The following is a 144,179-nucleotide window of genomic DNA, read 5'->3' on the forward strand; positions in this document are numbered from 1 at the left end:
GTTAACAGACATCTAAAAACAATTGAAATCGATCTAAATCATTTTAAAATGGTAAATTTATTTGAAATATGTTTAACTGATAAGAATTGACTAAAGATGATTAATATTAATTAAAATATATGAAAAAATGAACTTACCCTCAGTTCTCATTTCCATCCAATTCAGATGTCCAAACGACTGGTATGTGTTTTGTTGTGCTTGGGAGCACAGGATGCGATGACAGTTTCTCCTTTGACACCCGCTGCTGCTGTGTCTTGCTGCACAGGAGATGGGGAACAGTGAGAGGAGTTCCTGAGTGACCTGTGATGTTGAGGCTCGACGGCCACAGCGAGGAGAGATCATGACCCTGGGTGTCCATCTCTGGCCTGGAGAAGGGCCAGGAATGAGTGCATACCACCCCTCACTCACTGCGACTGAGCTCCACTCCTAGTGGTGGTGAAATGGAGGTCAGATGCGCTGCAATGGGAGGTCAGATGCACTGGCATATCCAACCTCCACTGCATTTTAGCCTTTCATGATGCAAGACGTTGATATGGAGGTCAAGAACATGCTGACTTTAGTTTAGTTTAGTTTAGAGATGCAGCCCAGAAACAGGCCCTTCAGCCCACCTAGTCCGCACCGACCAGCGATCCCTGCACACCAACACCACACACTCCAGGGATAATTGACAATGTTATCCAGCCAATTAGCCTACAAACATATATGTCTTTGGAGTGTGGGAGGAAACCGGAACACCCGGAGAAAATCCTTGCAGGTCATGGGGAGAACGCACAAACCCCCTGGCAGGGCCGTCTTTACAGCATTATGGGCCCCGGGCAAAGCAGTGTACTGGGGCCCCTACGACAGCTACTCTCCCCCAGACCAACTGTTACTCTCCGCCACCCCCCTTTCCCCAGCACCCCCATTTCCCCCACTCTCTCTTCCCCCCCACCACCAACCCCCACCCTTGCTGTCCCCCTCCCCAGTCCCACTCTGCCTCCTCCCACCCCCACTCTCTCCTCCTCCCACCCTCCCCGTCGCCCCCACCGTTACTCTCCCCCACCCCCCTTTCCCTACCAGCCCCCCCCCCTGTCGTGCCGGCGAAAAGCACTTACCGAAAAGCACTTAGCGATGGACTTAGGGTGCTACATTGTTGCGAAAAGCACTTACAGATCGCTGTGAGAAGCACTTAGGGATGGAAAATGTTGCGAAAAAAACACAGGGACCGAAAATGTTGCGTAAAAAGCACTTATTGAACCTACATTTTTAAAGTAGTATTTATTTATTGCAAGTCACTTAACATACACAGATCAGCATGGGGCCCCTATGCTCGTGGGGCCCCGGGCAAGTGCACATCAGGCCCATGCGTTAAGACGGCCCTGCCCCCTGGACCTAATACAGGACAAGGGCGGTCCCATAAGGAACAAACAAATTTATCCCAATTATACGGGATGACCCGGCTAATACGGGACAGTTTGCAACCCTGGTCTTACTGCAGTTGTACAGGGCCCTGGTGAGACCGCACCCAGAGTATTGTGTGCAATTTTGGTCTTCTAATTTGAGGAAGGACATTATTGCCATTGAGAGAGTGCAGCGTAGGTTCACCAGGTTAATTCCCGGGATGGCGGGACTGACATATAATGAAAGAATGGGTCGACTGGGCTTGTATTCACTGGAATTTAGAAGGATGAGAGGGGATCTTATAGAAACATAAAATTCTTAAAGGATTCGACAGGCTAGATGCAGGAAAAATGTTCCCGATGTTGGGGGAGTCCAGAACCAGGGGTCACAGTTTAACAATAGGGGCAGGCCATTTAGGACTGAGGTGAGGAAAAACATCTTCACCCAGAGAGTTGTGAATCTGTGGAATTCTCTGCCACAGAAGGCAGTGGAGGCCAATTCACTGGATGTTTTCAAGAGAGAGTTAGATTTAACTCTTAAGGCTAAAGGAATTAAAGGATATGGGGACAAAAGCAGGAACGGGATGCTGATTTTGGATGATCAGCCATGATCATATTGAATGGCGGTGCTGGCTCGAAGGGCCGAATGTCCTACTCCTGCACCTATATTTCTATGTTTCTATAGATCAGTCGAGAAGAAAATAAAGGATTTTGCGGATTTAGCATTCGAAGCCTTTGCAATGAGACTGCGTTGAATCTCTTGTTAATTCTTCACGTTTTCCGAACAACGCATCGCAAACTGATTTTGCTTCGATCCAAATGTTGATTCTGAGCCTGAAGTGTAACTCCTGCGGAAACACACACAGAGAGCTAAATTGCTCGCAGTAGTTTTGCCATAAACATTCACAATCTGTAGCTGGTGGAGGGCTTTGTTGCACTAATCACTGCTGGGGAAGATTGGAGAGGCGGGGGTCACTGATCTCGGTCGGCCTGGTCGCCTACTTCACTCCCCGTGACTCAACCAATAAAAAAAACAACAGAGCTCTGGATGGTTGTGACACAGATCCCAAGGCATGGATTTGCATTTTGTTGCTTGTGTCGAAAGCAGGGAGTTAGTTCTCTGATCTTTTTTTGAATGAGGCCAACGTGGCAGCAGAGAGATAATTAGTACATCTCGCAAAAAGAAAGGGAATGCTTGCAATTATGCGGCATTTTAATGTCCCAAAGCACTTCACAGGCACTCCAATTAATTATTTTTGAAGTGCAGTCAAACTCGACGTCGGAAGGGTGGACATCAATGAGATAACTCACCGGTTAATCCCGGCTGTAGTTGTTTTAGTTAAGAGACAAGGATTACTCCTGGCCTCGGGAGATCCTTATTCTTCTTCTTTGAAGTGCTGCAGTAGGATCTTCAACATCCAGGGCGACAGGCTGCGGTCATGAGATGCACCTTTGACCATACAAATCCCTACTGCATTACAGTGAAGATTTAGATTTAGATTTAGAGATACAGCGCGGAAACAGGCCCTTCAGCCCCACCGGGTCGGCGCCGCCCAGCAATCCCCGCACATTAACACTATCCTACACACACACTAGGGACAATTTTTACATTTGCCCAGCCAATTAACCTACATACCTGTACGTCTTTGGAGTGTGGGAGGAAACCGAAGATCTCGGAGAAAACCCATGCAGGTCACGGGGAGAACGTACAAACTCCGTACAGACAGCACCTGTAGTCAGGATCGAACCTGGGTCTCCGGCGCTGCATTCGCTGTAAGGCAGCAACTCTACCGCTGCGCCACCGCAAGGCATTAGTTGCTGCCTAATTTTCGGGGTGATTTCTCACTTTCTTGCAACACTAACGCCAACATCCCCCTCCCCACCTCTCTTCCCGTGTCCCATTTACAGACACGTGTAGGAAGGAACTGTGGATGCTGGTTTGATTTCATGTCACGTTACTTTATTTTCATGTTTCATGTATTGTTTTGTGTTTATTATGTCTGTTGGCAGATTAATTTCCCTCCTGGGATAAAGTTTTATCGTATCGTAGCGTATTATTATCGTTAAACTGAGTCTGAAGAAGGGTCTCGACCCGAAACGTCACCCATTCCTTCTCTCCAGAGATGCTGCCTGACCCGCTGAGTTACTCCAGCATTTTGTGTCTACCTCCCATTTATAAACACTTCAATTATAAACATCAATTAGGAACGATGGACCTCTGGAATCCTCTGCCCCTGAGGGAGGTGGAGGTCAGGTCATTGGATGTATGTAAGATCGAGGGTCATGGGGAACTGGCACGAAAAAGGATTGAGGGCAGCATAGACCAGCCATGATCATATTGAATGGTGCGGTGGGGCATGTAGGATGCAGTGGCCTATTCCTGCTCCTATATTCTTGTGTTGTGATTGTTCTTGCTGAATATGCCATGTTCCGTGTTCACAATTGCATTGGTCATAGGAGCAGAATTAGGCCATTCAGTCTACTCTGCCATTCAATCATGGCCGATCTATCTTTCCCTCTCAACCCCATTCCACTGACCTCTCCCCATCCTCCCTGACACCCATATTAATCATGAATCGATCAATCTCTACCTTTAAAATATCCATTGACCTGGCCTCCACAGCCGTCAGTAAATTCCATAGATTCACCACCTTCTGACTAAATAAATTCCTCCTCATCTCTGTTCTAAAGGCCCGTCCTTTAATTCTGAGGCCGTGGCCTCTGGTCCTAGACTCTCCCACTAGTGGAAACATCCTCTCCACACCCACTTTATCCATGCCTTTCACTATTTGGTAAGCTTCAATGAGGTCCCCGCTCACCCTTCTCAACTCCAGTGAGTGCAGGCCTTAAGTGGAGGCCTGAGTTGCCGTCAAACTCTCACCATATGTCTTGGAAACCCTTGCGTTTATGGGTGATGAACTTTGAAGTTCAATAGACAATAGACAATAGAAAATAGGTGCAGGAGAAGGCCATTCGGGCCTTCGAGCCAGCACCGCCATTCAATGTGATCATGGCTGATCATTCTCAATCAGTACCCCGTTCCTGCCTTCTCCCCATACCCCCTGACTCCGCTATCCTTAAGAGCTCTATCTAGCTCTCTCTTGAATGTATTCAGAGAAATTGGCCTCCACTGCCCTCTGAGGCAGAGAATTCCAAGTTCGGAGGTGGCTGAAAGATTCCTCAGAGTGCTGTTGTTAAAACATACTGATATTTCAAAGACATTGATTCCTGGTGGCAGACCACATGTATTGACCAAAGGACCGAATTCCAGAGGGAAGGTGAGAGGATTGCCCTGTACATCAAGGCTATGTGTATCTGAACCATGGACAGTGAGGAATCCTGGTACAACTAAAGTCAATGGGCAACATGGGGAAAGACACTCTAATGATTTGAAGTCATACCTTGCACGATGGAAGATGTTTGTGGTTGTTGTGGATCAATGAATCCTTGCCGCAGGACTTCCTCGGGCCACTGTCCTGGGCCTAACATGCGCAATCATTGTGTAGAAAGGAACAGCGGATGCTGGTATAAACCGAAGATTGACACAAAGTGCTGGAGTAACACAGCGGGCCAGGCAGCATCTCTGGAGAAAAAGGATGGGTGACGTTTCGGGTCGGGACCTGTCCTCAGACTCCGGTTGTTTTATCGTGACCTTCTTCCTAACCTCAGGCAGGATGTTTGTAGATGGGTTTGTTTTAGATTTTAGAGATACAGCGCGGAATCAGGCCCTTCGGCCCACCGAGTCCGCGCTGCCCAGCGATCCCTGCACATTAACACTATCCTACACACACTAGGGACAATTTAAAAAAAAACATTTACCCAGTCAATTAACCTACATACCTGTACGTCTTTGGAGTGTGGGAGGAAACCGAAGATCTCGGAGAAAACCCACGCAGGTCACGGGGGGAACGTAGAAACTCCGTACAGATGGCGCCCGTAGTCAGGATCGAACCTGAGTCTCCGGCGCTGCATTCGCTGTAAGGCAGCAACTCTACCGCTGTGCCACCGTGCCACCCTAATGGTTGGACAATATTCAGTTCTGCTTGCAGCTTCTCAGCAAATGAATGAGCCCGTGCAACGGCCGATAAGTAGCACATAACATTTACACTGCTAACGAAATGGCAGTGGCCATTTTCGACATGGGAGTCTATTCGCGTACACTTGACATTCCCCCTCTCTGTGTTCGCGCTCTGCCTCCTCACTGGTGAATCATGCAAGCAGACATTTCTTCCAAGCATATTTTATAAAAAAATTTAGATATTTACAGGAAATATTATTGAAAATAGAAAACACACATTACACTTCCTCCAGATATTCCACAACCCCCCCCCTCACAACACCGGCGTGGCAACAGCACTGCACAGGGTGGCACTGGGTCACATGCATCAAGGATGTGCCACCCTTCAGCCACGTTCTCTCCACACATGGGCATGAGGAGGGTGGGGGGGGGGGGGGGGGGGAGGGTGGAAGGCACCCCGTAATGGCTCCTTGTGCCAGGAGGGTGATAAAGGGGGAGGGGGGGGGGGGAATGTTGATCACGGACACCCCAAGCTACAGATTCCCACCCCGGATGCAAAGTGCATGCGTGCTCGGTGTTTGCGTGAAGTCATGATCGGGGCTTTTTGCTGGAGATGTCTTCACCATGAAAGAGCCCGGCCAGCACTCGGTGACTTGCCCACCTGCGTGAAGTGGTGAGCCAGTGCGGCCATTTTGCATTCTATTCTGGGGGAGGGGGGGGGGGGGGGGAGAAGCAAGGGTTACCACAGGAGAAGTAAAATACATTCCTTAAATTCCCAGTAAATGAGTGACTGAATCCTCACAAGTGAGTTCAGCGGCATTCATGATCCAATTCACCACAATCGTTGAAACAAATGCTGAGGAAATGAGATATTCAATACTCTTGGCCTGCAATTATTTCACAGGCCGGAAATGGGGAATTCCAGGGTCTCGTACTTGTCGGAGCCACAGTCTCCACAACATTAACCGTGCAAGCTGACGCTTTGGTTCACCGTCCGTTTCATTTGCCCCTCACTGCCGTCTTCAGACAGCCGCTGGGCCCCACTCACAGTGTTTGCACCATCACTGGGAAGAGCAGGGAGAGATGCTCGGCCCCTTTAATTGGCAGCTTGTGGCTGGTGTAGTGGTTTATCACCTCCGGAACGCCATCAAAGGGTGGGCTGTTCTGGCCCAGAATGTACTTGGAGTCTTTCGTTCGGCTGAACTTCATGTGCATGTACCCTTGGCTGCTCCTGCGTGCAGGGAAAGAGAGAAGAAAGAGACAAGGGCTTGAATTTGCTTAACAAAGGAGAGCTACGCGCTTTCTCTGAGTTACTCCAGCATTTTGCGCCTGTCTTCGGTGTAAACCAGCATCTGCACTTCCTTCCTACACTGTTTCTCCTTTTTGTGTTTTACAAGCTGAATTTCAGTCCAAGGGGCCCTAGTTATAAGCGATTTGCATTCATATTCATTATCGGCATGCTTTGACCCCTGACCTAATTTGACCTGAGTGTGTTAAAGAATAGAATCAACCTGCATGCGAATAGTCAGTATGTTTGACTAGAAATTATGCTGGCGGGGAGCATTTATTTCAGTCAGCAAGGAAACTTGTAGACTGAATGTATTCCCAGCATGGGATTGCACCCCGCACAATCCAAGTCAATGGATCAAGGGCTGCCAGGAAAATGTCGAGCCTCAGGTGCAGGGTACGCTGGCTTTCAATCGCCAAGAGTCCTCTTTACAACCCATGTCTAATTGCTAAACAGCTCTTGTTTTTTCTGCACTGTGTGGAGGGCTTAACTCTTTCATTATCAGAGAAATTCTTAACCGTATCAACATGAAACATCAAATCTGTTTCTCTCTCCACAGATCATATTTGACCCGCTGAGTATTTCCAAGAATTTCTGCTTATATTTCAGACTAGGGTGGGACGGCGGTTGAGTTGCTACCTTAGAGCGCCAGGGACCCGGGTTCGCTCCTGACCACAGGCGCTGTCTGTACAGAGTTTATCCGTTCTCCCTGTGACCTGCGTGGGTTTTCTCCGGGATCTCCGGTTTCCTCCCACACTCCAAAGACGTACAGGTTTGTAGGTTAATTGGCTTGGTATAATTGTAAATTGTCCCTAATGTGTGTAGGATAGTGTTAATGAGCGGGAATCGCTGGTCGGCATGGATTTGGTGGGCCGAAGGGCCTGTTTTTGCATTGTCTCTCTAAAACTAAAGCTAAAAACTAAAACTTCCAGAATATGCAGGATTTTTGCTATTTGACTTCTTAATCCCATCAGCTGCCTCCAAAGTGCTCATGTTGACATCTGAGGATGTACCTCTCTGGGAGACTGCAGTATCCCAGGGCGACTAGTACTGTTCCACTCAACTCCCACCAACCGAAGAAGAAGTAAAACACATGTATCAGGTTGGTTGTTAGACATTTGCAGTCATATGAATATTCTGTTAACTCTTTAGTGCCAGGGTTGCCTTTAATACACTGCTGGACTTTCTCTCTTTTGTATCTGACGATCATCCCAGGTGCAAATGTTGGTTCGTTGACCAGCTTGTTTTGCTGCTCTGTTTCACAAAATGGAAACTAACCCAAGAATTGCGGATCAGCCCAGACCATCACACAAACCAACCTCCCTTCCACTGGCACCATTTATACCTCACGCTGCCTTGGCAAGGCCAGCAGCATAATCAAGGATGAGTCACACCCTGGCCACTCCCTCTTCTCCCCTCTCCCATCGGGCAAAAGGTATAGAAGTGAGAAAACGCACATCTCCAGATTTACCGACAGTTTTTTTCCGGCTGTTATCAGGCAACTGAACCATCCTACCACAACTAGAAAGAGGTGCTGAACTACTATCCACCTCATTGGACACCCTTGGACTATCTTTGATCGGACTTTACTGGCTTTGCCTTGCACTAAATGTTATTAATGTTATTCCCTTTATCAGCTTATTTACAATGTGAATGGCTCGATTGTAATCATGTATTGTCTTTCTGCTGACTGGTTAGCATGCAACAAAAGAACAAAAGCAACAAAAGGCAATAAACTCATCTCAAGATATCCCTGAAACTCCTAAGAGAGCAATGCTATAAGTTAGGTGGCAAGAAGACACAGCAGTTCTTGCTTCTGTCCCACGGAAATGATTTCCACGTGCCTCGACTCCATCCTATCTCTCCTGGTCAATCTCTCCCGACCTATGACCAAGATACCTCACATGCCCTCCGTCTCTTTAATGACTTCCGCTTTCCGAGTCCCCACCCCGTATCTTTACTGTGGATGTTCAGTCACTCTACATCTCCATCCCCCACCAGGAAGGCCTTAAAGCCCTCTGTTTCCCTCTAATAACACTCTACTCCACCAAGCGGAGCTGGTCCTCACCCTCAACAACTTCTCCTTTGACTCCTCCCACTTCCTCCAAGTCCAAGGCGTAGCTATGGGCACCCACATGGGCCCCAGCTATGCCTGCCTCTTTGTAGGGTACGTTGAACAATCCCTGTTCCAGGCGTACACTGGCCCTATCCCTGAACTCTATCTCCGTTACATCTATGACAGCTTCGGTGCTGCCTCCTGCACCCATGCAGAACTCATGGACTTCATCAACTTCACCACCAGGATTTTCATCCTGCACTCAAATTTACTTGGACCATCTCCGACACCTCCCTCCCCTTTCTTGAACTAAATTGTCTCCTTCACAGGAAATAGACTATTGACCGACATCTATGACAAACCCACTGACTCCCACAACTATCTCGACTACACTTCTTCCCACCCTGCTTCCTGCAAAGACTCTATCCCCTACTCCCAATTCCTCCGTCTACACCACATCTGCGCCTAAGATGAGGTGTTCCATACTAGGACATCCTCATTCTATAAGGAACGGGGGTTCCTCTCTCCCATCATAGATGAGGCCCTCACTCGTGCCTCCTCAGTACCCCACAGCTCAGCCCTTGCTCCCCCTCCCCTGAGTCGCAACAGAGACAGTATCCCCCTCGTCCTCACCTTCCACCCCATCAGCCGTCGCATACAACACATAATCTTCCAAAATGTCCGCCACCTCCAACGGGATCCCACCACTAGCCACATTTTCCCATCTCCACCCCTTTCCGCCTTCCGCAGAGACCGTTCCCTCCGCAACTCCCTGGTCAACTCATCCCTTCCCACCCAAACCACCCCCTCCCCAGGTACCTTCCCCTGCAACCGCAGAAGAGGGAACACCTGTCGCTATACCTCCTCCCTCGACTCTATCCAGGGACCCTGACAGTCCTTTCAGGTTAGGCAGAGGTTCACTTGCACGTCCTCCAACCTCATCTACTGTATCCGTTGTTCAATATGTGGACTCTTACACATCAGCGAGACCAAACGCAGACTGGGTGATTGTTTTGTATAATTGTAAATTGTCCTTAGTGTGTGTAGGATAGTGTTAGTGTGCGGGGATCGCTGGTCAGCGCGGACTCGGTGGGCCGAATGGCCTATTCTCGTGCTGTCTCTCTAAACTGATAAAACTAAATGTGATGGGAAGGATCATTTAGGAAAGAACAGCAGATGCTGGTTTAAATCGAAGGTAGACACTGGAGTAACTCAGCGGGACAGGCAGCATCTCTGGAGAGAAGGAATGGGTGACGTTTCGGGTTGAGACCCTTCTTCAGACTGATGTGACGTGATGTGATGCGATGGGATTTCATTGAGCACAAGGTTTCTCACTCCCAAGCCTGAGCCAACACTAATAGGAACACTGGTACAAAGTGAAACAGGCTTAAAATTGTGTTCCAATTGGAATCCCATGAAGCCACCATCCTGCCAACACTCATGGTGGATATTTTTATCTTAATGGTTTAAAAGTGACTGATACTGAATTGGCTGTCAACCATTCTCACGTGAGTGGAATAGACTGGCATGATTCTGAACAGCTAGTTTGATTGCACAACATTTATCTGTTACTAAGAGCTGCGCTTGAGCTCAGGCATGATAAATGAGTCGAAGATGTAGACACAAAATGCTGGAGTAACAGGCAGCATCTCTGGAGAGAAGGAAAGGTCGACGTTTCGGGTCGAGACCCTTCTTCAGACTGATGTCAGGGGAGAGTGGGATACATAGGAAGTGTGAGGTATGGAAATGGGACAAAGAGAATGGAGATCAAGGAAAACGTAGAATAGATCATTCTATTAGCTGGGTGAAGCTAACAACAAAGCAGAGATAAAATGTAGTCGGAGACAGTAAGACTGGTCAGAGAACTGGGAAGGGGGAGGGATGGAGAGAGAGGGAAAGCAAGGGTAAATGAATCACTGGATTGGCACCTGCAATCGGATGTGAGCTCAGATTCCCATCGGTGGATTCGATATGAAACCACACCTGCTCACTGTGTAAGTAAAAGTAAATTAATCTGTAACATGGACTACACTGCCTTCTTTGGTGCCATCATGATCCTATTGAAGTTGGATCGCCAACTGCACATTGCCACGAGTGCCAACTAATTTCATATAACTGTTGTATTCAATAAAATCGAATTTCTGTCATTACTTATCACTGCTGATGTTGTGATGGCATTGGATTCTTCATTGCTGTGGGAACAGTACTGGAACTTGGAAGCTTTATTGCACATCGAACCTTATGCTGGCCAGGGATTGCTGTAGAATGTTAGTAAGGGTGTCAGAGGTGATGGGGGGGAAGACAGGAGAAGGAAAGATAGATCAGCCACGATGAATGTTTTGGGGTCATTGGGCCATTCTCAAGACCCGAGGGACTGCGGTTGTAAGGAGCCCTCTAGGAAACTGGAAGCCAGAGTACCCTGTACCTCAAGGCCTAATGGCATCCTTCATTGTCTCCATGTGTCCTATCCAGAGTGTCCAGGCCAATATTTATCTTTCAACGAAAAATGAATGAGAAGGGTCCATTCAGATCATATTGTTGCTGGTGGGAGTTTATTAAGCACAAAGTGGTTGCTCCGTTTCCTACAATGATGGCATTCCCTTCAGATGCTCTGAGGTTATAAAGAACACTACACAAATGATAATCATTCTTTCATTTAACCGTGTATGCCACAATAGGCAATGTATAATGGATAGATAATTGCAGAAACAAATGGATTGATGGAGTAATTAAGTCATAAAGCTGGGAACAGTCCCTTCGGCCCACTAAGACTCTGCTAACAATCTAGTATCCACTGGCACTAATCTTACGGTAATTCTATTTTGATTCTTAAACACATTCACATCAACTCGTTTCCCCCCTACTGTAAGGGCAATCTACACTGGCCCTGCCAGTGTTAACCTACATTGTTTGGGATGTATCACAAAATGCTGGAGTAACTCAGCAGGTCAGGCAGCATCTAGGAGAGAGGGATGGGTGACATTTCGGGTCGAGACCAAGAAGGGTCTCGACCCGAAACGTCACCCATTTCCTCTCTCCTAGATGCTGACTGACCTGCTGAGTTACTCCAGCATTTTATGATACCTTCGATTTGTACAAGCATCTGCAATTATTTTATAGACAATAAACAATAGGTGCAGGAGGAGGCCATTCGGCCCTTCGAGCCAGCACCGCCATTCAATGTGATCATGGCTGATCATTCTCAATCAGTACCCCGTTCCTGCCTTCTCCCCATACCCCCTGACTCCGCTATCCTTAAGTGCTCTATCCAGCCCCCTCTTGAATGCATTCAGAGAATTGGCCTCCACTGCCTTCTGAGGCAGAGAATTCCACAGATTCACAACTCTCTGACTGAAAAAGATTTTCCTTATCTCAGTTCTAAATGGCCTACCCCTTATTCTTAAACTGTGGCCCCTGGTTCTGGACTCCCCCAACATTGGGAACATGTTTCCTGCCTCTAAAGTGTCCAACCCCTTAATAATCTTATACGTTTCGATAAGATCTCCTCTCATCCTTCTAAATTCCAGTGTATACAAGCCTAGTCGCTCCAGTCTTTCAACATATGATAGTCCCGCCATTCCGGGAATTAACCTAGTAAACCTACGCTGCACGCCCTCAATAGCAAGAATATCCTTCCTCAAATCTGGAGTCCAAAACTGCACACAATATTCCATGTGCGGTCTCACTAGGGCCCTGTACAACTGCAGAGGGACCTTTTTGCTCCTATACTCAACTCCTCTTGTTATGAAGGCCAACATTCCATTGGCTTTCTTCACTGCCTTTCCTACATTGTTTGGGATGTGGGAGGAGACTGGGTCATCTGGAGGAAACCCACGCAGTCACAGGGAAGATGCGCAAACTCTACACGGACAGCACTGGAGGTCAAGATGGAAGGAGGGTCACTGGAGCTCTGTGGCAGCAGATCCGTTAGCTTCACCACCGTGTCGTAATGGTTGAGTGATCAGGGTGGCCAGAACGGGAGTGAAAATCACTTTGTACAATTATTTATGGACCAATGCGTGGGAAACTTGTCAAGGTAATGCTGGGAATTCATCTGTTCAATTGATCAGAAACCTGCATTGGATGGACATATGCGGCTCATTTTGCTTCTTTTGTTTGTGCAGAACTGGCTGTTCCGAGTGGAGAACCAGTCAGGGGTAGTGATAACTGTGTCACATCTTGCTAAAAATTGCAGGAGAAAGCAAGAGTTGTCTGGAGAAGCAACACTTGCCTCGTCTGCACGCAGGAAAATGGACACAGATTTATCTCTGAGTGGAACAGGGCATAAATTAAATTCACTCCTCAGTATATTTACATTCCGAAACAGTTTTAAGCTGCCAGCTAAAAACTCAATCAGTTGAATGAGTAAGTGGACAGCAGACCGTTAAAATTCAACAAAATGACAGGCGCTCCGAGCTGTTGTGAGTCACTCAACTGCATAACGTTCAGAGATCGCACTCTTGGTATCAGCTTTCCTCAGCCAGCTTTTTCCTAAATTGGTTTGCTATGGTTTCCAAAAAGCTATTACTCAACTGATGTGTAGCCCTATTGCTTTAACAGCTTAATCACAAATTCACTGCTTATCTAACACTTGTTAACCATGGTCTTATGAGGGCCATGCCAGGAGTTATTTCAAAAGCTGCTGCACTTTGATCGAGGGCTTTCTTCAGTCCAAGTCTATGTTTTATTTACGAGTTATGGGACTTGCTGGTGAGGTCAAACTTTAATGCCCGTCCCGAAATGCACTTGGAGAATGTGCAATAAACTACTTTCCTGAATCACTTCCGATCGTGTAGAGAATCCCACAGTGTGATGGGAAAGAGGTTTCCCAGGGTTTGGCTTCATGTCGACAGTATGGAGAAACATGTCCAAAAGAAAATGGCCTGTGAGGAGAACTTGAAGGCAGTGATGTCTCCATATGCACATCGTCCTTTGCCTTTCTAGGTCTTTGAGGCTGTACATTTAGGTGGTGGAGTGAAAGAGATTGAGTGGACTGTGGCAGATACCCAAGGAGATACAGATTAGGAGCAGGAGTTGGCCACTCAGGTTTAGACTTTAGAGATACAGCACGGAAACAGGCCCTTCGGCCCACCAAGTCCACGCCAACCACCAATCACCCCGTACAATAACACTATCCTACGCTCTAGGGGCATTTTTACAATTTTACCGAAGCCAATTAACTTATAAGCCTGTACATCTTTGGAGCGTGGGAGGAATCCAGAGTACCCGCTCGGAGAAAACCCGCACGGTCATAGGGAGAACGTACAAACTCTGTGCAGACAGCATGCACCCATCGTCAGGATCGAACCCGGGTCTCTGGCGCTGCAAGGCAGCAACTCTACGGCTGCGCCACTGTGCCGCCCTTAATGGCTAATAGTTGCATTGAGTGCTCGGGCTGACCAGACTTTGGACTCTGAATAATGGCGCCAAAAATGGCGGCTCCTGCATGTGTAAATATGCAAAATGAATGTCACTGTGCAGTTGCATACGTGACAAAGAAAGCACCATTGGACCATTGAGTTATTGAAACCAAGGTGCACCAGTGATGGGGGGACAGGGAATGCATGCTGAAGCTGCTGGATGGAGACCCCATGAATCCGATTGCTTTATCTGCAATGTTTTTAAGATTGTCATGGGTTTTTGGAGCTGCACATATCCAGGTAAGTGGAGTGTACTCCATACTCCCACTGATTTACACGAATTGCAGGTATCATAAAGGCTTTGGGAGCTAGAAGGTAAATAATTTGCAGCCACAGTATTTATGTGGCTAGTTTAGTTGAGTTTCTGGTCAAGAGTGACTTAGAATTATAGAGACTTAGAGCATGGAAACAGGCCCTTTGGCACAGCAGGTGCATGAAACACCAATTTACATGAATCCTAACGCATCCAACTTTATTATCCCCATCTTCACATCTTCTCACCCGACGGATTCCACTCCCACTTTTCAGAAGTAGCACCATTTACCGTGGCGAGTTAACCAAGCAACCTGCACACCTTTGGACGTTGCAGGAAACCAGAGCACCCGGAGGAAACCCACATGGTCACAGGGAGAACGTGTAGACTCTCCGTAAACGGACTGGACATCAGGATTTTATTCACATCATAATCCCCTCCACCACTACCCCTGCTGCACCTATATTCCTTCCTATGGCTTCACATTTCGTGCCTCTTCTATCCTTACCTGCTTATCTCGCACTATTTGCCTTTTTATCTTTGGACTTTGTCCAACCATGTGCCAATCGAAACTCCCGTCACCTGTATCCACCTATCACTTGCCAAACTTTGCCCTGCCCCGTCCCTTTTCCAGCTTTCTTCCCCCATACTACAATCAGCCCGAGGAAGGGTCGCGACCCAAAATGTCATCTGCCCATGTCCTCCAGGAGTGTTGCGGGACCCACTGCGTTTCTCCATGTCTTTTTTACAGCGTATTTATACATAGTCCGTCGGTTGTTACATGCAGAGACAACTCGAATTTTCACTACTTCAGGTTCCATGAGCAGTTACTTCCGTTGGTGTCGAACAGAAGGTTATCTCACGTGCCAGGAATCTGCCAGGCATGCAGTCAGTGAACTTGTCTGTGCCCCTGTCTCTATTTGTGGAACATAATTATCTTGGGGAAAAAGAGAAAGAAGAACATCCTGGCATGTGTAAAGGGCACATAGATATTGTAGAAAGATAAATCAATCCCTGTAACTCTTCAACCTTTCACGTAGTTAAAGTGCAGGCACATCGGGCATCCCAACAAATCCTCCGTTTATATAATAATCCCGTAACGCGCTGTGCTTTCAGTATGATTATTTTACACATCATGGACTTTCATCCAAGGATTTTTTGTGACCTATTGCCACTTTTGGGTTTGTTGCTCAGCTTTTGTTAGATTTAGGAGGTTGTGCTGTTCGAGAGAGACATCAAAGAAGATCCCTGTCTGCTCTTGCAGGTGGGTGGAGCAGATCCCATGGGACAACTCTAAAGAGCAGGGAGCACTTAGACTCTGGCCGGTGGTAGTATCTTTAAACAATTCCACCTACAGTCTCTCTGGTCGTTAGGACGGCACTGTTTGTGGCGTCCTGCTGTGTGCTGGTTGCATGCATAGAGTCTCATAGAGTCATAGAAAGATACAGCATGGAAACAGGACCTTCGGCCCACAAAATCTGTGCTGACCATCAACAACCACACACTTACACTTTTATTATCCCCATCATTTCATTCTCCCGATGTTCCAAACAGCACCAGAGACCCAGGTTCGATCCTGACGACGGGTGCTGTCTGTACGGAGTTTGTACGTTCTCCCCGTAACCTGCGGGGGGGGGTTTCTGAGATCTACAGCTTCCTCCCACGCTCCAAAGACGTACAGGTTTGTAGGTTAATTGGCTTGGTATAAATGTAAAAATGTCCGTAGTGTGCGTAGGGTAGTGTTAATGTGCGGGAATCGCTGTTCGGTGCGGACTCGGTGGGCAGAAGGGCTGTTTCCGCGGTATATCTCTAAACTAAACTAAACAATGAACCTGCCAACTCATGTGTCTTTGGGAGGAAAGCAAAGTGACCACAGGGAGAACATGCAAACTCCACACAGACAGCACCAAGGTCAGATTGAAGCTGGGTCTCTGGTGCTGTGAGTCAGTGGCTCAATAAACTATGTCCCTGTGCCAGCCTTTAGGATCAGAAGAACTGTGCTTCTGATCTTAAAACAGCGACTGGATTAAAAAAAAAAACTTGTTGATCATACAGTCCTTTGAAATGTCCCCAAGTCATGACAGGCGCCAGATAAACAGAAACACTTCTTCTAAATTTAGTACGCATACCAAAACGCTCCAGTTTGATCTAAGCAATGATAAACAGGTGGTGCAGGAAGGAACTGCAGATGCTGGTTTAAACTGAAGATAGACGAAAAAAAGCTGGAGTAACTAAGCGGGTCAGACATCTCTGGACATAAAGAATGGGTGACGTTTCAGGTCGAGACCCTTCTTCGGACTAAGAGTCAGGTGGTGGGTATCTGAAACAAACTGCCAGAGGAGGTCATTGAGGCAGGTGCTGTAACAATTGAAAGACATTTGGACTGGTACATGGATGGGAAAGATTTAGAGGGATATAGGACAAATGTGAGCAGATGGGAAAAGCTTAATGGGGCATCTTTGTTAGTGTAGATAAGTTAGGCCGCAAGGCCTTTATCTGTACTGAATGAGTCTATCCACAGGAAAGTTATTACATTTGATCTTGGCGAACTTACAATGGGTTACCGGTACACATAGATCCTTTTTGACAGTGGCAATCAGTAAAAAGATTGAATAGGGAAGCATGTGTTCGACTAATGAGCTGAGTGATATCTGCCTTGTATTTTTACAGAACCTCAAACCCATTTATGGAGCAAAATTTGTCTCAATCAAAAGGAATAGCCTCTTAGGTGTAAGGAGGAACTGCAGATACTGGTTTAAACCAAAGATAGGCACAAAAAGCTGGAGTAACTCAGCGGGACAGGCAGCATCTCTGGAGAGAAGGAATGGGTGACGTTTTGGGTCGAGGCCCTTCTTCAGACTCTTCTTAGGTGTTGGATTTGAGCTTTGGCACCAGTGTCCTAGGGAAAGAATGATGGATGGAACAATGGCAAGTGGGACTGCAGAATACTATATCCCCGACGGCACAAAAGTACCCTTGAAGTGAAATTATCAGCAACAAATGAGCCGCAGGAAGAATTAACAAACTAAATCTGTTTATCGCATATGAGGCTTTTATTGAGGTTAAAATGCTTGGGTGATTGTGCACAAGATACCGACTGTATTGGTACACAGAGGCAGCCAGGCAGAATTAACAGCAAATTCTGGCATAAAGCTGACTCACTCTCCACCATAATTCCACATGTAATTAGATTCCATAGAGTTCCCTTGTGTACACTTTTAATCATTTATCCTTCAATAAAAGTAAACACAACATCGACACCCTCCCTCCCTACTTACCTTCCTGCACTTACATCCTGATTAGATTCAGTGAAATAACCTTGTAGGATTATCGTTTCTCTGGAGAGGGGCAGTGGGAAGAAGGATTGAGGGCACAGTGAGAGGAGGTTTATCTGTCCAAAATAGATGGGCTGGTGGGGCTGAATATAGCAGGCTGCTCTCTCCTCGCTTAACTTCACTGAGTCTTAGACGGAGTGATTTTTCTTTTTAGATTTAGATTTAGAGATACAGCGCGGAAACAGGCCCTTCGGCCCACCGAGTCCGCGCTGCCCAGCGACCCCCGCACATTAACACTATCCTACACACACTAGGGACAATTTTTACATATTACCCAGCCAATTAACCTACATACCTGTACGTCTTTGGAGTGTGGGAGGAAACCGAAGATCTCGGAGAAAACCCACGCAGGTCATGGGGAGAACGTGCAAACTCCGTACAGACGGCTCCCGTAGTCAGGATCGAACCTGAGTCTCCGGCGCTGCATTCGCTGTAAGGCAGCAACTCTGCCGCTGCGCCACCGTGCTATGGAGATTATATGTAATAATGGTTGGAAGCCACTATGCTGAATAGATATCTAGACCAGGGACAAGGGCTTGTATAATTCCATTCCCTAGGACTATATGGAGTATCCCCACAGCTGCAGTGAATAGCAGGATGGTATGTTTCAGTTTTGAGGAGAGACTGAAAAGGCTGGGTTTCTTATCCTTTGAGCATCCCTTTGGCCTGAGTGGATACCTTATGGACGAATGTGAAATCATGGGAAGCGTGGACAGGATAGAAAGTGAGAGCCCTCTCCCGGTGGCAGAGGGGACAGATTTAAAGTTAGGAGTTGGATGCTTCGAGGATGTGAGGAAGAATGGTTCCATCCAGCAATGGTTGCAACCTAGAGTCTGAGAAGATGGTGGATAAACTCTCACAACATTCAAGAAACATTTGGGCACACACTTGAATTGTCAAATCATATAGCAAACTACAACAGATGCTGGTGAAGGGAATGAGCACAGACAGGCGTTTGATGGCTAGCACGGGCAAGGCGGGCTGAAGGACCACCTGGCGGCACTGTGGCGCAGCGGTAGAGTTGCTGCCTCACAGCGCCAGAGACCAGTGATCGATCCTGACCCTGGGTGCTGTATGTACGGAGTCTCTCCGTGACCTGCAAGGGTTTTCTCCAAGTGCTCCAGTTTCCTTCCACATTCCAAGGACATACAGGTTTGTAGGTTAATTGGCCGGTAAAATTGTAAATTGTCCCTCGTGCGTGGGATAGTTCTAGTGTACGGATGATCGCTGGTCGGCACGGACTCGGCGGGCCGAAGGACCTGTTTCCCCGCTGTATCTCTACACTAAACATAGTTAGGTGCTTGATGGTCGGGATGCGTATGGTGGGCTGAAGGGCCTCTCCTGTGTGACTCCATGACATATTGGAGATGTCGAGTACACAGAGTTTGGCTGAGGAGTGCAGGAGATTAAGTGCTGACACCTTCAAAGATATGTCCAAGCAGAGTTGGCACCTGATTGGAAAGCTTTCCTCTGCAGTTATTCCATGAGCTTGTGCGTGGAGTGGAAAGCCAGCGGCTGCCTGAATCGGAAACGCCGGCTGTATAGGTGCCAGGTGCAGATGTGTGAGGCCCGAAGGGGTTGGGGGAAGAGGACGGCCTCCAAACACTGGCAGAAACTCAAATCCACGTCTGCAGCTGGGTCCTTCCCATCACTGCTTCTGTTTTGCAATAATGACACCATCTGCTGCATCCCTTAGGCATAGCTGTTATTACAATGGGAACAGTCCCAAATGGAGTCTTTAAGAGTGAACTAGTTAAACCATCGGATGAGCAAAGGACTATTTACTCTCCTGGCGATGGGATAGATGCAGTTGGACGAGGCAGCCTTGTCGCTAGAGCCCTCTGCACTGCCATCTCATTTGGCAACGAGAGTCCTGAGGTACTGTTTGCCTCATTGGAACCCCTCGGACTATCTTCGATCAGATCTCTTTTCTTTTGATTTTCTGATCTTTGATCAGTCTGAAGAAGGATCTCAACCCGAAACGTCACCCATTTCTTCTCTCCAGAGATGCTGCCTGTCCCGCTGAGTTACACTCCAGCATTTTGTGTCTAACTTTGATCGGACTTCACTGGACTTTAGACAATAGACAATAGGTGCAGGAGGAGGCCATTCGGCCCTTCGAGCCAGCACCACCATTCAATGTGATCATGGCTGATCATTCTCAATCAGTACCCTGTTCCTGCTTTCTCCCCATACCCCCTGACTCCGCTATCCTTAAGAGCTCTATCTAGCTCTCTCTTGAATGCATTCAGAGAATTGGCCTCCACTGCCTTCTGAGGCAGAGAATTCCACAGATTTACAACTCTCTGACTGAAAAAGTTTTTCCTCATCTCAGTTCTAAATGGCCTACCCCTTTTTCTTAAACTGTGGCCCCTTGTTCTGGACTCCCCCAACATTGGGAACATGTTTCCTGCCTCTAATGTGTACAACCCCTTAATAATCTTATACGTTTCGATAAGATCTCCTCTCATCCTTCTAAATTCCAGTGTACCTTGCACTAAACGTTATTCACGTTATTCCCTATATCATGCATCTGTACACTATGGGTGGCTCAATTGTAATCATGTATTGTCTTTCTGCTGACTAGTTAGCAGGCAACAAAAGCTTTTCACTGTACCTCGATACACGTGACGATAAACTAAACAAACAAACAAATTTGAGTCAGGGCAAGAGACATAGAGCAGTGCGTGTGCGCGTGTGTGTGGTGTGTGTGTCTGTGTGTGTGTCTGTTTGCGAGCACGCGTGCATTGTGCGTAGGTGGGGGCGATTAACTTGGGACCACCAAAAGAATTTGGTGCACATTACCTTAATGTGAACTGTAATCTAGTTAAAAAAATTCCCCCCTGGAAGGCTTGGAACTTAGGTTAGCAGCAGACAGATAGGAGCTGATTAAGAGACAAGTGCTATTACCAGCCTAATGTAATATTCATGAGCTAAGGTTTCAGAATGCTTGAATCTATACAACAGCAAGGGAACAGAATGCTCCCCACATTATAATGCAGTTTATGTGGAGAATAGCACGATAAACCACCATCAGCCGATGACAGCTTCCAATCTACAGCTAAACTGAATTGACTTCCTATGGAATACTCGGGAGTATAAAGCCATTTTAATCTCCCATTTACTATTTCCTCTACATTTCCATATTTCTTTGTGATGTGGAAAGAGGTTATTTGGCCCATCAAGCATATGCCGACTCACGGAGCAATCCCATTCTCTCACTAATTTTCACTGTAACCTGTCCTCCCCACATCGCCATTAGCAACCGCCAGGTTCTGCAACTCTCCCACGCACTGGGGAACAAAGGAAAGCCGAGGAGAGTGATGTGGGATCCATGGAAGGAGATGGCTGGAAGTCAGCAACAACCATGTGGATTCAGGGTAGTGAATCCGTGGAATTCTTTGCCACAGAGGGCTGTGGAGGCAAAGTCAGTGGATATTTTTAAGGCAGAGGTAGATAAATTCTTGATTGGTACGGGTGTCAAGGGTCATGGGGAGAAGGCGGGAGAATGGGGTTAGGAGGGAGAGATAGATCAGCCATGATTGAACGGCAGAGTAGACTTGATGTACCGAATGGCCTAATTCTACTCCCATCACTTATGATCTTGCCTGGTACAGGCCACCGCTCTTCATGGACTTTGAACATGGCGCCAAAACATGGTGCCTCCTGCTTGTGGCTCAGTAGATTATTGCTGCACACTTGCTAATCGGGGATCGGGGGATATGGCGATACTCCACTGGACTGTTTGTAAGGAAAAGAATTTCACTGTGTTAACAATTAACTGATGTGACAATAAAAAGCACTGTTGACTATTGAAGTTACAGTGGCCAATTAGCTTGCCAGCTAGCATGATTTTGTCGGAAAACCAGAGCACCCCAAACATGCCCAGGCGGCCGAAGGGAGAATGTGCAAACTCCACACAGACAGCGCCAGAGGACAGGATCGAACCCACGATCCTGGTGGCAACAGCCCCGCTAACTGTATCACGGTGCCACCCTGAATGAGACATGCAATCACAACCCTTTTTTTTTGGTCCCTACACACAGGATAGATGCATCCAGTGCCATGAATAAGGCTGAAGTAAGAATCCAGCCAGTATATTATCATATCCTTAACATTAGCTCAATGCACTTTGTAGTTAATTGTAGTTCGTGCATTTCAATGCACTTTATAGTTAATTATTTCTGAGATGCAGCCACTAATGCAAGTAAGCAAAGGCAATTTGAGAAAACTTGCAGGGTTGGAAACTTGACAAGTGTGATTGAATAATTATAATATCTATTTTGACTTCTGGGAGGATACAGGAAGAAGTTACTCGCTCAGTGTGAAAGGAAGCATGGGAATTGTGTTGTAACGTTCCGTGGTTCTAGCTGTGGTATTTGCTTCTATTTTAAATTCCTGCCCACAGTTTCCTCCTGGCTTTCCTGACTCCTGCTGGGGTTTGATACCAGAGCTGGCACTCATCCTCACCACCGGCCCACCCCTCGTGTCTGAGCTGAAGACGTCTGGGTAAAGTACCGCAGAGCTCAGGTTACCATAGCAGCCGTATCGATATGGGGAAAAACTGTGGCATGGTGACACAGTGGTAGAGTTGCTGCCTTCGGTGAAAGCCTTGGAAAGGGCGGTGAATCTGTGAAATTCATTGCCGTTGAAGGCTGTGGAGGCCAAGTCAATGGATATTTTTAAGGCAGAGATCGATAGATTCTTGATTAGTACAAGTGTCAGGGGTTATGGGGAGAAGGCAGGAAAATGGGGTTGAGATGGAAAGGTAGATCAGCCATGATTGAATGGCGGAGTAGACTTGATGGGCTGAATGGCCTAATTCTGCTCCTCTCACTTATGAACTTACAATGCTAGAGACCCGGGTTCAATCCTGGCTATGGGTGCTGTCCATATGGCGTCTATATGTTCTCCCTGTGACCACGCGGATTTTGTTCAGGTGCTCCGGCTTTCTCCCACATTCCAAAGAGTGCATGTTTTCAACTTAACTGGCTTCTGTAATTTGCCCTACATCCTAGTATGTAGGATGCTAAAGTGGAATAATATAAAACTAGTTTAGGGTGTCAGAGGTTATGGGGAGAAGGGAGGAGAATGGGGTTAGAAGGGAGAGATAGATCAGCCATGATTGAATGGCAGGGCAGACTTCATGGGCCGAATGGCCTAATTCGACTCCTATCACTTATGAACCTATGAGTTTACTGGTAATCGTTGGTTAGCACGAACTCGGTGGGCAGAAGGGCCTATTTCCACGCTCTATCTCTAAACTAAACTAAACTGAAAGGAATGCAGTTCCTCGGCATACTGTGGAACAATCGGACTGGAGTTCCAAAACTAGGTATTTCCTGAGAAGAGTTATTCACAAAATGCTGGAGTAACTCAGCAGGTCAGGCAGCATCTCAGGAGAGAAGGAATGGGTAGTCAGTCAATTGCTCAATTGCTGAGGAGATTTTAGAAATTATATATTTTTCCCTCTCAGAAACGCAGAGAAAAGATCATGGGAACATATTTTTAAAATCTGCGTGCTCTTTCTCTTATATTTACATTTTATAAATATATAAGGTGGGCAAAGACTGTTCAATTTAGAAGTCAATAAACATCCGGATAATAAATCTGTGTTGTATGGACAAGAGGATGATTATGTGACCCCTCTTCTCCAAGAATCTATCCCTCCATTCCTGGTACCTTTATACGCTCAGAGTCTCTTGCCCAGAGTAGGGAATTGAGAACCAGAAGACATAGGTTTAAGATGAGGGGGGAAAGATTTAATAGGAATCTGAGGGATACCTTTTTCACACAAAGGGTGGTGGGTGTGTGGAACGAACTGCCAGAGGAGGCAGTTGAGGCTGGGACTATCGCAACGTTTAAGAGCCACTTAGGCAGGTGCATGGGTAGGCAGGTTTAGAGGGATATGGACCAAATGCAGGCAAGTGGGACTAGTGTAGCTGGGACATGTTGGTCAGTGTGGGCAAGTTGGGCCGAAGGGCCTGTTTCCATGCTGTAAGACTCTATGACCTTCTGCTCACTAGATGGCAGGAGACTCTATCAGTGACCTCATCAGGCCACTCCCTACCATGCAAACCTCCAACATCACCTCCTTCCCCCTCACCCCTATCCTGCTTCTCACACCTGAGACCAGGTACACAAAGAAGGATAGAAATATCGAAGTCTACTCTCCACAGCATATGGTGGATATGCAAATGATAATGCAACTTATCCTTGATAAGCAGCAGACCGTAAAATCAGTTGTCACCGACTGCTATCGATGTGGGTTCCACTGACCCACAGATCGAGCTAGGTTTTGTCTAGCTGTTGGGAAATGGCCAGGTCTGCTGACAGGTCCTGATGGGTACCCGTAAAAGGGACCACACCACCCCGATTCTGGCCCACTCTCCACTGGCTCCCAGTACAGTGCAGAATCAACTTCAAGCTCCTCCTATTCGCATACAAAGCCCTAAGCGGGCTTGCCCCCCCCCACCAATATAAAAAATCTTCTAACCCACCACTCTATCTCCAGGTCCCTCAGGTCAGCCGACTTGGGGCTACTGACTATCCCGCGGTCTAGGCTTAAGCTCAGGGGTGACCCGCGCTTTTGCGGTTGCAGCTCCTAGACTGTGGAACAGCATCCCTCTCCCCATCAGAACTGCCCCCTCCATCCACTCCTTTAAGTCCAGGCCCAAAACCTATTTCTACTCCCTAATTTTGAGGCCCTCTGAGGGGGCGCTGTGAACTGTTTATGTATGTGTTGTTATGTGTGTGTGCCATTGTATGTTCTTTTTTAGTACCTGCACTGATGTACAGCACTTTGGTCAACGTGGGTTGTTTTTAAATGTGCTATACAAATAAAATGGACTTGACTTGACTTGATATAGATATGTGGTAGAGAGGTACAGCAACAATAACACTCCTGGCCTCAGTCCTCTGAAATCCACACCGCTTGGAAGAACTATGCCACTTTAGACTTTCAAGATGCACTGCGGAAACAGGCCCTTCGACTCACTGAGTCCGTGCCGACCAGCGATCATCCCGTACACAAACACTATCCCACACAATAGGGACCATTTACAAGTTTACCCAAAGCCAATTAACCTACAAACCTGTACGTCTTTGGAGACCCCTCTCTTTATAATGTTACTAAGAGCCCCTTTAGCGCCAATTCCATTAGCATTCTCAGTCCTGGGATGCACCTTCAGCAGTACCTTTAGTTTAGTTTAGAGATACAGAATGGAACAGGCCCTTCGGCCCGCCGAGCCCATGCCAACCAATAATCACCCGTACCCTAGTTATCCCAGTTTTGTATCCCACATACCAGGGGCAAGTTTACACAAGCCAATTAATCTACAAATCTGCATGTCTTTGGAATGTGGGAGGAGATCGGAGCACCTGGAGAGAACCCACGGGGTCACAGGGAGAAAGTACAAACTCTGTACAGACAGCACCCGCGGTCAGGATAGAGCCCAGGTCTCTGGCGCTGTAAGGCCTCAACTCTACCTCTACACCACTGTGCTGTGGTGCCCTGTGCCACTCTGAGCTAATGTTTATACCTTATATGTTTATACCATACCAACCAACAACACTTCACCATCCGATCTGAGTATTATTCCCACTGTTGTTTGTGGGAACGTGCTGTGTGTACCCTTTGCTGCATTGCAAGGATGCCTACATTCTGTAAGCAATTCAGTGGCATATGGGGACATTGTGCGGCTGTGCCAGGTGCTATTTAAATGCACGATTTTTTTCTAGAAACAAAAATCAATGAATATCAACAGTGATGTGGAGGGCTAATGACTTGTGGAAATAGCTGCTATAAAAAGCCAAAGTTGATAAGTTATGAGTTGTGCCAGTGTGATTGTTCCTAAGGAACTGGCTATGATTATAGCACTTAATAGTGCTACGATTGGCACAATTTGCTTGATTTAGGATGAAGAGAGCAAATGGTGTGCCTGGGAGAATTTACTCAAATATAATTCAACTATATGCAATGGTCCAGAAAGGGCAATTAATGTCTGCAATAATCATGACAAATATACTTATTTTAATATAAATTCATATTTTTCACATTCTGAGGGCTTTCTGCCGCTGTCATGCAAGAGCGTACACCTCCTCATTTGTCTTTGAGGATGAGCTTAGATACACATAGAACACCAGGATGAAGGCTGAGACCACGGTTAGGTCGTTTCTCGGCAATAGGTGATGACTATCCAGTAACCATTCCGCTAGTTGTGGGAGGTCGGAATTCGCGACCAAAGGCAGGAATCTCACATTCTTGAACAACTAATATGTCAATAAAAACCGAGGGAATCATAAAATACGGCACGTTACAATAACGGTTTGCCACAGAAGGCTGTGGAGGCCAAGTCAGTGGATATTTTTAAGGCAGAGATAGATAGATTCTTGAGTAGTGGAGGTGTCAGTGGTTATGGGGAGAAGGCAGGAGAACGGGGTTAGGAGGGAGAGATAGATCAGCCATGATTGAATGGCGGAGTAGACTTGATGGGCGAATGGCCTAATTCTACTCCCATCCCTTGTGACCTTATGAGATATGGATTTCTTAATGCTGTTTCTATCCTAGCCTAATGTGCTTACAACCGAATATATGTTTCGCGTTTAAGACAACAATCTTGCTTTGGCAATGGGGCAGCATACCCCTGGCTCCATGTATATCTCTTGACCGGTCTCCAAGAACCCATTAGTTCAGATTTTAGATTTTAGAGATACAGCGCGGAAACAGGCCCTTCAGCCCACCGGGTCCGTGCCGCCCAGCGATCCCCGCACTATCCTACACACACTAGGGACATTTTTTTTCTCATTTTCCCAGCCAATTAACCTACATACCTGTACGTCTTTGGAGTGTGGGAGGAAACCGAAGATCTCGGAGAAAACCCACGCAGGTCACGGGGAGAACGTGGAAACTCCGCACAGACGGCGCCCGTAGTCAGGATCGAACCTGAGTCTCCGGCGCTGCATTCGCTGTAAGGCAGCAACTCTACCGCTGCGCCACCGTGCCGCCCTTCAGAATACACACCAAGTCTGAAGAAGGGTCTCGACCTGAAACATCACCCATTCCTTCTCTCCAGAGATGCTGCCTGTCCCGCTGAGTTACTCCAGCATTTCGTGTCTGGCTATCTTAGGTAACAATGCACACCATATGACAAGGTAAATGTGGCCCATTCGGTAGAGTTACTGCCTCATAGCACCAGAGGCACCGGTTCAACACTGACCTCGGGTGTGCCGTTTGTGGTGTGTACATTTTTCACCATCTATCTCCCTGTGATTGTGTGTGTTTCGCCTGAGATGTTCCGGTTTCTTCCTACGCTACAGAATACCAATATGATTAATGTGAGATCAGTGTGAGTGAGTGGCTGATGTCCGGCGACGGAACCTGTTTCTGTGCCGTGCCTCTCTTGGTTCTCTGACTCTTCAGAAGGGCAGAAGGAAGAGGTCTGGGCAATTCCAGAGATTGGGCCTCAGCAACCGAAAACATGGGATGTCAATAATGTAGCAATGAAAATCAGGGAAGTTTAAGAGGACGTACTTGTATGAGCACTGGGATCTAAATGGGGATGAGCACTAGATTACATTGAAGGGGAAAGAGGAGACCATGTAAACATGTGCAAATGTACACGGTTTAGATTTGTTTCGTTTATTATTATCGTCAAGTGCACCGAGGTACAGCGAAAAGCTTTTTTGTTTTGTTAGGATGGGTGCCAATTCCTTCCTTGGTTGCAGGGAAGGAATTTGCAGATGCTTTCATAGTCAGTACGGCACAGCCATTGAATTAAATTGTAACAGTGATTCAAGCCCTTAGCCCTAAGCTCTTGTTCGAGCCTTCTCACCACGGTCGAACGGACAATCCTGGTACTTCATGGCCATGGAATAGTTTAAACACAATGATAATTTAAAAATGGAAGCAGCTTCTTTACTGTGTTCATATGGGAACCATGATCAGCGCAGATGTGGATTTGTGTCACATACCCCCAGAAGGATCGGCATGGTAGCGCTGCTGCCTTGCAGCACCAGTTCGATCCTGACTACGGGTGCTGTCTGTACTGAGTTTGTACGTTCTCCCCGTGATCCCCGGCTGCTCCGGTTTCTTCCCACATTCCAAAGACGTACATATTTGCAAGTTAATTGGCTTCAGTAAAAATTGTAAATTGTCCCAAATGTGTAGGATAGCGCTAGTGTACAGGGGTCACTGGTCAGCACGGACTCGCTGGGCCGAAGGGTCTATTTCCACACAGTTCCTCCAGACAAAACTAAACTAAACCATGTTCCCTGCATCAGCAACTGGTGCCTAGTGGACTGAATGGGAAAATTGTGTTTCACCAAGGCTTGTGAATCCAATGTTACATTTAAAATAAAGCACATTCAGAACTCGGGTAGCTGCACTACACACAGTGAAACAACCTCAGTTTCATGTTCCAAGGAGACTCTAACTGCAATACATGTTCACTGCCCTCCCCCATGAAAATCCATATCCCTCCGTCTGCACTGAGGTGCCAAGAATTCCCATTCTGAACGCGAAACCGTGCAGCAAATGGGCAATTTAACTGTGAGGAGAAACATGGTCACTATTTCCACTTGTTTCACTCCATTGCTTTCTGGTGGGAATCACAGAAAATAAATTCCTTTTTGTTCCTGCCGTCGCCACCTGCCAACACCGCCAATTGCAAAGTAAGCGATAGCTTCGCTCCAATGAACCCGACTCTTATTAATGTTTTCTTTTACGGCTCCAGTCCCTGGGCTGCCTCTCCATTCTGAAAGCCAGTGGCTCTGCACCCTCAGGCTCAGAGAGTGGCGTGTCAGAGTGTCAGGGAGCCCACACTGAGCAACCATGAGCACAGAGAGAACAAAATAGATTAAAAAAACACCCTGTGGCTCCATCGTGAAGTGAACTGGCAAATGTTGGAAGGGTCTCGACCCGAAGCGTCACCCATTCCTTCCCTCCAGAGATGCTGCCTGTCCCGCTGAGTTACTCCAGCATTTTGTGTCTATCTTTGGTTTAAGCCAGCATCTGCAGTTCCTCAAACACAAATGTTAGTCTGAGTTTCTTATACCCAAGTTCAAAATTTCTGCGTTCCCTTCCGCCTAATTTAGATAGGATTCAAAGAAGTAAAATAGACTTCACTGCCCAGTATTAAAGTCGGCTGAACTTTCAGACTGATCTGTAGAAGGGTATCGACCCGAAAGGTCACACATTCCTTCTCTCCAGAGATGCTGCCTGTCCCGCTGAGTTACTCCAGCATTTTGTGTCTATCTTGGGTTTAAACCAGCATCTGCAGTTCCTTCCTGCACAGTAAAATACTGCAAGCAGAGCAAGGACGAACAAAAAGATTACCATTTCCTAGCAGACAAAAGAAAGTGATGCAATGTCTTGCACACATCTTCTACGCATTTGCTCCATTTAGTTTAATCTCTGATACAGTTAGAGCTCGAGACAGAGGTTGCTGTACAATGATCTAATCACTAATTATTCTTCCGGTGCCGTGCATTAATCCTGCAACGCGTAGCAGATGGATACTAAATGCTTCAGACCTCACATGGTTCATTCAGCCTCAAGGTAATACAGATGAACCAGCCTATGGGATATGTTACTGATGTGCTATAAGTGCATGCTGCCTACCAATTAATGTAACAAGGCTTGGAAATTGTATGTTAATAGATGCAGCTCAATTTTTTTGAGTGGGGAAATCTTCATATGGCCTTTATTACTAATCTGAATATCAATTAAAAGTCATGGCGGTAAACAGCACAAGAGTAATTATCAGCTGGCCTTCCCGCAGAAAGATGGAAATATTCAGGCAACATCACTTGTTTCTTAGTGAAAAAAGTGCTTGAAGATATAGAATAACTGGCTGAATAGGGTTGGTTTTCCCTGGTGGCCTTACTAATACAGCTTTAAGGCACTGTAGCTAAATATACGGATGGGTTGGGGTGAAAATATGCTTGGAGTGAATATGTGGACAAGATCTTAAGCTTAAGATAAGACACAAAAGGTTGGATTAACTCAGCGGGTCAGACAGCATCTCTGGAGAAAAGGAATAGGCGATGTTTTGGGTCGAGACACTTCTTCAGTATCTTAAGCTTCTGTTGTTCAGGAAATTGTCCCACATGATCAATTGGAGGGGATGTGAAGCAGTGATCCAGCAATGCTAACGGCATTAATTGGTCGACATCGAGGACAGGTACAGGGTACAGAAGTCATTCATTATCTGTGATTGTGCTGAATGTGGAACAAAGAAAGGTACAGCACAAGAACAGGCCCATTGTCCCATAGTGTCCATGGTACCAAGACCATCACTTATCCAACTGGATAACCCATATACCTCCATTCCCAACATATCCATATGCCTATCCACAAGTCTTCTAAATGCCACTAATGCTTCAACCACCATCCCTGGCAGTATGTTCCAGCCACTCACCACCTTCTGTGTAGCAGGCCTAAAGGACTGAATGGCCTACTCCTATTGTCTATGCTTTCAAGAAGTTATCATTAGTTTGACTTTAACAGGTTATTAATACTTTGACTTTGACAGTTCTCGGTCAGAGGTCTTTAAAAAGGGTCAACATCAGAGACAGCTTTGATGGAATATGAAGCGTACCACCTACCTTCCCCTCTGTTGGGGGCTGTCAGGGCAGAATCAGAGGTGGGACACTGCACTGAACCACGCAACACCTTGAGGTTGGATAGACTCTGCTCATGGGTCAAGGATGCAGGAGGCTAGTGAGGTAGATCCTTGCATCTGGCCCAGTGATGTGCGGGTTTGAGGGAATCACGGGCGTTGATTCTGGGGCCCAGTCAGAGTGCAGCACAACCATACTGGTTGAGTAGAGGATGAATAAGGGAGGAGAAAAATATCTTAACATCTTTGGCCACTCCTGAATCAAACAATAATTATTTCATGTGGTTCCTCACAGTTGGTTCAAAGGGGGGTAATGTCTATCCGCTGTTCTAGCTGTTAAACACCTTTACATATTTAGCTCCAGAGACAGTCTCAGGCTGGGAATACGTTCAGACTTGAACAAACAACAAACTGTTGGAGGAGTTCAATCGGCGGTCAGCCATCAGGGAGGTTAATGGACAGGCGGCATTTTGTGCCGGGATCCTTCTTCCCTAATCATCAGTTTAAAGAAGGGTCCCGCCCCGAAATGGAGTCTGTCCATTTCCCTCCATAAATGCTGCCTGACCCACTGAATTTTTCCAGCAGTTTGTATTTTTTTTGTTCAAGATTCCAGCTTCGGCAGTCTTTTGTGTCTCCATTTTTCCTCAAATGTAATAACTGTCTTCACATACGGTAAGTGTGCAGAACTCACATCGTTTCTGTGAAGCAGAGCCTTCCCACAAGAACCACAAGGACATTAAAATGTATTCCGACCAGGAGATCTAAAGGAGGAGCGATCCCTGTGGTCTCCTTTAATATCAGGTTACCAGCTGTGTGTCTATCTGTGTGTCTCAACGCACGGCCTTTTTTCCACACTGGATAATCCCATTATTTCTGCCTGTATTTTCTTTTCTGAAAATACTCTCGTCAGAAGTGTAAGAGCTTTGAGAGCGAATGTTAGAATGTGGTCTGACACCAGGTAGGGCCAACAGGACTGTTCCCCGGGGATGGACGATAATGTCAGGTTGCTTTAGGTTCCCAGATCACACAAGAGTGGAAACACTGAAGCCAATAATAATTGTTTCTCACAGTTGGATTAGGAGAGGATGTTGATTCCACAGCCCCATCCATTTGGCAATTCACATTGGATTTGGATGTCAGGGTTTCAGAAATGGGGAGAAAATGAAAGCAAAGAATGCGTTAGTGGTTTGAGGGGAGACGTTTACATCATGAGGATGAGCAAGCTTAGTTTAGTTTAGTTTGGAGATGCAGGCTCTTTGGCCCAACGAGTCCACGCCGACCAGCGATCATCCCATACACCGACACTATCCTCCACACACGAGGGGCAATGTACAATTGTACCAAGCCAATTAGCCTACAAACATCTTTGTAGTGTGGGATAAGATCGGTGCTCGCAGAGAAAACCCCACACAGGTCAAGAGGAGAACGTACAAACTCTGTACAGACAGCACCTGTAGTCAGGATCGAACCCAGGCCCCTGGCGCTGTAAGGCAGCAACTCTACTGCTGTGCCACCGTTCCGTCCGTGTAATCTATAGTAAGTTCTATAATCATTGACAGGAGTTTTGTAACGAGGAGGATTAAATCTCCAGAAATATGTGCAACTAAAATCGGCAGTCCTCTGGTTAAGTGTTCTGTTAATGCTCACTGGGTGGACTCATGCATAAAATATTCTCTCCCTGGTGACTGCTTAAGATGAGGGATGGATGGCTCGCATCTAGAGAGGTGATTCAAAGTCCACAAATGTTCCTCGATATGGTAGTTGAGCGAGGAATGGACACCAAGTGAACCATATCATCAGATGGTGCAGTATGTCCTTTTCTATCTGCTCGAAAGTAATGGTGACCTTGGTTCAACATATCATATGAACAGGAGAACCTCCACCACTGCAGCCTCTCCAGAAATCTGAAGCCACGAGTCTGATTTCGGGGAACAAATTGAAACAAGCTGACGAGAGTTGACTGTGGCGATGCTTTCATTCTGCGAGGCAAGAGACATCTTTTACCCTGTAATGGAGCACCCAAGGATTGCAAAACAGGAATGGAAATGCCACCTCCTTCATTGGAGGGTGTGTCCGCAAGTTCCTTAGATATCAATATTACATAACAAAGGCACAAGGAACTGCAGTTGTTGGAATCTTGAGCAAAATACAAAGTACTAGAGAAAACTGTCTGAAGACCAGCCCGGACCCCGAAATGTCGCCTGTCCATTCCTTCCACAGATGCTGCCTGACCTGTTGGGTTCCACCAGCGCTTTGGGTTATTGAAAAGCTTGCTGTTCTGTGAATTCCAGCTCACAAAACTTGCCCCCTCTCCTGAGAATGTTGACGCTTGCTCTGTAGTCCTTTATTAGAGAATGGTCAAAAACAAAGAAAGGTATTGTGCTTCAGATAGTATTTAAGCACGGTTGAGAAGAAGGCCTGCTCAATGGGGGAGGATTTTGAGGAGAATCTTAAAGCAGGAAGTGTAGAGGAGGAATTTGAGAACTTTGGTTGACGCACAGCCACAAATGTTAGAGCAATTGAAACGAGAGCTGTGCAAGAGATCAGAACCATGGGAGCAGAGAGATGTGGAAGATTTCTAGGCTTCAGGAGGTTGTAGAGATGGGCAATGTTCTGGAAAGGTGGGTAAGAATCACAGGACCTTTGACGTTTGAAGACAGTTAAGGATGGAGGTGTTGGAATTAGGGTTGCCAACTTTCTCACTCTCAAATAAGGGACAAAAGTTGACGTCACCGCCCCGCGCCCCACGTGACCTCACTCAGCCAGCGTGTTCCCGTTCAACACCAATGGCGGCTGCCGGTGGGTTGCTACACAACCTCCGTTAGGTGGTGCCCGGGGCTCCGGGCCTACAGCGGCCCCCGGGCCTACAGTGTCTGGGTCTACAGCGCCCCCTGGGCCTGATACAGGACCAAGGGCGGTCCTGTATGGGACAGACCAATTTAGCCCAATATACACGATGCCCCGTTTAATACGGGACAGTTGGCAACCCTAGATGGAATGGACATCAATGTAGGTCAGGAAGCAAAGGGGCACGGATTAGAAAGTAAAGGAGATGATAATTACTTTTTGAAAATTACTGCGAATTCCAGTTCAGCTTTGGAGTTTTCCAGACTACTTGTGCAGGAAGGAACTGCAGATGCGGATTTAAACTGAAGATGGACACAAAATGCTGGAGTAACTCAGCGGGACAGGCAGCATCTCTGGAGAGAAGGAATGGGTGACGTTTCGGGTCGAGACCCTTCTTCAACTTTGGGTAGCGGCCCGCCCGGGGGAGTCCAAGAGGAGGGGGATGGGGGAAGGGTTCAACACTGTTCTGCAGTCATTCAAAGTTAACGACAAGCTTGTTCACTCAGTTCTTTTTTCGCACACAGTCTTAATCAATGAAATGTTCATGTAAATTAGAATCAGCAGCATTACACACTGCACATCTTGTGGGAGTCACTAGATGGTGATCAGGAGTAGGAATACTGGCTGATTATTGTCACCTTAAGTCAAGGATGCTCAGACCAATTGCACTGTAGATCTCAATTAACCTGGCAAAGAGTGGGAATCGGGCCCAGAATTACCTTGCATCAACGTAATTAAATGAATATATGATGAAGCCTTAATAACCTCCGAGCGTATAACACTCTTAGAAAGATTAATTATTGAAACAGACTTGGCAGGTATAACAGTTGGAAGATTTTCATTGTTGTCCTTTTGTGACCTGTACAAATCCTCTCAACACTGGTCGGCAAGAGCTGTGGGGACCGCAGCAAGTCTGGTGACACATTAACAACATGAAACGTGAATAATTTAGAACCCCTCCTTAACTGAAACAAGAGCTCCTGTGCCGATGGAGACCTTAATGGCTGTCTTTGGAAATGAGTTTCACATTCTCTGGAGAGGCCACCGAACAAAAGCTAAGAGCAGAAGGGCAGGGCCATCCATTTACAGCCTGACGTCAGAGCCCCGTTACAGATAAATCCACTTACTTTAGCTGGGGCTTTGTGTTAAAGGGGGCTGACAATTTAGTCAATTATGCAGCTCGGGGTGTTTTATTCATGACGGGGACCTGCAACAGCAGAGAAGTATTGCTCTATTGTGCGTGGAAGGCTGCTTCATTCTGCCTCTTGGCTAATCTGCCCCCTAATTAGTCAGGATTAGGAGCTTCATTCTCAAATGAGTACAACTAGGCGATGGCGCGCTGAGATACAGTCAGGAAGCTGGGTAACCTGGGAAGCGATGAATCTGAGATTCGTTCAACGGCACTTCTGTGACGCTGTCTTAGCTTTAATGGGGAACAGCAAGAGTGGAAGATTTATGGGGTTCAACAGCTGATCAGCGATGACCCTCCACTGCAGGTCTGGGGGAAGTGCTGATTCTGCCATCTTTCATGTGAGACATTAAAATGTAGTTTTATCAGCCTGTCCTAGCAGTTTACTGGGCTTTTAAAGATATCATGATACTTGTGAAAGGCTTGAAGCACTTAAGATGCAGATTGATTTTGCATGGATATTACTTGACCTATTTATACCGTCTCTATTTTTATTCCTGGGATCGGCAGAAATTTCTTTTGCAGGAACAGTTATCCTTTCATTGGGATCTGGGCCCTGAAATCCCAAAGGATGCTTCTCGTTTCTCCACTCCCAATGATTTGCAACAGTATCAGTTGTCCAATTCTGGAGAAGTGCACTGAGTGGCACTGTGGAAACGGGGGAGAGGGGGAACTGTGTAAGTGCGTCACACCGCTACCGGCTTGGCTCAACCCATGCTTCTCGGAGGTTGTGAGCTCAAGCCCCACTCCAGAATCTAGACCAACATCGGCCAGGCTGCCCTTTCCAGAAGTGGGAAACAATCAGAAGTCCTACATATTGGAAGAGACTCTAAAACAAAGCTTTCCCGCTTCAGGATATCGGCGATCACGTTGCTCTGTTTGAAAATAATGGTTCCCGTGATGAACTGAGCGGCTGATAAAATTATGAGGGGAAGGGATAAGGTAGACGGTCGGAAACTGTCTCCCGGGGTGGAAATGTCAAAGATTAAAGGGCATAGTTTTAAGGTGAGAGGGTCAAAGTTTAAAAGAGATGTGCGGGGCGAGTTTTTTTGCACAGAATGGCGGGTGCCTGGAACGCACTGGGAGAGGTCGATATGATACGAGGCCTTTGGATAGGCACATGGATATACAGGGAATTGAGGGATATGGCCCTTGTGCGGACAGAGGAGACCAGGTTAACTTGGCAAAGAAGAGTGGGAAGACAGAGGATTGGGACTCTTTTAAAGAGCAACAAAAGTTAACTAAAAAGGCAATACGGGGAGAAAAGATGAGGTACGAGGGTAAACTAGCCAATAATATAAAGGAGGATAGCAAAAGTTTTTTTAGGTACGTGAAGAGGAAAAAAATAGTCAAGGCAAATGTGGGTCCCTTGAAGACAGAAGCAGGGGAATTTATTATGGGGAACAAAGAAATGGCAGACGAGTTAAACCGTTACTTTGGATCTGTCTTCACTGAGGAAGATACACACAATCTCCCAAATGTTCTAGGGGCCGGAGAACCTAGGGTGATGGAGGAACTGAAGGAAATCCACATTAGGCAGGAAATGGTGTTGGGTAGACTGATGGGACTGAAGGCTGATAAATCCCCAGGGCCTGATGGTCTGCATCCCAGAGTACTTAAGGAGGTGGCTCTAGAAATAGTGGAAGCATTGGAGATCATTTTTCAATGTTCTATAGATTCAGGATCAGTTCCTGTGGATTGGAGGATAGCAAATGTTATCCCACTTTTTAAGAAAGGAGGGAGAGAGAAAACGGGTAATTATAGACCAGTTAGTCTGACATCAGTGGTGGGGAAGATGCTGGAGTCAATTATAAAAGACGAAATTGCTGAGCATTTGGATAGCAGTAACGGGATCATTCCGAGTCAGCATGGATTTACGAAGGGGAAATCATGCTTGACAAATCTACTGGAATTTTTTGAGGATGTAACTAGGAAAATTGACAAGGGAGAGTCAGTGGATGTGGTGTACCTCGACTTTCAGAAAGCCTTCGACAAGGTCCCACATAGGAGATTAGTGGGCAAAATTAGGGCACATGGTATTGGGGGTAGGGTACTGACATGGATAGAAAATTGGTTGACAGACAGAAAGCAAAGAGTGGGGATAAATGGGTCCCTTTCGGAATGGCAGGCAGTGACCAGTGGGGTACCGCAAGGTTCGGTGCTGGGACCCCAGCTATTCACGATATACATTAATGACTTAGACGAAGGGATTAAAAGTACCATTAGCAAATTTGCAGATGATACTAAGTTGGGGGGTAGTGTGAATTGTGAGGAAGATGCAATAAGGCTGCAGGGTGACTTGGACAGGTTGTGTGAGTGGGCGGATACATGGCAGATGCAGTTTAATGTAGATAAGTGTGAGGTTATTCACTTTGGAAGTAAGAATAGAAAGGCAGATTATTATCTGAATGGTGTCAAGTTAGGAGGAGGGGGAGTTCAACGAGATCTGGGTGTCCTAGTGCATCAGTCAATGAAAGGAAGCATGCAGGTTCAGCAGGCAGTGAAGAAAGCCAATGGAATGTTGGCCTTCGTAACAAGAGGAGTTGAGTATAGGAGCAAAGAGGTCCTTCTACAGTTGTACCGGGCCCTGGTGAGACCGCACCTGGAGTACTGTGTGCAGTTTTGGTCTCCAAATTTGAGGAAGGATATTCTTGCTATGGAGGGCGTGCAGCGTAGGTTCACTAGGTTAATTCCCGGAATGGCGGGACTGTCGTATGTTGAAAGGCTGGAGCGATTGGGCTTGTATACACTGGAATTTAGAAGGATGAGGGGGGATCTTATTGAAACATATAAGATAATTAGGGGATTGGACACATTAGAGGCAGATAACATGTTCCCAATGTTGGGGGAGTCCAGAACAAGGGGCCACAGTTTGAGAATAAGGGGTAGGCCATTTAGAACGGAGATGAGGAAGAACTTTTTCAGTCAGAGGGTGGTGAAGGTGTGGAATTCTCTGCCTGAGAAGGCAGTGGAGGCCAGTTCGTTGGATGCTTTCAAGAGAGAGCTGGATAGAGCTCTTAAGGATAGCGGAGTGAGGGGGTATGGGGAGAAGGCAGGAACGGGGTACTGATTGAGAGTGATCAGCCATGATCGCATTGAATGGCGGTGCTGGCTCGAAGGGCTGAATGGCCTACTCCTGCACCTATTGTCTATTGTCTATTGTCTATATCATGTTCGGCAAGGGCATCGTGGGCTGATGGGCCTGTTCCTGTTCTATCAGCACAATACAAAGTGCTGGAGGAACTCAGCTGGTCGGGCAGCATCTGTGGAGATCCAGCATCTGTGGTTCCATGTATGTCATGTACTATTCTGTGTTCTATTCTTCTCAACAACCATACCTGGAAACCTCTGTGGCTGATTGAGGTTCTTCAACCCACAGCTTCCAATTTGGCACAGCGATTTGATGCCAGTGAGAACAGTGGTCTATGAGGGTTAACATGGTAGAAGAACTACTGAGGGTTTGGGCTTGCAATAAAGGTTTTTGCAATTGTAGAACTATAGAGTCATATGGAACTGAAAAAAATGCTTCAGTCCATCATGCCTGCACTGACAATCAAGCACCCATTGACACGAAACGACACTAATCCTATTGTGTACAAAGGAACTGCAGATGCTGCTATATACCAAAGATAGACACAACGTTTTCTCCAGAGATGTGGTCTGACCTGCTGAATTAGTCCAGCACTTGGACTAACTTGGACTATCTACACTGATCCTATTGTCTTTCCTCCACGCTCCCATTAACTTCCCCCAGATTTCACCATACACCAACACACCAAGGGTAGTGTATAATGACCAAACAACCTACCAGGCAGCCATTCTGAGGATGTGGGAGGAATCCAGAGAACTCTGGTGGAAACTGGTGCGATCACAGGGAGAGCACGCAAGAACTCTTGACCCCTTGGGTTTCTGATCTCTGGAATAAAAATCTACCAAGAGGCAAGTTTTTTTTTCTCCATGCAGAGTAACTGATATCTGGAATGCACAGCTAGAGGTAGTGGTGGCATCAGACACAATTAATACGTTTAAGAGGCATTTAGACCAGCAGATGGACAAGGCAGAGGGGTATATGCACCTAATGTGGAGCCTCTGGCCCAGAGTAGGGGAATCAAGAACCAGAGGACATAGGTTTAAGGTAGGGTTGCCAACTGTCCTAAATTAGCCAGGACATCCCGTATTTTGGGCTAAATTGGTTTGTCCCGTATGGGACTGCCCTTGCCCCGTATTAGGCCCGGGGAGCGCTGTAGGCCCCGACGCTTTAGGCCCGGACACTTTAATTTCCAACAGTCTAGGTCCGGACAGTGTAGGTCCCAACAGCCCGGGCACCACCTAACGGAGGTCGCATAGCAACCCGCCTCCCGGCCCGGGCGGCCGCCATTGGTGGAGCGGGAGCACATGGCTGCTGGCTGGGTGAGGTCATGTGGGTCGCGGGGCGGTGATGTCACCTTGTCCCTAATTTGGCAGTGAGCTAGTTGGCACCCCTAGTTTAAGGTGAGGGGGGGGGGAAAGACTTAATAGGAGCATTTAGGCAGGTACATCGATAGGACAGGTTTAGAGGGATGACGCAGGAAGGTAGGACATGTAGATGGGACATGTTGGCCCGTGTGGGCAAAGTTGGGACGAAGGGCCTGTCTGCACGCTGTAAGATTCTATGACTCTATGACTCTAAACGGGATGAGTGTAGATGAACAGAATGGTCAGCATAGACATAATGGGCTGCTTATACACTGTACAACTAATACTGTATAAGTAGGAAGGAACTGCAGATGCTGGTTTAAACCGAAGATAGACACAAAAAGCTGGAGTAACTCAACGAGACAGGCAGCGTCTCTGGAGAGAAGGAATGGCGGGAAGGGCATCTCTGGAGAGAAGCATCTCTGGAGAGAAGGAATGGGTGACGTTTTGGGTCGAGACCCTTCTTCAGACTAAACCCGAAAACGTCACGACCTGGTCGTCGTGATTTCTTCTCTCTAGAGATGCTTACTGCCCTTCCAGCCGAATTACTCTGGCTTTTTGTGTCTATCTTCGGTGTAATACTGTGTGACTCTATATCTCCGTCTGAAAGCCTCCCTCGGTGGGTGGTTGGTTGGTTGCTGGGCCACTGATGATTTTCCTGATGTGACTCAACAGCATGGATGACTTCATGGGAAACGGAGAGCACTCCTGTTGCTGCTGGGGTGGCTCAGCTCGCGGCTTTCCTGCTGTCCTGTGAGCATGCCACAATCTCAGAAGCATCTGCATGCCTAGTGATGGATGACTAGCCCTGACTGTTCAGATGCACCCCTGCCCCTCTCAGCTCCATCTCAGAGATTTTGTTTGTCAGTGCTGACTAAATCCCAGAGTCGTGAACAGAAAGGCTGCTCAGGTGCACTTCAAATCCTCGACAGACAGTCAGATGCCATATTCGCAGAGTTACTTGCAAATTAGCCCTCAGGACATGGAATGCTTTTGGATTGTTTCCATGTGCTGAATCTGAAGGACTGAGTCCAGAAGGCTGACTATAGGGAATGCTGTAAACATCGCAGTCTCTGGCATTTAGCCAGTATTAATCCGAGATGTGTCGGAAAGAACTGCAGGTGCTGGTTTAAATCGAAGATAGACGCAAAATGCTGGAGTAACTCAGTGGGACAGGAGAGAAGGAATGGGTGACGTTTCGGGTTGAGACCCTTCTTCCGTCCTCTCCAGAGATGTTAATCCTAGATGTCCCAGTCTGTTGGAGTCACCCGTACAAATTCCAAATGAAATAGTCCAAACCATCTCTCAGCAACAGTAGAAGCACAATACACACACACACACACACACAGTGAATGTGTTTTTTTAATGACACAATACCAACCAAATCCAATATATTATTCTGTACGAAATGAGATGAGAGGGTGTTTTGATAAGTAAATGCCAAGAATTTCATCCCTGATTAGTGAAGCTAAACACGGCACAGAGCAGTGACAACACTTTCCTTTCTGCTTCTGAAATTCAAATGGAGCTGAGACAGAGTGGAACACTCTTTGTTATTGTAAAGAATATTTTTCATTCCCAAACGGGTTCCAGGCTCACAATAGCATTTCCATTTCAGTCTGCTGGCTTTTAATCGCCTCTGATCTGCCACCTCTTTTATTTTCCCTTTATGTCCCCGCCGGTTTTTGCCCGAATGTGTTCCTCATTATAAGTTGTTCCTCTTTCACATCCCCGGCTTCTGACGAGAGGTCGTGGACTTGATCGGTAACCCGACCTTCCTCCCTGCACAGATTCAGCCTCACCCGCTGAGCGACTCCAGCACATCGTACTTTTATGGGGCTGTTCTGAGCCTCAGCCCCAGAGGAAGCACACCTTGGGAAATCAGAATAGCGCACCATTTTCTGACTCTTAATTGAAACAGCTTAATCGCGGCTGTGTGCGTAGACAGGTACTGATAGTGCAGGAGAGGAATATCCAAAAATTAACCTGCATCCAAAAATGTAAACATTTTAACTTTCACAATGAGATGTTAAGCTTCAGAATGACAAACTGACAAAAAGAATAGCCCAGTGAGAATTTTGCTCCTTTTTGTAAAGATAGGCAGCTGGTGTTTGCAAATGTGCAGGGAAGGAACTGTAGATGCTGGCTTACACCGAAGATAGACACAAAATGCTGGAGTAACTCAGCGGGCCAGGCAGCATCTCTGGAGAGAAGGAATGTGGTGACGTATCAGGTAGAGAAACGACACCACATTCGGATTTGACATAAAGCTGGGTGGCAGTGTGAGCTGCGAGGAGGATGCTATGAGGCTGTCGGGTGACTGGGATAGGTTGGGTGAGTGGGCAGGTGCATGGCAGATGCAGTATAACGTGGATAAATGTGAGGTCTGGTGGCAAGAACAAGAAGGCAGATTATTATCTGAATGGTGTCAGATTAGGAAAAGGGGAGGTGCAATGAGACCTGGGTGTCCTTGTACATCAGTCACTGAAAGTAAGCATGCTGGTACAGCAGGCAGTGAAGAAAGCTAATGGCATGTTGGCCTTCATAGCGAGAGTATTTGAGTACAGGAGCAAGGAGGTCCTACTGCAGTTGCACAGGGCCTTGGTGAGACCGCACCTGTGTAGTTTTGTTCTCCTAATTGAGGAAGGACATTCTTGCTATTGAAGGAGTGCAGCGTATGTTCACCAGGTTAATTCCCGGGATGGCGGGACTGTCATATGATGAAAGAATGGGTCGACTGGGCTTGCATTCACTGGAATTTAGAAGGATGAGAGGAGATCTTATAGAAACATATAAAATTCTTAAGGGATTGGACAGGCTAGATACAGGAAAAATGTTCCCAATGCTGGGGAGTCCAGAAGCAGGGGTCATAGTTTAAGAATAAGGGGTAGGCCATTTTGGACTGAGATGAGGAAAAACTTTTTCAGCCAGAGAGTTGTGAATCTGTGGAATTCTCTACCGCAGAAGGCAGTGGGGGCCAATTCAATGGTGGCGCAGCAATAAAGATGCTGCCTCACAGCGCCAGAGACCCGAGTTTGATCTTGATTACGAGTTCTGTCTCTGTCTCGTACAAACTTCTGGAGTTTGTACGTTCTATCCGTGACCTGTGTGAGTTTACTACGGGATATCTGGTTTCCTCCCACACTCCAAAGATGTAGGTTAATTGGCTTTGGCAAAAAAAAAAGAAGAAAATTGTCCCTAGTGTGTGTAGAATAGTGCTAGTGTGCGGGGATCGTTGGTCAGCATGGAGTCGGTGGGCCGAAGAGCCTGTTTCCGAGCTGTATCTCTAAACTAAACCAATGCTGTGGTCTCTCTTGAAATACATGTGCAGAGAGAGCTCTGCGTGCAGCAAGCAGTCCGGGTCCATGATAGAGTTCAGACTTGCGGTGTGTGCCGACCGAGGTTAATTAGGGACTCAGTCTGTGGAGAAGCTGCTATAGCTACATCTCGGGTTCCCAACGGTCCCCTATTAGCCGGGACATCCTGTATTTTGGGCTAAATTGTTTTGTCCCATACGGGATCGCCCTTGCCCTGTATTATGCCCGGACGGCGCTGTAGGCCCGGACACTGTAGGCCCGGACACTCTATGCCTGGACACTGTAGGTCCAGACGCTGTATACTCGGACACTGTAGCCCGGGGGCCGCTGTAGTCCCGGACAGTGTCGGCCCGGGCGCCGCCTACTGGAGGTTGCATAGCAACCCGCCTCCCGGCCCGGACGGCCGCCATTGGTTGAGCGGGAACACGTGGCTGCTGGCTGCGTGAGGTCAAGTGGGGCGCGGGGCGGTGACGTCACCCGTTGTCCCTTATTTTGGAGAGAGAAAGTTGGCAACCCTAGCTCCATCCCAGCTAGGCCAGTTTCAGTGGCAGTAAACTGTGCGGCTAGAGCTCAGATCACCTGCTGCAGGCCTCACACCTAAACTGCGTTTTCCCTGCAATATGTGGCTGCAAACTCCCTTCAGTGGCAAGCGCTCAGTAACCGGTGGCATGTGTCAAATTTGTCAGAAAAACCGCAGGGGGACGGCAATTGTTGCAGAATTGTTTTGTTGGAAAATGGAGCTCCCCACACTGATGGTCCCTCATTATTCTTCTGCTGCAAAACTACCTGTCACATCAAGTCAAAAAAGATGGATGATTTTGTCCCTGATGTGATGACAGAGAGTCCTCCTTCTGCTGGCACCTTGCACTCTTTGTAGTCTTCCAGAATGAAACATAAATCACCCAGACACAGCTCACATTGAGTCCAGGAGTAGAGCCATAGAGTCATAGAGTGATACAGTGTGGAAGCAGGCCCTTCGGCCCAACTTGACCACACCGGCCAACGTCCAGTTGTGAAAATAAACAGACTTTTACACCTTTGACTTTTGAAGTCCCAGCTACACTAGTCCCACCTGCCCGCGTTTGGTCCATATCCCTTCAAACCTGTCCTATCCATGTACCTGCCTAACTGCTTCTTAAATGTTGGGATAGTCCCTGCATCAACTACCTCATCTGGCACCTTGTTCCATACACCCACCACCCTTTGTGTGAAAAAGTTACCCCTCAGATTCTTATTAAATCTTTTTCCCTTCATCTTAAACCTATGTCCTCTGGTCCTTGATTCACCTACTTTGGGCAAGAGACTCCGTGCATCTACCCGATCTATTCCTCTCACGATGTTTGTACACCTCAATAAGATCACCCCTCATCGCCCTGCGCTCTAAGGAATAGAGTCCCAGCACTACTCAACCTCTGCCTGTAGCTCAGGCCCTCTAGTCCTGGGAACATTCTCTTAAACGGAGAGTAAAGTGGAGCTCATGCTTCCTGAATGCAACTTACACCTGTGGTCACACGGGATCCTCGTTGGAGCGTCGTGTCACACAGCTGTTACTTTGAAAAGCAGAACACCCTCCACCAGACTTTCCAGTGTTGAGTGCTAGGGCATCCAAGCGCAGTGCTCCTTGACAATTAGCCTCAACCTCGCCTCACCCGGCTACTACCACTCTCCATTTGCTTCTATGAAATTTACGTTCAGGTTTATTATTGCCACGTGCACCAAGGTACAGAGTGGCGCAGAGTTGTTTCCACTAGTGGGCAAGTCTAGGACCAGAGGCCACAGCCTCAAAATAAAATGACGTACCTTTAATCAGAGGGTGGTGAATCTGTGGAATTCATTGCCTCAGAAGGCTATGGAGACTGTTAATGGATATTTTTAAGGCAGAGATTAAGATTTAGGGGGAAAGATTTAATAGAAATCCGAGGGGTAACATTTTTACACAAAGGGTAATAGGTGGACGGAACGAGCTGGCGGAGCAGGTAGTTGAGGCAGGTACTATCGCAACGTTTAAGAAACATTTAGACAGGCACACGGATAGGATAGCTTTGGAGGGATATGTGCCAAACGCAGGCTTGTGGGACTAGTGTAGATGGGACCTAGACACAAGGTGATGGAGTATATGCAGCATCTACGGAGCGGAGAAAAAGGATGGGTGACGTTTTGGGTCGGGACCTTTCTTTAGACTACCAGCACCTGCAGATTTTTTCTACACCTTGTCTGCTCCTCTGAAGATGGGGTAAGTTAGTTGGTGTGGGCAGGTTGGGCCGAAAGGCCTGTTTCCACGCAGTATGACTCTAAAACAGGTTTGATGTACAAATCATGCATTAAAAACACGTAAATGGGTCCAGTTTCCAGGCATTGGAACCTGATTTAATCCACTGATTCGTATATGGGGCCGCTATTGACATTTAGAGCAATTACTCTTTCAGATTGCCATTTTATCCCCCTGTTCAATGTCTGACAGACCGATCTTAATTTGCCCACAACCCATTTTAATGCATTGGAGACATGCTGATTGCACCGCTGCTATGAGCAACCACGTTGATCTCCTTATCAGATGATAACATGCATTACACGTCAGAAAGGGCATCCGTTTTGCTAACAGTTGCCACAGCAACGGGGTTGGCAGGGCTCCTCACAGTTCAATGTCGGCCTGTCATGTGTGCCAGGATATCGGGCTGAGCTCATCAGGGAGATGACAGCTTTTCAACCAGCGAAGCGGAAACATAAAAGATGGAGCTGGGGTCACCTGGGGAATCCATAATAGAAACCATTGCCTTCTCCTGGATGGGTGCCAACAGAGACGTCCGGTGTCTCTGTACTGCTCAGGCCCACCTGCAGTTAAACCTCTCTTTAAGTTGAACACTTTCCTTTTACTCATTCATGAGATGCGAATGATCATAAGATCTTGAGTGATAGGAGCAGAATTAGGCCATTCGGCCCATCAAGTCGACTCCACCATTCGGTCATGGCTGATCTATCCTTCCCTCCTAACCCCATTCTCCTACCTTCTCCCCATAACCTCTGACACCCATACTAATCAAGAATCTATCTATCTCTGCCTTAAAAATATCCACTGATGGCCTCGGCAGCCTTCTGTGGCAAAGAATTCCACAGATTCACCACCCTCTGACTAAAGGATGTAAATGGTGGGCCCAGCAATTTTGCATGTGCCTAATTCCCCCAGCTTTGTTTGCCTGATAGGACATGAATGAATGAATGAATGAATGAATGAATGAATGAATGAATAAGTTTATTGGCCAAGTAGGATGCTAGGAGGCTGCAAGAGGATGCTAGGAGGCTGCAACGTGACTTGGATAGGTTAGGTGAGTGGGCAAATGCATGGCAGATGCAGTATAATGTGGATAAATGTGAGGTTATCCACTTTGGTGGCAAGAACAGGAAAGCAGACTATTATCTGAATGGTGGCCGATTAGGAAAAGGGGAGATGCAACGAGACCTGGGTGTCGTGGTACACCAGTCATTGAAAGTAGGCATGCAGGTGCAGCAGGCAGTGAAGAAAGCGAATGGTATGTTGGCATTCATAGCGAGGGATTTGTATAGGAGCAGGGAGGTTCTGCTGCAGTTGTACAGGGCATTGGTGAGACCACACCTGGAGTATTGCGTACAGTTTTGGTCTCCTAATCTGAGGAAAGACATTCTTGCCATAGAGGGAGTACAGAGAAGGTTCACCAGATTGATTACTGGGATGGCAGGACTTTCATATGAAGAAAGACTGGATAGACTCGGTTTGTACTCACTGGAATTTAGAAGATTGAGGGGGAATCTTATAGAAACTTACAAAATTCTTAAGGGGTTGGACAGGCTAGTTGCAGGAAGATTGTTCCTGATGTTGGGGAAGTCCAGAACAAGGGATCGCAGTTTAAGGATAAGGGGGAAGTCTTTTAGGACCGAGATGAGAACGTTTTTTTTCACACAAAGAGTGGTGAATCTGTGGAATTCTCTGCCACAGAAGGTAGTTGAGGCCAGTTCATTGGCTATATTTAAGAGGGAGGCCCTTGTGGCTATAGGGATCAGGGGGTATGGAGAGAAGGCAGGTACAGGATACTGAGTTGGATGATCAGCCATGATCTTGCCTCAGCCATGATCATATTGAATGGGCTCGAAGGGCCGAATGGCCTACTCCTGCACCTATTTTCTATGTTTCTATGTTTCTAAGTATGCATATACAAGGAATGTGCCTTGGTGCTCCGCTCACAAACGACAACACAAACATACAGTTAACAATTAAGAATAAAGCATAACCACATCAAAACAATAAGGATACAACATTACGGTCTAAACATGAGGGTACATTACTTGAGGTAACCGAAAATGGCAGAGGTAACCAAAATGAATGGGTGACCTATGGGGTCGGGACCCATCTTCAGACTCCAGAGATGCTGCCTGACCCGTTGAGTTACTCCAGCACTTTTAGCCTTTTTTTTTGTAAACCAGCATCTGTAGTTCCTTGTTTCACAAGAGGGAACCACATTACTGTAAGCCTGCAGTCAGATATAGGCCACGTAGTAAGGACACTCAAAAGGCTCTCAACATGATTGATATTAACTCTTTATGCCTGATTTATTTAATTAGCTGAATTTAAGTTCCTCACCCGTGGTTCTGGGAATTGAACATTGAATATAACCGCTGTTTTGCTTGTACAGTACTACAAACGTTTAACAGTTAAATGATGCATAAAGGTTTCGATGCATACGACCAAGTACCAAAGCAATACAATGCATCGGAAGCAGGAGAATCTGTCCGAAGAGGGAATGGAGGTGAGGAGGGAAGAGGATGAATGAAGGAGAGAGGAAAAAAGTGAGTGAATAGTGAAAAGAGAGAAATGGCGTAGGGGCGGTGGAGGAGAGCAAGGAGGAAGGAGAGAATTGGACACCAGAACAAGGAGAGAGAGAGAGAGAGAAGGTAAAATAAGAGGGGGGGGAATGAGGGTTAGAGGGGAGAGGTGACAAGAGGGGAGGGGTTGAGAAAGGGCAAGAGGAGGGGGAAGAAGCTGAAAGGCCACGAGGAAGAGAGGGAAAAGGAGAAGAGGTTGGAGTTGGACCTAGGAATATTGGGAAAGTGGGATGGGGAAGAGGCAATGGGATAGATAGCAGGGGGCAGCAATGAGATCTCATTGTGGAGTGAGTTTAGTTTAGTTTAGTTTCGTTGAGAGACACAGCGCGGAAACAGGCCCTTTGGCCCAATGAGTCCGCACCGACCTGCCATCCCTATACACTGGCACTATCCCACACACACTAATGACAATTTTACCGAAGCCAATTAACCTACAATCCTGTCTGTCTTTGGAATGTGGGTGGAAACCAGAGCACCAGGAGAAAACCCACGAGGTCACGGGAGAACGTACGAACTACATACAGACAGCACCCATAGTGAGGATCGAACCCGGGTCTCTGGCGCTGTAAGGCAGCAACTCTTACTGGTGCCGCCCTTGAGTTGACCCAATTTCTACCCCATGGAGAAAATGAAACACAAACGGTAGCTTTGAGAGGTTGCATTCAGTAAAGTGCCTCCCGCTAAAGACAGGAGCTCAGAGCTCACCTCAGCGACAGAGAGTAGTCATTGCGGCTGGTCTCGCTGTTCCGCACCAGGTAACTGCACTCCTTACACCGCATCAGCAGATTCTCCGCATCCGCCCGGCTGATGGCTCCATGGTACCACCTAACGGAGAAAGGGGACACAGAGAGAGAGAGACAGAGATTGAGACTGAGGGAACGAGGGGGGGGAGCTGGAAGGTGACATACAGTATAAAAAAACATACAATTCTTAAATGACTGGACAGGCTGGATGGAGGAAAAATGTTTCCCGATGTTGTCAATAGTCAATAGTCGTTTATTTGTCACATACACATAAATGTGCAGTGAAAAGAAACATTACCCGCAGTTCAACAATAAGACCAATAAGAATAATCAATAAAAATGCAATAACACATAAAATCATAAACTAACACCAAACAAAAAGAAACATCCATCACAGTGAGTCTCCTCCAGTCACCTCCTCACTGTGATGGAAGGCACACAGTTTAAGAATAAGGGGTAGGCCATTTAGGACTGAGATGAGAAAAAAAATGTTCACCCAGAGAGTTGTGAATCTGTGGAATTCTCTGCCACAGAAGGCAGTGGAGGCCAATTCACCGGATGTTTTCAAGAGAGAGTTAGATTTAGCTCTTAGGACTAAAGGAATCAAGGGATATGGGGAAAAAGCAGGAACGGGGTACTGATTTTCGATGATCAGCCGTGATCACATTGAATGGCGGTGCTGGCTCGAAGGGCCGAATGGCCTACTCCTGCACCTATTTTTCAATGTTTCTATGGCGGGACGAGACTGAAAGTGAGAAGGGACAAGATGCAGAGTGCGAGAGGCAGTTGGAGCGGGGTGTGAGGGGCGTTGAGTGCAGGAGACCAAGCCCCAGCAATGCAGAAGGTGAAAGACACAGTCAGTTTCATACTGTGAATATAATTTTCCATCTCGCCTTCAACAGACCGAAGACCAGAACAAACAGTCCTCCTCAGCCATCTGTCTACAAATGTGAAACATCCTGTGGGAACTATTCCCGCATCGAGGACAGAGTTTATCCTCCAAGCAACATTAATAAAATCAAATAAACTCGTCACTTATCCTGTTTTTATTTGCTGTTTGCATATTGGCTGTGACATTACATACATCATTAAATTTACTGGGCTGGAATATGTGCGGCAGCTAAAAGAGATTTAAAGAGAGGATGGGCACCGAATGCTGGAGTAACTCAGCGGGACAGGCAGCATCTCTGGAGAGAAGGAATGGGTGACGTTTTGAGACCTGAAACATCACCCATTCCTTCTCTCCAGAGATGTTGCCTGTCCCGCTGAGTTACTCCAGCATTTTGAGTCTATCTTTGATGTAAACCATCATCTGCAGTTCCTTCCTGCAACAAATGTGTGAATCTTTTCTGCACCCTCTCGAGCTTAGTCACAGCCATCTTATAGTGAGCTGACCCGGAGTGCACAAATTAATGCAAGAAAGGTCCAACCAATATTTTGAGGTTCAAACAGTGGATTGAGTTTTAAGGTAAGTACAGATTGTCATTTCCTCTGTTGATTTCTCCAACTTCAAGTAACCCCAACATTCCCCCTTTCTCTCTATCCCTCCCCCATTCAAGTCTCACCAGCTTCTCGTTTCCCCCCAACAAACAGCTAACAATGGCCTGTTCCCTTTATCATCGTTACTTTTTTTTGCATGTCTTTCATTCATTGTTCTTTATCTCTCTACATCATCGTCTATATCTCTCGTTTAACTTTTCCCTGACCAGTCTGAAGAAGGGCCTCGATCCGAAACGTCACCCATTCCTTCTCTCCAGAGATGCTGCCTGTCCCACTGAGTTTCTCCAGCATTTTGTGCCTATCTTCTTGTCATTTCCTCATATTTTCTTATGACTTATTTGAAGGAAGCCATTTGGACAACCGAGTGTAAATCATCTCTTGGCGCATTCCCATCAGTTCCATTCACCTGTTCATTTCCTGGTGTCCCATTCTCCCTCGCAAGCTGAATCTCCCACTTCCCCACCTATGAAGGGTAATGCACTATAAACAGAATTACGCTACCAGCCTGCATGTCTTTGGAATACGGGAGGAAAATATGGGAGCATCTGGAGGAAATCCATTTGGTCACAAGAAGAATGTGGAATCTCCACACAACAACACTAGAGGTCTGGAATGCTGGAGGATTGAGACAGCAACAGTATCCACACAAAATGCTGGAGTAACTCAGCAGGTCAAGCAGCATCTCTGGAGGAAAAGAATAGGTGTCATTTCAAGTTACAACTCCTCATCAGACCTGAAGAAGAGTTTGACGAAGGGTTCCAACCCAAAACGTCATCCATTCCTTCTCTCCAGAGATGCTGCCTGACCCGCTGAGTTACTCCAGCAGTTTGTGCCTATCTTCGGTATGAACCTGCATCTGCAGTTCTTTCCTACATAACAGCACCCATGGTGTCACTGTAAACCTCTGCATCATCCTAAGGATTGGTAGAGGAAGTATCATGGCCAGATTTGTTGCTCCACACCAGCTGCTTGTGACGATGTGCCTGTGTGCACATGGCAAGGAGTGTTAGCCTTGGCTGAGGTAAATCCCATGGTTAAGTCATTTTGTTGGCACTTTCCGTGTAGATATGTTCATGGGTCAAGTTCATCCGCAGAGGTTTAGTTTTGTTTAGAGATACAGTGTGGAAACAGGGCCTTCAGCCCACCGAGTCCACGCCGACCAGCGATCCCCGCACATTAACACTATCCTACACACACTAAGGACAGTTTTTACATTCATACCAAGCCAATTAGCCTGTCAACGTCTTTGGAGTGCAGGACGAAACCGAAGATCTTGGAGAAAACCCATGCGGTCACGGGGAGAACCCCGTAGTCAGGATCGAGCCCGAGTCTCTGGTGCTGTAAGCGCTGTAAGGCAGCAACTCTACCGCTGCGCCACTGTTCCACCCTCAGCTCAGTTAAACCTCAGCTCCACACAAGTCGGTGCCGTCACGCAAAAGAAAAAGTATTAAAACATTTTTTTCTCAAGATACATTAGGTGCTGTATTCTGGTGCATATGTATCAACTCCAGGTATAGGATGCATCCAGAAATTCTCACGTTCATTCCAAGCATGCAGGCAAGCTGATAATGACCATTTATTCGTCAGTACTTATTTAATATGCAGCACCATCCCACAGTGCTTTGTTGTTTGTGGTCATGACCCTGGGCAGATGGCAGGTTTGAGGGAGGTGTGCCAACATTCTTTGATTCTATCCGAAAGGTTTCACCGCTTGATAATATTGCAGCGGGTGTAATTACGCGATAGGTAAGCCCCCGGTACACTGGAGGGAAGCTCTAGTGCTTGTTCGTTCGTATAAGAAAGGCAACAAGGATGACCCAGGGAGCTACAGGCACAGCCTCTTCCACGCCTTCAAGGTCGGCTGCAGGAGGTGACCCCACAGCACAAAGGTTGAAGATGGCCAGACGAGGGTGAGGATGGAGGAGGACGAGGATGAGGAACCGCCGGATGGAGACCTTTATGGCCGGTTGGGACTGTGTAATGCCGCTAAAACCTGCTGACTGTCGCATACAGACTCAGAGGGCTGTTCCTATGCATTGTGTGCTTAACCAGGGATTGCACATGTGCATGGCAATAATCTTACTGATCTATATGCTAAAAAATGCAACCTCACGGTACCTCAGCACATGTGATAATAAAGGGGCTACTGAACCATTGAACCTCTGGAGGTTGGTTACTAAATTGGGTTCAACAAGTAACTCATTAACACAGACACAGTGTGTTGATTCCTCCTGGGGTAGAACTGCAGAGAACTGGCAACCCAACCGACAACAACCGTGCTTTGAGCGGGAAGGTCAGAGTCCCTCGAGTCTGTCAATCCCGCTGGTATAAACTGCAGCCTGAAAGTGCCTGAAGATTGGAACTGAAATACCTCACAGCTTCTGGATAGATTCCACAAACATTATCTTGTTAATTAGCAAATCAGTCAGATATCTTGCCTAGTGACAGATGGATTTACCTACCAGATTGTTCTTAGTACACTTCAGAAGATCTTATTTAATTTGGGAAGATGTCTGCACAATCTGGGAGGTGTTTGGCAGTTCTGAAAGTGTGCAAAGACAGAAGCTTCAAGGTGACTTTTGTAAGTGAGAAAGGGTTTTGTAAAATGGAGTCATTTAGGCAGAGTTGATGGTTTTGCTGTGGTTTCAGGATAAGGGGTTAAGCTCGAAGGCTCAAGGAGCAGAATTAGGCCATTCGGCCCATCAAGTCTACTCCACCATTCAATCATGGCTGATCTGTCTTTCCCTCTCAACCCCATTCTCCTGCCTTCTCCCCTATAACCCCTGACACCCGTACTAATCAAGAATCTGTCAATCTTCGCTTTAAAAATATCTACTGACGGTCTAAGATAACTAGATTTTCTGCCGGTGATAATGGCAGAGTATTAGGGGACATGTGGAAGTGGATATAAATGTAACGTTCAGGTGAAAGGACACTGAATTCAAACGTAGTCATCGCAGGTAGATAGGGTAGTCAAAAAGGCTTTAGACACATTGGCCTTCATCAGTCAAAGTGTTGAGTGTAGAGTTGGGAGGTCATGCTGCATCTACATAAGATGGTCAGGCCACAGTTGCATAATTGTGTTCACTTTTAGTCACCATGTTATAGGAAAGATGTTGTCAAACTGGAAAGGGTGCAGAGAAAACTTCCGAGGATGTGGCCAGGAATGGGGGGCCTGAGCGAGAGGGAGAAGTTGAACAGGCTGGGATTTTATTCCAGGAGGATGAGGGGTGTCTTATAGAGGTGTACAAAATCATGAGAGGAATAGTAGACTAACTATTAAATAGTAAACTTGCGGAGTCTTTTGCCCGGAGTAGGGGAATCGAGGTCCAGAGGACATAAGTTTAAGGTGAGGGGGGAAAGATTTAATTTGAACCTGAGGGGTAACTTTTTCACACGAAGGGTGGTGGGTGTATGGAACGAGCTGCCAGAGGAGGTAGTTGAGGGAGGTACTATCGCAACGTTTAAGAAGCATTTAGACAGGTACATGGATAGGATAGGTTTAGAGGGATATGGGCCAAAAGTAAGCAGGTGGGACTAGTGTAGGTGTGGCATGTTGGCTGGCGTGGGCAAGTTGAGTTGAAGGGCCTGTTTCAATGCTGTATGACTATGAATAAGGTTCCATGTGGTTCAGCAAGGATCGTTGAGTAAGTTAATATAAGAAAATAACTGCAGATGCTGGTACAAATCAATTTATTCACAAAATGCTGGAGTAACTCAGCAGGTCAGGCAGCATCTCGGGAGAGAAGGAATGGGTGACGTTTCGGGTCGAGACCCTTCTTCAGACTCACGTTTTGGGTCGAGACCCTTCTTCAGACTGAGTAAGTTTCTGTGTCAATATGGATCATAATTTCCCTTCAGAAATGCAGCCTATCCACCTATCAATACGGTAGCACGGCTTCCAAAAGATGACTAATACGTCTGTGAACAGGTTCTAAATATATTCCACATGCAAGATCGCCTTAATTAGCAAATCAGTCAGAAGCAGCTAACGGTGATTAATGAACCTGCCTGTACTACTGGGTCATCAGCACGATATAGAGACAACTAAATTAATTAACCAACATTTTCTTAGAATGAAGAGATGGTGCCTGGGCTGACTGCAGTCTGAAAGTCATGACCTTGATTTTAAATTCAGCCGGTCCAATTGTGAGTGCAGGTGTCATGTCCAAAATCCAAAGCACTCAGCGTGTTGGATTTCCTCAGATTTTGCATAACGTTTGCACAGTGTCTATTTTATTAACATGTTTTTTTTGTTGTGATAATCAAATAGCCAACCAATCATGCATACATTTTGTAGTTTAAAGAACGTAAAGTGATGGAGTAACTCAGTGGGCCAGGCAGTAAGTACCCCTGGAAAACATGGACAGGTGACTTTCATGCCCGGATCCTTCGTCGGACTGATCCGTGGACCAGTCCGAAGAAGGGGCTCGACTTGAAACCGCCTATCAAATCATTTTCCAGGGAGGCTGCCTGACCTGCTGAGTTACTCCATCATTTTGTGTCTTTTTTTTTGGTAAACTAGCATCTGCAGTTCCTTGTTCCTTCATCCATTTTGCAGTGCTAGTTATGAGGGTGCCTGCTAGCCTTTTGACATGATTGCTGCCGCAAAAGATAGGATATCTCTGAGGTGATAGTAGTCATGTTTCCAAGCTAGGCCCAAGGATGGTTTGGGCTGATAAAAACATGCGAACTGGACAAATGCGCCACTGGCAAATGAGGTGGCAAAACCATTTCCCTGTTCACTGTACCACCAAGAATTAAATCATAGCCCTGGTATTTGGAGACCAGTTTAAAATTTCATTGAACAGTATGAAATGCCAGCTATTAACTAACTAACATTGATTGGTAGAGTTTTGACATCCATCGTGCACAGATTCCACTCCACCCCTCTGGTGGCCCTCTCTATTCACCTCGATGGCCACTTTGTGACCTTTGTTGTTGTGAACGCAGGTCAGGTGTCTACTAATATTGTGCATTTTTATTTCTTGAAGCAGTTACCATGAGAGTCGCTGAATCTCTGTGTGACTAGAATCCACAATTAACTTGCAGCCATTGTTAAGAGTGGATGGCCACAAAAAAAGGTCCACATGTGCACACAACATCATTGCACTAAATTAACATTTCACCCCAATCCTAGGTCAGTGATCACATTGAAAGCAAGAGGAAAGCAGGGGATTTGTCAAGAAGTGAGTTGCCCAGCATCACCGAACGGCTCCCATGTTTGATCCCTTTCCCATAACAGTCTTCCAACGCCCTCTCGCCCTTTTCTGTTCCCCCCCACCCCCCTCCCTCTTCCTGGTTCCAACCACTCACCACCCATACATTTCACCCACTGCCTGGCTTGTCACCGGCTCTATTTCCTGTGAAGATTGAGGAGGTTCGATATGTCAATGAATGCTCTATTGACTTTCTACAGGTTTACAGTGGAGTGCAAAGTGACTAGCTGCATTATAGCCTTGTTTTGCAACTCAAATGCCCAGGAACAAAGGAACTACATTGAGTGGTAGACACCAGAGGTAGTGATCTCCTCACAATTGAATGGATCTGAAAGAGCTGCTGCCTCAAAATGGCAGCCAACATCATCAGATTACACCATATTAGCCATGCTCTACTTTTGCCATCGGGAAGAAGGTAAAGGAGCCTGAAAACCCTGATCACTGGGTTCAAGAACAGCTTCTTCCAGCAAACATTAGGTTCTTGAACACCAACCTCAGCAACTATGATCATCTGTGAACTGTGCCTTTGGTTGCACTACGAATATTGTTTTTTTTGCACTATTACGGTTATCTAATATTATACTGATAAATGTATTGTATTTTTGAGTTTTACATATTATCTGTGTACCATCGTATTTACAGGCCTGTTGAGCTGCAGCAAGTAAGAATTTCACTTCCATCGTCGGTACATATGACAATTAAACACTCTTGACTCTTGGTTTCCACAAGCAGCCTGTTGCTCAGTCTGAAGAAGGTACCTGACCCAAAACGCCACCTATCCACGCTCTCCAGAAATGCTGCCTGACCCGCTGAGTTACTCCAGTACTTTGTGTACTTTTTAGTTGCTTACATTTCCTAGGTTTGCTATGTTAGTTCTGGAGTGTGCCACAGTCTAAACCGCACACTTATTACTAAAATAATCAAGAAGCATGCTCTCAAACCAATATAGTTATCCCGACCCAAAATGCCGTCTATTTGTCCTATTTGGGTGGTAAGTGGTGTAGCGGTAGAGTTGCTGCCTTGCAGTGCTTGCAGCGCCAGAGACCCAGGTTCGATCCTGACTCCAGGTGCTGTCACTATGGAGTTTGTACGTTCTCCCCGTGACCACGTGGGTTTTCTCCGATATCTTCGGTTTCCTCCCACGCTCCAAGTACATACAGGTTTGCAGGTTAATCGGCTTGGTATAATTGTGAACAGTCCCTATTGTGTGTGGGATAGTGTTAATGTGCGGGGATCGCTGCTGGTCGGTGTGGACTCGGTCGGCTGAAGGGTCTGTTTCCGCACCGTATCGACAAAACTAAACTAAAACTAAATTCATGCCCTCCAGAGATGCTGCCTGACCCACTGAGTTACTCCAGCACTTTTTGTTTTTGTCAACCAGCATCTGCAGTTCCTTGTGCCTACACTGTGAAGTTGTTGGCACGTTTCAACCCGTAATTACCACATGGTGACATTATGTCCTTTTCATTCCGACACTGGTCCTTTTTCTACTGCCTTGCCGGAGAGCAACGCTCAACAAGTACCAGTGACGGCAGGGGTAGCCGGAGGAAGCAGCAGGAAAAACCTTTGTGTACCGTGAGGAGACAGCTTTGCAGATTATGTGGCTGGAGGCAAGTGGAAGAAAGGGAGCAGGGGGGAGGGGGAAGTCAGAGGTTGGCCAGCAGCACAGGCAGGGAGAGCAGCACGCGAGCTTTGTTCTTTTATTTGTCACTCGTTCACTCACTCACTCATTCATCCATTGAACCACAGGCATACAATGACCTGCAACACGAAACACAATACAAGCTGTGTTTTGAATTGATCTTCCGCTGGGAGCATGGTGACATTATGTTCTTCTGATCCTGTAAGTCTCCGTTAAAAGGTAACACCAGAAGGCAGCGCATGCTCGGCATTACGCTGAGCCAATCACTCTTAAAATGGCCAGCCACCCACTCGTGGTGAGGGTTCGGGAGGACGCACAATGTACCAGCCAGGAGCTACTGCAAGGGCTGCTTGCAGCTGCAAGCTGATAGATGACGGGTCATTCCAAAGGCCAGTGAATTCAGAGCCAGCAACGCCTTATCTAAAGACATGGCCTGGTTATTCAGACAAGAAACTGTAGATAGGCACAAAATGCTGGAGTAACTCAGCGGGACAGGCAGTATCTCTGGATAGAAGGAAAGGGTGACGTTTTGGGGTCGAGACCCTTTCTTCAGACTGAGACTGAGAAACTGTAAATTCTGGTTTACAAAAACCAGTGTCTGTACACTTTATCTGTGCACTGTGGACGGCTTGATGTAATCTTTTCTTTGACCGGATATCACGCAAACAAAAGCATGTGAAACTAATAAACTCAACTAAAACTAAAAAGTGCTGGAGTAACTCAGCAGATCGGGTACAAAGTGCTGGCAGCATCTCTGGAGAACATGGATAGGTCACGATTTTGATTGGGATCCTGAGAATATAGAACAGTACAGCACACGAACAGGCCCTTCAACCAACAATGTATGTGCCAAACATGATACCAAGAACATCTCTTATCTACCTGCGTATAAACCATATCCCTCCTTCCCTGTATATCCGTTTGCCTGTCCAAAAGTCTCTTAAATGCCACTATGGTGACTGCCCCAACTACCCACCCTGCAGCACGTTCCAGGCAATCACCATCATCTGTGTAAAAAACGTTAACTTGAACATCTATATACTAAAACTCTTGTTTGTTTGTTTGTTTGTTTGTTTGTTTGTTCCTGAACTACAGCCAAAACGATACACGATAGCGCAACAATTTTAGGCCCACCTTACTCACCGTCGTCCCTTTGGTGCAAATGGAAGACGTTTCATTGAAATCGGTGTTATACTTTTAAAGTTATTCACATTTTAAAGTTTAAATCTATCTACTAGGGAGGAAGGGAGGTGGAGGGAGGATAAGGAGGGTTGAGGGGGATGGAATGGGGGGAGGGGAAGGGGTAGGGAAAGGGGGAGGGGAGGGGAGAGGGGGATGGAGGGGGGGGTGAGGGGAGGGGGAGGGGGCGAGGAGAGGGTACTGCACCAATGCAGGAGAGGTTTGGGCCCAACGGGTCCACTTGGTCTAATCTCCTTTAACATTTGCCCCTCTGGTATCTGATTATTTTCCTTCCTGGGGAAAAAAAGGTTCTGACTGTCTACCCTGCCTATGCCTGAGTCTGAAGACAGGCCCTGACCCAAAATGTCACCTATCCATGTTCTCCCAAGATGCTGCCCGATCTGCTGAGAAAAGGAATAGGTGATGTTTCGGGTCAAGACTCTTCGTCAGTCTGAGGAACTGAAGAACTATTCCTTTTCTCCAAAGATACTGTCTGACCCGCCGAGTTACTCCAGCTTTTTGCGTCTTTCAAGCCATCCACAATCTTGTTTTTCTGCCATTGTGTGCTGCCAAAACAAGGACATAAGGAATACTGCAGAAACTGGCACAGGGGGTACAGATGCCTCTTGGGGCAATGACAATACCATTCCCCAGACTCTTCTACTTAAACATCTACAAAAGCATTCAAAACTTAATGGATCTGCCAGTCTTTCATGTACAGTAATGTATTATACAAAGATATTTCTGTTCCTCAGGATAGACAATTGGTCGTCATTGAACACAGTTATTACTCCATTTATCTTGCTTTCTGCTGTTTTGGTAGCTAGCTGTCAACACATTACCATTACCTTTCTTATGGACTTCAATGTTATATCTTTGCACTAAATGTACGTTTTATTCTCTAATTTTGCACAGTGGATGGCTTGATTGCATTGTTGTACAGTCTTTTTGCTGGCTGGTTAGTACGCAAACAAAGGCTTCTCACTGTATCTTGGTACAAATCACAATAATGATAAACTAAACTAAACTACAGTGCCATCCCACTCAATGTCCCTTGTTCAATATTGTAGTTTGTGTTTTCCCGCCTAAAACATAACCCCATTGTGAAAATGTAATTTTGTTGAACCTTGTCAAACCCATGGGTGGCACGGTGGCAGAGTTATAAAGAAATAACTGCAGATACTGGTACAAATCAAAGGTATTTATTCACAAAATGCTGGAGTAACTCAGCAGGTCAGGCAGCATCTCGGGAGAGAAGGAATGGGTGACGTTTCCGGTCGAGACCCTTCTTCAGACTGATGTCAGGGGGGCGGGACAAAGGAAGGATATAGGTGGAGACAGGAAGATAGAGGGAGATCTGGGAAGCAGTCTTTCCAGGCACGAGATGCAACACCTGTCCCTTTACCTCCCCCCTCAACTCCATCCAAGGACCCAAACAGTCTTTCCAGGTGAGACAAAGGTTCACCTGCACCTCCTCCAACCTCATCTATTGCATCCGCTGCTCTAGATGTCAACTTATTTACATCGGCGAAACCAAGCGCAGGCTCGGCGATCGCTTCGCTGAACACCTGCGCTCGGTCCGCATTAACGCAACTGATCTCCCGGTGGCCGAGCACTTGAACTCCCCCTCCCATTCCCAGTCTGACCTTTCTGTCATGGGCCTCCTCCAGTGCCATAGTGAGGCCCACCGGAAATTGGAGGAACAGCACCTCATATTTTGCCTGGGCAGTTTGCAGCCCAGTGGTATAAACATCGACTTCCCCAACTTTAGATAGTTCCTCTGTCCCTCCCTTCCCCTCCTCCTTCCCAGATCTCCCTCTATCTTCCTGTCTCCACCTATATCCTTCCTTTGTCCCGCCCCCCTGACATCAGTCTGAAGAAGGGTCTCGACCCGAAACGTCACCCATTCCTTCTCTCCCGAGATGCTGCCTGACCTGCTGAGCTACTCCAGCATTTTGTGAATAAATACAGTGGTAGAGTTGCTACCTTACAGTGCCAGACCCGGGTTCAATCCTGACTACGGATGCTGTCTGTATGGAGTTTGTCTGTTCTCCCCGTGACCTATGTGCGTTTTCTCCTCACACACTCCAAAGACGTACATGTTTGTAGGTTAATTGGCTTGGTGCAATTGCAAATTGTCCCGAGTGTGTGTCGGATAGCATTAGTGTGTGGGGATCACATGGGATAGGGTGAGCGAGGCAATTGTATGCAAGGTTGCCTCTACGGAAGGTGACAGGGGGTGGTAGTGGAGGGTTGTAGGAAGCCTGTGACCAGTCATTCCCCACGGGGATTGGTACTGGAAATCGTGGGGCATTTGGCTCGAGCTGCCAGAGGAAGCTGTAGGGGCAATTACAACATTTAGACATCGATACAAAAGGTTTAGAAAGATATGGGCCAAATGCAGGCCAATGGGGCTAGCTCACATAGACACCTTCGGTTAGGATGCTTGAGTTCAGGCTGAAGGGACTGTTTTCTTGCTGTATAACTCGATGACTCTGGTTAACAGGATCTTACTTTAAATGTATGAGCTCTCAGCCATGAGGATACTATAGCTGAGACAAGGCGAAATAGTCAATCACAGTAAGTAATGCCTCATTGAATCAACAGCAACTTGACCCGAGGACATCATGAGTATAGGTTGGGCTCGGCCCATTGCATAGGGAGGAAGAGGAAAAGGGAAATGGATCATAATGTCAGCTATTGCATTAAGGGCACTGTAATGCATCAACCTTTGATATTTCACCGAGGAATGAGGAATTCTTCCCCTTTGTTCATACAGCCGTTGAGGATTCAGGGATAAATGACTGTGGTTGGTAGGTTGGGGAAGACACCATTCCTTCACAAGCAAAGACTGGACGAGTTATTTCACTGACACTGCTGCGAATAATTGGAAAGAACCTCTATTGTTGGCTGAATTCTGTCATTACACCAGTCCCAAAACCATTGTTTATCTCTTCACCCTGTGGAGGCCATTTGGAGCTCACGCTGCCTCAGCAAGGCCAGCAGCATAATCAAGGGTGAGCCGCACCCTGGCCACTCCCTCTTCTTCCCTCTCCTATCAGGCAAACGGAATAGAAGTGTGAAAACACACACCTTCAGATTCAGGGGCAGTTCCTTCCCAGTTGTTATCTGGCAACTGAATCATCCCACCAAGATTCGAGATTCAAGATTCAATTTATTGTCACATGTACCAATTAAGCTGCAGTGACATTTGAGTTACCATGCAGCCATACTAGGTGAAAAGCAACAAGATACACAGCCACATAAAATAAAATTGAACATAAACATCCACCTCAGCGGATTCCACATTCCTCACTGTGATGGAAGGTAATGAAGTTCAAACATCTTCCTCTTGTTCACCCGCGGTCGGGGCTGTTAAACCCTCCGCAGTTGCCGCTGCCGACTGTCCGATATCCAAGCCCTCGCGCCGGGATGATCGAAACTCCGGCTTCAGGACGGATTGAAACTCTCCGCAGCATGGAGCTCCCAAGTGGGCCTCTTCTTACCAGGGACCGCAGGCTTCATTCACGGCGTTAAAGTCCACAGGCCCCGCGATTGGAGCTCTCCGTCGATCCTCGGCAAAGGATCGCAGCTCCCGATGTTAAAGTCTGCACCGTGCCGCGGCTTGAAGCGCCGGGCCGGTCTCCAGGAAAGGCAGCCAACTCCTCAACTCCTCAATGCTAGGCCGCAGTGGGGACGGTGATCCCACACGGAGAAAAATCGCATCTCCGTCGAGTAAGAGATTGGAAAAAAGTTTCCCTCAATTTCTCCACGCCCACCCCCCACATAAAACAAACCGAGAAACACTAAAACATACTTTTAACACATACTTAAAATAATTAAAAAACTGTAGAAAGGACAGACTGTTGACGAGGCAGCCAGTGCTGGTGGCGCCACCTGGTGTTTTCACAACCAGGGAGCAGTGTTGGACTACTATCTACCTCATTGGAAACCCTCGGACTATCCTTAATCAGACTCTACTGGCTTAAGCTTGCACTAAACGTTATTCCCTTGTCATGTATTTATACACTGTAATGGCTCGATTGTAATCACGTATTGTCTATCCGCTGACTGGATAGCACATGACAAAAGCTTTTCACTGTACGCCGGTACACGTGACAATAGCTAAACTGGACTGGCCAGGCAAAGGCTGAGGTGCTGAGCCATTTGCTTTGTAATGGTTGTAGAGGACACTTAGAGTTGGCCCAGGAAGGTGGTGGTTTGGACCAGACACCATATTCAATGATCCATTCTACATTTTCCTTGATCTGCGTCCCCTTTGATCTCTCACTTTCACTCCTTAACCTTTCTTATCTTTATGTCTCCCTCTCCCCTGACTGTCAGTCCGAAGAAGTGTCTCGACCCAAAACATCACCCATTCCTTCTCTCCAGAGATGCTGCCTGTCCCGCTGAGTTACTCCAGCGTTTTGAGTCTATCTAAAAATAAGGCATGTCGTATAAAGAGAACAAGAGAGAGAATTATTTCCGCGCCTTCTTAAAACATGAACCTCATATCCTGTCAGCACGCTGGTTTAAATCGCAGGTGAGCAAAATGCTCCCATGCAGAGAGAGCTGTCAGAAGTAGAGATATGAGTAAAACAAAAAGGAGACGGGGATAATTTTACAAGCTGGCTGAGGAACCTTGCTCTGTTTGTTATTAAACAGAGTGAACATAGAATAAACTGGCAGTTGTCATCATTAAGTGGAAGCTTCAAAAGACTATCTAGATACTCAGCAATGCCCAGTGTCAGATTTCACTCACTCTGTCAGATAATGGTTGCTGAGATATAGAGGCAGACGTTGTGCTTTGCTTAATCAGGCTGGTTTTACAAAACACACACATGTTTCATTTACATTAGCCATGTAGCAGTGTTTCCACTTATGAGAGCAAGCGCCTTGGCATTTATCTAGGCAATCACTGGAGCTGGACGTTGAACACTTAGTATCAGGGCTTACAAACCCAGATAGACACAAAATGCTGGACTAATGCAGGCAGCATTTATGGAGAGAAGGAAATCCATCCACAAACCCAGTATCCTTTACCAGCAGCAAAAAAAATTCTAAAGGCAAGCAGGCGAGAACATCAAAAATAGACACGAAAAGCTGGAGTAACTCAACGGGTCAGGCAGCATCTCCAGAGAAAAAGGAATAGGTCGAGACCTTTCTTCAGACTGAGAGTCGGGGGAAAGGGAAACGAGAGATATAGACGGTGATATAAAGAGATATAGAATGCGAATGAAAGATATGCAAAAAAGTAACGATGATCAAGGAAAGGTAGAGCCCACAATGGTGCATTGTTGGATGTGGGCTAGGTGGCAACGAGTTAGAACATTTCCCTGGTCGGATAGAAAATATGTGCAGGAGTAGGCCATTCGGCCCTTCGAGCCAGCACCGCTGCTGTTTTCTAGTCGTGTGAAAGCTGAGGCTGGAAGCCCCATTTCCAAGAGATGAACGTTACCTTGCAGATGAGGTATGTGCTTCTCATCCCATTTTTGGTCAACTGAAAGATTTCACGGAACGACATGAATGGCAGCCTAGTGTTTCCTCTTGCTAACATTCAGCTAAATCCTCCTTCAGCTAAATGTACTGTGACCATTGATTTCATTGCTTGTGCAAACCAGCCATTGATGTTTGGATACAAGGAATTGCAGGTGCTGGTTTACAACAACAAAAAAGACACAAAGTGCTGGAGTAGCTCTGCGGGTCAGGCAGCATTTCTGGAGAACATGGCTTGGTGATGTCTTGGGTCAGGACCCATCTTCAGACTTATAAGGAACTGTAGATGCTGGTTTTTACAGATAGACACAAAGTGCTGGAGTAACTCAGCAGGCCAGGCAGCACCTCTGGAAAACATGGATAAGTGATGTTTCAGGTAGGGACCCTTCTTCAAATTCCATTGATGTTTGCCTGTGAAGCAGCCACTTTAAGTAGTGAGGTGTCATTCGTGGGGCAGATAAGGCCTTGCATAAATCAAATCCCATCCTGTCTTTCCAGAGGGTAAAGCCTTTTCACTCTCCTAATCCCTTTAAGCATTCTCGTCCAATCAGTGATGAATTCAGTCATCTCAGAAATCCAGTCCTAACTCAGAATGATCCGCACCTTCACGGCAGCATCAAAAAAAATCATTAGTTACAGAACATTTTGCAGCCAAATGATTACTTCCAAAGTGCGGCAAATGCAGGTAAATGCAGCAATCAGCTGAAGCTTCCCACAAACAGAGTTTAAATGGACGACCATTGGTATTGACTTTGGACAGCAATAGGGCTAAAGAAAGAGTGTCCACATCCTGGCCCTGGTAGTCTTTCTGACCTCTGATCCAGCTCTCACCATTCAACCACAACTGGTCTGCCAATGGAGGATAGACACCAAATGCTGGAGTAACTCAGCGGGTCTGGTAGCATCTTCGGAGAGAAGGAATGTGAGACATCTCCAGTCAGGACCCTTCTTCAGACCTTCTGTCCAGAGATGCTGCCTGTCCTGCTGAGTTACTCCAGCATTTTGTGTCCATCTTCGGTGTATAACCAGCATCTGCAGTTCCTTCCTACACAATGGAAGAATGGATGCAGGAGGAAGGGGAATGTGGAATAACGCTGGCCAGGGTTTCAATACAACGTTCCTTTTACTTGTGGTATCATAACATAGTTTACGCACACCCTATTGGCCATGTGGTCTAATGTCACATCAGAAAGGCAAAAAGAATTTTAGAAACGCCTTTGGATCCGATAACTCAGTGAGTTTTTTCGACCACAAGTACAAAGAAGGATCTAGGATGTTCTGTAAACAGTGATGATTTGGCCGACCTCCAATACGCTATTATGACTGGCAATGTCAATGGTCACAGTACAGCTAGACAAAGGGGTGATAATGAATTGGCTGAGGACACTGCTATTTATACCTGTTAGGTTTGTGTGGGCTAAAGGGATTAGCTTGAGAGTTCCGCCCTCTTCAGTTAAATTTAGTTTAGTTTAGTTTAGAGATGCAGCGTGTGGAAACAAGCCCTTCGGCCCACCGAGCCCGCACAGACCAGCGGTCCCCATGCATTAACATTATCCAACATTATTCTATCGCACACTAACACTATCCCGCACACACTAGGGACAATTTACAATTTTACCAAACCAATTAACCTACAAACCTGTGCGCCAATGGAGTGTGGGAGGAAACTGGAGCTCCCGGGGAAAACCCACGCAGATCACAGGGAGAACGTACATACTCCACAAAGACAGAACCCGTGGTCAGGATCGAACCTGGGGTCTCTGGCTCTGTAAGGCAGCAACTCTAGGACTGTGCCACTGCGCCGGCCTTTTAACAAAACTACTGACAAAACATGGAAACAATTCAAAAAAAAGATTGCAGGGAAACTGGGCATCAAATAAGTCAGGGGAAAAGGTCATGAAACATCAAAAGACAGATTATCCGTGCCCACAATACATAAGGGAACAGCCCCTTTAAAAACTACGAATGCCATGTCTTTTCCTATTTGACTAAAATACATATTTATTCTGCATGTGTAGCTACACTTTAAAAATAAAATGGCCTGTCACTCACTAAGATGAATAATTTACTCCATCAGTCCTTAACAGGAAACCACATAGTCCCATCACACAGACTTTTTAGGTCAAGGATCTTTAATTTTTAAACGAAAAAACATGAGCATTGGTATGCGTATCTTGGCCTCTTTCAATAATATCAATGACTCTGTCCCCTCCAATGGCAATCAAAATATATTGTTTTTTGAGCTTTATGAAATCTGCCTTCCTGAAACTATCTCCAAGATGACCTCTGCTAAAAATCTTAAAAGGATGTAAACTGTTGCGGAACATTTTGCAGCCAAAAGATTACTTCTAAAGTGCGGCAAATGTGGGTTAAATGCAGCAATCAGCTGAAGCTTCCCACAAACAGAGTTTAAATGGACGACCGATGGCATTGACTTTGGACAGCAATAGGGATAAAGAGAGTGTGTCCACATCCTGGCCCTGGTAGTCTTTCTGACTGATCCAACTCCCACCATTCAACCACAACTGCTGCTGTCTCCTCTGCTGTGAGGTGGGGGTGGAGGCAGATAGAAGACAAACAAGAAAAATGGGCCGTATGTTGAAGAGTTAGGCTATTGAACGGGGAAATCAAACTACTTCACACAATGGGTGGAAGCAATCTGAAATTGTTTTCCCAAAAGTCATGGACACTAGTCATTGAGATCCCAATATGTAAATGTTTCGAAGAGTTTGGAATTTAGGTAGACAAATTAATATGGGACACAGATAAGTGATGAATTGAAGTCCAGACTTGAGGGGGAGAGGCATTCTACTGATTCTAATTTTCCATACTTTACAATCACACTCTTATAAAGTTTGCCTAAAAGCAGGTTATTGCCATGCTTTCTCCATTTCTCCCCAAAATTATTTCCCCTTTTCTTGTTTAGTGACCATCTTAATCTTCTCACGATACCCTTATGGCACTAACAAGTGTGAGTGATGCTGCAAAAAATATTTCTCACTGTGGAAACAATTTTTAAGGAGATATGCACACGGGCGGCACAGTGGCGCAGCGGTAGAGTTGCTGCCTTACGGCGAATGCAGCGCCGGAGACTCAGGTTCGATCCTAACTACGGGCGCCGTCTGTACGGAGTTTGTACGTTCTCCCCGTGACCTGCGTGGGTTTTCTCCGAGATCTTCGGTTTCCTCCCACACTCCAAAGACATACAGGTATGTAGGTTAATTGGCTGGGCAAATGTAAAAATTGTCCCTAGTGGGTGTAGGATAGTGTTAGTGTGCGGGGATCGCTGGGCAGCGCGGACCCGGTGGGCCGAAGGGCCTGTTTCTGCGCTGTATCTCTAAATCTAAAAATCACACTTGGAGGAATACCTACTATATTATCTCACGACTTTTCCTGTACTATCAGGCTGTTAATATGGGCCCAAATCTTCTGCTACGGAGCTGACAGTTCTACATCAAATGACCAGCGCTTGTCCATTAGAGACTCAAGGGATTGCAGATGCTGGAATCTTGAGCAAAATCAAAACTGCTGGAGGAACTCAGCTGCTCAGGATTCTTCTTCATACTGAAGCAGGGTCCCAACCTGAAACACATCTGTCCATTTCTCTCCACAGATACTGCCTGGCCAGCTGAGTTCCTACTATACATATTCTTTCACCAGTGCATAAGTTTCAACACGCTGGACGATCCAGATGGCTGGAGGCCCTGCAGCAGCCTGGGGCTCGCCTGGACTGGGCACCGGGTCAGAGGACTGAGCGTGCGGACCGGACTGGACTTCGAAAATGGTGCCAAAACCTGGTGACTCTTGCATGTGGTCTCAGTGGATCATTTCTATGCTCTTTGTACTATCTGGTATTGTGCTTAGGTTTGGCAAAACTTGGCTGAACTGTATGCAAAAAAAGAATTTCACTGTATGTAGAAATTATTATCACACATGATAATAAAGAACCGTTGAACCATTGAAATGTTCACAAATGCACAACTTGTGCACAGCTAAGTGACCAACAAAAACATTGTGAGGGTGAAGGAAATATATATATTCTGATTTAAAAAAATTGATTTAATTGTATTTGTTTTAAATTTCACTGTACACTTTATTAATTTTTTATTAACTTGAAAACTGTTAAACAGCATGTTGAATTTTTAATCATTTTGAATGTTTTATAATCTTTGTGATTGTCACAAACATTCACTGCCTTTAACAGCTTTGACTGGTGGAAGCCTGGAGCGAATGCCTCAGCCAGTTTTCAAAGTAATTAAGAGGGGATGGGGGGGGGATTGCTATTTATGATCGGGAAGCTTGGCTTCACCAAGCTGGTTGCATGCGGCTTCCCGCAGTATGCAGTCCACGGGAGGGTGACGCTGAGCCACTCTGCAGATGTTACGGTGAAATTCTGGACACCCGCAGCACAATCAGCAACATCTGATCAAGACAAACGCAGTCGTGTTCCACTGTGAGCCCCCTTGCAAGATTTTGACAAGAGGTCTTTGCTTCTGCATTATTTACAAGCAGGGAGAAACTGGAAGAATGCCGCGGAAGAGAGAGGATTCTCCAAAGATATCGCTTACCTTCGCGATGCAATTTAGCATCACCTTATGTTTCCATTACATGTTTCCTGTTAACATTTCTGTAATCTTCTTAAATATTTCATGTCTGTGAATCTGTATTCTCTCACTTCCATTGTTATCAGATACTCCTGTTACAAACATGCCACCTCCTTTCAATTCAATAACTTAGCCTCGAATCACTACAAGACACTGAACGATAAAGTGACCTTGGGAATGTAACAGTAAGACCTTAACTTCAGCGTAGACACAAACAGCTGGAGTAACTCTGAGGGTCCGAAGAAGGGTCTCCACCCAAAACGTCACCCTTTCCTTCTCTCCAGAGATGCTGCCTGTCCTGCTGAGTTACTCCAGCGTTTTGAGTCTGTCTTCAGTTTAAACCAGCATCTGCAGTTCCTTCCTACACTTAACCTCAGTGTACTTGATATTACTACCTTGTGTGTGCCTCCCATGCACACCTATTAGCTTTCAGACCACAGACTGGTAGGCATCCTGAAGAGGCAATCATGTTGTAATAACCAGGCACATTTTACACAAAGCACTGAACTAAACATCCTGGCCTTGAAATGTCTACGCTGTTTTGACAGCGCTCTGCGTATGGAAACTTTCTTCCGGAGTTGGAAGTGATTAGGACGATTTCCAGACTGAATTGCACCACTTTGGAAATTCATCTGTGGGCCTTTGGTCATCAATCATGCTTGTGTCAAAAATGATGCAATTTCCACCTTAGACTTCCTTGGAGCAACATAATTGTTTGTGGAAAAACTCCTTGAGAGCGTTGTTGGCGATCTTAGGTCATGTTGTTCTGCAGTGTGTCTATTGTTGGGTGGTCTCACAACAATCATGGCTTTTACAGCACTGGGCCCTGAATATATCGAGAGTTGGGAATCTCATTCAGATGGAATTCGTTAATTTTACACCTCTCTCCCCCAGCACCTTCCAGCCCCGTTCCTTTGTACTCACCTTTCCTAATTCCCAGTCAACACCAATTTTTTACACTGACCCTCAACTCTGACCAAACTCCCTATTTCCCCCCAGATTCAGACTCAACAGCTCCCTAAACACTCACTGATAACACATTGACTCGCCAATCCCTCCCTGACTCTCTCCAGCCATCTTCTTAAATGCTCCCATTACCCCTCGATGGCTCCAACATCTCCAGTCCTCCCCATCTTTGCCCCCTTGGCACACTAATTGACTCTCCCATTTAACCCGTGACCTCTGTCAAAGACCCCAATCCAACCCTCACCCGCGGCTCCCATCCAAACCGTACAGCTTGACCAATCCTCTGATTTAATCCCAACAACCACCCCCAACGAATACGCTGGCATGTCCTCAGGTCTAGCTTTATTTAATACTTCCCTTCACACTCATTGCAGCGGTGCAGTTTGTGAAGGAATTTGCATACAGGACATTGAGTAACAAACTCGTCAGTAAGGCTGGCTCCATGCTGGGGGCAGAGTTGGATTCATGGGAGGTGGTCCTGGAGGGGAGGATGCTCCTCAAACTGCGGAGCACGCTGGAAAATACAGCCCACCTCCTTCATGACACACTGGTCAACCTGAAGAGTACCTCCAGCAACAGACTGGTCCCACCAAGACACAGGACAGAACGCCACAGGAGATCCCCCTTCCCTGTGGCTATCAAACTTTACAACTCCTCCCCTTTCTGTCGTGGGGTAGACTGAGACTGACTCCCCTCCCCCCTCCCCCCTCCCCCCCATTCTTTGCACATCCCCCAAGCCTTGCCACTCATCACTTTAACTTCATGTTTCATGTATTTTGTGTTTTGTGTATTTTGTGTTTTTATGACTGTTGACAGATCAATTTCCCTCCTGGGATAAATAAGGTTCTATCGTATCGTATCATATTGTATCGTGCAGGGCTGTCCAATGCCCGGAGTCTTGGGTTTAGTTTAGTTTAGTTTAGAGATACAGTGCAGGAACAGGCCCTTTGGCCCATCGAGTCTGCGCCAACCAGCGATCCCTGCACATTAACGCTGTCCTACACACACTTAGGAAATTTTAAATTATACCAAGCCAATTAGCCTACGTCTTTGGAGTGTGGGAGGAAACTGGAGATCTCGGAGAAAACTCTTGCAGTTCATGGGGAGAACGTACAAACTCCGTTCAAACAGCACCGGTAGACAGGATCAAACCCGGGTCTCTGGCGCTGTAAGGCAGCAGCTCTACTGCTGCGCCACCGTGCCGTGCCGTCCTACTGATTACCATGTAACTGATTTTTTTTGCATCACATTGATACACCAGCAATAATTTTTCAAGCAGTTTATGGTCGAATCATAATACGTCAACAACACAGAAGGGGGCCATCCTTCCTATCATGATCGAGCTTCTTCACCCGGTCATACCTTTCAAGCACTTCATCCTCAGCCGTGCAGGTTATGGGGGGGGGGGGGGGGTGTTTCAGGTTCTTCTTAAATGCGTTTAGACTTTCTGCCCTGACTACTCTTTTGTGACAGAGTTCCCGAGGCCTACCACCCTCTGGTGAGTACCCGTTCTTCTCGGCTCTCTAATCTGCTCCTGTCTGGCAGAAGATACTGAAGCTTGAAACTATCCACTATCGTGAGGATCTACTGGGAAGCGCTGCCTCAAGAAGGCAGCTAATAGCATCGAATGCCAACATCACCTTGGCCGAGCTGTCATCCTGCTGCATTGTGAAGAAGGTGTGAAAGCCCGAGCATCATTACCTCCAGGTTCAAGAACATCTTCTTGCCACCAACCATCAGAGTTTTTAACCGCCCTGCACAACCCTAACCACAACTCTACCAAACTACTATGGAGTACTAAAGTCGCACTGTACTGTGGCTTGTATCATCTTGGTCTAGTTTAACATAACATAACATAACAACACTTTATTGTCATTCGGTATAAATACCGAACGAAATTTCAGCAGTCACAAGACACAGCAAAAAAGAAAAGAACACAGGACACCCGACCCCAACACAAACATCCATCACAGTGACTCCAAACACCCCCTCACTGTGATGGAGGCAACAAAACTTCCCCTCTCTTCCCCCCGCACCCACGGACAGGCAGCTCGACCCCTACCGAGGCAAACGACACGCACAGCCCCCGCAAGGGGATGGAAGGCCCCGCGGCCGAGCCGCCCCGGGCACCGAAACATCCCGCGGCCGAGCCGCACCGGGCACTGAAACGTCCCGCGGCCGAGCCGCGCTGGCGATGTTAAGTCCAGCGGCCAAGCCGCGCCGGGCACTGAAACGTCCCGCGGCCGCACCGGGCGATGTTAAGTCCAGCGGCCGAGCTGCACCGGGCACTGAAACGTCCCGCGGCCGAGCCGCGCTGGCGATGTTAAGTCCAGCGGCCAAGCCGCGCCGGGCAGTGAAACGTCCCGCGGCCGAGCCGCACCGGGCACTGAAACGTCCCGCGGCCGAGCCGCGCTGGTGATGTTAAGTCCAGCGGCCAAGCCGCGCCGGGCACTGAAATGTCCCGCGGCCGCACCGGGCGATGTTAAGTCCCGCAGCTGAGCCGCGCCGGGCGATGGAAGGCCCCGCGGGCGACCTGCCCCCGGGGAAGAGACCTAATAAAAGAAAGGTTTCCCCCCGCCCCACCCCACCCCCCCCACACCCCACACCCCCACCACACATACACAGCCAAAAACAGAAACAAAAACCATCCCAACACCGACACAAACAAAAAAAAAAAAAAAAAGACAACAGACTGCCAGAGAGCCGCAGCCGTTAGGCGCAGCCAACTCCTCCGCCTAGAATAACTGATAATTTATTGTGCATTTATTTGTTGTATAGTGTTTAATATCCCTGTACCGCTGCAGAAAGTAAGAATTTAATCGTCCTAGTCCTGGTGCATGTGACAATTAAATACTCTTGACTTTAATTACAGATATTAAAAAGATAATCTAATAGGCAGTGCTCTCACTTTAATTTGGTCTTGATACTCAAAACATTTATTTTGATTTTATTAGATTTTACTTGCTAATATTTTTGTCATGCCATATCAAATCGCCAAGGATTAACCTTTCACTAACAAGCTGTATTGTTCTTGTATTTTGGTCTCAGAATATTTTCCATTAACTAATTAGAAAGCAAGGCATCAATGATTTGTTTTGATAGTGGTTTGAAATTCAACAGTTTAGAAAAAGGCCACAGCAGCCTAATTACTTAAAAGTGGGGGTTTGTTCCATGTTCCTTATTGCATTGATTCAACTGCATCATTGTTCAAACACTAGATTGTAATGAGTTGAAGTTTGTCAGTGATATTGATCCAATCTAGAGTAATTCGCTAGTCTCATATTTCGCTTGGGCAGCTCACAGTCCAGTGGTATGAATATTGATTTCTCTAACTTCAAGTAACCCCGGCGGCATTCCTTCTCTCTCTATCCCTCCCCCACTCAAGTTGCACCAGCGTTTCGTTTTCACCCAACAAACAGTGAACAAAGGACTGTTCCCTTTATCATCGTACCTTTTTTACATATCTTTCATCCATTGTTCTTTATCTCTCTACATCATCGTCTATATCTCTCGTTTCCCTTATCCCTAACTAGTCTGAAGAAAGGTCTCGACCCGAAAGGTCAACCACTCCTTCTCTCTAGAGATGCTGCCTGGCCCGCTGGGTTACTCCAGCTTTTGTGTCTATCTAGAGTAAATCATATATTCGTCATCATTTCTGGGTGAAATGACACCATTTTGTATAATCTAATACATACTTGCGGTTGTCAAGCTGCCAATATACCTTGGGATCTCGGAGTCCAGGTAATCACTGTCTTTCGACAGTCTCTGAAGGGCCAACACTGTTCTACATTTAGAGCCCACTAGACAAAGTGGACCCGTTGGGCCCCAAGCTCTCCTGCATTGGTGCAGCACCCTGTCCTCCCCCCCTCTCTGCTCAACCCCCCCCCTCCCTTCTCCCCCACTCCCCCCTCCCTCCTCCCCTCCCCCACCCCTCCTTTTAAACTTTAAAATGTGAATAACTTTTAAAATATAACCGATTTCAATAAAACTACCTGCATTATCACTAAAGGTGGGCCTAAAATGATCACTAAAAGGTGGGCCTAAAATTGTTGCGCTATCGTGCACCGTTTTGGCTGAAGTTCAGTCACAAACAAGATAACAAACAAGAGTTTTATTTAGAGCCCATTTCACAAGGCAACTCCAAACCTCTCTGGCCACTGCTTGTACATCTCCCAAACTACTCAGACACAAATTACACACAAATTAGTAGGGCAGGATTTAACACATCTTTTCTGAGTAGAAACCATAATAAAACTTGCAGTACTTTTATTTTGATTCAACCTTGTATGTTTTATTTTGGGGGGGGGGGGGGGGGGAGCTCAGCTAATAATGTTTTGGTACAAAATAAAAGGTGACTTCAGATTTCGACACAATATTGTGGACTGACAGTTTCACTTTTAGTAATAAAAAAGAAAAATATAAGGCACTGGAGTAACTCAGCGAGTCAGGCAGCATCTCTGGACGACACGGATGGGCAATGAGTGTAGGAAGGAACTGCAGATGCTGGTTTAAATCGAAGATAGACACAAAATACTGGAGTAACTCAGCGGGACAGGCAGCACCTCTGGAGAGAAGGGATGGGTGACGTTTCGGGTCGAGACCCATCTTCATTCACGGGACTGAAGAAGGGTCTCCACCCTAAACGTCACCTGTTCCTTTTCTCCAGAGATGCTGTCTGACCCGCTGAGTTACTACAGCTTTTTGTGCCTATCACTGGGCTTAATCCTGGCCTCTTGTTTACCTTTAATTTAACCACTGTGCTACCACTAGAGCACAGTTCTCCCATTTCGTTACATGAGTGATGCATTTGGATTTTCACAGCAACCTGTGAGTATGCGGTGTGTTTGTTTGCCAACCTGATCCTAGATCTATTGAATTCTTTTTTGCATTTGCAGGCCGTTGTGACAACTAGCAGCTTCTGCAATTAGACTTACTGAAAGAATTGTAGATGCTGATTCATACCAAAGATCAACACAAAATGCTGGAGGAACTCAGCGGGCCAGGCAGCAGCTCTGGAGATAAAGTATGGGTGACTTTTCAGTTAGGAACACCTTCAGACTGAAAGTAGGGGGAAGTGAGGAGGGGTGAAGAGCTGGAGGCAAGAAAAGACCAGGAGCAACCAGGGCTGGCCACAAATTGGACAGCACTGTGACACAGCGGTAGAGCTGCTGCCTTACAGCGCTTGCAGCGCCGGAGACCCGGGTTCGATCCCGACTACGGGTGCTGTATGTATGTTCTGCCTGTGACTGTGACGGTTTTCTCCGAGATCTTCGGTTTCCTCCCACACTCCAAAGACCTACAGGTTTGTAGGTAAATTGTCTTGGTAAATGTAAAAATAAAAGTTGTACCCAGTGTGTGTAGGATAGTGTTAATGTGCGGGGAACGCTGGTCGGCATGGACCCGGTGGGCCGAAGGGCCTGTTTCCATGCTGTATCTCTAAACTAAACTAAACTAAAATGAGCTCAGGCAGGGTGGTGCCCTAGTAGGCTCATTGTTGGCTAGGGAATGTGTGATCTAAAGAGGGGTAAAATATGGTGAACTGTGGAACTGTTTAAACGACTAGGGCGGAGGAAGGTGGCAAGGGGGGAGGGGAGGGGAGGGGAGGGGAGTGAAGGTAGAAGTTAGTTAAAATTCGGAAATTCAATGTTCATCCCGCTGGGTTGTAAGCTACCAGAGTGAAGGCCGTCCCTGGCTGGTCCTGGTCTTTTCTTGCCTCCAGCTCTTCACCACCCCCACCCGCTACTTTCATTCTGAAGAAGGATCCCAGCCCAAAATGTCACACATCCTTTTTCTCCAGAGATGCTGCCTGACCCGTTGAGTTATTCCAGCACTTTGTGTCTGACTGAAAGAATGAGTTTATTTTGTATTTGAAGAATGGATGAATGACTAGCTTCCACCCCTGTCCTCTTTTATGATCTTTGTGTAAAGATTGGATCACCGCAGTACAATAAATCAAGACCTCTCCTTTTATGTCAGTTACATGATCTGTTGAACTAACATGCCTCAAACTGTGGTAAAAAATGAAAGCATTCTTTTGATTCCTTCCAATTCTACTTTTGCACGTTAATGTCTCATGGAGTCCATGAGAAACAGAATTCTGTTTGCCACTCTGTCTTTTTTACATTGCAGCTAATATTTTTAGTCTTTTTAAAGAGATACAGCGTGGAAATAGGCGCTTCGGGTCACCGATTCCGCGCCGATCAGCGATCCCCGCATGCTGACACAATCCTACACACACTGGGTACAATTTACAATTATCCCAAGCCAACTAGCCTACAAACCTCTACGTCTTTGGAGTGTGGGAGGAAACCGAAGCTTCCCGGAGAAAACCCTCGCAGGTCATGGGGAGAACATACGAACTATGTACAAACAGCACCCGTAGTCAGGATCGAACCCGGGTCTCAGGCGCTGTAAGGCAGCAACTCTACTGCTGCACCACCCCTGCACTGCACTGCACTGCACTGCACTGCACTGCTCCTGATATGTATAATATATGATGCTAAAACCACTTTAAAAATATCACTACCTCAGTTTAAATTAATTTGCAATTCCACCAAGGTTAAATAAAAAATCTGAAAATATGATTAGCTTCACCTTTCCTTCCTTCTCAGCAGATAATTGATCCAGCTTATTTTTAAAGAAGCCAATTAACTCTGAAGACTTTATTATATATCACCACTATCCCGTCCTAATTTTCTTATTGTTGTAACCTTGTCAGTTTTGAGCCGTTATTCTCTATTCCTGGGCTCTCTCTTCCAAGTTAATGACATGCTTTCTTCGCCCTTATCTACACCTTTTGTATCATGTTACACTGCAGACGGAGTGAAACAGCGCATCGCTGTGGAATTTTGCTTCTAAAATCACTCTAATAGGGAGTTACTGTATCTGGAGGCCCATTTAACGAAGATGTGCTTTAGAAAAAAAAAAAACCCTTCAAGTCAATTTGTGTGAAGTGCATACACGGGATAATGGCTTCATCCTGCTCACACATCAATTCCAATCAGCCAGAGCGACCAATTCCCTCAAATTTAAAACATCAATCTTTATTTTCCCTGCTGCGTGAGCTGCTGTTCACAAAACCCATTTCTTTCAATCCCCGACTCTTTTACCAAGCTGTTTTTGTTCATCTTCGGGTAAAATATAAGGTCTCACAGCGCCGGTGGAATGGATTGCAGAGAAGATACCGTGCTTATATCATCCACGGGGAAAGTTGAATGGAACCCGCAAGGACCCATCTGCCTTTCTTTCTTTCTATGTGTAGGAAGGAACTGCAGATGCTGGTTTACCCCGACTACCGACACAAAATGCTGGAGTAACTCAGCTGGTCAGGCAGCATCTCAGTTCAGTTCAGTTTAGTTTAGTTTATTTTCACCTTCACCGATGTACACTGAAAAGCTTTTGTTGTGTACTATCCACTCAGCAGAAAGACAATACATGATTACAATACATGATTCTTGCTATTGAGGGCGTGCAGCGTAGGTTCACTAGGTTGATTCCCGGAATGGCGGGACTGTCGTATGTTGAAAGGCTGGAGCAATTAGGCTTGTATACACTGGAATTTAGAAGGATGAGGGGGGATCTTATTGAAACATATAAGATCATTAGGGGATTGGACACATTAGAGGCAGGAAACATGTTCTCAATGTTGGGGGAGTCCAGAACTAGGGGCCACAGTTTAAGAATAAGGGGTAGGCCATTTAGAACGGAGATGAGGAAGAACTTTTTCAGTCAGAGAGTGGTGAAGGTGTGGAATTCTCTGCCTCAGAAGGCAGTGGAGGCCAGTTCGTTGGATGCTTTCAAGAGAGAGCTGGATAGAGCTCTTAAGGATGGCGGAGTGAGGGGGTATGGGGAGAAGGCAGGAACGGGGTACTGATTGAGAGTGATCAGCCATGATCGCATTGAATGGCGGTGCTGGCTCGAAGGGCTGAATGGCCTACTCCTGCACCTATTGTCTATTGTCTATTGTCTAATGTATACATTTACATCGTATAGATACGTGATAAGGGAATAACGTTTAGTGCAAGGTAAAGCCAGCAAAGTCCGATCAAGGATAGTCCGAGGGCCACCAATGAGGTAGATAGTTCAGCACTGCTCTCTAGTTGCAGTAGGATGAGCAGTGTGATGATAACAGCAGGGAAGAAACTGGGTCCCTGAATCTGGAGGTGTGCGTTTTCACACTTCTATACCTTATGCCTGATAAGAGAAGGGGAGAAGTGGGAGTAGCCAGGATGCGACTGGTCCTTGATTATGCAGATAGCCTTGCCGAGGCAGTGCGAGGTAAAAAATGGAGTCAATAGAAAGGAGGTTGGTTTGGCTGGAGAGAAGGAATAGGCAACGTTTCTGGTCGGGTCGGCGAGCCCTTCCACCTATCTTCTCGGTTTGCAGTCCTTACTTTACTGGATTAACAATCCGGCGAGGCCGAGATGAAATTTCACAAAGGCGGGTTGTGAAGATGAGGTTCATCCACACAGAACATTCATTCCTTCCAACACCAGTGCTTTGAGGCTGCGTGTCATACCGCGAGAAAGCTCAGCAGGCTTTCCCCGACAACATCTCTGAAACTCCCAACATCATGCACCTCCAGGGACAAAGACAGCATGTGAATGGAAGTATCACCGACTGCCAGTAGCCTTAAGGCACAGCTGGCACGGACATGTACTGCTCTCAATTCATTCTTGCTGGGTCTAAGTCCCGGAACTCCCCCAAACCAACAGCAATACCGAATAGTGAAAGGCCTGGATAGAGTGGATGCGGAGAGGATGCTTCCACTTGTGGGGGAGTCCAGGACCAGAGGCCATAGAGGAAGTACCTTTAGTGAAGAGACGACGGGAAATTTATTTAATCAGAGGGCGGTGAATCTGTGGAACTCATTGTCACAGATGGCTGTGGGGGCCAAATCAATGGATATTTTTACGGTAGAGATTGATAGATTCTTGATTAGTACTGTTGCAGGGGTTATGGGGGGATGGCAGGAGAATGGGGTTTGAGAGGGAAAGATAGATTGAATGGTGGAGTAGACTTGATGGGCCGAACGGCCTAATTCTGCTCCGACAACTATGCACAAGAACCTATGAACAATTACAGATGGGCGATAATGGTGCCCTTGCCAGTGACATCCAGTATTCCAAATGAACATTAGCATCTTTGTGCTGTCAATAAATACGATCGTCATGAGGCTCCATTGCTTCAAGGACATCTTACAGAAAAAAATTAATCAGCCATCGCTGTCTGATGGGGATGCCCACTTCGTTTAATTGGTAGTTAATGCTTTCAGGTTAAGTTATGGATATGCAACAAATGCAACCTGTCAGTATCACCTGCACCCTGGGGAAAAAAATAAATTCTGAAGGAACGAGAATTTATTGGCCTGAGAACTTAGATGTGGGAGTTAATGGCTTGTAATGTTTCACTCAATGTTCAAGTGTAATTTACAGCATAGACTGTAAAAATAGTCTTTTCCCGTGCTCCAGGCCAATTCGCTCACTTCCAATGTGGCTTTGTAGTGCAGTCCCATTCTTTTTAATCGCACTTCATAATCGTTGGTGCCCTATAATTTCCTTGTTCGCGATGGCACTGAAGGAAGCCCTCCAGCCCACCAAATCTGTGCTGGTTTGCAGAGCACTCCCACCCCTCCACAGATTTTCTCTGTAACCTATTCTCCGCGCATTGTCATAAACGACCCCTCCACACCCCCTGGCCCACGTTCCACCACCCACCCACCTACATACACGAGGAGCAAATTACAGTGGCCAGTTAATTTACCAACCCCATGTCTTTGGCCTGTAGGATTAAACTGGAACACTGGGGGAAGACTCATAGAGACATGAGGGGAATGTTATAACTCCACATGGACAGCACTGGAGGTCAGGATCGAACTTGTGTCAAGGACACTGTGATGCAACTGTCACTAATTACTGTTTTTTTGGTCTGGAATAATCACCAAAAGGGACACAAGTAACAAATTGAAGCTAATATTAGAGAAAAGATCATCAGGATTGGCAATATCCCTGCAACGTGTAGAACTAGAGATACGCAAGGCATGGACATCACGGTGGCGCAGCAGTAAGGTTGCTGCCTTACAGCGCCAGAAACCCGGGTTCGATCCTGTCCACGGGTGCTGACTGTATGGAGTTTGTACGTTCTCCCCACGACCTGCGTGGGATTTCTCTGCGTGCTCCGGTTCCCTCCAACACTCCAAAGACGTACAGGTTTGCAGGCTAATTGGCTTGGTAAAATTGTAAATTGTCCCCAGTGTGTGTAGGATAGTGTTAGTGTACGGGGATCGCTGGTTGGCGCGGACTCGGTGGGCCAGAGGGCCTGTTTCCACGCTCTATCTTTCTAAACTAAACTAAACTAACCTAAACTGCAGGTGCTGGTATCTTGTGTTAACTATGCAGACTAGAAAGGTATTAGCTTTGCTGTGCAGTGTGGAGGGATAATGTAGTGTGTTTGCATGTTTGTACACACACCTAGCAGGAGGTTGCTCTCCTAAGCTTTCAAACAGTTCAGAGAAATGTTGCTATGTGATCACTAATACTAAAAGGGGATTATCATCGTCTCCACAGGCAAGCAAGATTAAAGTAGAATGCAGCAAGGATTTGCTTTGACATTTTCATTGCTGTAGGAGCCATCTTCCCATTAATAGCGGCAGACTAGAAATTCCATCACGCAGTCCAAGGCATTTGTGCACTGAAAAAATTAACTTTTAAAAAGAAATACTTTGATAGCTCATACATGTCCAGACCTTTTCTCCAAATCTCCCATGCAAATGATGAGCAAAATCTGCCAGGCATATGCTTTGATTTCGAGCTTTGTGCAACATTACCCTCCTGATATTTGTATCAGACTATACTGCACAAACAAAGCTGTGAACTGCGAGTGCCTTGGACTGTGAAATGGGTCCGCATTAGAGGCTTGGGTCTGCAGAGCGATTCGTAATCACCCTGACCCTGACCCTGAGCCTGAGCCTGAGCCATCATCCTTCTGCTACATTCCTCCTAAAGCTGTATTTGGTTCTGTACAATCCTTAACATCGTCGCCCAATGTTCTTGCCAATATCATCAGACACAGACGCCTGAATGGCCCAATTGGCATCTACTAACCACTTGACTGCGCCCCAACAATTTCCCAGACTGACTTGCGGACAACTCTTTCGCCAGAAGACGCTCACCATCCAAGCCACTACCCTCACTGACTGACACAAAAAAGTCATACGTTGAAAGACTGGAGCGACTAGGCTTGTATACATACACTGGAATTTAGAAGGATGAGAGGGGATCTTATCGAAACATATAAGATTATTAAGGGGTTGGACACGTTAGAGGCAGGAAACATGTTCCCAATGTTGGGGGAGTCCAGAACCAGGGGCCACAGTTTAAGAATAAGGGGTAGGCCATTTAGAACGGAGATGAGGAAAAACTTTTTCAGTCAGAGTTGTAAATCTGTGAAATTTCCTGCCTCAGAAGGCAGTGGAGGCCAATTCTCTGAATGCATTCAAAAGAGAGCTAGATAGAGCTCTTAAGGATAGCGAAGTCAGGGGGTATGGGGAGAAGGCAGGAACGGGGTACTGATTGAGAATGATCAGCCATGATCACATTGAATGGTGGGGCTAGCCCGAATGGCCGAATGGCCTACTCCTGCACCTATTGTCTATTGTCTATTGTCTTTCCAAACTAACCTCTTGCAACTTTGAAGATCACTTTCTAAGTGCTCTGTGATTATGTACTGCTTGTACTGTCTACAAAGAGACTCATGGCATCATCCCCAGTAACATATCTGACTTTATTCAATCCAATACACAGAAAGTTACAAGACAGTCCTCAGGTCACTTCTTTTATACTAGAATTAGAGCAAACAAAAATAGCCACCTACAGTCACCATATCCATGGACTATCCCAGCGTGGAACATCCTTCCCGACACCACTAGATGTGCACCAACCTTGTCACTCTGCAAGTCACAGCTTGACAACTTGGACATGGATCATCTCACCAAACTTGCCCACATAAAAATCTAAATAACCTTTTTGCAACCAGTACCCACGTGAGCGAAACCTGCACGAGATAGCCCAGCTGTTGGCGGTTGTGCAGTAGAAAGCAGAAACAGAAACTAAGAAAACTGTTCCCATCTTTCCTCATTGCCCTCCCCAACTATATGCCTGATTGACTCTTCTAACTGGCTCTCACCAACTCCCTTCCAACACATTAACTTTTATCTTCAACTAAACCAAGTTGGGCCCAAACCTCTCCTGCATTGGTGCAGCACCCTCTCCCCCCCCCCCCTCTCCTCTCCCCCCACCTCCCGTCCCACCCTCCTCTCCCTCCCTCCCTCCCCCCTCCCCTCCCCTCCCTCTCCCCCTTCCCCTGCCCCCACTCCATCCCCCTTATCCTCCCTCCTCTCCCCCTCCCTCCCTAGGAGATAGATTTAAACTTTAAAATGTGAATAACTTTAAAAGTATAACACTGATTTCAATGAAACATCTTCGATTAGCACCAAAGGGACGACGGTGAGTAAGGTGGGCCAAAATTGTTGCGCTATCGTGTACCGTTTTGGCTGTAGTTCAGGAACAAACAAACAAACGAGAGTTTTAGTATATGGATTGTCTTGCCCAACTCTCCCTGACCAAACACTTCCAACTCTCAAACTGTCTTATCCTCACAGCTCAGTTCCCAACCTAATGAAAATCCTCATCCCTTCCCTAACCAATGGCTCCCCAACTCTCTGCCTGACTAGTGACCCCCACAAGTGGGCACCCAACAGGTTGCCCCAACTTTCTCTGTAGTTGAGAGCTACTTCCAGCTCTTTCCCTCACTGATGTGCCCTGCATCTCCCACATCGTCCTCCACAACTCTCTCGCATGGTAGGAGTGAAATGTGAATGTGGTCAGGGTGGTGTTGGTCTCTGATGATGCTGGCTGCCATTTTGAGGCAGCGACTCTTGTAGATCCCTTCGATGGTGGGCAGGTCGGCACCCCTGATGGACTTGACAGTGTTCACACTTTCGGCAATCTTCTTTGCTCCCGGGCGTTCGAGTTGCCAAACCAGGCCATGACGCAACTAGTCAGTATGTCCTCTACTGTACTTCTGTAGAAATTCGAGAGAGTATTTGTTGACATACCGAATCTCCTCAATCTTCTCAGGAAGTAGAGGCGACGGTGGGCTTTCTTAATGATTGCATCAATGTGCTGGGTCCAGGACAGATCTTCGGAGATATGCACGCCCGAGAATTGGAAGCATTTGACTCCCTACACCACTGTCCCGTTGTTTCACTTATTTCGCTACATGTACCATCCTGGACTTTGAATGACGGAATGCCATTGCCTACCAAGTGACAACCACACAGTGCCATTTTAATGCTCCTTTGAATTTCCAGGCCACAGTCATACAGTGATACAGTGTGGAAACAGGCCCTTCGGCCCAAGTTTCCAACACCGCCCAACATGTCCCAGCTTCATTAGTCCCACCTGCCTGCGTTTGGCCCATATCCCTCCAAATCTGTCCTGTCCATGTACCAGTTTCTTAAACAGAGTTTTCCTAAAGTGAAGGAACCAATAAATTGAAGCAGCTAGTTCTTCTCGCAGAATTCACAGCATAGAATTAAGTCCAACTGGTCTGTGTTTTTATTTACGCCCCACAAGAGGTTTTACCCATCCAATTTGATCTCACCCAGTCAATATTATCTTCTGGTAGACACAAAATGCTGGAGTAACTCAGCGGGACAGGCCAGCATCTCTGGAGAGAAGGAACGGGTGACGTTTCGTGTCGAGACCCTTCTTCGGACCATTTATATTATCTTCTGTTCCTTTGCCAGGCTTCTAATTATCTGACTTCTCCTAAAATGTTGGATGCATCAACTACATTCTGGGATAGCAAACTACATATTCTCATAAAAACAAGACACATAGTCCTGGAGTAACTCAGCAGGTCTGGCAGCATCTCTGGAGAAAATGCATAGGTGATGTTTCGGGTCGGGACCCTTCTTCAAACTCTTTCCCGACACAAAATGTCACTTATCCATGTTTTCCAAAGATGCTGCCTGATCCACTGAGTTACTCCAGCACTTTGTGTCTTTTCTTGTAAAACAGCATCTGTCGTTCCTGATGTCTTGATATATTCTCATTGCTGTCTGAATAAAAATCTCTCTTATTCCTCCTGCTATCCGACTCTACGACCACGTTTTAACCCAGACTTGCGAGCAATAACCCCTCTGTGATTCCTCCTGCCCTCTGGCTCTACCAGTCTGATGAAGGGTCTCAACCTGAAAGGTCACCCATTCCTTCTATCCAGGGATGCTGCCTATCCTGCTGAGATACTCCAGCATTTTGTGTCTTTCTCCGACGCTGCAACCACGTTTTAACTCAGACTCGCTGCCGAACCCCTCTGTGATTCCTCCTGCTCTCTGACTCTATCACCACGATTTAACTCAGACTCGCTGCCGAACCCCTCTGTGAATTTTCCTAAATTCCTGACAGGATCTATTGGTGACTTCCTTCTGTGTGCAAATGCTGCTCTCCGCTAATTGACTGGACCCCAGTGCAGACCTCCCAACATTTGATTTTACAAATTCAGAATTTCGATGTCCAAAATTCATAATATGGCGCGTAATGCAACTTTTCAGCAACAAAAAAGTATGCACGCAAAAAAATGTATGCATGAGTAATATGTGCTACATTCATGTGTGAAGAACGACTATTATTTCCAACAGTCTGTCGTTCTTAGACTACATGTACAATGTCAGGTCTATCATGAGTATATTCTGCTAGTTATAGAAAGGTTATTGAACAGCAATACTTTTTACAACACAAAGAAAAAAATGTTTTGCTTTGTTTTTTCTATTTTGCCTTTTCCTTACACATCCTAATTCTCTTGGTATTGAATAAAAGAACAATGGTCATAAAATGTATGACGAAGTTATGAAGGAAGAGTTTCATTTAAAACTCCACATACCTAATTTCATTGAAGACCTACTTGCTCCAGTGGTCTTCAACAGCAAATCACAATGGTCCATGTCCCCCCCACCTACTCCCCCCCACTACCCTCTCCCCCACCCACACGACCCTCCCCCCACCCCCACTCTACCCCCACTCCCCCCCACCCCTCACTCCCCTCCCTCCCTTTCCACCCACCTCCATTCCCCCTCCACTCCCCTCCCCTCCTCCCCCACCCCTCCCACCCCCACTCCACACCCCCACTCCCCCCTCCCCCACATCACCTCAACATCAACCGGCCTCATGCTACGCAGTGAGGCGAGGCCAGCGGCGATTGGCAAGGCGAGACCAGGCCAGCGGCGAGGCAAGGCCAGAGGCGAGGGATGGCGAGGCCGGGCCAGCGGCGAGGCGAGGCGAGCGGCGACGAGGGGCAGGGTGAGTGGCGAGCATGTGTTTTGCGGAAAAATGTGAGGCGAAATAGGAATGGCGGAAATGAAATAAGAAAGTGGAAACTTTCCGCCAAATTGGGAAAGGTTGGGAGGTCTGCCAGTGGCTTGGATGGTTTTACACTTACGCTTGTTTCTCCAGCGGTAGAGTAGGGTCCACTCTCTCGGGTAGGGTGGAGCAGTGCTCTGGAGTCTGTGTCTTGCTGTATTTTGACCCTCCGGCCAGGGGGCTGAGCTGTTTCTGTTGCCTCAGTCGATCTTTGGCAGAAGGAGATGACCGGTCCCAATCGCAACCATCAAACTGGACTGTAAAAAGACAGAGGTACACGTTAGTCAAACGGTCGAAGAGGCGGCCATTTAACCCATTGTGCCTTTACTAACTCTCGAAAGATCCATCAATCAACCCTACACACCTGTTTTTAACCCATTATCCTGGAAATGTGTCCTTTTCAAATATCCAATTCCCTATGGCAAGCCACAGTTGAAACTCCTTCCATCCATCTTTCAAGCAAAGAAACAATTACTCTATTGAACCCCTTCATGGTTTTGAACATGTGCTGTTTTCTCCTCCTGCTTTCAGAAGAATAATCTTGGTTTGTCTGGTTGCCCCCCACACTACGGGAACCCTCCATTCTCACTTCGATTCTGATTCAGACCCGGGTTCGATCCTGACTATAGGTGCTGACTGTACGGAGTTTGTACGTTCTTCCCGTGATGGCGTGGGTTTTCTCCGGGTGCACTGGTTTCCTCCCACACTCCAAAGACATACAGGTTAGTAGGTTAATTGGCTTTGGTAAGTTGTATAAGTTGTCCCTTGCGTGTGTTTGTAAATGTGCGGGGTGATTGCTGGTCGGCATGGACTCGGTGGCTCGGAGGTCCTGTTCCAGCACTGTATCCCTAACCTCTAAACTAAACTCTGAATCTACTCTATACTGGCATCTTGCAACTTGAAGCAATATTGCCCTCCTCATTGTTGATAGCCCACCTAAATCTGTCTTGAACGTTACTTGCAGGAATAATGCATGCACACTGGGTAATATGGAGGGGTACCAGCGGAGCTGAGTCCGATGGTCACCAATATATTCAGAGGTTTTGGGATCAGGTTGGATTTGGTGTACATTCTAATAAATCAGTTGGGGTTGAGTTATGACATGCTACACCATGGGAGGTCATGTTGCAGTTGTATAAGACGTTGGTGAGACCGCATTTAGAATATTGTGTTCAATTTTGGGCACCATGTTATAGGAAAGATATTGTCAAGCTTTAAAGGGTACAGAAACGATTTACGAGGATGTTGCCAGGACTAGAGGGTGTGAGCTAGGGAGAGGTTGAGTAGGCTGGGTCTCTATTCCATGGAATGCAGGAGGATGAGGGAGGGTCTTGCAGAGGTGTACAAAATCATGAGAGGAATAGATCAGGTAGATGCACAGTCTCTTGCCCAGAGTAGGGGAATCGAGGACCAGAGGGCATAGGTTCGAGGTGAAGGGGGAAAGATTTAATAGGAATCTGAGGGGTAACTTTTTCACACAAAGGGCATACGGAACAAGCAGCCAGATGAGGTGGTTGAGGCTGGGACTATCCCAACATTTAAGAAACAATTAGACAGGTACATGGATAGGACAGGTTTGGAGGGATATGGACCAAGCGCAGGCAGGTGGGACATGTTGGCCAGTGTGGGCGAGTTGGGCCGAAGGGCCTGTTTCCACACTGTATCACTCTATGATTATGACTCTGCCACCCTATATGTTTATACTAGTGGAGATCCTCGAGCTAGCTTCAGTGGGATGATGGTGGCGTGTGGGATGGGGCAATGCCTGGGATTGGAGTTGTATGCGGGGAGATGGAGTGTGGGGATGGTGGTCTTGTGAGACTGTACGCGCTTGGGCAATGGGGTTGTGCAGGGATAAGGAGTGCATGAGTGAGGCGGGATGTGCGAGTGAGGGGGATGGTGAATGTAGGGATGCATGAATGGGGGTGTAGAGTTGTAGAGTCATGCAGCATGCTCCACGTCTGCACCCATTTATACGAATCCCATTTTATTCTTCCCATTATCCTATTGACTCTTCCCAGATTCCAGCACTCATCTTGGGGCAATTTGCAATGGACAAGGACTAACCAACTTGCATGTCGTTGAGATGTGGGAGGAAACCGGAGCATCTGCAGGAAACCCAAATGGTCATAGAAGGAATGTGCTCACACAGGCTGTTCGGAGGTCAGAATTAAACACAGGTCATCGGAGCTGTGAGGCATCTGCTCTACTCGCTGCTTGGGGTAAGTGCAGCTTTGTGATTCTCCACTCAGTGCAGCCCCTGTTTTGCCCCTGAAGGAAGTGGTGTCTGGGAACCTCTCACTGCATTCATTGCACCACTGCGCCTCCCCTCTAGGGGCAGCACATTGGCACAGCGGGTACAGCCACTGCCTCATAGCGTTAGACACCCTGGTTCGATCCTGACCTCGGGTATTGTCTGTGTGGAGTTTGCCGGGTGACTGCATGGGCTTCCTCTGGGTGCTCCGTCTTCCTCCCACATCCTAAAGATGTGCAGGTTCGTAGGTAAGTTGGCCTATGTAAAATTGACTATAGTGTGTACAGAATGGATGCGAAAGTGAGATAACTAAGAACTAATGTAAACGGGTGATCGATGGTCAACATGGACACACTGGGCCGAAGGGTCTGCTTCCATGCTGTATCTCCAAACACTAAATGGGCAGCACGGTGGCGCAGCGGTAGAGTTGCTGCCGCACAGAGCCAGAGATCTGGGATCGATACTGACTACCGGTGCTTGTCTGTACGGAGTTTGTACGTTCTCCCCGTGACCTGCGCGGGTTTTCTCCGAGATCTTTGGTTTCCTCCCACACTCCAAAGACGTACAAGTTTGTAGGTTAATTGGCTTGGCATACGTGTGTAGGATAGTGTTAATGTGCGGGGATCGCTGGTCTGAAGGGCCTGTTTCCACACTGCGTTTCTAAACTAAACTAAGCTAAAGATAAAACATCTGTTTTCAATGGGGCCTTCTTGTTTGTTCTTTGGAAGCTGACGTCCCCTCAGTGCCTAATGATGTTCCTGGCAGAGAGATATATCTGAGAAGTGAGTAGGTATTATATTCCAGCACATTCAGTGGGTCAAAATTGGATGGAGATTAATGAAGCCGTCAGTCGGCTGAAATTTCACAACTAAGGATATCCTCATAGAGGAACTCAGGAACTTATTACATTAATCGGGCGAGAAATTAATAGTACTTGATTCGTAGAAGAATCTAACCTTGACGATTATGAATTCATAATTTGCACCATGACATTACAGTCCCTTTAATGAATTGTTCACACCCATCCAGCAGTGAGAGTTTCCAGAACTTTCTGGGTTTTTTTACTCTGAGGTTTAAACATAGCGGACAGGTTTTTTATAGATTGAAGTCAATTTCACAGGGTTCCAGTTACCATGTCTTTAATTTTAATTGCCGTTGAAATGGCTTCCTGTGGCTGCTCGGTCAGGACTGAAGGCCAGAAGCTGGGAAGAGGACTGCTTAAGCAGAACTTAGGGTAAAGTGTCGATCTTGAGCAGCTAACTGGAGCTCGTTAAATGCATTTAGCAGCCAGTGTCATCGGTCCTCTCGCCTTCCAGTTTGGCGCGGTGAACTCATAGTTCAGCACCGCTGTGCGGTCACACACAGTCGATGCTGAGTAGCTTCCTATCAGGTCAGTCTGAAGAAGGGTCTTGACCCGAGACCTCGCCCATTCCTTCTATCCAGAGATGCGGCCTATGATGCTCGCTGAGTTACTCCAGCCTTTTGTGTCTTGCTTCTCTTCCTGACAGGCAAAGACTTTTGTAGGACAGGTAAAATTCAAAAGCTCCTGTTCTGCTGAATGGAGTAAAGTGTGGAAGCTGCACTTGGAGTGCTGCATGCAGTTCTGGCCGCCACACTCTGGGAAGGACGTGGTCGGTCGCGAGGGTGAGAGTGCAGAGGAGGTTTCTCCAGGATGCTGCCTGAGAAAGAGGACTTCAAGGGTTTATGGGGAGAAGGCAAGAGAATGAGGTTGAGAGTGAAAGATAGATCAGACATGATTGAAAGGCGGACTAAACTTGATGGGCTGAATGGTCTACCTGTGCTCCCATGATTTATGAACTTACGAACTTGCGTCAGTCATGGGGAGAGATTGGATAGACCAGGCTTATTTTCTTGGAGTGAAGGAGATTGAGGGGCTAACCTGCCAGAAGTATATGAGGCATCGAAAGGGTAGACATAACCCTTTTTCCCATAGTAGATGTATCAAATACAAGAGGGCATCTGTTTCAGGTGAAAGGGAGGAACATGAAAGGGAATTTGAGGGATTTCTTAAAATAGAGAGTGGTTGATATCTGAAATGCACTGTCAGGTGGTCGATTCAGATATAATGACAAGATTTAAGAGGCATTTAGACACCACTCGAGGCAAGGGATAGAAGGATATGGTCCTGAGGCAGGTAAATGGGATTAGTGTTGATGGGTGTAAAGGTGGGATAGGATGTGGTGGGCTGAAGAGCCCATTTCTGAGCTGTATGACTTAATAACCAACTGCAAAGGGGTCCTTTGTCTACAGTGGGACTGGAGTTGAGAGTTGGGTGGTATCTCAGTTTGGGGGCGAGTTGTCTCATATGCCCCCAAATATGCATAATTATCTTCCTAAACCTCTCTTCATTCCTGCTTTTAAAAGTCTCCTCAGTCCCTCTCATTGTGCCTACACATTCTGTCCCCATTTCAAACATGCCCAGCCCTGGTTTAATAATGTTATCACTTTCTCACCCTGCAAAGGACTTGGAATATCCTACATCTGTTCACAGCAAGTTATAGATATTGGCAGAGCTTCACACAGCGAGGAAGATTATTAAAGATTACAACGGGAGATAGATCAGTCGTTGATATCATCATTGAAATAGTAGATGGCAATTAATCCGAGCAAGCGTGAGATGTTGGACTTTGGGAGGTCAAAGATAAGGTGGAAGTATGCAGCTAATGATAAGACCCTTAAAATCAGTGATGTTCTTGGGACCAAGTCAGGAGCTCCCTGAAAATGGCCACACATACAGATGGGATGGTTAAGAAGGTTGGGGCATTGAGTATAAGAGTCAAGATGTATAAGAGTCAGGAAGTCATCAGTTGGGGCATTTGGCATCGGGAAATTGCATTGCGGCTTTATAAAATGTTGGGTAGGACACGTTTAGAGTATTAGGTGCAGTTCTGGTCACCCCATTATAGGTAGGCCGTGGAAGTTTTGGAGAGGGTGAAGAGGAGATTTACTAGAATGGATCAGGGAGTATTAAGCATAGGGAGAGGTTGAACAAACTTGAATTGTTTTCTCTGGAGCGACTGAGGGGAGACCTGGTGAAAGGATATAAAATTATGAGACGGACAGATGAAGTAAACCAGCAAAACTTTTTCCCCAGAATGGGAGTGTCAACGACTTGGGGGGATATAACTTTAAGGTTCAGAGGGGGGAAGTTTAATGGAGATGTGAGGGGCAAGTTTTCTTACACAGGGAATAGTGATGCCTGGAATACATTGCCAGGGGTGGTGGTGGAAGCAGATGGTGTTTTAAAGAGGCTTTCAGATAGGCACTTGGATATACAGGGAATTGGGGAGGGGGGACGACGACATGGGTCATGTGCAAGGAAAGGAAATTAGTTTATCTTGGCATCATGTTCATCACAGACATTGCGAGCTGATGGACCTGCTCCTGTGCTGTGTTGTCCTATGTTCAATTGATTCAAACCAACTAACACACAAACGCCAAAGCCAACCCGTACCACACTTCAACTTTGTTGCTTTCCCTGTGAATTAATTTCAACCATTTTATTCAGGGGTGAATCGTAAAATGGTCACAGACGGACCATCGCAAAATGGTCACAGTTCTTCCCATCACATTAAGCCGGCACTTTACAAGAGCACTAGTTCGACTTCTTTCCCTTTCACCGTAGTCTTGCCAATTTTTCCTCCTCATGTATTTATTCAGTTCCTTCATGGATCCTGGTTCTAACGCACCTGAAGGCAGTACATTCCAGATTCCAAGCACGCACATGCAAATGGGAGATTTTTGACAATGCCACTCTTAATTCCCTACCCCTACCATTCGCACCTACGGCCTCCAATGCTCAACTCCTCTGCCAACTGGAGATGTAGGAAAATAACTGCAGATGCTGGTACAAATCAAAGGCATTTATTCACAAAATGCTGGAGTAACTCGGCAGGTCAGGCAGCATCTCGGGAGAGAAGGAATGGGTGACGTTTTGGGTCTCGACCCGAACCGTCACCCATTCCTTCTCTCCTGAGATGCTGCCTGACCTGCTGAGTTACTCCAGCATTTTGTGAATAAATGCCAACTGGAGAAGTCATTTGCGATTCACTCTGTATAGAGGGCTCATCATTTTATATATTTATGTCAGTTCGTTCCCCAGCCTTCTCTTTCCCAAAGAAAACAGTCCCAAGCCCTCCAATACATCTTTGTAAATATCGTCACTCATCCCAGGAACCATTCTTGTAAATCTCAGCTGGACCTTCACTAAAGCCTCCGCTTTCCTTCAATGTGAGGCAGTTTTGTAATGTGATTTTGTGTTTCTGTTGTTTTTCAGGACTTTTCCTCTCACATGTAAACACATTGGAGGGTGCTGGCAGTTTAATTGATTATGTGGAGCCTCACACCTAATTCGGTCCATGGAGTCTATTCCGCCATTCAATCATGGCTGATCTATCTTTCCCTCACAATAGTCGCTAACACCAATAATGGCAGTAAACATGGGGACATTAGACTGAGACAAAGACAGGAAAGAGACATAAAATGCTGGAATAACTCAGCGGGTCAGGCAGGTGACATTTCCTTTTCTCCAAAGATGCTGCCTGACCCGCTGAGTTACTCCAGCATTTTGTGACTACGGTGTAAACCAGCTTCTGCAGTTCTTTCCTACACAGGAAAGAGACATCCCTTCCACAGGGCTAACGTTACACTGATGGGCTCAGAAGCTTATAACAACAAGCACCACGCAGTTAAGTGCATGAAGAACAAGGCCATGTATCATTGTGGCTGCTACTGTTTTCAGCAAGGGGCTGATTTATTTGGCAAGGGGCTGATTTATTTGGCAAGGGGCTGATTTATTTGGCATGGGGCTGATTTATTTTGCTATATTTTTCTCTATTTCAGAACTTTATTTTAGAAAAGGCTCAGTTGGAAATTCCGAGCTTTTAGTTGAATATAGAGAATGTGATGGAGATACATGAGCATGTTGGTTGAGGCACAGGATGCACAAGCATTATACTGTCCCAGCTTTGTGGAGGCTTGAGAGTCCATGGGAGCACAGACATAAAGACAAGGGACACTGTATATTTCTGAGCGACTCTTTGAGTGATTGCATTGCAGTCAGATAAAACGGATGAACAACATGTCCCATTGCGGAGTGCTAGTTGTGAAGTGCACTGTTGTGAGGTGCTTTTCTCGATGCCCCACTGTTCAAGACATCAACGCTCCGTGCTGTCAACCAGCACACGAGGTGCAGCCAAGTCAGGTCAAGCGGCAAGGTCTTCCCACAGGGAGCGTTATCAGCTTACTGATGCATGTTTATGCTAAGACAGAGCCGACACAGGCTAGAGGCCTCTGAGTAGCATCCACCGGGAAACAAAGAAACTTATAACTTGGAACAGGCAGCACATTCCAAGGAGAAGGATGTCTTGTAGCGGGACTCTGGGTCCTCTCAGCAGGTGGCTGCTGGAAGCTCTGGCTCTGCTTCCAAGCCGATTATGTCCTCTCGGATCCAAGGCTCAGTTTTGGAAGAACAATGGGGGGGGGGGGGGGGGGGGGGATGAAAATAGACGGGAGGCTGGAAATGTAACATCTTCAATTAAAATGGGGAAATTGGTAAAGCCGCAATAGCCAAACTCTGCTGGATTTTCCACCTCATCAAATTAAGTTCACCATAAGTTATCTGGAGAAGAAATTCAGCCATGATCGCATGGAATAAACAATGACTTGCACAGCACACCCTGCTTCTGAAATTCATTTCCAATGCCTTCAATTAAGATATGTTATTTTGGTTTTAATAAATTGGAGAAACTATTTTAATTCGTGAGCAATTTGGATGTAACAATTCAGAGACTTTAGAGATACAGCGTGGAAACAGGCCCTTCGGCCCCTCCGAGTCCATGCTGACCAGCACTAATACCAGCATTATCCTGCACACGAGGGACAATTTACAATTTACAGAAAGCCAATTGACCTAGTTTGAAGAAGGGTCTCGACCCGAAATGTCACCCATAGCTTCCATCCGGAGATGCTACCTGTCCCGATGAGATACTCCACCATTTTGTGTTAACCTACAAACCTGTATGTCTTTGGAGTGTGGGAGGAAACCTGAGCATCCTGAGAAAACCCATGCGGTCATAGGGGGAACGTACAGACTCCGATTGATGGGTCAAATGGCCTCTTTCTTGAATGTCATGCGTCATGTAAAGGAAACAGGTGGGGGTTTCTTTCCTTCGTGCCAACCGAGGGAAAACTCTGCCCACGGGCCTGCCAAGCGTCACACCGTAAGTTAATACTTAAATAACGGGTATAATATAAGACCGCAATATATATCTAATTTCTGGGAACAGGCAATTCACGGTGGGAGGGTTCAGGTATGGGAAGGGCAGAGGATGGCGGGTTTGTGAGGCAATTCCATGCAAGCAAGCTGGTGCAGAGTGGGGGGGGATGGGAAAAGCAAAGCAAACAATCACCTTCATCGCTCACTGAGTCATCGTCTAGCTGTCCCACAGGCGGGGGCCAAGGGAGCTCTTTAATTTCCTTAATCTCTACTGCAATGGTGATTGGGGACAGGGTTGCAGGATAAAAAGAGGGAGGAGAGGTAGGAGAAAAAGGACAGAAAGAGCTGAGAAAGGTCAAATGAAGACAGCACATCTCTCTCATCTCTCCATGCAGAGATGGTCTCAATAACTCGCCCCGTCTTTATGCATTATCAAAATGGCAATTACAAGAAAATTAAACCCTCGATACCCCAGCAGTCCTCCCACACCCAGACATGACCATAAGGAGGAAGAAGGGTCTCGACCCGAAACGTCACCCATTCCTTCCCTCCAGAGACGCTGCCTGCTGAGACGCTGAGTTACTCCAGCATTTAGTGTCTATCTTCGGTGTAAGCCAGCATCTGCATTTCCTCCCTGCACATCACTGCAACCCGACTAGTTATTCTCAGGTTTTTAAAAAAAGGACACAAAGTTCTGGAGAACATGGAAGGGCGACACTTTGGTTCTTTAGTGTCTGAAGAAGAGTCAGGACCCAAAGCGTCTGAAGACGGGTCCTGACCCAAAGCCCACCTTTCCATGTCCTCCAGAGATTATGCCTGACCTGCTGAGTTACTTCAGCACTTTGTGCCTTGATTTGTAAGTTGACTTGCAGAAAGAACCAGGGGTCACAGTTTAAGAATAAGGGGTAGGCCATTTAGGACTGAGATGAGGAAAAACTTTTTCACCCAGAGAGTTGTGGATCTGTGGAATTCTCTGTCACAGATGGCGGTGGAGGCCAATTCACTGGACGTTTTCAAGAGAGAGTTAGATATAGCTTTTAGGGCTAATGGAATCAAGGGATACGGGGAAAAGGCAGGAACGGGGTACTGATTTCAGATGATCAGCCATGATCATGTTGAATGTCAGTTCTGGTTCGAAGGGCCGAATGGCTTACTCCTGCACCTATATTCTATGTTTCCGCGGGTTCCTTGTGTCTAGTTTGCTCGGGGTCAGTGTGTTTCACAGCTTCAGTCACCAGCGGGGTCCAGTGCGCTGGGAAGAGAGAAAGGGGAATGAAAGGATCATTCAACCCTCAGCCATTCTCTGGCACGGTTTATGGGCTGGATGAAAAGTAACAGGCAAGCAGCAGTCCCTCCTGGCCAACCAAACATGAACGCGCTCTTAATTAAAAGCGGGATTGTAAATTTATATGGGTTTCCCCCCTCCCCCTCCCCTACCCCTCCCCTGATCCGTTTCCGAAATCCTGGAGGAGCGGAATGTATGTGTTGAGTCCCTCTGAAGATTCAGCAGGAGGCCAGTCCTTGCGCCGTGAATATTCTATCCCCCAAATTACGACGAGATATTTAATAAATCATACTGTGTCGGAAATCTTCAGGCCAGATAAAGGGTAACCTGGGACTCGAATCAGAACTTACGTCTGTTTGCCAAAGCTCACTTTGAACGTGACTTACTTGAAAATTGATAAGATGCAATATAAAATGAAAATATTTCTTTTGATGTATGCATTCTTAGTTTGAGACTTCACAAATAATAAAAGCTATTGCATTTATGGAAAGATTTTTCTGCTTAATATATCCTGAAGGATTTTTGCATTCAATTAATATCTTCTGAAGCGTTATGGCAGAATGTAGCACTCCTTTCATAGTCCGACTGCAACTAGTTCCATTGCACAAATGATCCCGTGTCCTTTAATATTATATTAGGTTGGTTAAAAACATCAAACAGCAAAAAACATGATTTTTGACGATCGTGGATTTTAATTAAATTGTCAATCAAACGATCATTTCCAAGGAACTGTCAGGGAACTTAGCATATTAGAAAAAGGCACAAAGTGCCTATTCCAATAAATCTCTGGAGCTTTAATTAAATGTGCTGAGACAATCCTCCTTATCTCCAGTGAGCTGAAATCAAGACACAATCTCTGCCATCTCCTGATCTAACTTATCCTTTAACGGGCCTGAAAAAAAACTGTGTAAAGTTCACACGGCCCATGTTGTCTCTGAAAATGTATATGGGGTAAAAATTGCAGGTGGTCTGAAGAAGGGTCTCAACCCGAGACTTCACCCATGAGTTAGATAGAGCTCTGGGGGCTTGTGGAATCAAGGGATATGAGGATATGGGGCACAGGTTACTGATTGTGGATGATCAGCCATGATCACAATGAATGGCGGTGCGGGCTCGAAGGGCTGAATGGCCTCCTCCTGCACCTATTTTCTATGTTTCTATGTTTCTCTCCAGAGATGCTGCCTGTCCCCTGAGTTACTCCAGCATTTTGTGTCTATCTTTGGATGGAAACTCAATTGCATTAAGTTTCATGTCAGTTACAATTGGGGTATTTCTAGATGCAGACCCAGCACAATCACCACATCAAAATGCAACAGATGGTGGCAGACCCCATCAATGTTCCTTTTGCAGCATTCCTAAGGAACATGAATTGTGTTGTCTGGGCAGCAACCCTTGTTGGACATTCCCAGGACAACCTGATCTTCACAGCACAGGGCAAATCCCAAACTCAACTTGCAACATTCAGCTGGCCACTCAGCAGGGGTGCCAACTATCTCACTAATAAGGGACAAGGTGACGTCACCGCCCCACGCCCCACGTAACCTCACCCAGCCAGCGGCCACGTGCTCCCACTCCACTAATGGCGGCTGCCCGGGCCGGGAGGCGGGTTGCTACACAACCTCCGTTAGGCGGCGCCCGGGCCTCCGGACCTACACTGTCCGGACCTACACTGTCCGGACCTACACTGTCCGGACGTACACTGTCCGGACCTACAGTGTCCGGGCCTACAGCGCCCCTCCGGGCCTAATACGGGACAAAAGGCGGTCCCGTACGGGACAAACCAATTTAGCCCAAAATACGGGATTTCCTGGCTAATACGGGACAGTTGCCAACTCTACCACTCAGTAACCTCTTCACATTCCAAAAATAGACACAAAAAAGCTGGAGTAACTCAGCGGGACAGGTATCATCTCTGGAGAGAAGGAACAGGTGATGTTTCGGGTCGACACCCTTCTTCGGACCCGAAACACCACCCATTCCTTCTCTCCAGAGATGCTGCCTGTCCCGCTGAGTTACTCCAGCTTTTTGTGTCGATCCTCGATTTGAAGCATCTGCAGTTCCTTCCTGCACTCTTCACATTCCAAGCTCCACTTCTATAACCCGTGATGCAGCCGAGGTCCTCTGATCTCCCACCCCTCTGACCCTGCAGTTCCCCCAAGCACCCCCATCACTCTCCAACCTTCTGCTTCTGCCGCCCCTCAAATACTTGCCCCAGCAAGGCCCGGTTGGGGTTTGTAACCATCCTTGCCATTTACCTGCCTTGTTGGGGATCAGTGTGTTCCACCTCCAGCCCTCACATGACATGACAAAGGCCACCTCGTGTGTGACAGAAAATCGCTTTTTCAAAAGATAATTGTGTCAACAGAGGACAGGGGTGAAGGGCCGGAGAGTTCCAGACTCACCGTCACAAAGTGATTTTTCTTACAGGGTTTTCAAAGATACAGGTCTTTTCAACAGCAATAAATTAATTTTGTTCAGAGTCTGAGTCTGACTCTGAAGAAGGGTCTCGACTTGAAACGCCACCCATTCCTTCTCTCCCGAGATGCTGCCTGGCCCGTTGAGTTACTCCAGCATTTTGTTTCTATCTTTGGATGGAAACTCAATTGCATTAAGTTTCATGTCAATTACAATTTGGGTATTTCTAGATGCAGACCCAGCACAATCATCACATCAAAATGCAACAGATGGTGGCAGACCCCATTAATGTTCCTTTTGCAGCATTCCTAAGGAACGTGAATTGTGTTGTCTGGGCAGCAACCCTTGTTGGACATTCCCAGGACAACCTGATCTTCACAGCACAGGGCAAATCCCAAACTCAACTTGCAACATTCAGGTGGCCACTCAGCAGGGGTGCCAACTATCTCACTAATAAGGGACAAGGTGACGTCACCGCCCCGCGCCCCACGTAACCTCACCCAGCCAGCGGCCACGTGCTCCCACTCCACTAATGGCGGCTGCCCGGGCCGGGAGGCGGGTTGCTACACAACCTCCGTTAGGCGGTGCCCGGGCCTCCGGACCTACACTGTACGGACCTACACTGTCTGGACCTACACTGTCCAGGTCTACAGCGTCCGGGCCTACAGCGCCCCTCCGGGCCTAATACGGGACTAAAGGCAGTCCCGTACGGGTCAAACCAATTTAGCCCAAAATACGGGATGTCCTGGCTAATACGGGACAGTTGGCAACCCTACCACTCAGTAACCTCTTCACATTCCAAAAATAGACACAAAAAAGCTGGAGTAACTCAGCGGGACAGGCATCATCTCTGGAGAGAAGGAACAGGTGACCCGAAACGCCACCCATTCCTTCTCTCCAGAGATGCTGACTATCCTGCTGAATTACTCCGGCTTTTTGTGTCGATCCTCGATTTGAAGCATCTGCAGTTCCTTCCTGGTGCAGCCGAGGTCCTCTGATCTCCCACCCCTCTGACCCTTCAGTTCCCCCAAGTTCCCCATCACTCTCCAACTTTCTGCTTCTGCCGCCCCTCAAATACCTGCCCCAGCAAGGCCTGGTTGGGGTTTGAAACCATCCTTGCCATTTACCTGCCTTGTTGGGGATCAGTATGTTCCACCTCCAGCCCTCAAATGACATGACAAAGGCCACCTCGTGTGTGACAGAAAATCGCTTTTTCAAAAGATAATTGTGTCAACAGAGGACAGGGGTGAAGGGCCGGAGAGTTCCAGACTCACCGTCACAAAGTGATTTTTCTTACAGGGTTTTCAAAGATACAGGTCTTTTCAACAGCAATAAATAATTTTGTTCAGAGTCTGAGTCTGACTCTGAAGAAGGGTCTCGACTTGAAATGTCACCCACTCCTTCTCTCCCGAGATGCTGCCTGGCCCGCTGAGTTACTCCAGCATTTTGTGTCTATCTTCAGTTCAAACCCGCATCTGCAGTTTCTTCCGACACAGTTAATTTTGTTACTGCAAGCTGAAGATACTCAAGGCAGTTTGATGCAGGATTTAATAGAATATCATTGCACAAGTGTCAATAGAAGTGATTGTTTATCAATGTTAACAGCCACCCATGGTTAAGGAGACAGCTATGTTCTTCAGGGGCAATGTGCTTGATTGCTGCAGGGAGGTTGCATGGAAACTGATTGTTTTGTCCCCTGTACTGATTTGGGTCAGCACAGCGGTGCAGCGGTAGATTAGTTGCCTTACAGCGCCAGAGACCCAGGTTTGATCCAGACTACGGGTACTGTCTGTATGGAGTTTGTATGTTCTCCCCGTGACCGTGTGAGTTTTCCCCGGGTGCTCTGGTTGCCTCCCACACTCCAAAGACATACAGGATTGTAGCTTCATTGGCTTCAGCAAAGATTGCCCCTGGTCCCTAGTGTGTAGGATAGTGCCAGTGTATGGGGAATTGGTGGTTGGTGGGGACTCAGTGGGCCTGTTTCCACGCTGTATCTCCAAACTAAACTAAATGAAAGACAGCTTTTTTGGGGCTTGTGTATTTCCAAGGTGATCTTTAGGAAGTTCTCAAGTTCCCGATCGAACTCTCGTTATATCGATTCGACTCACATGAAACAAATAATCTCCGCAGTTCATCACTCGTGTTGTATCTAATCTGTGCTATGGAAACATGCGTCGTGGCAGAACTACTTGTACTGAAGCAGGCCCCACAAGGAGTGTGAAGGTCTGCCGCCCATTGACAGCTGCAGTTGGCTGGGACTACTGTTCTAAGGTCCCCCTTGGTCATGGCTGACCATGGGTGATGCATCCTGGTTGTTGGCTGCCTGCTCCAAGCCTCGGCTGGAGCAGCGTGGATGTGTGGTCGGATGCAAGCCTGGGCGATGTCATATGAAGGACAGGCTGTTGCCCATGCAGCACGTCCCCCCTCTCCATGTCGCTGATCGTTCCAAAGGAACAGCAGAGCCATTACAGTTTGGCACCAGGTCTGTTGCAGGAGCTGCCAGAACGAGGTTGTGGACAACGACGAACTGCCTGAGGGACTCCGACTCCGGATTTTTCTTGAGGTTTATTCCTGGAGCCTTTTCCATGACTGGATATGGTCACAAGGCAGTGGATGTTTTAGATCAGAGATTTCCCTCTTCTAGATGGACTGCCTTCCCAGGCTGACGAGCCTCATCTGCCCGAGACTCGTGGGGGCAGGAGCGTCTACCTTCCTGTCTATAGCACCTGCCCACTGCAGCCTTCATCCGCCATCCCTGCCTACACGCACATATAAATGAAACTGAGAGATGTCGTCTTCCGATATACAATATGTACCATCGCACCCTTGTGGGCTAGCTCATGGGGAGGATTAGAAGGGAAACATTTGGGCCATACAATTCAGATGGAAACCTCCAATCTATTTTTCATTGGGATTGAATTGTGTGGTGCAGCCTAACGTGATGATAGACACACAAGAGAATGCAGATGCAGGAACCATGAGCAAAAAAAAAACCAGGCGTGCTGGAGGAACTCAGCAGGCCAGGCAGCATCTTTGGTGGGAAAAGGACAGAGAAAGGTTTGAATCGAAGATAGACACAAAAGGCTGGAGTGACTCAGCAGACAGGCAGCATCTCTGGAGAGAAGAAATGGGTGACGTTTCGGGTCGTGTCTGAAGTCTGTTCATTCTGAAGAAGGGTCTCGACCCGAAACGTCACCCATTCCTTCTCTCCAGAGATGCTGCCTGTCCCTCTGAGTTACTCCAGCTTTTTGTGTCTACCTTCTTTATAGTTGACAGGGTAGGCAGAGAAAACTGGGAGGGATGATAGAGATGATAATATCTTTGAATGGAGTCTAGGCGCATTGAAACTGCTCCAGCAGCACATTGAGGTAGTTGTGTGGGCGTATGTGGTGGTTTGCCAGTTGGAAGGGTCAGCTTACGTTGTCAGTCGAAAGAACTACACGGATCAGTTGCGTTGTTGAATCCCTGCCAAAAATGTTAGGTTTATCGGAATGTGGTAACTTGATGCCAACATTCGGATGTTAATGGAAAGGAGGAGACGGGAGGGATTTCCTGATTTACTGCATCACCGCTCTTCCTTGTGTCCTACATATACCCATAGGGCTGCATTTGTTGGTTGGATTAAAGCACGAATATTTGCTGAGTCTGAATTTCCCCAGCTAATGTTGTATCTCTGCAGTCTGTTAAGACTGAGACTAATATGCTATTGACTTAAGTAATAATAGTCACCCTCCTCAGTTGCTTACAAACTAGACAATCAAGGGCAAATGTTAAGGTATGGATAATTCATCAGGTAACTGGTTAAGCGGGCGTATTAGTGCACTGCAAATGCATACATCACGGACGCATGTATAGGCGGTCCCCGACTTTCAAACGGGTTACGTCTCATGGAGCCTTGCGTAGGTCTGATGGTACGTAAGTCAGAAATGGAAGTGCTATTGCGCACGCATAAATTCATACTGTATATTTGTACTGTGTATCTACTGCACCACATAGAGCAATCCGAAGTTGTGCAAATACCTGGAAATTATAAGTTTGCACCAAAAAAAACAGAAGCAGGCTGAGACAATCACTGGGCACGTTATTTTAGTTCAGTTTTGTTTAGTTTAGAGAAACAGTGCGGAAACAGGCCCTTCGGCCCACCGAATCCGCGCCGACCAGCAATCCCCACACACCAGCCCTACCCTGCGCACTAGGACAATTTCCGATTTTTATCAAAGCCAATTAACCTCCAAACCTGTATGTCTTTGGAGTGTGGGAGGAAACCGGCGCACCCGGGGAAAACCTGCGCGGTCAGAGGGTGAAGGAACAAACTCTGTACAGACAGCACCCGTGGTCGGGGATCGAACCCAGGTCTCTGGCGCTGAAAGGCAGCAACTCCACCACTACGCCATCGTGAAAAAGGACAAATTCTTGTTCAGACCATAAATTTACAAATTCAGATGCAGCTTCCGGGACTTTTTCGATCATGATGCACACAATAGCTACGTGTGTGGATCAAGTGGGAGCTCCGACACGGAGACCACGTGGGACTATCCACGAGAACGGCCGAGTGGTTTGTGGAAACCACACAAGCGATGGCAGTAGCACACTGCTACCGAGATGCGCAACTCGGAAATAAAGCTGCGGGCTTAAAGAATTGCTGATGTTAGCGCAGGTTTATGTAAGTCCCCTAGTTCTAAAGTCAGGGAGTGTCTGTACCAGATACACACAAGCGAACAAATGTCTATTGTTCACCAGATTGAGTCCTGGGATGGCAGGACTTTCATATGAAGAAAGACTGGATAGACTCGGCTTGTACTCGCTGGAATTTAGAAGATTGAGGGGGGATCTTATAGAAACTTACAAAATTCTTAAGGGGTTGGACAGGCTAGATGCAGGAAGATTGTTCCCGATGTTGGGGAAGTCCAGAACAAGGGGTCACAGTTTAAGGATAAGGGGGAAGTCTTTTAGGACCGAGATGAGAACGTTTTTTTTCACACAGAGAGTGGTGAATCTGTGGAATTCTCTGCCACAGAAGGTAGTTGAGGCAAGTTCATTGGCTATATTTAAGAGGGAGTTGGATGTGGCCCTTGTGGCTAAAGGGATCAGAGGGTATGGAGAGAAGGCAGGTACAGGATGCTGAGTTGGATGATCAGCCATGATCATATTGAATGGCGGTGCAGGCTCGAAGGGCCGAATGGCCTACTCCTGCACCTATTTTCTGTGTTTCTATGTTTCTATGTAAATGCATACATATGTATGCTTGAACATTTCTCCATAGGCACACAGAATGCATGCTTACCCATGCCAATGCTCATACACGGACTATTATTTTGAGTCAATCACAACGCATCACCAGTCTATTTGATTTTAAATCTTACGTCAATTTGGTTTCAGTGTGTTAAATGGAGTATTTAATTAGCCAAGTTCGCAGAAGTCATATCTTCAAATTGGCTTGTGTTTGATTGTAAACCCAAATGAGGTCTGTAACTTTGCTGTTTCTAACTCACACAGATTAGCTCTAATCTCTGTCTGAGGCTCACAGCTTCACACACGTAAAATTAATCTTTGGAATTCTTCACCCGAGAGGCCTGTGGAGGCTCTGTGGTTTAATTCATTCAAAAGTAAGATTACTATGTTTCTGGATATAAAGGGAATCAAGGGATATAGGGGATAGTGCTGGAAAATTGTGCTGCAGTAGGTCAGCCATGACCTATGTGAATGATACAGAACCATACAGTGCGAAAACAGGCCCTTCGGCCCAACTTGCCCGTGATGACCAACATGCCCCATCTACGCTAGTCCCACTTGCCTGTGTTTGGTGTGTATCCTTCTACCCTATCCTATCCGTGTACCTTTCCAAATGTTTTTTAAACGTTGTGATAGTATCTGCTTCCTCTGGCAGCTCGCTCCATATATCCACCACCCTTTGTGTAAAAAGGTTTTCTCTCAGGTTCCTATTAAATATTCCCCCACCCACACTAAAGCTATTTCCTCTGGTTCTTGATTCCACTACTCTGTTTAAAAGATCCTGCGCATTTACCCGATCTATTCCTCGCATGATCTTATACACCTCTATAAGATCACCCTTCACTCTCCTGTGCTCCAGAGACTGAAGTCCAAGCCTGTCCAACCTCTCCCTTTTTAGCTCAGGCCCTCGAGGCCTGAGAATATACAATATACAATAGACAATAGGTGCAGGAGGAGGCCATTCGGCCCTTCGAGCCAGCACCGCCTTTCAATGTGATCATGGCTGATCATTCTCAATCAGTACCCCGTTCCTGCCTTCTCCCCATACCCCCTGACTCCGCTATCCTTAAGAGCTCTATCTAGCTCTCTCTTAAATGCATTCAGAGAATTGGACTCCACTGCTTTCTGAGGCAGAGAATTCCACAGATTCACAACTCACTGACTGAAAAAGTTTTTCCTCATCTCAGTTCTAAATGGCCTACCCCTTATTCTTAAACTGTGGCCCCTTGTTCTGGACTCCCCCAACATTGGGAACATGTTTCCTGCCTCTAACATGTCCAACCCCTTAATAATCTTATACGTTTCGATAAGAACCCCTCTCATCCTTCTAAATTCCAGTGTATACAAGAACATCCTCGTAAAACTTCTTTGCACCCTTTCCAGCTTAAAGACATCGTTCCAGTGGGCCAGATGGCTTAATCCTGCTTCTATTTTTGCGATTCTTATGTTATTATATCTCACCTAATTCTCAATGTAGAGACTAAACATTCTCACTTTCACCATGCCACAAAGGAAAAACCTTTTCCATCAGGATATATATATATATATATATATATATACTTCCAATACCTCTCAACACGAAATTATGATGTACAACAGCTGTAAACTGTGCTGGGGGGAAGAAGGTGAACAGACATTGTGGGCCAATGGGCCTGTTACTCTGCCTACTGAACCATGTTCTAAGGTGGGGCGGGTGGGTTGAAATATAGTCTTAAATCAGGTGTGAATTTACCGTGTGCCAGTACACGGAGAGTTTTGGGGTAAAAAATATGTCCCTGAAGCGACCATAGAGAATGGTCCAGGTCGTCGAACCCTCGGATTGGCCAGCGAGGTCACGTGGGAACGCGACCGTGGGGATTGGTCCAGGGAGCGACATCGCGGATTGGCCAGCGTGGTCATGTGCGCTTTTGGCGCCAGATATATCAGTTCGGCGAAATCTTCGAAGAAGACAGTAAGTTTTTGATGGTTGTCCTTTACCTTGTTGTTTAACTCTGTATTCGAATATTGCGGCTGCAATAAACTTCTTCTACAACCAACAAGTTTTCGGACTCGCCATATTGGTGACCCCGACGTGATCTGGACGATCACCGACTATGCAGGAAGCCGACGCCTCATTGTCAATGGCCGCGCCGGGCACACCGGAGTCAAACGCGGTAAGCGTTCACCTTCCGTGGTTTTGGACGCACGCACCGCAATCTTGGTTTATACACACCGAAGCTCAATTTCATATAAAGAAGATATCGGACGTATTACTACCTCGTCAGCGCTCTATCGTCGGAGACGACCACGCGCGTGATGCGGTTCATCGTTAATCCACCTGCGGAAAGCAAGTACGAGGCCATGAAGAAAGTATTACTGCGAATCTTCGGGTTTAATAAGCATGGTGGTGCGGCAAAACTTCTGCACCTACCGGATCTTGGAGACCGACTGCCTTCCGTCCTCATGTCCGAAATGATGATGCTAGCCGGTGAGCATACGGATTGCCCTATGTTCGAACAGGCATTCCGCGAGAAGCTTCCTGAGGATGTCCGAATGCTGCTCACGGATTGTTCTTTTAAGGACCCCGAAGCATATGCAGCGAAAGCGGACGAGCTAATAGCGGCAAAAAACAAGGCAAGCGGTTCGATCAACAAGGTCTCAACATCAGTGACCACGCCACAGCGACGGCAAGATGGCGCCGCGTCTCCCGCCAATTCTCCGAAAGCCCGCCAAAAAGATCCGCACAAGCGCGGCTGGTGCTATTATCACCTACGATGGGGTAGCGAATCCCGCAACTGCCGCTCGCCTTGTACCTTCGCGGGAAATGCCTCGGCCGATCGTACATAGGGGCAGTTACGATTGGCCAGAACCGGCGCCTCTATGTCCATGATCGATTCACGGACACAGAATTTTTGGTGGACACGGGAGCCATCGTCAGTATAGTGCCGCCGACCGACCTCGAAACCAGATCGGGTAAGACAGGTCCCACCCTCATCGCGGTTAATGGCAGCCCAATTCGCACTTTCGGTATACGGAAGATGTCCCTTGTGTTAGGCCTCCGCACGTACGAATGGCCATTCATCATAGCCGACGTCAAACAAGCGATCCTGGGAGCAGATTTTCTCTGGGCTTTTTCACTGGTCCCTGATGTCCGCGGTAACGACCTCCGACCCTCCGCCGAAGATGAGCACGTCGCTCCGACAATCGCCTCCTCGCCCAGCCCTACTGTCCAGGCCGTCGTCGCGGCCCCCGACTCGTATGCTGAGATTCTGGCGGAGTTTCCAGAGCTGCTCATTCAACGTTTTGACACGTCTTCGGCCAAGCACGGCGTGGTCCATCACATCCGCACCGAAGGCCCTCCCGTTTTCGCTCGGGCCAGGAGACTACCGCCAGACAAACTGGTGGTGGCACGGGCGGAGTTCAGGAAGATGGAGGAAATGGGAATTGTCCGTCAGTCTGACAGCCCGTGGGCCTCGCCGTTACATATGGTCTCCAAGGCATCTGGGGGGTGGAGACCATGTGGCGATTATCGGCGTCTCAATGCTGTCACCACGGCTGATCGCTACCCCATACCGCACCTACAGGACTTTTCATCTGGGCTGGAAGGAGCGGTGGTGATCTCCAAAATCGATTTGGTGCGAGGATACCACCAGATCCCGGTGCGACCGGAGGACATACAGAAAACTGCAACGATTACTCCGTTCGGGTTGTTTGAATGGTTGCGTATGCCTTTCGGTTTAAAGAACGCGGCACAGGCTTTCCAACGACTGATGGACCGCGTGGGCCGGGGTTTACCCTTTTTGTTTATTTATTTAGACAACATCCTGGTCGCCAGCCCCTCAGTACAGGAACACCAGGCCCACTTGCGGACCGTGTTCCAGCGGCTCCAAGACCACGGGCTCATTATCCAACCCTCCAAATGTCAATTCGGCCTTCCTGCTCTTGATTTTCTAGGGCACAGAATTACCCCTGCCGGCGCCTCCCCTTTGCCCGAAAAGGTGGAGGCTATCCGGGCATTTCCTAGGCCCACCACAGTAAAAGGGCTACAGGAGTTCGTAGGCATGGTTAATTTCTACCATAGGTTCGTTCCGGCAGCTGCGCGAGTCATGCGCCCGCTTTTCCAATGCCTTGCAGGGAATCCGGTAGAGTTGATATGGTCCCCGACCGCAGAGTCGGCTTTTACAGCAGCTAAGGCAGCCTTGGCAGACACCACCATGTTGGTCCACCCGAGCCCCTCCGCCCCCACGGCCCTGACGGTTGACGCCTCTGACGTGGCGGTGGGCGGGGTTCTGGAGCAGCAGGTCGGTGGCCGTTGGCAGCCTTTGGCGTTGTTCAGCCGGCAACTAAATTCGGCTGAGCTGAAGTATAGCGCATTTGACCGAGAGCTTTTGGCCCTCTATTTAGCTGTTCGTCATTTCAGGTACTTCCTTGAGGGCCGCCCATTTGTGGCCTTTACGGACCATAAACCATTAACATTTGCTTTTTTCAAATTGTCTGACCCACGGTTGGCCCGCCAGCAGCGGCACCTGACTGCTATCTCCGAATTCACCACCGATGTCCGTCATGTCGCGGGTAAGCTTAATGCCGTTGCTGACGCCCTGTCTAGACCTGCTTTTCCCCCTATTTCGGCGGTGGACTGCGAAGTGGATCCCCAGGAGCTTGCGGAGGCACAGCTTCTAGCGGATACCGCTTCGGCATACCAGTCCACCACTTCGGGATTGAAGTTGGCCCAGGTAGCTTGTGGGTCAGAAGGCACAAAAGTCTGGTGCGATGTTTCTCTTCCCCGTCCCAGGCCGGTAGTACCGCCCTCCCTTCAGCGCCGGGTTTTCGATGCCATTCATGGGCTGGCGCACCCGTCCATCCGCTCCACCTCTGCTTTGGTAGCAGCTCGGTTTGTCTGGCATGGCCTACGGAAACAGGTAGCTGGTTGGGCGCGTGCCTGCGTTCCCTGTCAGACCGCTAAAGTCCAGCGCCATGTCCAGACCCCCGTACAGGATTTCGAGGTCCCTGCTGTTCGTTTTTTCCACATCCACGTGGATTTGGTCGGTCCTTTGCCTTCCTCCCGGGGCTACACCCAGCTCCTCACGGTGGTGGATCGGTTCACCCGGTGGCCAGAGGCTTTCCCTTTGTCCGATATTTCATCAGCGTCTTGTGCTAGGACTTTGGCCCTTCATTGGGTAGCTCGTTTCGGGGTCCCGGCAGTTATTACCACTGACAGAGGCCCACAGTTCACTTCGTCCCTCTGGGCCGCGCTCGCAGAACTGTACGGTTCCAAGTTACAACCCACAACTGCATATCACCCCCAGGCAAATGGACTCGTAGAAAGGTTCCACCGTCAACTTAAGGCGTCCCTCAGTGCAAGGCTTGAAGGCCCGGACTGGGTAGACCAGCTCCCTTGGGTTCTTTTGGGCATCCGGACTGCTCCTAAGCTAGATCTCGGTGCGTCGTCCGCGGAGCTAGTATATGGCTCGACACTTCGAGTACCCGGAGATTTGTTTCCGGACCCTTCAGACCAGCTGCCTACAGTCCCATCAGTCTTAGCATCTCTCCGGGAACGGGTGGGCTCCCTGGCTCCAGTTCCGACTTCACGTCATGGGTGTCCCATGGTACATGAACGCCTTCCCTGAAGGACTGTGAGTTTGTTTTTCTGCGAAAAGATTCCCATCGCGCCCCGTTGCAGAGGGTCTATCAAGGGCCGTTCCGGGTTTTGCGTAAGGGAACGGCTACCTTCACCTTAGACATGTGCGGCAAGAGTGAGCTCGTCTCGGTGTCCCGGCTCAAACCTGCACATTTAGATCCGGATCAACCAGTCCTGGTCGGTCAAACCCCTAGGAGAGGCCGACCTCCGTTAGTTCCGCTCAGTCCAGGACCCCCCGTTCCGACAGTTCCTCCAGGACCCCCCGTTCCGACAGTTCCTCCGGGACCCCCCGTTCCGGCAGTTCCTCCAGGACCTCCCGTTCCGGCAGTTCCGCCAAGTCCGGAACCCCCGGCTCCTGTGGTTCAGGCTGTCCCTCTCCGTACTCGTTATGGTCGCGAAATCCGGCTCCCTGCTAGGTTCCGCACCTCGGGTTCTGGGGGGGGTCATGTAGCGACCATAGAGAATGGTCCAGGTCGTCGAACCCTCGGATTGGCCAGCGAGGTCACGTGGGAACGCGACCGTGGGGATTGGTCCAGGGAGCGACATCGCGGATTGGCCAGCGTGGTCATGTGCGCTTTTGGCGCCAGATATATCAGTTCGGCGAAGTCTTCGAAGAAGACAGTAAGTTTTTGATGGTTGTCCTTTACCTTGTTGTTTAACTCTGTATTCGAATATTGCGGCTGCAATAAACTTCTTCTACAACCAACAAGTTTTCGGACTCGCCATATCCCAATCATTCTAGGCTTTATGTTTCCAAAGGCAGCAATTCCTAATTATATATTTTAAATATCTATCCCTCTTCCATGAGAAATAATTTTTGCACTTAGAAACATAGAAACATAGAAAATAAGTGCAGGAGTAGGCCATTCGGCCCTTCGAGCCTGCACCGCCATTCAATATGATCATGGCTGATCATTCAGCTCAGTAGCCTGTACCTGCCTTCTCTCCATACCCCCTGATCCCTTTAGCAAAAAGGGCCACATCTAACTCCCTCTTAAATATAGCCAATGAACTGGCCTCAACTATCTTCTGTGGCAGAGAATTCCACAGACTCACCACTCTCTGTGTGAAGAAATGTTTTCTCATCTCGATCCTAAAAGACTTCCCCCTTATCCTTAAGCTGTGACCCCTGGTTCTGGACTCCCCCAACATCGGGAACAATCTTCCCGCATCAAGCCTCTCCAACCCACTTCAATGGCTAATCTACTCCCTCAAACCTGTCACGTCTCCGGCCCGGTTAGATTTATACTTTGATTTTTATTCATGCACCTCACGATGTTTCATTACGGCTGAGGTGCTATTTGAATACAAGTTGCCGGATTTTTTTCCGCAGCTCCTCATGAATGTATATGCGCAACGTTCCCGCTTGCGTTGTTCTCCCTCTCCCCCCCAAATCCCGTCGCCCAGCTCAGCGGCACCGCTGATTTAATCCTTCGCGTAATGGCCGCCATTCTTCAATTGGCAAGAGCAGCTGCTGACAACGTTGGAGAAGGAAGGGAGCATCATTGCAGTGTGTCACCGCAGTTTCATTACGTTAAAGTGCCAGATTGTAATTTACAGGCCTACCTTTCCTGTCGGCGCTGCACATATTACAATAATTGCAGGCTGTTCATCATATCCCAAGGCTACTTTATAGTGAGAAAAAAAAAAAGCGATTTACCCCCTATTAAAATGCATAACTTTACAAATCATGTTAACGGGTTGTGTTCTTTTCTTCCTCATCTTCGCACTGTATGTGATAAGAATGTAAATGCAGAATTGCTCTGACATCCCATTTCATTTGCCTCAGCCTAACGCCGGCTAAAATATTAGTCTGCGAGAACGTTTCTATCAAGTTGGCCCCTTGGGTATTAGCAGGAACAGGCAGGCAGCGTGGTACGAACATTTCCCTCCACTGCTTCATTTCATCAAGAATTACGAGAATTCAAATCTGTCATGTTAGCCCTAAATAATAATTACACATAGCAAACTACTTGGCTGTTCATTTCATTTTACTGTCCTTGGGAGCCCATAACAACAGGGGCAAGCTACTGAGCCACAGCCTGGATCCATTTACCTACCCTTGGTTCCATGTCCCACACTACCAGTCATTTGTACTTCTTTTCATAGCATGCTCCATTTCCCCTGCTGCGAAGTGCATTTTGTAGTTTCCATTCATTACAGTACCGAGCCAGAAACAGACCATCCCTCATGTTAAGTCCAGTTCAGCGAATTGAGGGCCACAGGGAATTGGCACAGAACTGGAGGCCTGGAACAGATCAGACATGATCATATTGAAAGGTCGGACAGGCTCGAGAGGCCTTCTCCTATTTTCTATGTTCTTATCTTCAAATTTGACTCCACGCTTGCTTTGAGTTGGGTGATCAATGCTGGTGGCTGGTGGGTTGCATGTCCAGTATGTCAGTGTAAGTAAGGATGGAATGCAGCATGTGAATTGACCTCTGATGGATCCTTTTACCAGATGCGACCATTATGCGTGATTTCACTGCGTTCAATAAAGGAAGTTCTGTTGATAGTTTCCTCTTCAGTTAATTGCCTTTGCATGCAGCAACACTAATGAGCTTGCAGACATTGCATTGGGTGAAGAATCTGAGATATTACTGCTTGAGGAAGAGGCCGAGCAGTGATGTGGTGGGAAGGAAATAACGGACGAGGCACCCGAAGTGGAGCAGTGATGACAAGCAACTGACAAGGCAGATATCTTCACAAGTTCACAAGTTACAGGAGTAGAATTAGGCCATTTGGCCCATGGGGTTTACTCCGCCATTCACTCATGGCTGATCTCTGCCTCCTAATCCCATTTTCTTGCCTTCTCCCCATAACCCTTGGTACCCGTTCTAATCAAGTATTTGTCCATCGCTGCCTTATAAATATCCACTGGCTTGGCTTCCACTGCCCTCCATGGCAATGAGTTCCACAGATTAACTAACTATCCTCTGACTAAAGGTTCCTCCTCACCTCCTTTCTAAAAGAGCATCCTTTAATTCTGAGGATATAACCTCTGGTCCCAGACTCTCCCACCAGTGGAAACATCCTTTCCACATCCACTCTATTTGTGCCTTTCATTATTCTGTAAGTTTCAATGTGGTCCCCCCCTCAGCCTCTAAACTCCAGCGAGTAGAGGCCCAGTGCTGTCAAATGCTCATCATGTGCTAATGGGCGGCACGGTGGCATAGAAACATAGAAAATAGGTGCAGGAGTAGGCCATTCGGCCCTTCGAGCCTGCACCGCCATTCAATATGATCATGGCTGATCATCCAGCTCAGTAACCTGTACCTGCCTTCTCTCCATACCCCCTGATCCCTTTAGCCACAAGGGCCACATCTAACTCACTCTTAAATATAGCCAATGAACTGGCCTCAACTACCTTCTGTGGCAGAGAATTCCACAGACTCACCACTCTCTGTGTGAAGAAATGTTTTCTCATCTCGGTCCTAAAAGACTTCCCCCTTATCCTTAAGCTGTGACCCCTGGTTCTGGACTTCCCCAACATCGGGAACAATCTTCCCGCATCTAGCCTGTCCAACCCCTTTAATTGTGAGGATTACAATTGTATGTTTCTATAAGATCCCCCCTGAGTCTTCTAAATTCCAGCGAGTACAAGCCTCGTCTATCCAGTCTTTCTTCATATGAAAGTCCTGCCATCCCAGGGATCAATCTGGTGAACCTTCTCTGTACTCCCTCTAAGGCTAGAATGTCTTTCCTCAGATTAGGAGACCAAAACTGTACACAATACTCCAAGTGCGGTGTCACCAAGGCCCTGTACAACTGCAGCAGAACCCCCCTGCTCCTATACTCAAATCCTCTTGCTATGAATGCTAACATACCATTCGCTTTATTCACTGCCTGCTGCGCCTGCACGCTTGCTTTCAATGACTGGTGCACCATGACACCCAGGTCACGTTGCATCTCCCCTTTTCCTAATTGGCCACCATTCAGGTAATACTCTGCTTTCCTGTTCTTGCCGCCAAAGTGGATAACCTCACATTTATCCACATTATATTGCATCTGCCATGCATTTGCCCACTCGCCTAATCTATCCAAGTCACTCTGCAGCCTCCTAGCATCCTCCTCGCAGCTAACACTGCCACCCAGCTTCGTGTCATCCGCAAACTTAGAGATAGATAGATGGCGCAGCGAATGCAGCGCCGGAGACTCAGGTTCGATCCTGACTACGGGCGCCATCTGTACGGAGTTTGTACGTTCTCCCCGTGACCTGCGTGGGTTTGCTCTGAGATCTTCGGTCGTACAGGTATGTAGGTTAATTGGCTGGGTAAATGTAAAAATTGTCCCTAGTGTGTGTAGGATAGTGTTAATGTGCGGGGATCGCTGGGCGGCGCGGACTCAGTGAGCCGAAGGGCCTGTTTCCGCGCTGTATCTCTAAATCTAAAAATCTAACCCACTCATTCCTGGAATCATTCTTGTAAACCTCCTCTGGACCCTCTCTGGAGCCAGCAAATCCTTTCTCAGATATGGGGCCCAAATTTGCTCAGGGTGCTTCAAATGCGGCCTGACCAGTGCCTTATAGAGCCTCAACATTACATCTCTGTTTTTGTGTTCTAGTCCTCTTGATATAAATGCTAGAATTGAATTTGCCTTCCTTACTCGCGATTCGACTTGCAAATTAACTTTTTGGGAGTCCTGCACCAGCACTCCCAAGTCCCTTTGCACCTCCGATTACTGGATTCTCTCCCCATTTAGAAAATAATTTACGCCTTTATTCTTATTACCAAAATGCATGATTCCGCGCTTTGCTACACTGAATTTCATCTGCCACTTCTCTGCCCACTCTCCTAACCTGTCCAAGTCCTACGGCAGAGCCCTTACTTCCTTTACACTGCCTGCCCTTCCACCTATAATAGCATTATCTGCAAACTTGGCCACAGAGCCTTCAATCCCCTTATCCAAATCATTAATATACAACGTGAAGAGAAGCGGACCCAGCCACGACCCTTGTGGAACTCCACGAGTTACTGGCAGCCAACCTGAAAAAGATCCTTTTATTGCAACTTTTTGCCTTCTGCCATCCAGCCAACCTGCCATCCATGTTAGCATCTTCCCTTTAATGCCGGGCTCTCATCTTCCCTTTAATGCCGGGCTCTCATCTTCCCTTTAATGCCACGGGCTCTCATCTTCCCTAGCAGCCTGACATACAGCATCTCATCGAATGCCTTCTGAAAATCTTGGTAAACAACATCTACAGCCTCCCCTCTGTCTGTCCTGCTATTAACTTCCGCAAACAACTCCAGCAGATTTGTCAGGCAAGATCTTCCCTTCACATAACCATGCTTACTTCGGCTTATTTTATCATGAACGTCCGAGTACGACCTCATCCTTTATATTAATTGCATCTAAAATCTTACCAACCACCGGATTCAAGCTAACCGGCCTATAGTTTCCGCGTTTCTGCGTTGCTGCGTTGCTCCATTCTTGTACCGCGGGGTGATATTCGCATGCCTTCATCGGTCAGGTCAATGAGTACAAAAGTCAGGACCGATGAAGGCAAGCGTACTATAAGCTTTCTTTACCACTCTATCTACTAGTATTGCCACTTTCAGAGAGCTATGGACTTGAGCCTCAAGTTCCCTCTGTGCTTTAATGCTGCTATTGGTTTAGTTTAGATATACAGCTCGGAAACAGGCCCTTTCGGCCCTCCGGGTCCGCGCCAACCAGCGATTCCCGTACATTAACACTATCCTATACCCACTAAGGATAATTTTTACATTTATCAAGCCAATTAACCTACAAACCGGTACGTCTTTGGAGTGTGGGAGGAAACCGAAGATCTCGGAGAAAACCCACGCAGGTCACGGGGAGAACGTACAAACTCCGGACAGACAGCACCTCTAGTCGGGATCGAACCCGGATCTCCGGCGCTGCATTTGCTGTACGGCAGCAACTCTACCGCTGCGCCACCATGCCGCCATTACTTGTATACTTTCTTTGTATGTCTTGCCATTAATTGTATACTTTCTCCTTACATTCAGACGCTGAAGATTTATCCGCCTTAATGCTTTTCAAGGGACCCAACACCACCTCGATGATCTCAAACTGCCCCAGGATATTAGTATACCTTGCTCTGATCTCCCTATCCTTGTCCTTCTCCTTGGTGAATTCAGATACAAAGTACTCCTTTGGTAAACCTTAAGGTTTAGGTTTAGATTTATTGTTGTCACGTGTACCGAGGGACTGTGAAAAGCTTTGCTTTCCATACTATCCAATCAAAGCAGATAATACCATACAAAACTACAATCAAGCAAAACTCAAGTTCAGTAGGTAGAGCAAAGGTGAAGGTGCAGAGTGCAGAATATACACCGATCAGCCAAAACATTATGACCACTGACAGGTGAAGTGAATTACATTGATTATCTTGTTACAATGGCACCTGTCAAGGGGTGGGATATATTAGGCAGCAAGTGAACAGTCAGTTCTTGAAGTTGATGTGTTGGATGCAGGAGAAATGGGTAGGAGTAAAGACTTCAGAAACTTTGACAAGGGCCAAATTGTTATGGCCAGACGACTGGGTCAGAGCATCTCTGAAATGGCAAGGCTTGTGGGGTGCTCCCGGTCAGCAGTGGTGAGTACCTACCGACAGTGGTACGAGAAGGGGCAAACCACAAACCGGTGACAGGGTGTTGGGCGCCCAAGGCTCATCGATGCACAAGGGCAACAAAGACTATCCTGTCCAGTCCGAACCGACATGTCACAGAAAATGTTAATGGTGGTCACGGGAGGAATGTGTCACAACATTGGGCACGCGAGCATCAGAACTGGACCTTGGAGCAGTGGAAGAAGGTCGTCTGGTCCGATGAGTCCCATTTTCTTTTAGATCACGTGGATGGCCGTGTACGTGTGCGCCGTTTACCTGGGGAAGTGATAGCACCAGGATGCACTGTGGGAAGACGACAAGCCGGTGGAGGGAGTGTGATGATCTGGGCAATGTTCTGCTGGGAAACCCTGAGTCCGGCCATTCATGTGGACGTCAATTTGACACGTGTCACCTACCTAAACATCGTTGCAGACCAGGTACACCCCTTCATGGCAATGGTATTCCCTGATGGCAGTGGTCGCTTTCAACAGGGTAATGCGCCCTGCCACACTGCACACATTGTTTGGGAATGGTTTGAGAAACATGATGAAGTGTTCACGGTGTTGCCCTGGCCTCCAAATTCTCCAGATCTCAACGCGATTGAGCATCTGTGGGATGTGCTGGATCGACAAGTCCGATCCACAGTGGCTCCACCTCGCAACTTACAGGACTTGAAGGATCTGCTGCTAATGTTTTGGTGCCAGATACCACAGGACATCTTCAGGGGTCTTGTAGAGTCCATGCCTCGGCAGGTCGGTGCTGTTTTGGCGGCACACGGAGGACCCAACAGCCTATTAGGCAGGCGGTCATAATGTTTTGGCTCATCTGTGTAATTCTCAGCATTATAGCACAACAGTTCCACCTCCTTCGTACCTCTCACCCCCTACTACCTCTCAGAAGAGATGGCCCGTGTGTATCAGTTCAAACTGGAGAAACTGTCAAACATGTACAAGTCCAACCCTTTCTCAATTGGTTGTAACAGAGCACTTAGTGGTATATAACTGACAGATGAAAGAATTCAGGTGAGACTATTGGATACACTGGACAAAACATCTGGAGGACTGTGATGGGATAATGCCACGGGAATGGAGACGAGGTTTAAAAATTGGAGAGTGTTACACTCGGGATACACTTCAGAAGGCAGGACATGTATAGTTTGCTGTAGATCAACAAGTGAAGCTCGATTTGTATCGTGACATAGAAAATAGGTGCAGGAGTAGGCCATTCGGCCCTTCGAGCCAGTACCGCCATTCAATATGATCATGGCTGATCATCCAAAATCAGTACCCCGTTCCTGTTTTCCCAAATCCTTTGATGTTGTTCTACCGGTGAGGTGTAAAACAAAACAAAGCATTTCACTGAACATAGGTGCATGTGACAAGATAGCATCATTGAATCATTGGCATCCAAATCAAGGTTTATATGATACAAAAGCGGACAAATGGGACTACCCTAGACCGGGCATCCTGGTTGGCATGGACGGATTGGGGTGAAGGTATATAAGGGATAAAAGGCCAGAAAGAGTCAATTAGGGATGGGCTACACAAGAAACCGAGAAACATTTCTGCAAAATAAGGTCCAGCTAAACTCAAATAATCCAGCACGCTCAAGACTGATGGTGAGGGAATAGCTGATATTCTGTACTCTTGAGGGTTAATTTAATTAATTTCCCAACACATTTTAATTGACTTAAAAAAAAAAAAGATGTTACACACTATATATAATACATTTTCTTGTGAGCCGGGTAAATTTCAAAGGAGTACAGGGAGGAGGGCCCCTGTGAATGGAAGGGAGTGGGGGGACTGGGGACCAAGTGAAAAGGAAGGCGGTAGGTGAACTGTGACACCCCCCCCACCCCCACCCCCCCCCCCCCCGCCTGGGTGAGTGGAAAGGGAGTGCGAGATTTTGAGTGAGAAGAGAGCCTGGAAATCAAGGCCTCGGTGAATGGAGAGGAGATTAACTGGAATCCCGATGAGCAGTAAACAGCAGCTGGTGAGAGAGGCCCCAAACCATTGGGATTTAGTTTCGAGATACAGCGCGGAAACAGGCCCTTCGGCCCACCGGGTCCATGCCGACCTGAAATCACCCCGCACACTCACACTATCCTACAATATACAATTTACAATTTTTACCAAAGACAAATAATCGCCAAATCTGCATGTCTTTGGAGTGTGGGAGGAAACCGTAGCACCCAAAGAAAACCCACACGGTCACGGGGGGGGGGGGGGGGAGAATGTACATACTTTGTACAGACAGCACCCGTCGTCAGGATCGAACCGGGTCTCTGGTGCCATGAGGCAGCAACTCTACCGCCGAGCCACTGTGATGATTTCTGAATCATCACATCGTTATTGGTCAGAGGTTTAATGTAACAGATTGGTCAGAGAATAGAGTGAACAGAACCAGATGGAAAGACATTTTGAGTTTAGTTGAGTTTAGCTTATTGTCACGTGTCCCGAGGTACAGTGAGAAGCTTTTGTTGGGGGCTAACCAGTCCGCGGAAAGACAATACATGATTTCAATCAAGCCATTCACAGCGTACAGATACATGATGAAGGGAATAACGTCATAACATTTAGTGCAAGATAAATCCAGCAAACTCTGATCAAAGATAGCCCAAGGGTCAGCAATGAGGTGGATGGTAGCTCAGGACTGCTTTCTAATTGTTGGTAGGATGGTTCAGTTGCCTGATAACAGCAGGGAAGAAACTGTCCCTGAATCTGGAGGTGTGCGTTTTCGCACTTCTATACCTGATGGGAGAGGGTAGAAGAGGGAGTGGCCATGATGCAACATCCTTAGTTGACGTCGAGTGAAAGGCAGCCCACTGTACATGGAAGATAGACACAAAAAGCTGGAGAAACTCAGCGGGACAGGCAGCATCTCTGGATTGAAGGAATGGGTGACGTTTCGGGTCGAGACCCTTCTTCAGACTACATGGGCCCGAGTCAAAAGCTTAGCGTGGACAGTAATCTGGCTTCCTCAGACCAAAGGGACTAGTCAGAAACCTCAAGGGCAGGTGGTTCAGCAGAAGCGTGTGTAATCTGTTTGAATAGCTTGGTTCACAGGAACTTCAGGACAGCCACAACATCATTACTAGAGACCACAGACAAGGTGAGAAGCAATAGGCACAGCTTGAGCTGCCGGAGTGAAGTAATATTGATTGTATCTGGCACAGACAATACTGATAGAGACAACAAGACGATAAGATTTCTGGAGAATAACTCAGTGTCTGCAGAGCTCATGTTTACAGAAGTGCTGAATGGTTTGAACCAAAGCAGAATGAACTGGATATGCTAAGAGACAACTAGCTGCATTGCAATGAGGAGGCCAACTGAAAGCTCTGAAAATCGTTAGCTTCACTGTTGTCAGACGTATTAACATCAACGTGTAGGAAAGTACTGCGGATGCTAGTTTACACAGAAGACACAGAACGCTGGAGTAACTCAGCAGGTCAGGCAGCTTCTCTGGAGAAAATGAATAGGTGACGTTTCAGGTGGAGACCCTTGTTTAGACTCAGTCTGAAGAAGGGTCTAGACCCGAAACATCACCTACTCCTTTTCTCCAGAGATGCTGCCTGACCCGCTGAGTTACTCCAGCATTTTGTGTCTATCTTCGGTATTAACATCAATGATGAGTTGGAATACATGAAAGAGATGTGGAACTCTGCATCATGGTGTTTGAGTTCTTAGTGTTCAATAATGTACCAAACAGAATGTAAAAATTGTGACTACTGGAGTCATTTGCAATTAAGCACGTATTAAGTTTTAAGTGAACAGGTTTATGTGAATAGCACACAGGCACCTCTGAAACGTTAAAAACTAGATAGGTGTACATTGGAGAGAGTTGTGTGAATTGTTAAGTGGATACTGGCACCCTTATGTTTATAAAAAAATGTTAATGGTTAAAGCAACAGTTAGATGTGAGATCAGGCAAAGGCAAACTAAAGAAGTGATCCACTGGAATAATCATTGCCTGAGTGGACCCTTCACTGTGAAGAACTTTGCTGAGGAGAAGGAAAAATTATAATTGATTTAATTTATAACTGTATCTTTTTAGTTTGGTTGAGTTTAGAGAACAGGTCCTTTGGCCCACCAAGTCTGCACCGACCAGCGACCAATGCATTTTAACACTATCCTACACACTCCCGGGACAATTTTACATATGAACCAAGCCAATCAGCCGATAAACATACGTCTTTGGAGTGTGGGAGGAAATTGATCTCGGAGAAAACCCATTGGGAGAACATACAAACTCCGTACAGACAGCACCCATAGTTGGGACTGGGTCTCTGGCACTGAAAGCGCTGTAAGGCAGCAACTCTACCGCTGCGCCACCGTGCCGCCCCTCTATTAATAACTAACTAATTGCATAATATTATGCATGCAAATTGTTGACGATTTGCATAGGCATATAAATTTGATTTATATGAGAAGTTGAGTAGTCTACACATGTCTGGATACTTTGAAGACCTGAGTGGTCATGTGGAATGACTTTTGATATATTATTGTTCCAAGCATTGCCATCAGTTGAGTGTTTTGGGGAGAGAGGGGGAGTTGATCCAAATGTGGGGAGAATAAAAAATGGGATTAATGTGGGATTTGTGTAAATGGGTGATCGACTGTCAATATGGACTCCAGTGGGATGAAGGGACTGTTTCCGTGCTGTACATCTCCATGGTTTTGTTTCACCCTGCAAATTTGTTCACCCAGGTTATTTTGACCGCACTCCAACCTGTTCTGATGCAAGTCTCCACCGTAAATGAAGACCAAGCCTTTACCCCTACAGATGCTGCTTGACCCACTGGCGTTCCTCCAGTAGTTTGATTTTTCACTGACAGTTCCTCCCAAATCCATTTAATTTCCACTAAGAAGGAAAAGGCCAATGGGTGCGTGAGAACTCAAGAGAGAGTTAGATAGGGCTCTGGGGGCTAGTGGAATCAAGGGACATGGGGAAAAGTTGGGCACAGGTTACTGATTGTGGATGATCAGCCATGATCACAATGAATGGCGGTGCTGGCTCGAAGGGCCGAATAGCCTCCTCCTGTACCTATTTTCTATGTTTCTATGTTTCTAACACCACCACCTGCAGGTTCCCTTCCAAGTCATACAATATCCTGCTTTGAAAGTATATATCTGCTCCTTTAACATCTCTGAGTCCAAATCCTGAAACTTCTTCCCGAACAGCACCATGGGTCCACTTTCATCAAAGGACTAGAGTGGTCAGGAAAGTGGCTTCCCAAAGGCCGATTGGGGACGGGCAGTAAATGCAGGCATTGTCAATGTCGCGTAGATCCGCAAATGAATAAAGAAATGTTGCCGCCTGACCTGCTGAGTGTATTTCAGATTTCCAGTATCTGCAGTATTTCCCCTTTTCACTAGCATGATAAACATATTCACCTACCATTTTAGTCAAGGCATTGAAATGGCAGGTTAATTTTTCACTACAACAGCAGTTAGAAGAAATCTAGACCAAGAGGTTAAGGGTTTGTATTGAAATCAGCTAAATTAGGGCGTCACAGTGGCGTAGCAGAAAAGTAGCTGCCTTACAGCACCAGAGACCCCGGTTCGATCCTAACTATGGGTGATGTCAGTATTGAGTTTGTACATTATCCCTGTGACAGTGTGGGTTTTTCCCAGGTTCCTCCCACACTCCAAAGACGTGCTGGTTTGTAGGTTAATCGCCTTCTGTAAATCGTCCCCAGTGGGCAGGATTGAACTAGTGTACAGGTGATCGCTGGTTGGCGTTGACTCAATTGGCTGAAGGGAGTGTTTCTGTGCTGCATCTCTAAACTAAATTAAACTAATCTCTTCAGAGCCAGTATATGATAACATTTCAATCTAAGCCTGGATACACATTCAAAAGACCACTACATGCCAGATCACTCAACTCACTCCGACTCAATAAAGTCACAAGGCCTCCAATTTCTGACACAGGGAGACTATATTGTGTAAGTGGAATAAAGATGAGTCACAGGACGAATACAGTGAAGTTTCTTCATGATATAAAAGATATAAAAGAAGTGGCACAGTGGTAGAGTTGCTGCCTTATAGCGCCAGAGGCCCGGGTTCGATCCTGACTGCGGGTGCTGTCTGTACAGAGTTTGTACGTTCTCCCCGTGACCGCGTGGGTTTTCTCCGGGTGCTCCGGTTTCCTCCCACACTCCAAAGACGTGCAAGTTTGTAGGTTAATTGGCTTCAGTAAAAAGATTGTAAATTGTCTCTAGTGTGTAGGATGATGTTAATGTATGGGGATCGCTGGTCGACGCTGACTCGGTGGGCTGAATGGTCTGTTTCCATGCTGGATCTCTGAACTAAACTAAAATGTAATCTTTTGTCAAATTAATATATTTCATTTTCTGATCAGATCTTCTACCTGACACAATGACAATTTCTTCTATCATTGACCCATTGAGTGTTACCAAATGTTCTGTTTTTAGATTTTTAGATTTAGAGATACAGCGCAGAAACAGGCCCTTCGGCCCACCGAGTCCGCGCCGCCCAGCGATCCCCGTACATTAACACTATCCTACACACACTAGGGACAATTTTTACATTTACCCAGTCAATTAACCTACATACCTGTACGTCTTTGGAGTGTGGGAGGAAACCGAAGATCTCGGAGAAAACCCATGCAGGTCACGGGGAGAATGTACAAACTCCGTACAGACGGCGCCCGTAGTCAGGATCGAACCTGAGTCTCCGGCGCTGCATTCGCTGTAAGGCAGCATCTCTACCGCTGCGCCACTGTGCAGATTTATTTTCAGATATCCTGAATCTGCAGTTTTTTTAGTTTTTAATGTATTTTAGACTTCATTAAAGTCCAATTATATTTGCACTCATTAAAGTGACTGCACAAACATAAAAACCAAATAGTCCCATGTCCTCCTGGTACTAATGCATCAATACCAGTAGGATACTGCATAAACAGTTTCTTCTCTTTTGCAATATAATTTGAAGTGTTGTGTGCAGGCATTCCCGAGGGGCACTGATCTTACATCTCACCGAAATGGCAGCTCATTAATGGGCTTGTACAGTGAGTATTGGAGGCGGGAAGGTGAAGGTTGCACGTGAGAGAGAAAAATCTGTGTGCAGAATCAGCCACCTTCCCCTGTTATCAGGTTTCTGAACGGTTCTCCATAAGCTAGGGTGCTGTCCGATTCACCACCACCCCACTGTGGGCATTAGACATTGTCTCTGGAAATGGTGCATAACGATGCTGTAAGCTCTATTCTGCACAGTGTATCTTCCCCTTTGCTCTACCTATTGTACGTGAATCTGGCTTGAATACTATTATGTATGGTGTTATAAGAAAATAACTGCAGATGCTGGTACAAATCGATTTATTCACAAAATGCTGGAGTAACTCAGCAGGTCGATTTATTCACAAAATGCTGGTGTTGTCTGATTTGATTGGTTAGCATGCAAAGCAATGCTTTTCACTGTATCGTGGCACACGTTACATTAATAAACCTAAAAACCCAGTGGTTGTTATAACAAGGAACCGCAGATGCTGGCTTACCAAAGAAAGACACAAAATGCCGGAGTAACTCAGATGACGAGGCAGCATCACTGGAGAACATGAATAGGTGACTTTTCAGGTCGGGACACTTCTTCAGACTGTTTGGGGAGGGCAGGGGACAGGAAGGGGGAACGGGAACGAAAGCTGAAAGAGAGGAAGGGCAAGACATAGCCTGGCCGGTAAAAGATGAACAGAGAGGAGGGGGTATTTGAGAGGGAGATTGGTGGACAAAGGCCTGAGATGAAAAAACAGGTGTGAGTTAAAATGATGAAGAGTTGTGAATTGTGAAATTCGAGGATAGGAAAGTACAAATTGTGATGCTGGAGGAAAGAATGTAGGTGGAGGGGAAGGTAAGAAACCAGTACAAGGTCTCTCAGGGGAGGGGGAGGGGGAGGGGAGTAGGGTTGCCAACTGTCCCGTATTAGCTGGGACATCCCCTATTTTGGGCTAGATTGACTTGTCCCGCACGGGACCGCCCTTGTCCTGTATTAGACCCGGGGGGCGCTGTAGGCCCGGACACTGTAGGCCCGGACACTGTAGGTCCGGACAGTGTAGTAGGAAAAAAACTGCAGATGCTGGTTAAAAACTGTGTCAACCTTCCGCACAGTGTAGGTCCAGACAGTCTCGGTCCGGAGGCCCGGGCGCCGCCTGACGGAGGTTGCATAGCAACCCGCCTCGCGGCCCGGGAAGCCGCCATTGGTGAAGTGGAAGCACGTGGCCGCTGGCTGGATGAGGTCACGTGTGACGCGGGGCGGTGAGGTCACCTTGTCCCTTATTTGGGAGTGAGGAGGGGGGGGGGAGGGGGGGGGGATAAAGGGGCGGGGGAAAGGTGTTTAGAAAAGTTACCTAAAATTGAAGAATTCAATGAAGCGGTGGTTAATTGATTATGAACTGTTGGCACTGTGGTGAGTGGGTGACGACCACAGAAATATTGACTGCATTGCACAACTTTCAATAAGACGTGCCTCACGGTCACAACATTCTTTATGCTGCATTCTCAAACATAACATCGGTGGGCTTTCTACAATCATGCTACTAGTGTAACTGAACAGGTGCCATAGAGTCATAGATTGATACAGCGTGGAAACAGGCCCTTCGGCCCAACTTGCTCACACCGGCCAACAAGTCCCAGCTACACTAGTCCCACCTGCTTGCGTTTGGTCCTTATCCCTCCAAATATGTCCTATCCATGTACCTGTCTAACTGTTTCTTAAACGTTCGAATAGTTCCAGCCTCAACTACTCTTTTGGCAGCTTGTTCCATACACCCACCACCCTTTGTGTGGAAAAGTTAACCCTCAGATTCCTATTAAATCTTTTCCCTGTCACCTTGAACCTGTGTCCTCTGGTCCTCGGTTCCCCCACTCTGGGCAAGAGATTCTGTGCATCTACCCGATTAATTCCTCTCATGATTTTACACACCTCTATAAGATGAAATACACCTCTAAAAGATCATATTCCTCCATAAGATCAAGGTGGACTGTATTTGCTTAACAATCCCATGTCAAATCCCAGGTAGTAGGATGGGGTCAGATCAAGATATCATGGCAAGAAGGCGGAAGCAGGGTGAGCATCATTCAGTATGAGTACATGTGAGATGATGTTAGGTAAGGATTGTACAAGGTTTGTAAGCCCTCCAGTGCTGCTTCTCACCAACGTAGAGCTAGCAACAAAATGTGCTTTATTGAAGGCAGTAAACTCCCAGTTAATCGTAATGGCTGGTACAACACTGCAGAGATTTATGTCACACAATACTCTCGCTAGTTAAAGGTACAGTAACCCGATGCTGCTCAATAATCTACTCTCGAGAAATCTCAAGGAGAATGTGGGATGGATTCTGGATTAGCAAAACCAGGAACTGATGAAGGGTCCCGACCCGAAATGTCACCCATCCTTTTTCTCCGGAGATGCTGCCTGACCTGCTGAGTTACTCCAGCATTTTGTGTGCTTTGTTATATTCCAGCTCTAATTCCTTTCTGCACATTACAGGAACTGTTAACGGGTTTAGGAGCAGGGAGGGAAAGGAGAGAAACTGAAAGGCAGAAAATGCCTCAACCACATGCTTTGAATGGGGTCATGGGAGGCACTAGCAAGTGGCTCAGGACACTGGATGAAACAAGGACACGACACAGGGCACCGACTGAAAACCAGTTGCAAATGTGAAGAAGCAAAGAATTGTAGATTCTGGTTAATACACAAAAGGACACAAAGTGCTGGAGTAACTCAGCAGGTCATTAGAGCTGGTTAAGTGGCATCTGATGCTGGGGTGGTGGGCTCATAGAAACAGACAATAGGTGCAGGAATAGGCCATTCGGCCCTTCGAGCCAGCACCGCCATTCAATATGATCATGGCTGATCATCCAGAATCAGTACCCCGTTCGTGCTTTATCCTCTTGTTCCTTGATTTCGTTAGCTCTGGGAGCTCTATCTAACTCCCTCTTGAATACATCCAGTGAATTGGCCTCCACTGCCTTCTGTGGCAGAGAATTCCACACACTCACAACTCTCTGGGTGAAAAAGTCCTCAGTGAGGACGCTAATATTTGTTTGTTTATCCTGTCAAAGGAGTGATTTGCAGTGCGAGCTCGGGTAATCCATGCCTTGGGATAGTTCAGGAGTGCAAGGGTCACTGCTGAAGATACACCATGAGATTGTGCTGCGTTTGAAGTCTTAACCTTTTCCCTAGAGTGTTTAGTTTAGTTTAGTTTATTACGTGTACTGAGGTACAGTGAAAAGCTTCTTTGTTGCGCACTATCCAGTCAGCGGAAAGACTGTACATGATTACAATCAAGCCACCCACAGTGTACAGATACAGGATAAAGGGAATAACGTGCAGTGCAAGATAAAGTCTGATTAAATATAGTCCGAGGGTCTCTAATGAGGTAGAGGAGCGGCACGGTGGCGCAGCGGTGGAGTTGCTGCCATACAGCGAATGCAGCGCCGGAGACTCAGGTTCGATCCTGACTACGGGCGCCGTCTGTACGGAGTTTGTACGTTCTCCCCGTGACCTGCGTGGGTTTTCTCCAAGATCTTCGGTTTCCTCCCACACTCCAAAGACTTACAGGTATGTAGGTTAATTGGCTTGGTAAATGTAAAAGAAAATTGTCTCTAGTGGGTGCAGGATAGTGTTAGTGTGCGGGGATCGCTGGGCGGCGCGGACCCGGTGGGCCGAAGGGCCTGTTTCTGCGCTATATCTCTAAAAAAAAAGATGGTAGCTCAGGACTGCTCTCTAGTTGGTGATAGGATAGTTCCGTTGCCTGATAACAGCTGTGAAGAAACTGTCCTTGAATCTGGATGTGCACGATTTCACACTTCTGTACGTCTTGGCTGGTAGCAGAGGGGAGAAGAAGCAGTGGCCCGGGGTGAGACCCATCCTTGGTTATGCTGGTGTCCTTGCTGTGGCAGCGTGAAGTGTAGATGGAGTCAATGGAAGGGAGGTTGGTTTGCGTGATGATGTGGGCTACGTCCACAATTCTCTGCAATGTCTTGCGGTCTTAGATGGCCCATGTGCTGGAACAATGAAGGCAACGGTGAATGGTGTTACTTGCCTTTGCTGCGGGACCACTCCGGAGATAGGGGAAGTGATCCATGTTTGCCAGAGTCTCTTTGCAGACCTGCTGTATCACGGGGACTGTGGCGCAGTGGAGACTGACTGGTCAGGGATTTCAGTTTTACATCTTTTCTGTGAAAGAAGTGTCAGAGGTATTGCCTTGCAAATGATTTGTTAGATGGAGGCGTGACTTAGATGTGGCAGCAGGTGCCCCCCTGCCGGGTCTCCCTTCGTTCTCGGTGACCCATTCCAAGATGCAGGACAGAACACCACAGGAGATCCTTCTTCCCTCTGGCTATCAAGCTTTACAACTCCTCTCCCTTCTGTCGTGGGGTAGACTGAGACTGACTCCCCTCCCTCCTCCCTCCTCCCTCCTTCCCCCCCCCCCCAATCTTTCCACATCCCCCAATCCTTTCCACTCACCACTTTAGTTTCATGTTTCATGTATTTTGTGTTTTTATGACTTGTTTGGCAGACCAATTTCCCTCCTGGGATAAATAAAGTTCTATCGTATCGTATCGTATCGTATCGACTATCCGCCGGTCCTCAACCTGAAGCGCTTTATGGTGTTTGCTACATGAAGCAGGCCGCCGAGAACTAGGGGGGGGGGGGGGGGGGGAGGGGCCCAGCAGGGAGGGGGTCGCTGAGAACGAAGGGCGACCCGACAGGCCGAAGGTAGGACTGTTCGGTGAACCTTTGGTAACTTTGTCGGCGCCAGAAACGTGCCGACTCTCCGTCTACTGCCTAGGTGAGGTTCTGAGGTATGATTTTACCGGGTTGAATGAAAAACAAAGCTTTTCACTGCACTTCGGTACATGTGACAATAAAGCATCATTGAACAAGGAGCATGTCAGGTAGAAATCAACGGCTCGGTTGCACTGCTTAAAATCAGTGACTAAAGTTCTTCCATTCAGCTTCAAGGAAGCAATCCCATCAAAGCGTCACTCTGTTCAGATAATTATCAGATCCACAGCGTAACAGCTTGATTCTGACAGGTGAATGATGAATTGCTCTGGTGTCTGACAGCACGTTCCAGGGAAGCGTCAGGATAAAAGGATTGGATCCAAATTTAGTGCATTACGGAGAGTGGCTGACTGTGCCTCAGTCTGCCCAGCTGAGCTAACAACGAGAGACAGCTTCCAATAATGATATTTGTAATATACCAGGGGACTGCTTACCATCTCAATTTCCTCCGACAGCCCGGCTAATGTGACTCACCGCTGAGTCAGTATTTTGTGGGTTCAAGCCCCACTTCTGCACGTCATGTCGACTGCCGATGCGATGCTGTGCCGAGGCAGCAGGAGAGGTTATCAGGAGAGGTTAAATCACCAGGAGAGGCCCAGCCTGCAGCATGACTGAGCGTAAGGCGTTGCAGAATATTTCCTGATGATCGGATAGCTTGCACCCTGGCCAAAAATTACTTCCTCAAGCAACACAGCCGACACAATCTGACACGAACATCAATTAATTGAAAAGTGATTTTATCCATTATTTTAGCATAGATCTCATGGGGTATATTTAAGTGGTTTATATGTTTCACCTTTGTGTCGTGCCGTACTGACAGTGGCTTCGTGTCATGCATTAACCCGTAGGGCGTACCTGCCTACATCTCTTAAAGGAACTGACTCTCACTCATACATTCGGGATGTGGGAGAAAATTGAAGCTCCCAGAGGAAGCTCGCATGGTGACAGGGAGACGAGGCAAATCCGAGATCTACAGCATCTAGGGTCCTGGTTGAACGTAGATCTCTGGAATTCTGAGGGAGCAGCTCTAGCAGTTGCGCCACTGTCATCCTTGTGAGTCCAAGAACTAAGGATTATTCTCCACTATGTCATCTGAGAAAGAAGTTGTCGGGGCATTCATTCATTATTTTAATCTATTTTCAAATTATTGGGGAAATGTAAATCACTGGAGGCACTGTGGTACAATGGTAGAGTTGCTGGCTTACCGTACCAGAGATGATTCTGACTACAGGTGCTGTCTGTGCAGAGTTTGCACGTTCTCCCCGTGACCAAGTGGGGCTTTTCCGGGTGCTTCGGTTTCCTCCCACAAAGACGTACAGATTTGTAGGTTAATTATCCTCTGTAAATTGTCCCAAGGTGTAGGATAGAACTAGTGTATGGGCGATCATTGTTCAGCACGGACTTGGTGGGCTGAAGGGCCTGTTTCCACACGGTGCCTCTAAACTCAACTAAACACTGTTTGACAGGGGTCTCTTTTGGGGACATCTATTCACTTTCCGATTGGAATAGGAAGGGGGGATATCATAAAGAAGGACCTGTTGGGCAATGAAGAAACAGAATTAAATAGCAAAACCTTTAGGAATATGTACAAATAGAATTGGCATCTCCAACACTGACCCTGCTAAACTGATGCACCGCACACTGTGAGATAACCTAGTACGTGCAGGTCATTGGCACACAGATCAATGAACGTATCAATTATGCCACTTATGGCTTCGAAGGGCCGAATGGCCTCCTCCTGCACCTATTTTCTACACATCATATCAGAATATAGCAACAAATTGTGTGGGAAGGATCTGCAGATGCTGGTTTATACCAAAGATAGACACAAAGTGCTGGAGTAACTCAGTGGGTCAGAGAATATCTCTGGAGGAAAAAGGATGGGTGATGCTTTGGGTTGGAACCCTTCTTCAGACAGATAGCTACACACACTGTTATTTGCACAATCTTCCCTCATCCTCCGAACAAAAGCACTGAAGTCTCACTGAAATTTGCTGTGATTGAGGCAAATCACATTGAACATTTGAGGGGAAATGAATCGGCTTCAATAGACAATAGACAATAGGTGCAGGAGTAGGCCATTCAGCCCTTCGAGCCAGCACCGCCATTCAATGCGATCATGGCTGATCACTCTGATGGCTGATTTGCTGTTAGAGTTGGACAGATTTCAGAGGGTCAAGGCCCAAGAGCAACAGATATCTGCACAGAACAGATGGGCAGAATGGCCTGTTGGTGCTAAAAAATGTCAAGAATAGAGAAAGCATTTAGCATGATTCCACTAGTGGGAGCGTCTAAGACTAGAGGTCATAACCTCAGAATTAAAGGACGTTCTTTTAGGAAGGAGATGAGGAGAAATTTCTTTAGTCAGAGGGTGGTGAACCTGTGGAATTCTTTGCCACAGAAGGCTGTGGAGGCCAAGTCAGTGGATATTTTTAAGGAAGAGATAGATGGATTCTTGATTAGTACAGGTGTCAGAGGTTATGGGGAGAAGGCAGGAGAATGGGGTTAGGAGGGAGAGATAGATCATCCACGATTGAATCTAAATAACCCTTTTGCAACCAGTACCCACGCGAGCAAAACCTGCACGAAATAGCCCAGCTGTTGGCGGTTGTGCAGTAGAAAGCAGCAGCAGAAGCAGAATGTCGGAGTAGACTTGATGGACCACATGAGCTAATTCTACTCCTATTCCTTATGGATGGTCTCGGGTTGAAGAGAACATGGGCTGGGTGGTCAGTGGCCACCCCTCCTCAGTGAGTGCCACACTTCTCTGTCTTTCAGCAGGAAGAGAGGTGACAGGGATCCCTGTGTTGTCTGGTGAGATGTATCATCAGTCCCACTGCAGATAGCTACAGACCAGTCAAGTCACAATGGGCTCCGTTGAAGATAACCCATTGTTCCTGTGGCAGCCGTAGTTACTCTGGACTGACGATAACCACGCAGCTTTGAGGGTGGCCACCGCTGCTGCCGCGGGTCGTGTGTTTAGCCGGGAGCCGGGTTCAGCTTAGGAACGTTGCTGTGGCAACAATTTTAACAGACAACAACAACAAAAAACAGCCGTAACGCTTGAGACTTGTTCCATCAATCACAAGGAGTGTGTGATCATATCACTGGTAGCTTTCCTGGAACTGACCTTACATGCTGAGAAGCAAAATAGAATAAAGCTTCCAACATGGTCTAGAGAGAAAACCGACTGTCTGGCTGCGGTACTCAACTGCATAGATTAGAAGGCTCAGGTTTGACACAGTTGCTACTAAGCTGAGGCTTGTGAAGCTGCAAGAAGCGGCAAAGCCATGGCTCGGGAGAGGGAGAGAATGCATTAGTGAGAGCTATGGGTTTTAGCGAGGGCGATGTGTTTCGTATTACTAAATAATTAGTTTTGTTTAGTTTAGTTTAGTGATGCAGCATGGAACAGGCCCTTCGGCCCACCGGGTCCGCACCGACCAGCGATCTCTACACACTAGCACTATCCTGCACACTAGGCACAATTTTACCAAAGCCAATTAACCTACAAACCTATTTGTCTTTGGAGTGTGGGAGGAAACCGGAGCTCCGGGAGAAAACTCACGCAGGTCACAGGGAGAACGTACAGACAGCACCCGTAGTCAGGATCGAACCCGGGTCTCTGAGGCAGCAACTCCATCGCGGCGCCACTGAGCTGCCCTAAATGTGTACGAGTGTGATGGGAAAGTGTGACACAGCAGGACAAGGAGTCCAAAACTCAGGCCATGAATATAACAACAATAAATCCAACGGAGATTTCCGGGGAAAATAAGAGAGCGGTGGGAAAGGAGAACAAGGAACAGCTGATGTGAATAGCAAAGATACTAGAGGAGCAAGATGAACCACTCCATTGAAATCGCCTGTACTGAAGTGTAGTACGCAAAGGAGCATAACGTCCGCCATTTTAGTAGGCAAAACCCACCGTTTGCTATGCCTCTCGCAGTGTAATCAGTGTTTTGGGGGAACAGTATGTGTAACGATACCATAAAAATGCAGAATATATCCCATCTATCAATCCACAGATTTTTGTTATTTTTCTTTTAAAATGTTTCTGCAAGTTTCTGCCTACTAAAATCTAAAATGGCGCCATGACGTACTACGGTTTTTAGGGTCGAGTGGTCTATCTTCCTCTGCTCTATTATCTTTGGTGAATAGCACTAACACATTTAAAGGGAAGGTGGATAAGGGAGAATGGGAAGATAAGCAAACAGGACATGACGGCACCAAGAACATAACAGAACATAAGGACTAGAAGCAGGAGAAGACCATTTGGTCCCTCATGCCAGCACCTACATGAAATAAGATCATGGCTGATCTCCTATCTTTGTTTGAGTTTCCTGCGCTACTCCCATATCACCTGTTTCACTTGAGGAGGCAGGATGGGAGGAGTCTCGTAAGGAGCAATATATTGCATGACGTTTACAGGATCGGACTAAGCCATATTGTTACACTCCCTTCCCTGCCTTTCCAACGCCTGCTTCTTCAACCCTTCTATCACCATTTCAAACATGGGCATCAAGACTGCCAGTAGTCAGGCTGGTCCGTGACGAATGGGGAGGTGACTGAGTTGAGTTGAGATTGAGTCGAGTCGAGCTTCGTTTTAGTGTAATATAAACGGGCCAGAGAATAGAGTGAACAGAACCAGATTGAAATTTTGAGTTTAGTTGAATTTATCTTATTGTCACGTGTACAGAGAAAAGCTACTGTTGAGTGCTAACCAGTCAGCGGAAAGACAATACATGATTATAATCGAGCCATCCACAGTGTACAGATAAAGACATGATAAATGTGCTTATGCGAATAATGATTCGGACAAGATAGAGTCCAGTAAAGTCCGATCAAAGATAGTCCAAGGGTTACCAAGGCAGGGCGGAATCCATGGAAACAGCCATCACCCAAAAGGACAAGATGGCTGCGTGAGGAGAGGGAACGAGAGGCTTAATGAAAAACATGGGAAGTCACAATCCTAATTCCCGGGTGAAGAGGGCATGGCTGAAGTAGAAAATGTCATTTTCTATAAACTAATCCCCAATCCTTTCGACAGTGGAAACTCTGACCAGGCTTTTCTCCTTCGGAATGGAAGTGGGTAATTTCGTCAGACAGCAGAGGCTCTCAGTTCATAAATAATTCAGCCCAGCAAAGTGCAAACCCATGTCAAATTAATAATAAATCACAGGCAAGACACAGACAACAGCTTCTGCCCTCTCTGTTACCATAATCCTTTTAAGAATTACCAATTTCATCAGGGGTCAACTATTTCTTTTTGTCCGCTGACAGGCATTATCCGAGGCCGTGCCTTTACTGCGGAGAGCCATTATGCCACTTCTCCAGGCCTGGGCCGGCTAAAATTGATGAAACTAATTAAAATGGCTCAGTGCTACAGGCTGCAAGGTGCCTGCCTCTAACCAGATGTTTGGGAGCCAAATCCCATGGACCCCACTGTCACGTCAGCCCACCTGCCAGTTTTAGGAATGTGTTTGTTCAGCACCTCACTGGGAGCACAGATGAAGTGTCATTGCCACAGTGAGGGGTTTAAGTCAGGGTGGGAGAGAGAGAGGGGGTGGGGGGGGGGGGGGGGGGAGGGGGGAAAGGAACCGACGAGTTATCCTATTAAGAGCAAGCTCATTTGAGCTCTTCTGTAACCTTTTCTCCAATCTCCACTGCTCTCCTCCGCGCTTCTTCTCCGAGTACCTGCCAAGTATACACCAGGGAGCTCATTTGCAGGGAACCTCGAGTCAGTGCGCGAACCGCTGGTGATTTGGAAACTGCGGCGGCGGTGAAGTGCAGTCTTCACTGTTTCTTTGAAGTGCGCAAATGTTCCAATTTTTCCTCGGCTCCCTGTTCTAATTCTTCTTCGGCCCCTCTGTCTCACGTATAACAGGACGCTAGCCAAGCCGACCTGTGGCAACTGAGCCAGGGGATGAAACCCAGGGGAGGAGCAGTTCCAGGGTGGGACGCTGTTATTTACCCAGACATGAGTACTCAAATATACGGGTGTCAGAGGCTATGGGGGGAAGGCAGGAGAATGGGGTTGGGAGGGAAGAGATAGGTCGGCCATGATTGAATGGCAGAGCAGACTTCATGGGCTGAATGGCCTAATTCTTCTCCTATCACATATGATCTTATGATGTTACGAGGAGCACTTGCACTCCTGGACTATGTCTGCATCCACCCATTTTATCCCCTTAATTCCCCCAAAATATACACAGCCACGACAAATTCCATCACATTTGTTCAGTTTGCAGTGCTTTTGCATCAACAGTGGACTTCAGACCCACTTTCTCACCAAATAAGATCCACCTCAAACTATTTGGTCATTCCTCCTCGTCTTTTGATTTAGTTTAGTTTAGTTTAGTTGAGTTTTAGTTTAGAGATACAGCGCAGAAACAGGCCCTTTGGCTCGGGTTGCCAACTATCTCACTCCCAAATACGGGACAAGGTTGACGTCACCGCCCCAGGCCCCACGTGACCTCACCCAGCCAGCGGCCACGTGCTCCCGCCTCACCATTTTATTTTACAGATTCTTTAACTTTTATTATTAAATTCGTATCTTTTGTAGGAAAATAAAATTCATATATATCTACATTATTTTAATCAATGTCTTTTCAGCATAAAAATCAAGATCCATTTCCTGCTTTGCTCAGACTGACTCCAGACGTCATTGTCAGCGATGTAGTTGAGTTTACTTTGCCCGGTTCAGAACTTGCAGAGTATTTTTGCCATGGTCAGGGCTGTGACCGGGCGCCGGCCGCCGCTCTCTCCTCGCCCTCCTCCGCGGCCCTCGGGTACGAGCAGGGCTCGGCCGCTTGTCTCATGGGGGCTCCGTAGCGACGGGGAGAGCCAGGCCTGGTTGCCGGGGATGCAGCCGGAGCCTGGGCCTGGGCCTGGACGTGACCAGGTAACCGTGAGCCTGAGGTGGGCCAAGGGGAAAGGCGGCAGCAGGAGCAGCTGTGGAGAGGCCCGGGCGTTGGTGGAAGTGGAGGCCGAGGCCTGGGCCTGCCCTCGGCTCCCCGTCCCCTCCTCCTCTCCTTGGCCGGCTCAGCGCCTTCCCACGCCGCCCAGAGTCTAGCGGCATCGGCGCAGCAACATGCTCTGGCCCCCCGAGGGCCGTCAGTGGGAGAGCCGACGCCGTCTACCCACCGCACTGAACATCCCCGCACTGGGACGGGACAGGACTCTCCGCCCCCACCCACCCCCCCCCCCCCCCCCCCCCCCCCCCCCCCCCCCGCTCCATCAATGGCGGCCGCCCGGGCCAGTAGGCGGGTTGGCGACATTAGGCACCTCCGTTAGGCGGCGTTCGGGCCTACAGCACCCCCCCTGGGCCTAATACGGGACAAGGGCGGTCCCGCACGGGACAAGCCAATATAGCCCAAAATACGGGATGACCTGGCTAATGCGGGACAGTTGGCAACCCTACCTTCGGCCCACCGTAGTGAACTGCTGGGATAGTGGTTGTGGCAGATGTCATTGTCTCATTTAAGAGACTTTTGGATGGGCATATGGATATGCAGGGCATGGAGGGTATATGGATTATGTGCAAGCAGATAAAAGCTGGTCTTAGCATCATGTTCGGTAAAGACATTATAGGCTGAAGGGCCTGTTCATGTGCTGTACTGTTCTATGTTCTATGTTTAAGTCCCTTTTAAATCTTTCCATGCTAACCTTACGGCTATGTCCTCCAATTATGATGGACTCTTTATATTTTATTGTGTAAAATCTGCAATTTGGATAGCACCGATTGTTGACTGGTTCAGTTTAGTTTAGTTTAGAGATATGGGGTGGAAGCAGGCCCTTCGGCCTACCAAGTCTGCACCGACCGACCAGTGATCCCCGCACACTTACACTACCCTACGTACACAAGGGCCAATTTTACATTTTACACCAAGCCAATTAACCTACAAACCTGTATGTCTTTGGAGTGTCGGAGGAAAACAAAAATCTCGGAGAAAACTCATGCAAGTCATGTGGAGAACGTACAAACTCTGTACAGACAAGCAGCCATAGACACGATCGAAACCGGGTCTCTGGCAGTGAAAGGCAGTAGCTCTACCGCTGCGCCACTGTGCCACCCCTATTGTTTCAGAATGTTTCCCAATTGCAAGACATCTAATTACAAATTGTACCTATAAGTCTGGGAACCAGAGAAATAAAAGCAGTGAGTCTCTCATCGGGCAAGGATTCCACAATCAGCTAAAGAGGATAAATGTTATTTGGCAATGATCTTCATTTATAAACCGCTCTCCCATTTGTCTTACTTCTTTATGGAATGAGGAAAAACGTTTTCACCCAGAGAGTTGTGAATCTGTGGAATTCTCGGCCACAGAAGTCAGTGGAGGCCATTTCACTGGATGTTTTCAAGAGAGCGTTAGATTTAGCTCTTAGGGCTAACGGAATCAAGGGATATGGGGAGACAACAGGAAGGGGGCACTGATTCTGGATGATCAGCCATGATCGTATTGAATGGCGGTGCTGGCTCAAAGGGCCGAATGGCCTACTCCTGCACCTATTTTCTATGTTTCTATGAATTCTGTCAGGAATGGAAGCATTATTCGTGGGACTGATCTTCATGGCTGTCAAATACATAGGAGAGAGAGATATCTTATAAAATAAATAGTACCATTTATATTCATGTACCGCCTGATCAATTTGAAATTCCTGAAAACGCATCATGCAAATGCACATATTTAAGTCCACTGACTATTCCTAATAGACTAACGCACAATCATTAATGATATTTGGCAAGTGCAATGATGGAATGATCTTTGAAATCCATTGCGGTTTCTTCAGGAATAATATGGTGAGATTTCATCCAAAAATAAAAGCACCCTTGACAGGCCAGAGGGTAATGCTTTGGACTGCCTGCCTTGATGTACAATTAGGCACCAACCTAGCACCGACACCTCACTAAAAAGCAAAAGCAAAAGCAAAAGTACAAATTACCCTCACATTATTTCTTCTATTCTGCAGTCCCGAGGAAACACAAGAGAGAGTTATTTTGTTGTACTTTGACTTCTTCCATGATTGCCACTGCAGAATCATCAATTATATAGCGTAGAAATAGGCCTTTTGGCCCAACATGCCCACGCCAACCAAGATGCCTCTTCAAAACTAGTCCCACCTGACTGTGATTAGCGCCTATTCCTCTAAACCTTTCTTATCCATGTACCTGTCCAGATGTCTTTTACATGTTATTCTAGTACCTCCCTCAACTACCTCGTCTGGCAGCTCGTTCCAGAGACCCACCACCCTCTGTGTGAAAAAGTTGTCCCTTAGATGCTTATTAAATCTCTCCCCTCTCACCTTAAACTTGTGCCCTCTGGTTCTTGATTCCTCCTACTCTGGGTAAAGGACTCACCCTATCTAGTTCCCTCATATGGCCTGGGATGGCAGGACTTTCATATGAAGAAAGACTGGATAGACTCGGCTTGTACTCGCTGGAATTTAGAAGATTGAGGGGGGATCTTATAGAAACTTACAAAATTCTTAAGGGGTTGGACAGGCTAGATGCAGGAAGATTGTTCCCGATGTTGGGGAAGTCCAGAACAAGGGGTCACAGTTTAAGGATAAGGGGGAAGTCTTTTAGGACCGAGATGAGAAAGATTTTTTTCACACAGAGAGTGGAGAATCTGTGGAATTCTCTGCCACAGAAGGTAGTTGAGGCAAGTTCATTGGCTATATTTAAGAGGGAGTTAGATGTGGCCCTTGTGGCTAAAGGGATCAGGGGGTATGGAGAGAAGGCAGGTACGGGATACTGAGTTGGATGATCAGCCATGATCATATTGAATGGCGGTGCAGGCTCGAAGGGCCGAATGGCCTACTCCTGCACCTATTTCCTATGTTTCTATGTTTCTATATTTAACCAGGATTTGAACTGAACTATTCACAGGATGTAAGTGGTCAGAAAGAGTGAAAATGATGAATTGAAAAAAAAATTGCCTCATAGTCCACATGGGGAGACTAATCAGGTTACAGGAATACAATATGTCTGTGCCTAAATCACAGACAGCTCCATGTTTTGGGAACAGACACAGTGTAGAACATCTTCCTTCTGCACATGTGTCCTAGAAAGTGTCCTTGTACCAGAAACACTAGTGGACACTTTGGCTGGCATTTCCTCCGTGTCTGAAGAAGGGTCTCCACACGAAATGTCACCCCTTCCTACTACTCAGTGACGCTGCCTGGCCCGCTGAGTTACTCCAGCAAATTTGTGTCTATCTTCGGTTGTAAGTCAGCATCTGCAGTTCCTTCCAACACACTTCATCTGACTGCCTTCGGTTATAGATACCAAACATGGCTTGGTCACCACGTGACCTTTGCCCTTTAGTTGCCCCACCCCTCATGCAGTTGTCATCGGGTACACAGCAGGACCACAACTTACAATGTGTTGCTATCCCACCATGATCTTCCATGATCTTGAAACAATCATATAATCCTTGGCAGTCCTTCCCCCAAATTCCGGTAATTTTATAATGAAGAAAGTAGTTATGGAATAAAATTTAAAGACCACCATTTTTATCAATGCCTCTCCCTCAGCCCTTCTTGTACAGCTGAAGCAATGAGATAAACCTTTCATTCTTGGAGACTGGATTGTCGTTGACCTCATCCTACCATTGGGGAGGGGGTCAGGGGGCCTGTGAATATGGTGGTACGAGCAATGTTTGGTGAAAATAATTTCAGCGCTAATAATGATAATTTTGCGGTTAGTTCAACAGCTTACTTGTGACTTCTGCAAAAACATAAGCTTTGGTGGTGATGGCTGCTACAAGCAAGTGGCGCCACGGTAGAATTGCTACCCTACAGCGCCAGAGATCTGGGTTCGACCCTGACTACGGGTGCTGTCCGTACGGAGTTTGTACGTTCTCCCTGTGACCATGTGGGTTTTCTCCAGGTGCTCCGGTTTCATCCTATGTGCCAAAGATAGCGTTAATAGGCGGGGATTGCGGGTCGGCGCGGACTCGGTGGGCCTGTTTTGAGGCAGTATCTCCAAACTAAACCAAACTCGTGGCTCAGCGGTAGAGATGCTGCCTTACAGCGCCAGAGACCAAGGTTCGATCCTGACTACGGGTGCTGTGTGTACGGAGTTTAGACATTCTCCCCGTGTGGGTTCTTTCCGGGTGCTCCGGTTTCTTCCTACACTCCAAAGACATACACGTTTGTAGGTTAATTGGTTTTGGTAAAATCGCAAATTGTCCTTAGTTTGTAGGATAGTGCTAGTGTAATGGGTGATCGCTGGTCGGCGCTGACTCGGAGGGCCGAAGGGCCTGTTTTCACACGGTATCTTGAAAGTTTAAAGTCAAAACAAATAATCTCCCTATGTAAAGCTTCACAGCTGAGGTGGAGAGGTGACATGATGTGGAACAGCAGCCAGTCCCGCTCAAGAGAGCAGGGAAGTCGAAGGAGATAAAGTAAGAAGCACGTTATGTTTAGTCCCGAGCTTTCAATAACTGCAGAGGGAATACAGATTGCTGCAAAGATAAATAAATGAAGACAGTCGAATAAAATATTTTATGGATATTGACACAGCTTAGAAGTCAATGGAGCAGTGATACACTGCTTTAAAAAAGAGATGTGTGGATTGAATTTAAAAACAAAGAGAGTAAAAAGAAGATAGAGCAGCATTAAGCTGAAGTAGGTTATCTGGGAACTACCAACGCGAGAGAGGCCCATTTGTCTTGCAGGCTGTCTGTCCTCTCTCAGACTGGACTGTGATAATTCCATTGTTCAGATAGTGTTAGTGGCTGTGGCAAAGCTCACTCAGCCTGCGATGACCTTCCTTTCTCTCCTGATCCGTTATCTGTTGCTGCTGTAATCAACACATCGGTTGATAGGAAAGACTGGTTTGCTCTGTTTAAAAAAACAACTTAGGCTAAGATAGCTTTTTGTTCCATTCGACCAGCACTACATCCTAAAGGGAAAATTATCTGATTCCAAATAAAAACAGAACACAGAACACTTTCATTCGTGGGGCCTCTCGATGCCTCGAGTAATAATTAATGAGCATCTCACTGCAGGGAAAGCTAACAGTGACTAAAACATCAATCTGCACGGCATTCACCCTCTGATTTCAGAACCACTTTTGAGCCGTATACTCGATATCAAGCGCCGTTTCTGACGTGTCAGTTTGATCCTGTATTTTAATGTCTTTTCCATGCTTGATGGGATACAAATCCAAAGTTTCCACTTGCAACTCCAAAACCTCAGCCACTTATTGGCAACACCTTCCATACCATCGGAGTTAGTGAACCGTTTGACCATGAAGGGCATTGCTCCTGACCGCAATACTGTCCACACTCCGCACAGGAACTCAAGCAGTACATCAGCCTTTATTGCACCAAGATCTCAGATGAAGAAAGGAGATATCTACCTTCACTTTTGCAGTTGACCAAAGGCCATGCTCGTGAGTTGAGGGTGGTGGTGTACTCACCACCAACGGCGGCTTCTCTGAAGAGTTCATAAGTTCATTGATTCCAGGAGCACAATTAGGCCATTCGGCCCATCAAGTCTATGCTGCCATTCAATCACGGCTGATCTATCTTTCCCGCTCAACCCCTTTCCCTTGCCTTGGCCCAATTACCCCTGACACCCTTACTAAACAAGAATCTGTCAAACCTCCGCCGTTAAAAATATTCTCAAGAGGTCTTCCAAAATATGGAAAGTGGTCCTTGTTTTCCAGGGTCAGGCATAAAAGCGGAAGTGGCGGCGCCTAACGGCTGCGGCTCGTTAGCAGTCTGTTCGTCTTTTTTCCTTTTTTTTTTGTTGTGTGTCGGTGTTGGGATGGTTTTTGTTTTTTTATGGTTGTGCATGTGTGGGGGGTGGTGGTGGTGGTGTGGGTGGGGGGGTGGGGGAAACCTTTCTCTTTTAGGTCTCTTCCTCACGGCGCGGGGTGCGGCTCGGCCACGGGGCCTTCCATCGGCCGGTGCGGCTCGGCCGCTGGACTTAACATCGCCCAGTGCGGCTCGGCCGCTGGACTTAACATCGCCCGGCGCGGCCCGGCCGCTGGACTTAACAGTGCCCGGTGCGGCTTGGCCGCGGGGCCTTCCATCGCCCGGTGCGGCTTGGCCGCGGGGCCTTCCATCGCCCGGTGCGGCTTGGCCGCGGGGCCTTCCATCGCCCGGTGCGGCTTGGCCGCGGGGCCTAACATCGCTGGTGCGGCTCGGCCGCTGGACTTAACAGTGCCCGGTGCGGCTCGGCCGCGGGACTTTACATCGCCCTGCGCGGCTCGGCCTCTGGACTTAACAGTGCCCGGTGCGGCTCGGCCGCGGGGCCTAACATCGCCCGGCGCAGCTCGGCTGCGGGACTTTTCATCGCTGGTGCGGCTCGGCCGCTGGACTTAACATTGCCCGGTGCGGCTTGGCCGCGGGGCCTTCCATCGCCCGGTGCGGCTCGGCCGCGGGACTTTTCATCGCTGGTGCGGCTCGGCCACTGGACTTAACATTGCCCGGTGCGGCTTGGCCGTGGGGCCTTCCATCGCCCGGTGCGGCTCGGCCGCGGGACTTAGCTGCGCACGGCTCGGTCGCGGGGCCTTCCATCGCCCCGTTCGGCCGCGAGACGTCTCAGCGCCCGGTGCGACTCGGCCGCGGGGACTTCCATCCACTTGCGGGGACTGTGCGGGTCGGTCGGGGACGAGCTGTCTGTCCGTGGGCGTGGGGAAGAGAGTGGAAGTTTTGTTGCCTCCATCACAGTGAGGGGGTGTTTGGAGTCACTGTGATGGACGTTTGTGTTGGGGTCATGTGTCTTGTGTTCTTTTTTGTGTGTGACTGCTATGTAGTTTCGTTCGGTACCTTGTTACCGAATGACAAATAAAGCTCTGTTGAACTGTTGAAAATACTGTTGTCAGATGGCACCAGGTTCGTGGGGGACCATTGCAAGACAACTGATAAAGAGATCAAGTAGCCAGCTCGAGATTTTGTGCCCAGCAGAGTTCAGCAGTGGAAACAAATCGTTCATTTATACACTGAACCCTTAGGCAAACCTTGTCTTTATAAACTGGGTGGATGACAAATAGATTGTTTATTGACTCAGAAAGACAGTAATGGATTACTGAAGAGGAAAAAACACATAAACATCTTTTCTTTTATGTAAAAGCAATAGGCTGCATGGGTCTTTGGTGGCTGATCGGGTATGTGCAGTGAACCATCACAGGTTAGCAAGATCCCGTATCTGTTCCCTGATGTATGCTATAGGCTCCATCCATGTGTAAACTAGATGGAAGCTTACAACGGGATTAGTGGCCCTCATACTCCAGCATGATGAACTGTTTCTGAATCACTGCCCAATGACCCTGCTGGAAAGTAAGATATCACAGTGGTGCGGATGATGGATGATAGGTTCACAACGCCATTGATCCGGGTTGAGTCCTGACTGTAACTGAGGCATGGTGGCGCAGCGGTAGAGTTGCTACCTTACAACACCAGACACCCGGGTTCAATCCTGACAACAGGTGTTGTCTGTGTGGAGTTTGTACGTTTTCCCCAGAACCACGTGGGTTTTCTCCGGGTGCTTCGGTTTCCTTCCACACTCCAAAGACGTACAGGTTAGTAGGAAAATAACTGCAGATGCTGGTGCAAATCGAAGGTATCACAAAATGCTGGAGTAACTCAGCAGGTCAGGCAGCATCTGTAGGTTAATTGGCTTCAGTAAGTATTGTAAATTGTCCCTAGTGTCTGCCACAGTTTTATTGTACCGGTCGGTGATTGTTGGTCGGCAAGGACGAAGGGCCTATTTCTGCGCTGTATCTCTGAACTAAACTAAATTAAACAAAATCTCTGGTGCTGTCCGTGTGGAGTTTGCACATTCCTCTTGTCACTGCGTAGGATTCCTCTGGATGCTCTAGTTTCCTCCCACATCCCAAAGATGTGTGGGTTGATAATCAATTAGCCACTGTAGAACTTCCCACAGGGTTAGTTAGATGGTAAAATCCCCTAAATAGGGGATAGTTAGGAGATTTAATGGGAATGCAGGGAGAATAAATGACAGGGGAATTTAATGGGAGATACAAAGAATGTTATTGCCCTGTGAGCCAGCGAAGAGTTGACGGGCTGAATGGCTGCCTTGTCAAACAGAAACTGGAACAGAAAGCCACCTGGATCTCCTTGTATTAGGTTCTGATAGGAGGTGTAGAGGAGTGGAAAAGGGAACCCCCACCTACACCACCATTCAAAGTCAATCAGTTGGGAACTAAAGTCCGATTTGAAACCAGGATTGTAATTCTAGGCCGGGGAATGGGAGCAGAAATTCCCTGTGTCAATCAGTGTTGTAACAGGAGAATTGGGCTTAGGGATGAGGAGAGATTGGAGCTGAGACCACATATCAGACCTGGTTGTGATGCTTCCTGTGGCTACACTGTTAGTGGTCGGTTATGTATTTAACTGCACCACAGAGAATCAGTTAATCACACCAATCACTTATATACACAGGCATACAAAGTAGTTCTTGGATACACAAAGTAGTCCCAGCAATATCACAACAATCACTGATGAGGAAGGGAGGGGTGGGGAGGCATGTCGAGGAAGGGGAACCTTTCATTCATTATTTTTTCCCTTCCTTCTCCCCTCTCAGTTCAATCCTTTCCTTGCTGACAAAAAGTGACCAAACAAGGAGATTGCGATTGGCTTCAGGATGCGAAGCCGTGCACGATCTACATTGAAGGTGCCGAAGTAGAGATGGTTGAAAGCCTTAAGTTTCCAGAAATAAATATCACCAACAACTTGTCCTGGACCAGTCATATCAAAGCTATGGCTAAGAAAGGCACACCATCGCCTCTACTTCCTTCGGAAGTTCGACAAGTCCTCAACAACCCTCACCAACTTGTTCACATGTGCCACGGAATGCATTTTATCAGCATGCATCACAGCCTGGTTTGGGAACAGCTCCATCCAACACCGCAAGAGATTACAGAGAGTGATGGATAGAGTGCAGACCATCATGCAAACCAACTTCCCTTCCATTGACTCCATCTACAGTTCATGCTGCCAGCACAAAATGGCGGCGCGCACAGACGCAGCGGCTCACAGCTCTCCCTTTCGGTGCTCTTTATGTGTGTTATGTGTGTTATGTCTGTTAGTCAATTTTAGTCACGCAAATACTTACAACCGTAAGGATCTTCTGATCATAGGATTCCAGTGCAATCGGGACCTTACGAGCGAATTTCCACACCCACAAAATATACCGGAGGAGATAGCCAGGACACCGGGCTCTCCGTGGATAGTTGTCGGCGCGAACAGGCGTCGCAGGCGGAGGAGAGACAGGAAGCAAAAGCGAGGATGCCGGTCCGGTATACTTGCCAAGCTAAAGAGACAGCCACACAAACCACCGCTACCTAGCATGTTTCTCACCAACACCAGATCCATCATCAACAAAATGGACGAATTAAAACTACGAATATCAGCAAACAAACTCGTTGAGGACTGTTGTATTCTCTTAGTAACAGAGACATGGCTTCATCCACTTATCCCGGACGGAGCCATTGAGCTAGCCGGGCGTACAGCGTTTCGCTGGGATAGAAACATCGACTCCGGTAAGAGCAAGGGGGGGGGGGGGGGGGGTTATGCATTTACGTGCACAACAACTGGTGCACTAACATCCAAATCATGGATAGCCACCGTTCTCCTGATCTGGAGTTCCTAACAGTTAAATGCAGGCCTTTTTACCTTCCTCGTGAATTTACAGTGGTTATAGTCTACATCCCACCGAATGCTAACGCTAGCACAGCTTTAGGCTACCTGCTCGGTGCAATAAACTCACAACAGAGCACATATCCAGAAGCAGCCCACATCATAGCCGGGGACTTTAACCATGTAGACCTAAAGACAGTTCTCCCGAAATTTGAACAACATATAAGATGTGCTACCAGGGGAAAAAACACACTAGACAAGGTTTATTCTAACATTAAGAAGGGTTTCAGGTCAGCACCACTACCACACCTGGGGCAGTCAGATCACCTGTCCATATTCTTAACTCTAGCATACACCCCACTCAGGAGGAAAGCTCCAGTCACCATAAAGACTGTTAAGACATGGCCTGAAGGAGCTTCCTCGCAGCTGCAGGATTGCTTCGAAAGGACCAACTGGGATATTTTTGAGGATCGGGACTTGGAGGAGTATACATCAACTGTACTCTGTTACATCCAAAACTGTGTTGACAATGTCACCGTCGACAAACGTATCCGGTTGTATCCCAATCAGAAGCCCTGGATGACAAAGGATGTCAGGTCTCTCCTCAAGGACCATAACACCGCCTTCAGGTCTAGTGATAGAGCTCTATACAGTGCTGCTAGAACCAACCTGAAGAGAGGCATCAAGGATGCCAAAGCGTCCTACAAGAGGAAGATTGAGGACCACTTCACCAACAATGACCCACGGCGGGTATGGCAAGGCATCCAGCACATCATCAACTACAAGACCAGCAACCGCAAGACTGCCGACGGCGACGCCTCACTGGCAGAGGAACTTAACTGTTTCTTTGCTCGTTTCGAGGTGAAAGCTACAGTGGCAGACATAACACCCTCTCCAGCACCTGACAGCAACACCTTCACTGTGCAGGAGTATGATGTTAAGCGCGTGCTCAGAGCAGTGAATCCCAGGAAAGCTGCAGGCCCCGATGGTGTGACGGGAAGAGTGCTGAAGGAATGTGCAGACCAATTATCTGAGGTCTTCACAAAAATCTTCAACCTGTCCCTTTTAAAATCAACCATCCCCCCCTGCCTGAAGTCCGCCACAATCATCCCACTGCCGAAAAAGTCTGTCATCAGCGGCCTTAACGACTACCGTTCGGTAGCACTCACACCGGTCATCACAAAGTGCTTCGAGAGGCTGGTCCTGCAGGCACATCCTCCAGCCTCCCACCCACCTTTGACCCATACCAGTTTGCCTACAGAGCAAATAGGTCTACAGGGGATGCCATCGCCACTGCTCTTCACACTGCACTGACCCACCTTGAACACCAGGGGAGCTATGTGAGGATGCTCTTCCTAGACTTCAGCTCTGCCTTTAACACAGTCATCCCGAGCAGACTGGTTACCAAACTTTCTGACCTTGGATTTTCCCAAACCATCTGCCAATGGATCAAGGATTTTCTGACCAACTGCCCCCAGACCATCAAAATAGGCCCTCACCTCTCCTCCACCATTACACTCACCACAGGGCTGTGTGTTGAGCCCCATCCTTTACTCCCTCTACACTCACGACTGCGCCCCCAACCATTCCACCAACACCATCATCAAGTTTGCGGATGACACGACTGTGGTTGGACTCATCTCAGGAGGAGATGAGACAGCCTACAGGGATGAAATCCAAAGGCTGGCAGCATGGTGTTCAGTGAACAATCTTGTCCTGAACTCGTCCAAAACAAAGGAACTTATAATAGACTACAGGAAATCTAGTGCAGAACACGACCCACTCTACATCAATGGGGTCTGTGTGGAAAGGGTACCCGCTTTCAGGTTCCTGGGTACGCACATCGCAGAGGATCTTACCTGGTCTACCAACACCATTACCACAGTGAAGAAGGCACAGCAGAGACTCCACTTCCTGAGGATCCTCAGGAAGACCAACCTGCAGGAGAAGCTCATGATGTCCTTCTATCGCTGCTCCATCGAGAGTGTGCTGGCATACTGTATAACCACATGGTATGCCAGCTGCTCAGAAAAGGACAGGAAGGCCCTTCAGAGGGTCATCACGACGGCCCAGAAGATCATCGGCTGCTCACTGCCCTCCCTGGAGCACCTGTTCAGCCTGCGCTGCCTCAGTAGAGCAGGAAAAATAATAAAAGACCCATCCCACCCCGGCCACCGTCTGTTTGTTCTTCTGCCCTCTGGTCTACGTTTCAGGTCGATCAAATCCCGAACAAACAGACTCAAGAACAGTTTTTACCCCAGGGCCATACGAGAACTGAACACTACTTTCTGCAATAGGTCACACTGTTAAAACTTTTGTATTTAATA

At 47.2% G+C, this 144,179-nt stretch overlaps 1 protein-coding gene across 1 annotated transcript; it reads right to left on the bottom strand.

Moving 5' to 3' along the window:
• Positions 1–5,611: 5,611 nt before the first annotated feature.
• Positions 5,612–98,277, bottom strand: LOC144607458 (SH2 domain-containing adapter protein F-like). Its single transcript, XM_078424321.1, has 5 exons — positions 98,100–98,277; positions 92,485–92,562; positions 83,879–84,056; positions 47,737–47,856; positions 5,612–6,628 (listed from the first exon to the last, which is right to left on the bottom strand). Exons 1-5 carry the CDS (start codon positions 98,275–98,277, stop codon positions 6,442–6,444), a joined length of 741 nt encoding a protein of 246 aa, XP_078280447.1. The 3' UTR covers positions 5,612–6,441.
• Positions 98,278–144,179: the final 45,902 nt, after the last annotated feature.

This window comes from Rhinoraja longicauda, chromosome 28 (genome assembly GCF_053455715.1).
Source record: "Rhinoraja longicauda isolate Sanriku21f chromosome 28, sRhiLon1.1, whole genome shotgun sequence".
Taxonomy (NCBI): Eukaryota; Metazoa; Chordata; class Chondrichthyes; order Rajiformes; family Arhynchobatidae; genus Rhinoraja; species Rhinoraja longicauda.

Coding starts and splice junctions, on each gene's coding strand:
- LOC144607458 (XM_078424321.1), bottom strand. CDS start 98,277: ATGACCAAGGGGGACCTTAGAACAGTAGTCCCAGCCAACTGCAGCTGT. Junction 92,563..98,099: donor GCGGAGATTATTTGTTTCAT/GTGAGTCGAATC, acceptor TCACCATTGCAG/TAGAGATTAAGGAAATTAAA. Junction 84,057..92,484: donor TGACTCAGTGAGCGATGAAG/GTGATTGTTTGC, acceptor GTCTTTTTACAG/TCCAGTTTGATGGTTGCGAT.